The sequence below is a fragment of the Phalacrocorax carbo genome, chromosome 4, assembly GCF_963921805.1.
Source record: "Phalacrocorax carbo chromosome 4, bPhaCar2.1, whole genome shotgun sequence".
In the NCBI taxonomy this organism is placed as follows: domain Eukaryota; kingdom Metazoa; phylum Chordata; class Aves; order Suliformes; family Phalacrocoracidae; genus Phalacrocorax; species Phalacrocorax carbo.
In genome coordinates, this window is record NC_087516.1 from 14,840,193 (window position 1) to 14,967,466 (window position 127,274).

Genomic DNA, 127,274 nt, shown 5'->3' on the forward strand with positions numbered 1-127,274 from the left:
GATTTATTTTGTTTTGAAATTGTCAGGTTTCAGTTTCCATATGTTAAGCCTTGTTAAGTGGTTGTCTGATAGATTAATATTGCCCAACTAAATGATTTATCTTATAGATAAATTAAATAGATTAGGATTTTCAGTCTTTCAGATAGATCTTTATAGTCCTTTTCTATACTTCTACTAGTCAGTATTTTCTTTTTGGAAAATGAGTATCCAAACCTGGTACAATATTCTGCTTCCACAGTGGTTTCAGAAAGACCATGTACAGTTCTAACATTTTCCGTGTGTTTGGCTAGTCCTGACACAGCAGAGATCTTCCAGCCATACCACATTCAGCTCGTTATTTACCGTGATGACTAAAAGTAGATAACCTGAATATGCCTCAGGCCTCTGTCTTGCTGGTCTCCCACTGCCACAAGACACTGATATTACTTGATGATTCAACTACCCCATTTAACTGAATCCCCTCCTCCATCGAGTTACCTTGCCTCCCAGTGACTAACCTCACAGCTCTGTAAGTCATCCTAATTCTTTCCTTGCTTGTGCCTTCACTGAACCCCACAGACTCCACAGATCATTTTTCATCCCTGTTGTGGGCATGCCCAACAAGATGTGATCAGTGCTAGCAGTAGGGAAAATTATTTATGTCAGTGAGAGCTCAAAATCTAAAGTCCTAGCCATCATTTCTATGTGTCCCCAAAGACTTCCTCTGTTGTATGGAAAAGGTCAATAGGAAGTCAACAGAAGAGAAGAGGAAAGGAAAACATGTAGCAGTGTTCTTTCAACAAGCTACCTAGTCTATGTTTATATGCTGTATATGCATATAGATTTTAAAATTTGCAGGCCTGATATGCTTCCCTTTCTTTGCCCATCTCATGGAGGCATGCTCAGCCTTATTTAGTCTGCCATGTGCTTTGAGATCCTCAGCTCCCAAAGAAACTTAAAGTATCACTTACTCATTGGCAATTCACACAAAATTAAAAAAGAAGCCCCCACACTCCCAGGGTGACGAAATCACAAGCAATATTAAACAGCCCTCAGTCCACAAAACGCCACCCTAAAGGCTCTGAAAGGACCTCCTCTGAAACTCCATGGTAGTTATTAGACTGACATTTCCGACAGTACAGCCTAATCATCTCTTGCAGACTTCAGTGCTTACCAGAAGGCTCGTTCCAGTAATGACACTCCATCTTTGTGAACTTTAAACGTCAGTAGCTCTCTCCTTAGTGCATTCCAGAAGACGACAGGGTATATCCCTTTCCAAAATAACATGGTTCACATTGGCACATGAATTTGACTTTTTCTTCCTTGTTTACTGTGATGTTCATGCAGAGGATTTCAAGATGCTGCCAGACAGGCTATAACTACAGTGAATATTGCATCGGGGGAGAGTGTGTACATGGGGAACAGCTTGTCCTGGTGTGGTGGAGGACCAATAAGTGTGCCTCTGAATTGTCTACCTGTGGACTGACTTGTCCTGGCAGAAGGCTCGTGCCACTACATTAAAAGAAATGTTTATAACCGTGCTGGAAAAGCGAAGGGTTTGTTAGCAGGACAACACTACATGTGAATGCGAGCCAGGGTGAATCAAGTTTTGCCAACACATTTCTTCGTGCAGACGGGGCTGAAGCCCGACTTCCCCAACAGCGGCTCGGTTAAGGGAATTACGGGCCCGCGTCGCGCCGAGCGCCGAGCCGCGCCCGCGGCGGCCCCGCTCCGCTGGCAGGGCCAGGCCGCAGGACGCCCCACAGGACGCCTCGCACCGCTCCGCTGGCGGGGCCAGGCCGCAGGACGCCCCGCAGGACGCCTCGCACCGCTCCGCTGGCGGGGCCAGGCCGCAGGACGCCCCGCAGGACGCCTCGCACCGCTCCGTTGGCGGGGCCAGGCCGCAGGACGCCCCGCAGGACGCCTCGCACCGCTCCGTTGGCGGGGCCAGGCCGCAGGACGCCCCGCAGGACGCCTCGCACCGCTCCGCTGGCGGGGCCAGGCCGCAGGACGCCCCACAGGACGCCTCGCACCGCTCCGCTGGCGGGGCCAGGCCGCAGGACGCCCCACAGGACGCCTCGCACCGCTCCGCTGGCGGGGCCAGGCCGCAGGACGCCCCACAGGACGCCTCGCACCGCTCCGCTGGCGGGGCCAGGCCGCAGGACGCCCCGCAGGACGCCTCGCACCGCTCCGCTGGCGGGGCCAGGCGGAAGGACGGCCTCGCACCGCTCCGCTGGCGGGGCCAGTCCGTAGGACGCCCTCGCACCCGGACCGCGGCGCGGGCCTGCGCGCCTCCTCTGACCCCGAAACCCAGCGTCACTCACTTGAAAGCCAGACTTGCACAAACAAATATTTTGTGTAGCTGTTATGATTATTGTCAGTAACTGTCCCCATTGTTCAGGCGCAGGAATTCCTTTGGTCTCATAAATACTAAACCGAGTCCTCCCCTCCCCCCTTTAACTGTCAGATAATTACACAGTTGGCTTTAGAGTTTAACTTGTCAAAGGAGTTTCATTACTTTGTTCCTTTTGGGCAGCTTCCACTATTGTGCTTTCTGAACACTAAACAGAACCTATATTAACTGTCAGTTAATTACACACCGTTTTTCTTCAGTATTTACCAGTCAAAGGGGCAGGTAGGCTGCAATCCTATCATCTCAATCACTGTCTCTGCTCACAAAAGAATCAATAAAGATGAGTCACTTAGTGTCACCCAGTGTCTGATACTCAAAGCCACCCATTCCTAATTGCCTTTAGAGATGGATGATAATACAAACTTTGAAGTGATAATCAGCCTAATGAGTGGCCTTGCTGAGAGGGTAGATCATGTGTCAGAACAGTTTGCAGATGCTTACAGGCAAACAAAGCCAGCTTTCCTTTTAGAGCTGAGAGGACCATGGCAAGTCTGGTACCCAGAGCCCAGCACAATGGCAGAGACTGGAGCACAGCAGGACGCTGTAGCCTGCTGATCACAACTGACTCCATCCATCTTGCTCTTTGCCTTTAATCAGCACAGTCAGAACAAGTCCTCCAGATCTCTGCATGTTTATGCTGGATGTTTAGGCAATAACTGCGCAAAAGATAAATTCTCTGATTCTGAGTCATTGGATTTAAATAATAGTGATTGGACTTGATAGGTAATGGCCGAGGATCCCGGCTAAAACTACTGAGTAAATGTAATTAAATACAATCGGGTGCAGTCAGCCAGGCAAAGGCAGAGACTATAAAAGGCTCATTCAGACAGCAATGAAAACAAACAACGTCAGCAACAAAAACAAAACCAGTGTTTGGTTTGCTAATAAGAGCATGATCTGAGGCCTGATCTACACTCAGTTTTTGCACCCAACAATTTGACCGAATCAATAATTTGAAAAAAACAGCAACAAACAAACAAAAAGACAAATTAAATTGCTAGAATCCCTTAGTCTGGGTGCAGCTATATTATCATAAAGACATTTTCTTTTCAAAATAGTCAAGCTGTCATAAATTCAGTCAAGTGTGTACAAACAGGCTATGACCATGTTTGCGCTAATATGACTGTCTCAATATAAAAGGGTTGTTTTGATTTAACAACCTTTACCAGTTTAGCTAAATGTTGACAAGAGCTGCCTGTGGACACCGCTTCAAAATAATCTCACAGAAAGACTGAAAATCTGTAGGATTACACCAATCTGATTTCAAAGTATAAATGACATACATGAATGTGTATACATGGACTGGTTAACATGTTTAGCAATTTGGACATAACAATTTAAAACTATTTTTGGGACAAATGCTTTCTTAGAACTAGTTTTCAGTGATTCACTGATGCGCAGAGAGAAAGGTGGTGGAAAACCGAACAAGTGGGTTCAGGATTTGGCACTGTTTTAATAAGAAGCTGTTGGGGGTTTTGATATTTTGTAGTCAACTATTTTGCTTGTAAAATCTGTGATGCAAATAAGAAATTATTGCGATAAACAAAATTGGAAACAGGATTTGTCATAAAAGCAAACTAACCCTTTGAAAAGCAAGATTATTGCTGCTTTCAAAAAAACCCCTACAGAATTAATCTCTTTCGGATAAAACCAATTACATTTACATATTTTTACCGGCTTTATATCTGCGTTGCTTCCTACCTTCAAGTTAGTGAGAAAAGTGCAATCTTTAGGATATGAATGGACAGATAGCCTTTAATTCTTTATAGCTCATGTATAAATATAACAGAAGTGCCAGTGGAAAGGTTTTAGAGGTGTCTGACTGGACTGGAGTTTTCCTTTCGAGGCAGCATTCTCTAGCTGATGTGTAGGTATACTTTCTGTATGTTCATATGGAAACCTATGTCTTCAAGCTCTCTGCTACAATTAACATCAGTAATTAGCCCAACCTAACACTATGTGAAACTGTGCTCTCAGTCTTGCAGTAGCCAAGCTAACTCAGGTCTTCTGAGTTCCCGCAGTGGCAACCATGAATGATGCAAAAGTTTTCCATGCGTTGAAGCTGTGGGCTTGTTCCCTGCAGACCGACTTCCCTTTCGTCTCTGCCCATAAAGCACTGCAGAGAACAGGACCTCTCTAACAATGCTACCACAGAACTTTTGAGAAGTGGTTTCAAGCTTGGAGGCACTTCAGCTTCCTTCTTACCTGGGGAATCAGCGAATCAGCTTGGAAAGACAACCCAATACTAAAAAAATACTAATCTCCAAGGCAAATTCTAACCCACAGTTATATTTCTCCTACAGATACTATTCCTTTAAAAACCTCGTAACTCACACATTTATAGTTCATATGATCAAGTTAATTTTTAAGTAATAAAGTTCCTAAACATTTTTTTAAAATCACAGAATAACGCCATATGCATATGCATTGGACTATATGCACACCATAGGTTCATGCTAATTTAATTAAACATGTATTCACACGCATGCAAGTCTAAAAATGCCCTTTCAAGCACAAAATATTGCTACCATTACATGTCTTATAAATTATAATCACATTCAAAATCTCCATCTGAGCTCTAAAGTGTGTTGGACAAAGGGAATCTTACCTGTGGTCAGACCTATAGAACTGAAGTTGATAATTTTTGATTAGTTAATGGAAATGTGTTGACATATGAATTACTGTTGCAAGTTTAAGCATGTATGTTGCAGGCAACTATGGATTGGAAATGAAAGAGGACAATGAATGGAATAAATGGGTTTGGTAATGCATGATAGCTGATACCCCCTCAAGTAATCTTGATTCAAAACTTGGATTGTAGGTAGAAATGTTAAAACCCACATGACATGACACACTGCAAGGAATTTACTACCTTTTTTTTAAACAAAACAAACAGGACGTTTAATGTACCTTTGAAATCCACTCACTTGATACTAACCTTAGGATATGAGTTTACTATTATTTTGATATTTGCATTACATATCAATTTAAGCACCTTGAAGGGATCTGGTTACCAAAGGATTTTGAATATCACACGTTCTAAAAATATGTTAAATTAGATGCCCAGAAATAGAGGCAGCCATAATCACTGGTGATCTTTAAAAGTCACAGGTGTGGTTTCTCCATCAGTTATGTCACACTTATACAGGGTCATTGCTAAAAAAGGGAATCCTAACCTCCCAGTTATACCCTCTCACTGCATTAAATGTGCCAGCACTTGTGGTCATGAGCAAGTCAGTCTGATGGAAATATAACTCTACAGAAAATGCAAGGTGATCTGATTTAATAGGCAGCCACACAAGTGGTAATGACAGTACATAGGGCATAGGCTGCCAGGGCGAGCAACAGGCAGGACCAGTCTGTCAGCACCAGCCTGAACTCATATTACCTTAAGAGACGTGTAGCTGCACCCTGAGACTGTGTGCACTTGTTGCGTGTTCTGTGTAAGCAAACTGCTGGTGCTTTGCCAATAAGCAAAGAAATACAAACAGTACAATAAATATTAACCTTTAATAAAAGAAATACTTTAACTTCATATTAAAGTGAGAGAAGAGCAGAAGAGAAAAAGACTGGCACGCTTACAAAAGAATGCAAACTAAGTATGCTCTTGCTTTAAGCTTTTGATTTACATATTGACATTTACAGCACTAATTAGCTTAAACCAGCATCTCCAAGCTCTTTTACAAATAAGAAGCTCCAAGTGTTTCACAAACACCGATTGAATTCCATAAAACTTTCCATGAGGCAGCAAAAGTATACCAGGAGCTAGTCACCTGCCAGAGGAAGGCAAGTACATCTTGAGGAAAACAAAGCAGGAGTAGTAAAACCTAGCAACATTATAAATAATGGGAACCATAGGAAGAAATTAATGTGGATAAAAATAGATTAAATTTGGCCAAGACATGATGGTATACAATCCTTTTGCCAATCTCAGTCCTATTAAAAAGTGCCATGAAACTGCTAATGACAAACAGGAACTGGAATCTCCTTTTGTCTCATCCGAGATGTATCTCCAAAGTAAGAAGCTTGCCTTTAAAATGATTAGTCCTGTATTTATTCCCACTGAGCCAGTGTAAATTCTACCAATGGTTTTAATTAGACCAGAACCTTGTGTGTTACTGAATAAATTCCCAAACCCACTTTCTACTTTTCTTGGAAATGTCTCCATTTCTGGTATTCATTCAGTCCAGCTCTTCTCTGAGCTGCAACTCTGTCAAGTCTTACAACCTACTGGGGCAGGAGAGAACTGTAACTGTGGAAGTTTGCAGCAAACTTTGAAGATTAGCACATCTCATATGTTGGTAAAATCTTAAGCAGATAAACTATATAGCAAAAGTCACACTCACAAAATCCAATGTAGCTTTTGCAAAGTCTCTCATTTTATAAAGAAAACACATTATATGATTGCTGATATGTTAAAATGCAGCCTGATTCAGTACTGGGCTCTATTGCCTTTCCTCCCATTGACTTCAAAATGAATAAGCTCAGCCTGGGTATTTGAGAATTCATCACTGCTAAGACATTTTCTGGCAGGTCAACACAAGCATTATTCACAGGCCTCAATTCAGTCTGTCATCTGAAATGAAAGAGAGCCTTTCTTTAAAAAGCTAAAAACCATCTTTAATTTGTTATCCTAGTAACTGTATCAAAAACTGCTTTAAAATAAGTATTAAAAATGAGAGCAAGCTGATGAGCAATTGAAACACAGTAAAAAAGATCTGGAGGGGACTGCAGGACCACCAAGTCCGTGCTCCAGCTATTGCAAGCAACCAGCTCATATAATCCTTTTCATAAATATATCAAGCTCTATCTTAAAAGCAGTTAGTTTTATTTCTTCAGTTACTGCTATTGTGCGTTATTTGTATTTCTTCCAGTTTGAGTTACAGATTCATAGATTATGTGCCAGAGGGGACCACTGTGATCATGAAGTTTGACCTCCTGTATAACATAATCTGTAGGATTGCCCTGAATTCTTTTAAGAAGCCAGTAATTTTGCAGCCATGAGGTTACTGGGGAAAGGGCACAAGAGCCATGGTATCAGTGTTAGACTGATGGGATTAATCAGCTCATGTTAACACACTGATTATCATATAGTAAAGGGAAATGTTTCAAAAGAATATTCCAGTCTGAAACATAAAGTGAAATCATTTGGACTTCCAGAGAGGTCATGGTTGAAATATCACAAAACTCTCTTTACTCAAAGCAGATGCTTATTAAGATTAATTTAGTGTGAAAAGTGAACCAGAATGCATATAAAAGACAATGCCTCCTCAATTATGTAATAGGACACCTCCTCATTATATTGTGCTCACTGAAGATGATGGTATTTTCCTAGGGGATGTATAACTACAGTTTGCCAAAGTCCCTCTCCCTCATTTGAAATTAAATATCAGACTGTAGAGCATGAAGCCAAGTGAACAGAAACAGGAGAACACAAATAAACATCAATTTAAATGAAAAAGAAAAGGCCTGTTATGTGTGTTTTCTAAATAAACATCCTCAAAATAGAAAGTTACAATGATACCAGGATAAAAATACAAAGAATTACTAGCATTTAATATAAACAAAGATACCTCTTTCCTACATTTGTACATGGATTGAAATGAGATGCAGTCTATAGGTGTAAATATTCACATAACTTTTCACATAACTGGAACAACTCTTTTCACCTTTTCGCTTTTCTTCCTGTCTCTTTCTGTGAGCTCCCTCCAGTGTTCTCAAGGAAGTATTGAATCATTTCATTTTGGCATATTCCATTTTTATCACACGAAGTACCATGATAAGAAAGATTGCACTCATCTAACCTAAAATCATCTGCCTCAAAATTAGATGCTTAGTGTAACTTGAAAGTCTAGTCTAAACTGGACTCTGAAGATAGGCACTGCAAGGAGATGCACCCATCAGAAGATGTCCCTTAGAATCAATGGCATACTTTGCCAAAAGGACTACAGGCTGTAGAAGTGGCTAGAGAATGATCTGACACTGTGTACCAACTTTGAGACTATTTAGAGTTAAGGCGTTAAGTTTTCCCCTTAGGGACTAACAAGAAGAATTTCTCCTCTAAATTGGAAGTTCATCAGTTGGAAAAGACAGACAACCAGGAAAGCATGGACACCAACTCTCAGTCATCAACATGAAAAGAACAAGTTGGCTCTAAGACCCTGTCAGGTAAGATACATTCTGTATGGCAATAATAATGCCTTTGTACAAGCCTAAGCTGAAAGGCTAAGGGGGATATGATTACACTCTGGCAGAAAATGTTCAGGGCACTGAATCCCCTATGCTGTGGCCATGCTAGCCTGCTTGGAGCCAGCTCAGGGATCTCTACACAGGGCTGCTATGCAGGCTGTAAACATGCCATAAGTGCTCTGACACCTATTTACAACAAGTTTAACTCCTGCTTCCACCAAGATAAGCAAGAATAGAGTCAGATGCTGTATTTTCTATGCCTCTTCCACTGGCTTTGTAGATTTACTAAATTGAGCTGATACAAATGAGAATAAAATTATTCTCTGTTAGGCTAGTCTGCCTGATTTGGTTTTTGGGGTCTGTTCACTGGCAGAATAAACCAATATAAGATAGGACTGTTGCAATCCCTTTCTACCCTTTCTGCCAAGCTGTTGGTTCCCATCCCTTGTACCCACATTAGTGCTTTGTGCAACTGAGCCATGAAAAAATTCAGGCAGTTTAGCTGTAACAAAACTAGGCAAATATTGTGAGAACAGACATAAGCTTAAAGTCATAAGCAATAGAACTAAAGAGAACATAATTTTGAGTACTGCAATGTCAATTAATTTGGTGTCTTTACTGCTGCTTTATTTATTGTGAAAGCCACTATGACAAGCCACTGTGCTGCTAATCTGCATGATATTCAGCAGATAGTGAGCCATTGCCTAACCTCAGAAATGTCAGAATGGAGCTATGGAATTACTCCAGTCCTTTGTGGATTTGGCGAAGACTTTGTAGGATCTCTAATGACGTATGCTGGGCCTGATTCAAATCCCAACAACGGAAATGTCTCTGATTTGGCTTATTGTTATTTCTGACCCTATAAATGTGGGGAGCACTCAGGCATTGAGAAAGATATTGTTTCTCTAACATATCAGTTGGTCATTGCAGTTAACATCAAATGAAACAGAATGAAAGTCCCAGTTTGTTTTTTTCTCTTTTACTTTTAAAAGACTCATAATAACACCAATTCAATGCCTGTCCAACCATCATGGTTTGTTATGTACACACTAGGATTTGAGTTTCTTTTGAGAAAATTGAACAAAAATGGTCCTTATTTCACAATTCCCTTTCTTATACCATTGTCTATAAATAACTTCAGAGAAGCTCTTTCCATTTCCTCGCGTCTTCTCCTTTAAAATAATTATTTAAATAGGTTCTTTTTACATTTTAATTATTCTACCCTTTTTGCATTTTTGTTCTACCCATCCTTTTGTAAGGGCCACCCCACCATTACTTCTGCAGGTTGTTAGCGTGGAATCAGTGGAAGATCACATTTAAATACAGTTCCTCTCTAATAAAAGACATTAGTATGCTCTGTACTGTGTTCCATGACTGAAATTCACCTTAATATTTTATAACAGAATTTTTCCCTCTCAATTTTTATTAAGGAGTTGGAATTTTAGAGAGTAGTTAGGCTGGTTTCACTCCTAAACCCATGAATCTTGAGAAATAAATTGAATCTGGACTATGTTATGGGGAACTGCTGTGTCTGCGCTGCTTTTCAGTCTTCATAATAGGATGGTTCCTGAAAAGTGTCTCTTTTCAACCTCTCTCTTACTTTTTCCACAGTGGGCATATCAACAATATTTTTCTTGGGGAATTTCTAAAGGATCTCTTGAATATATATATTTATCTCTGCTCACTGCCAGTAACTCGGAGCCTGTGGGACAATGTGAGCATCCCACATATATAATATTATTGTATATATATTTTCAAGCCAAATCCTCTTGCATCCAATATAGTGGGCAGTGGTATGCAAAATCCAGGCCTCTCTGGTTTGTGCTCATTTGATCCCATTTCTAAGGCCCCATAGGCTGACAGCCACGTATGTAGTTGTTAGGGATATTCAATCTCTTCACTACCTATATTAAATTATACTTGTAAGAACTCTGCATTGAGATTCCTTTGTGTTGGCTGCTGCTCAGTTTATAAGGGTTCTTCTGTTCAGGGAAGCTTGTGAGCAGCAAACTACATTGTGAATGTGCTAGGCACTAAACCAAGCTCTACCTAGAACATCTGGACATTCCTGTGCTTAACCAAAGCTACCTCTTAACATTCATCAGCACCGTTTAGAAAGTGTTCAAATGGTTCACTTTCTTTTGAGTGGGTTATTGCCACGTATGTTTTCACAATCCTTAAAATTCAGCTGCATGGAGTTGTCTGTGCCCTGCCCCAAGACCTTCCAGTCCTGTATTTGTTTTACAAGCTCTTAATTGTTTTTTGCATTACGTTTTGCTCCCGGCTTGAATTTATTGTAAGATTTGAATTGGTATAGACCTTATCTGCTTATCTTCTTCCACTTTTCATCTCTCCTCTAAGGTCATTTTATTTCTTTTCTCATTCTTAAATTCCCATTCTTCTAACTGCCATCATTGTCCAATGAAGAAGCTCTTCAGATAGCAGCATGTTAAATATAGAATATGCAAGTCTGCAAATGTTGCACATCTAGCAGCAGACATGTGGGATTCTTGTATATGCAACACAGAAGTTGTCTGAGTATATGCTCAACTTTTTGGGGGGGATTTCCAAAATCAGTGGTTTTGGAAGGTCTAAATATATTTTTCATTCATGAATGTTTTTCCTTAAAAATACATGTAATGTTGATGTTACCACTGGAGACCATAACACAATGTTTTCAAGGTACATGAAAAAGAATAACTTGGGGTAGTGACAGTGCAAGCTTCTCTGCACTATCTTGCTAATATTTTAGTGGCTGCTCTCAAAAGTGACTTCACTGATGAAAATTAGAAGGTAATCCACCTGTTTCACCAACTGCCTACTAAGATTATCCAAGCACATGGGAAATAATGCCAGTTGTTATTGTGTGCATGCTTTTTGTTGCTGAAAGAAATATCACCATTTTTTATTGATCTTTCTTTTTGCCTGGTTGACAACGCATGGCCTTGTTCTTATATGTAGAGGCCGAGTTCCTCTTTCAATTCTTAGGTGAATGTTGATTGAAGTTGTTAAAGAAGTGAGAAAGAACTGAGTTTGACTTTGTGTCTGCGGTAGTGTCACTACAGAATTCAGTAGACTGAACTTCCTTGTGCAAGTGCCAGCTGTATTCTTTTCCTGCAGAACTTCATAGAAGAAACCATCCAGTCTGCAAGAGTCTAGGAGGGTATGGGAAGGTCTCAAAGGAGAGACTTTGAATTAGTTAAAATCTCTTCAGCAAAATTTGAGACAAAGAACACTGTCTCTGTTGACTTTTTCCAGGCAAATATGCTGGCTGTGGGAAATAACTGCATTAGGTATTACTGGCCTTACTTGTTCTAATTATGACAGTCATAATGATGATATTTATGTGCCCAATGTCAGGGCAGAGTGAGCACCAGCTGCTCGCTCAGGCATGGGGAGCTGGTTGCAACACCACAACCAGCAGAGCAGGCCCTTGCTGGCTGGAACCTGTCCTGCTGCCCCAGAGTGAGGGGAGCAGGGCAGCCAGGGGCACCCCCAGCCCAGGGTATCGGGCACCTCCCTGATATCAGCCCACAGGGAGGTCATGAGAGAGGGCCCAGAGCGGGCTGGTCGGGGTCAGTCAAGGCTGTTGGTGAGCCCTGACACCCAAAACTCATGGAAATTGAGTGATATATAAATACTTTGAATGGGATTCAGATCTCCTTAGGAGTTAGGCTCCTAACTACCTTTGGGGAATCTGACCTAAGGCTTTGATTCTAGGCTTTCTCTTAGTTACTATTGCTTTGGATCCACTAGTTAGGTGCTATCCAAGTTAGATGATAATCTGCGTAGAACACTAGCAGCAGAGTTGTTAGTTGCACAAACACATTTGCCATAACTACTGCTGCTGTTGGATCAGCCAAGAAGCAGTAGTGATAGTAATGCCAAAAAACCTAATACATGCTGAACTAACTGTAAGATTCAAAGTTTTGTAGGATAAGCACAGATCTGGAGGTTTACACTTTGAGTCGTGAGGAAAGAACTGAAGATTTTACCCTCTGAAGTCTGCTGCTTTGGAAAATAACATTTATTTCAGCACATAGGTTAAGTAGTCATTCCAAGTCATTGTCTTTTCATAAAACCTTGTCTATAAGGTAATTCACCTACTTTTTACACACAATGTCCAAAGGCAGGGACAGTGTTTCCATTTACGTGAGGAAGAATCAGCACTCCTGAGAATTATTCTTGCCTGCAGAAGCCAGGTCTTTAACATTTCCACAGTTCAAGTTCAATCGCATTGAACACATACATGCGCATGCGTGTGTGCACACACACACACTTCTTTGATGATGCAGTTTGGATAGCATATATCAGGTTGGGTGTTACCTTACAACTAAAGAATGGTTTTATGCATAATGTCTCTAAGAATTAAATATGCCTCTCAAAAATTGGAAAAGCAAGTTATCATTTTTTGGCTGAATTTCTATTGTTAGACTCCGTATATACAGACATATTTTAAGGAAAAAATATGTTTTACATGAGGGTTTTCTGTTTTTTTTAAACTATTTTTGGTGTAAATTTTGGTGTGATGGTCTAGCTTCAAGAGGAGTAACAGAACCTTGATGTTAATGCCAATTGAAATTGTTCCTATTGGTCAATATTTGTTGTCACAGGTAATATAAGTTTCTTATAGCTATGCAGTTCATATCCGTTCTTTCTACAAAACTTTGTTTCATTGTGCACAGTGACCATGCTTCCTTTGTACAGGTTGTATTGTCTTACATTCCTACTTTCAAACACCAAGGAAGATTTCTTTACAGATCCGCAAAGTTGTATTTACTTTGAGCTTAAGCCAATAAGCGTGCATGCTATTGACTTAAAAGTTTAAGCAGTCATCAAATGCAGCTTCTCCCCTTTTGACTTGCCTTGATTACAAACGTGCACTGTAAGCAAATGGCCTTCCTTCTGGTATTTTCTTCAGTTTGCAGCACTGCTGACACATAAAGTTACTGGGTTTATGCCAGAAAAAAATACAAAATGTAATTTCTACTGTCCATGTCAAACTAAGACCTTTGTAGCTGGAGTGCATTAGAAGGGAAGATGTTCAGGAGCTTTATCTCTTTCTTTTACGTCTCACACAAAAAGAACTGAAAATGTGAGGAGTTACCTGTCTGTGAGTGGAGATGAAGCCCACTGGCCCTTCTTTAATGGGCACATTGGTTGATAACCACAGGGAAACATTGACTCCTTTGCACTGGCAGGTTTCCCCAGGACATTTTACTGGACACACCATTTAAGCAGGCACACCAAGACCTGATGGTCAGCATGCTATCCTCACACTGCACACAAAACTGTTGGTAGTTTGCAAACTCCTAATTCCTGCTCTTCCAGACATATTTCTGCTGAGGCAACACTGAGTGCACAGTGCATATGTTCTTACAGATTTACCTGCATTGCCTGTGGTGGGACTGTAGTCCTTTGTGTGTGTTTTGCAGTTTTACTCCAACCTTAAAAGCTTAAATTTCAAGGTTAGTCTTTTCACCAATTACAGGAAGCTCCAGCATGTACTACTGAAACCTATCTGCTCCAAAGGAAGCTTTAAACTTTCAAAACAAGGTGGCTGTGGAAGTGCAAATAACTACTGAGTAGATGGAGTTACTGTATACAGGAAGCTAGGATCAAGTTCAAATAAAAGCTCTGGGCACCAGTTCTTAGCAACTGATTTTAAAGCAGTTGTAATCTTCAAAGCTATCTATTTATCTCTACAGCAGAGGCCCTGGGTATTATATACCTAATGAGTTAGGCCACTTGAGCAACCTTCTTTCACATTAAAAAGGTACTTTAACTTTTTCCTTTGCCAGATTAACTGTGCAGTCCGTTTCTGACAGATGAGATCAGCTATATGGAATTTTAATACTGTGGTTCTTTTAAAAATGTGTCTCTATAACCTTGTGCCTGAATGGAAATGTTAAGACTGCTGAGGTTCAAAATTGGTTGAGCAATATTACTATTACTGTTTTGGGGTGTTTTTCAGTAACTCTTGTCACATACGTAAAGCACAAATAAACAAGTAAAACTAGAAGTAAGGACACAATCTTTCTCCAGAAGAATTTCCAGCCAAGGTTCTGATGTGGTAAAAGGGTTATGTGCTTGACTGTATGTGCCATGTGTGCTTCCATTAACCTCAATGCGAGTTTTCACGGTATTCACAGTGGTTTAGTACATGTATAAACATTTGCAAGGTTAGGAGGTAAACTCTAGCTTGTCTGTTAAAATTTACTTTGCTTTAATGAACTGTGGTTTCTTTTTTCACCAGAAAATGTATAGAGTATTCCAGTTATTTTGAAGTACCTAAATTTCATTAGAAAATTAGTAAACTGTCACACCAATAAGTTGTTTTTTTCTAAAAGCAGGAAGGGAAGGTGAAGTTCAAAAATTCAAAATAACTTTCATACTGCTACAGTTTAAATGTAAAAAAGCAGCACTCTAATAGCAAAAATCTATAGATTCTTATCCACTGCCCACTTAAATGGGAATACTTCAAGGGACTGTAAATGATACCTTCATTAAATGTTAGAACAAGCTATATAGCTGAATATGCACAAAACCAGAGGTTAATTCTATCACCTACATTTTCAGGAGCATTCTACTGCAGGCCAAGCTGTCAATTTCTTTTTTCTATTGGTAAGAAGTTATCTGTTCAAGTGCCTGTGAAGTAACGTGTTTGTGGAGTGAGGCATCAGTTACCGTACAGATGGCAGAACCACGGCATATGAAAACTACCCTAGTTCACTCGTAGCACTGGTGAACGTGTCTCAGCAGTGTCTCCAGGGAGTTTCAGACAGAGGGTGTCAGTGTGATCAAGACATTCCTGGCATTTTATTAAGTGTGCTTACTTTCTTTTTGGTAATGCAGAGAAAAGGGAAACAACCAATTTTAGGAAACATACCTGAAAGTATCTCGTTTACTATGTGTAAATGCCACACAGCTTTATTAAATATGTCCTTTGCTAAAGTATCTTTATAGTGAATTTCTTAATCTTGAAAGAGCAAAGGCATTTGGCTTGAGGTTCAATCAAATACTGCTGGCATTCCTGGAATGAAAAGTTTAATCTCCGTCGTTTTCCACTTCTTTAACACCTTAAATATATTTTCGTGGTAAATCCAGCACCGAGGACAGGGACTTAAACCGGTCTGTTCCTTTAATTAGCAATACATATCTATACCACGATACAAGCACAGTTTAAAAAAGAACAATAATAATAACAAAGTATGAATGAATACTAATCACACCATAACTATGAGGGAACCACTAATCGGTAGCTAAGGCTGAATTGATGAGAATTGAACTGAAAGCAGAGTAGTAATCAACAATGGAAGGAAGCCTGATCCTCTGTAGCAGACAGGAAAAATACTTGTGGTTGATGAAGTTCCAGTCTGCTGGGGAGAGGCAGGATTTTGGAATTGTGTTCTTTGGATACTGTCTCAGGGACTGTGCTGCTGGTCAGTGAGAGCACAGTTGAAAACTACATGGTATCTGCTGGATCCCAGAGCATTATATGGCATGTTATATACACACACACACATCTAACACCACCACTTGTCTATTTGGTTGGACGTTTCCCCCTCTGTGCCACACAGCTTCACACAGCTAGCCTACTGCACAGACGTGGTAATAAAGTCACCTCGAAAACAAAGGTTTCCTCAGCTCACTGAGATTACGAGCAGGGCTGTACCATAACGGGTTGTGGCACACCTCCCAGGTACCAGTGCGATACTGTCCCAGCGCCGGACGGCAGCAGGTTGGCGGGCCTCAGAGCCAGCTTCCTGACAGAGGAGAAATCGCTGCCACGCGTGTAACAGGGTTGCTCCACCTGTACGGCTCAGGGATAAGTGATCAGGGGACACAGACGTGCAACCATTTCCTAGGGGAATCTCGCACCAGCACTAATCCCAGGTCCACTAACATGTATTAATCGACTCTAATGGCTAAGTTGCCAAGCTAAACACTTGGGAGACCGCGTCTAACAGCACCACCTGGCCACACCTGCCGCAGCGCCACAGCGGGGTGGTCTAGACATCAAAGGTTTGTTGCAATGTAACTTTTATTTGGCAAAGTTGCTGTGTGGTAGGAGGGGGCAGCGGCCAGGCGCGGGGGCGCCGCGCACAGCCCTCCGCCCCGGCGCCCGTTCAGCCCCCGGGGAATGAGCTGCGGCGGCCGAAGGCGAACTCCTCGCCCGAGCTGGGGCCGCCGGCTGCCTGCGGCTGCCGGGGAGTTCGGCCCCGCCGCCGGGCGGCGGCCACGAAGGACACCGGGAGCGCGGAGAAGGCGGCGCGGGGCCGCGGCGGGGGCGGAACGCGCCGCGCGGGGCCGCGTTTGCGCGGGGAAGCAGTGCGCGGCGGCACCGGGCCGGCGGCGGAGGGGGCGGGCCGCCATGGCGGTGGACATCACCCTGCTCTTCAAGGCCAGCGTGAAGACGGTGAAGACCCGCAACAAGGCGCTGGGAGTGGCGGCGGGGGACAGCGCCAGGGACGAGCTGCTCAAGCGGAGCGCCGCCCGCGCCAAGAGCGACTTCACCGGCCGGGCCCGGGAGGTGGTGAGTGCGGCGGCGGCCGGGCCCCGGGGGCAGGAGGAGGCGGGGAAGCGGCGGCGGCCGGGCCCCGGGGGCAGGAGGAGGCGGGGAAGCGGCGGCGGCCGGGTCCCGGGGGCGGGGGGAGGAAGGGGAGCAGCGGCGGCGGCCGGGCTCGCCGCGGCCTGCGTTTGCCGGCGGCCGGTCCGCGGCTCCGCCTGGGCGGCGGGCGGGCAGCCCGCCCCCCTCAGCCCGGCCTGGGAGCAGGCCACCGCCTCCGGGTCTCCCCGGGGGCCCGGGGCGGGCGAGCGGCCCCCGACGCCGCCCGCAGACAACCCCGGGGCGGCTGTTTCTCACAGGGACGTGGCGTGAGAGCCGGGAGCCCGGCGACGGGGCAGGCTCCGGGCGGGGCCCGCTCGGCGGCGGCGGCGGGGCGGGCACGGCCGTGCCGTCCCGTCCCGGGGGGCTCCGCCGGCCCCAGCGCCGTCCCGCGGGAGGGCCGCCGCCCCCGGCCGTGCGGACGCGGCCGTCCGTCGGTGCGCGCCGCGGTCCCGCGTGCGCGTGCCCTCACGCCGCTTGCCACGTAAGAGGTCGCTTCTCTGGCAAGTGGGAGCGTTTGTCACGTGGCACCGCGGACGCTGTCTCCGGTGTTATTTTTTTCCTTATGTCCTACAGCATGGCTGTAAAGTGCCGGTTCCATCCATACAAGGTACACGTAAAAGGGTAGTCAGGACAATTTAAGACTTGAGAAGGCAAGCACAGCGAAACTATGGAATTACGGAGCTGAAGGCTGAGCAGCAGTATTAATAGTTCTCAGTCCGCAGTCGTACTGTAAAAACAAATTTGTTGTAGATTATTCTTGTCCATACTGAGTAAAAGACAGGGGGAAAAGTCTGATACTGAAGCAGAGTTTGAATAACACGTTTAACAAGACACTGGAACATATTTTGAAAAGCTAAAAGACTGCTCAGTATGCTCTCTGAGGAGATGGGCTTACAGAACGCATGTGCAAGTTGAGGACTAAGCAAAGAATGCCCAGGTAGCCTCATTCCGTCATTATTTAACTTGTGAATAGTTTAGTTTTCAAGCGCAGATATTAATGTCACATTCCTATGCTCATTGTACTTTTCCCAGTTCCAAGAGAGAGTACTTAAAAGCTAATGTGTTTTATAACACTTGATGTTTGATGTTCTGTAGCCCATTTAGGCTTTGAGGCCTAAGCAGGGGGTGTCAAGTTGGGTTCCTGTTAAGTGAGCGTATAATTATTAACCATTGCAAGAAGTTGATTTAAGTGACTAGTCAGCTGTGAGTTCTATGGTAGGGATCTATCTGCAGTGCTCAGACCAGTCCATAAAACTATATTCAAGATCTTCATCCAGGACATCTACCTTTTTTCTCCACTGCATCTCCTGATTTTTAACTAAAGATATTCCATTTGCTGCAGTGTTAGAGAGAATGGGCTCCTTCAGTCTTACCTCAGAACAGGGCAACCTTTTTAACTTTTAACACAATTTGTGTGTCTGTAAATTCGTAGAGTTCTAAAAAGGATTGAAACTTTATTACAGGGCACCATGTTGACATTTAGTTGCACCATCAACACGGCTGCAACTTCTAAATCTGCCATTGAGAGCTCCAGCACTTGGGCTGAGGGTGAGGGCAGGTTGTTACCCTCTAAGGGCTTAGTGCTAGATGGTGTTTGGGTACTCTGTCAGGTGTTTCACTGCTATTTGCAGTATCAGAGGAAGCAAGAAGAAATCTGAGCTTTTAAATTTCTGTTCTAGATGTTCTTATAGCCACAGGCTTCGGTTCGTTCCTGTTGAAGCTTTTTACCTTCTGCCCCGTTGCCTCCCGTACTGTCTCTGTCTGCACTTCAGACGCTGAAACTGATGAGGAGGAACTGTATTGCAAATAATTCATAGCCTCAGACTAGGCTCAGATCAGCTCCTTCCTCCATCCTAGTGTTTTCTCTCTTTTCCCTTCCTACCACCAACGCTCAATTGTTTTTGCTTCCTCCCAGTTTTGGTTTTCTTTCTTAAGTTCTGTTCATACTCAGGCCTAGCCTCACCTTCATAATCTTCTCGCTGCGCAGCCGTAGTCCTGTGCAGTGATGGCATGCTCTAGCTGTGTCCTTTTCCTCCTGCCTTAGTCCTTTCTTTCCCCCTGGTCACACCTATTTCCTGCTGGCCCCAGTCTTCTCTCTGTTCCTGTAACTCAGTTGCATTTGTGACAGTGAGCCAACAACCTCCAGGACCAGAGACCACCATTTTAATGTGTGAATAAAATATTGAAACTGCATCTAGAAGGAGAAGCTTTGTAGTAAAATAAATTATTAATTTAACTGCTTGTTTCAGCCAAATACGGTTTGGTTTGATTATGTATGTGTCAACCCCTCTTTCAAGTACTTTGTTGTAGCCTCATAATTGAAAATTTAGCTGCTTCTGCAAGACTATGCAACTTAGCTTGCAAATGTGATCTTTGATAGGTTAGTTCTTTGACATATTTCTTTTTTAAAAAGCTCCCCAAAAGCTAGTGAATTCTTCCCTATCTATGTACAGGTGTTTTGCTCATTGCTTAATCTGAGGAACATATCAAACAGTGTTGTCTTTAAAAATTGTACTGAAAAATACTGGTCAGAATCCATATAACAGCGGAGACCCTGAGTAACCTACACGTAGTCACCATTTTCATTATGCCTTATTTGGTTGCAGAATAGAATAGTTTCAGTTGGAAGGGACCTACAACGACCATCTCGTCTGTCTGACCACTTCAGCGCTGACCAAAAGTTAAAGCATGTTATTAAGGTCATTGTCTGAATGCCTTTTAAACACTGACAGGCTTGGGACATTGACCACCTCTCTAGGAAGCCTGTTTCAGTGCTTGACCAGCTTCTTGGTAAAGAAATGCTTCCTAATGTCCAGTCTAAGCCTCCCCTGGTGCAGCTTTGAGCCATTCCCACGTGTCCTGTCACTGAATCCCAGGGAGAAGAGCTCAGCACCTCCCTCTCCACTTCCCCTCCTCAGGAAGCTGTAGAGAGCAATGAGGTCACCCCTCTGCCTCCTTGTCTCTGGACTAGACAAATGCAAAGTCCTGAGTTGAAGGTCTCCATTTGACATGCAAATATGGAAGTGTTGAAATATTTATGTGGACTCTACACACAGACCTACTCCTTCCAGTGTTACATTCAGGGTGGGTTTGCTTTGCTTCTTGCAGGTGGAGCTGGGCCATTTGTGCTCCAAGCTGTGGGAGTGGCAGCCAGCCCTGGTCCAGATGTGTGGCAGCACAGCTGGATTGCGGGGCTGGGAGGGTGCTCAGCCCTGCCTGGGGCAGCTGCACAATTAGAGTTCTCCTTTCTAGCCCATCCTGCGGAGGTTTTGTATCCCATTATGAATGTGTTTGAGCACTTGGCTGAACTGTATTAAGTGATGCAACTCTCGGTCATATGGAGTATACTTTCTTCCTCCTTTTTCTCCCAAAGGATTATGAGTTTTGCTGTAGGATCTGAGGTCTGTGGAAATGTTTACCTTTTTTTTTTGTCTTCTTCAAAGACAGACTCTAAGTGGTATTTAAGAGAAAGATTGAAGGTCCTTAGCATTTGGAGAAGAAGCTGGCAAAGTTGTAATAGTTCCTTATTTTCTCTTGAATTTAATTTTTCTTTCCTAAGAAAGCTCTGTATCTGCACAGTGGGATTCTATATTTATGGTAAAGTGTCATTGCACCCAGGAGATATGGTTATAAAGCCCTGTCTTACATTCCCAAACTTAACATGATTTTTTTAGGTGGATTGAAGTAGGCACAGAGAATGTGTGAGCTTTGACTTGAATCAATACTGTGTGGGAAAACTGCTTTAGAGATGGGAGGATACATTTTGTGTGCTCCTGGTATTTTGCCTTAGTTACAAAAAATACTTCAACATTCTGTATTAATTCGTATTTTTTGAAAGCTGACTGGTTTATGCTCAGGTGTGCTATATTGCTGCAGTCTGTGGGGAGCTGGTGGAGGTTTTTGTATTTGAGGCTAAGTTGGTAACAGAAGCGTGTTATGAAGTTATCTAAAGCCAGTGTAATATTAGTTGCAGAGACTGCTGTTGCTGGTGATATTGTTAAACTGACAAAACTGATCTGCTTGCCTATTGATGCTCTTCTAAATCAAAGATGACTCTTACAGCCATGAACTTTTGAAAGGCTTTTCTTTGCCCCAGCATTGACCCATCAGTGTTTATTCTGTTTGGGTTTTTTTTGTCTGTCAGCTGCATTGTATAACCATTGGATTGTGTGATATGTAATGAGAGATGACTAGTGCTGTGTGTATGGTGAATGTTTTTGGCATCTCTCTACCTGTTCACCAGTTACATATTGACTAGGACCAGGTAGGAAATGATTGTTGAGGGATTCCATACAAGAAAGCTACAATAACAGTGACAGACTTTCCATTTCTTGCAATTTATAAAAGACTTTTAGAATTCATTAAGTGTATGTTAGTGCTTTTCGGTCAACTAAAACAAAAGCAGCAGGGTTTTTCTTTTTATTTTTTTTGTCCTTAGACTTTTACAGTGACATAGCTATTTAAAATGTAGTCTGCAGGGATATTAAAGTTTGCATTTCATCATACTTTTGCAGGCTTATGTAGTTCCTCAGTATGGTATCCAATCTGAGATTAAGCTGGGTTAATGTGCTAAGTGATTGAAAAATTTTAAGGATTAGAGCAAAAGTATTTAAAAAAAAACCAAACTGGACTTGAAGTAAGTGTTCAGGGACAAACATAAGCAGTTCAGATATAGTCTAGGCCCAGTTTGTGACACTTGTTCATAGCTTTACCATGATCTTAAACCTGCGGTTTTGGAAGGTGTTTGGCACTTGAACATCTGTCTTAGGACAGTCTTAGGAAATCTCACTATTTAAGCCTTTGCTGTTGCTTTTGGTTATGGCAAGTATGAGCTATTGGGAATATCACACACAGAATCACAGAATGGGAGGTGTTGGAAGGGACCTCTGGAGATCATCTATCAAATATACTTTTTTCTTAGTTATTTGAAAATATTGAAGGAATGGAAACTTCTTATCATTGCTGACTGTTCAATATGTGGTAGAGAAATGGTATCAGGACTGATACAGCCTATTAACAGAAATAAAGATAAATTTAACGGTCAAGCAGAATTTCATGGTGGGCTTGATTGCAGCCGTGAATGAAACTTTTTTGTTTTGCTAGGACATTATCTTCTTCTGTAAAGTTTTGCAAAAAGCTAAAAAATGAAGTGCTGGAGCATGAATTCTTCAGAAGCAATACCAGACATATCTGAAAACATATCCCTGAGAATGGAAAATTTGAAACACTAAATGTTTCTAAGTCTTTAAATGCAAAATTTCAGAATGATCAAATGTCTGTGTTTGAAGTTGTTGAACGCATAAGGATGCCAGATCCATGAGGCTACAACATCTGTTAGTCATATAACTTCTGTGTATGGATTCTGTAGGATGATTAACTGATTCTTAAAAAAAATTGGTATGATAGGCCAATATTAACATCAAGAATAGGTTCGGCTGCTCTGCACAAATATGTAATGAGGAGGAAAAATCCCCACATAAAACTTGCCTCTGAAAATTTCTTGTGAAAACCAGAGCAGATGACACTGCATATAAATTTTGAGCAAACATTTTAAATACAAGGCCACCTGACTTTCGTAGCATACCGCTCTAGCTACACATAGGTTAGCAGTGGCCTTTTTTTGGTGATTGTTTTTTTGGTAGGGTGTGGTTTTCTTCTTCTTGGTGTTTTTTTTGTTTGTTTGTTTAATGTTACATACTTTGAGTAAAACAGTCCTTTTGTGCATACCTGCATTAAATCCATGTATCTCATTGCTTGGGTGCAGCCCATGGGATAATTCAAAATAGCATTGCTATTAGAAGAGATGGAAAGCTGATGTTTCTTCCTTGGTCCCAAACACAGGATCTTCCTGCGCACACTTTGGTACTCAGAGCAATCTCGTAGGAGGGAAAAATGGGGCAGGGGTGTTTGTTTATGGTGTTTACAATGGCTTGATCTTTACCACTGTCACTAAAAAATCACGGGGAATGCACAAACCAGTTCCTAGTCACCCAAATTGACCATCTAGGACCACTTTGAATTGTGTGACATAATTATTGACATAGTACAGTTAAAAATTAATGTTTTTAAACATATGTACTTTCTGATCTCTTTCAAACTATTCAGGATTGTTCAAACAGGTACCAAGAATAAAATTGAACCACCAAAATTGTGTAATGGGTCTGGTTACAGTAAATCATCAGTAGCCAGTATCCAGTGCTAATAGAGAAAGACAAGTCTGCAGCCTCACTAGAAAATTTCTAGGGGTTTATAAATTAAAAAAAGTTTGAAAAACATTAGATTATTAGATCTAGATTTCCAATAAAGGATTCCTTGTGCTTAATAATATTTTAGTATTGTAAGAAAAAAGGGTTACTCTGTTGCTTACTGTCAGATACATAGTAGATTTGGTGGTAGGCAGGTACCACCCTGCTGATTCAGGGAGTAACACCATCCCTGTTTTGGAAGTAAAAGGTATATGAAAGTAGAGTACCAAGTATTAAATGTTTTATTGGAATATGACAATAATTATTATGCTGCTGGTTCTGAGTCAAGTTCAGGTTGGTGTCAGCAGAACGTATCAAATGACATCTAAGCTTTTTAAAAGACCAAGAAATATCCAAAATAACCAGCTTGCTATATTAACTTTTTATAGGATGGGACATGTATATTCTAAATCTAGCAAATACCTGAATGGGGCTTAATCCTGAAAACTTCCATGTCTGAGAGTCCATGGCAGAACACAGGCAGTGCATCAAAGACTGCATGGTCACATAGTGAACCACTTCTGTTACAGTCAAACAGCTGATACTAACAAGTGCTGTGAGGGAAATGGCCAAAAATGGTTAAAATGGTGCACTTCAATTTTTTTGGTTCTATAGTCAAACTAAAAAATTCTAACCTGATTTACTAAAGTTAGTTTATATGATCGTTTTGACTCTTAACAACTACATAAGAATAAGTCCCATGAGAGAATATTTGGATGCAAGGGAAATATATACTGCTTATGATATAACCAATTATAGTCTTTATTAGAAATTACTGACTGTGCCAAATTTTGGACAGCAAGTGATATTTCAGTTCACTTCTTAACTTCTAATGAGACTTAAGTTCTAATAAATTGGGCCCATAGCTGAGGTCACTAGAATTAATTCTGACTTCTCCCACATACAGTTATAAACGGTCACTTCTCTCCTCAAAGTTCACTGACGGTGCTGCATTTTGTACTCATTTACATGCACATGGGTGTCCCTCACCCATTTTCTAGGCAGAAAATATGATTCTAAATTACACTTTTTCAACTGGGTAGTTCCAGTGTACTGCTTTCTAATATTTCAGGTTTCTCTCTTTGCATCTGCAAATTATGGTTAATGTTAGGTTTTTATTGTGAGCATTTATTGGTTTTACCTCTCATTTCCTTGTTAGAGAAGAAATTTAGCCTGAGAGGTAGACGGGAAAGAAGTTGATAATTTTAATTAGTAGAGGAGACACACATAAAAAGCCAGTTAAGGAAATAGGAGAGGAAAGATTTTTTTTTAAGATTTTTTGAGAGGAATGAAATGCTGACCTTGTTTAATGCAATAGGATTAAATGCCAAATCACTAATGTTCCCCATGTGATGCTTCTGGTTTTAGCAAAACTCCCATCAGTAACAGTGGTGAGGGTATAGGTTGGCCTTGGGGGAGAAGTTATGAACTCTTATATTTTGGGAAATGTCTGTGCAAATGTCTGTTGTTGTCCTCCCCTGCTTTGTTTGTTTGTTTTTAAGTACATTCTTAACTCCATGGGAATTATCTTCTGAATATAACTGAACAGCAGGATTGAAAGTTGGCTTGGGAGACAACTTGCCTTAGTCGCCTATTAGTTTTGTTTTGACTAACTGGACATCATGTGGTGCTGAGGAGTCCAGAAGTATGTAAGGCTGCAGTTCCCATTTTGAGGGCATTGCTTTTGTCCTCACCTCCTACCAGGGCCAGATTGGTTGTAGGAGGTTCTTTCCTGACTTAGAGTTGTTGGAGGAATCGTTATATCCTGTAGCTGGTCACTAGGAACACCTTCCTGACTATAGTTGTCCATTAAACTGACACCTCCTGTGGATTCTTGATTTGTCACCTTGCCACAAATAAAGATAAAATTTATGGGAGTTCGTAGTGCATATGGAAGTGGAAGAAAGCTGAGGCTTATCATATGTAGCTGCCTCATTTTCTCAGACATAGGTTACGTTAGCATGACCTCTGAAGGAGGAGAAAGGTAGGCCAGGGGCAGGGTGGTGGGTCCCATGGCATCTGAAAAGCCGGAGAGATGCAATGGCAGAGAAAGACAACAGAAAATGAGCAGGCTTAGCTGGAAGAAAATAGAATGACACAGGTTGGGGAAGGGACAATCTAACATAAGAGGTGGAAATATGGGTTTATGGGTTTAAAAAAAACATACACCAAAACAAAAAAACCTCCAATGAATACTAGGAAATGATATGGAGGTTATGATAGAGTACATCTAAATAGGAAAGAACGGAACGGAAATGAAAGAAGGAAAGGTGAGAATGGAACTTAATACTTAACAGGTTAGTGAATTTAATTGATGCAGTTACGCTTTTTACTGTTTCTCTGAGTTTTTTATCAAAGATTTTGCCGCAAGAACAGCTCATTATTTTGAGTACTTCAATACATTGTCATGACTAGAAGCTTTGGGCTCTGTGTTTATATTTTTTAAAACCATATTATCTTGTTTGGGACAGAAATGAACTTAAAAATAAGCAGACCAAAAGAATACCAGCGTGATTAGAGGTTTAACTGTTGGGATTTATTTTTCCAGGTATTAGCAGTGAGGCCAAAATAAAGCTAATTTATCTGGAAGTTAGTAACTTTAAGATTCTGATTCCCTTCCTCCTCTTCTTTTTTTATAAATAGGACAAATTTTGTGGGTACTAGTCTGGAGAAGAACTTAGCCATGACTCTTCCAGCATCCTGCAGTTCTCACTTTCTCTGTGCAGAAATGCTTAAGTTGAGAGGAGTATTCTTTGTGTCTTGGACATTTGAAAAACACTACTTTTGTTAGTTTCTGCTAAATCTAGACTTAGATTAAGGAGTTTTCTTCTCTGTGACAATTAGCGAACAGAATTTCTCAGTCATTACATATTAATTGCTTTGAACTGTGAAGCGTACGGAAACGTTAATAAAATGGGGAGATACTGTGATTTAGGATGCTAGCTATGCTTCACACATGCGATTAGCAAAAACCCCCCACATTTAAACCCACTTCATCTTGGGGTGCAGCTTTTCAGAGCATAAAGCTTTTGCAGCTTCTCAGAAAAATGGGTTACAAATCATTCCTTTCAACAAGTAGTACCAACACTTGTGTTTTTGCCAGTTGGGGCTGGTTTTGGTCATCAGGATTAGTTATTGCTGCAGTGCTGAGCTGATGCCTTGTGATTTTTGGTAATGAGTGGACTAAGTTTTTGTGTGTTTCACCATAGACAAAAGGATTGAATTCTTCAGTGAAAGATTACATAATTATATGCTCTGTCTTTGAAACTTCAGACCAATGTGTTTGAAAAGATTTTTCAGACTGGCAAATATTAAAACCTGGTATGATAACTTCAGCAGTGAAAGCAATTAAAGGGTGAAAATTGGAGGTATGAGTTGTTTCCATCAATTTTGGGAAAATGTTCTTTAGTGTTGAAAATATTACAGTATGATATAATTGCATAGAATTTTAAATGATGGATACTTTCTTGAAAATGTAAGTTTCCTGACTTCGGGGTGGTGTGTCAAAGCTTTCTGTCTGCCAAAAAAATGACATTTTTATAGTGATCAGGTATCAGCCTTGAGGTGTGTGTTGTCCTTTTTTACCCTACTGTTCTGACGCTGCCTTCCCTTTTGATGGAGGGTGGTGAGCAAAATAGAGAGGTGGATGCACTGCATCTGCTCAAATTTAAATCTGTTCCATTTCCGTAGGTATTGTCCAGCATTTGAGAAACAAACAAACCGAAAAGCAGATACAGTCAAATGTAATCCAGCTTCCTTTTAATCTTTGCTTTTCTACTATTAATAGGTTGCTTGATGTTTCCCATTGGATATTTCCTTTTTTGGTTGACTTTCAAATGATTTTGAAGGTGGATGTAACCTCACTGATTCTAAATTGAGTATTTAATTTCTGTAGTACAAGATGCAACTGACTGGTGTTTCCCATCTCTCCATGTCTCAGCTGGATAGCAAGTGTGAAATGGGCTCCAAGTGAATGTCAGTGGAGGCTCTGTGAGGATATCCAGAAGCTCTTAAATGTTGTGTTGGTCTGTGGTTGAAAGTAAGAGAAGGGGTCTGTGTTTGACTCATAAGTTTATTAGAGCTCTAATAGGGAGTATTATTGTAATATTAGAATTCTAACATGGTCATTCAATACTTTGTTTGGTTTTTTAATGGAAAAAAAGGTAAGTCCTTAAATGTTTAGTACAGGTGAAAGTAAGCTATGGCTAAATTTAGAAGACCAGAAATAATCTTGCTGCAGGACTTCTGGGGTTTCTGGAACAAAATACACACCTGAGCCCTGGCAAGTAAAAGCAGAGCTGAGAGCCAAGTGCTGGGTTCTACGGCAGCTGCCCCTGAGTGTGGTGGGGACGCGGCGCTGGCTCCATGGCGGCAGCGTGCCGGGGAGCACAGAACACCCAGAGCCTTCAAACAGCCCCCAGAGATGGGGGGAAGTTGATTAAAGGGGCAGGAAGACAGGGGAGTTTGTCAGCAATGTGTTGAAAACAAGGTGTTCTACAGACCATTGGTATTTTGAGGAGGAAAAGCTTGCTTTTGGAGTCCTGCATTGTTCTAGAAGCATTGAATCATCTGCTGTTTTTCAGATTGACGTGTAAAATACAGCTGTAATTGCATTATGGGATGTTTTGTTGCCTATTTTCAGGTGGTTTGGGTGTTCTTACAAAGTAGAATCAATTTTATGTTCCCAGGCTTTTTGAGATTTCTCTTTCTTAAAGAAATTTCAGCCTTCCTTTGAGAGTTTTTGGCTGAGCTAATGGGCTCATTTTCCCCCTACCTTATCTCCATTTTAGCAGGCTTTTTTCTTGCTTTTATTCTTCCTTGCTGGAAGAGAAGCAAAGCATTGTATGAGCTGCAGAGGAACATACTGCTTAGTCTTCTGGCACTTCATGTACAACATACACATGTATATCTGTCTTTTTTATAACTAGTTCACTTCTATTAAAAATAAATGGTGATAGCAAACCGATATGTGAAAGACAAACATGTAATAGTGATGAAAACCATTTAATGATTAGTAGGGAAACAAATATTTATTGAAAATAAAAACCATGTCTAAAGGCCCTAATGCTGACTTTTGGAAACACTACCATGTTGTGGTATCTGCAATACCGTATGTCCTGTACAGTAGATATTGTTTAAAATTGCTTGGGAACTGGAGCCTTGCAATTGTGTGCTTGGAATGTCCTGCAGATAATTAAGTTGTGGTCAGGCTTTAGAAAAATAAAAAGTTCTCGAACTATGATTTTATAAACATGCTACAATAACATTTCTTTATATTTAACAGTTTCTTATAGAAAGCTGATACTCTCACAAGGCACTGACTAAAGGTAAAACATCAAGAAAGAAAAAATATTAAATTAAAACTTCACTTAGGATGTTGACAGTTGGCTTGTAATATTAAACAGATGTGCGTGTTCTTGGGATATTCTTTCAGAACCTTGTTGCATACCCATTTTCAAGTGACAGCTACAAATTTTTGATTAATTTAAAATTTTTTCTTCAGTTGTCTTTGATATATATTAATTTCTTTGGGTCAAATCAGTTGGACAATGTGATGCATAGTGTAGTTTCTGCTGTGATGTTCAAGGTAAAGGGCTCCTTTATGAAGGCTTAAATGGAGACATTGGGTCATTCAACTACATAGAAAAATTATTACACGTATGCAAAGATTCTTGGGCATGATATCACCTTTGCATGTGTAAGAAGGGCATTTATTAATTCTGGTTGTGAATATGGTAGGGCATAATTTGGTCTCTTTGGCTTCTAGTCAATACTGCACATAGGAGTCAACACCAAAATAAAGAAACTTAAATTTTTAAAAGAGGTAAGTTCAGTGAAACAGAGGGAATTATCAATTAAAGGAAAAGTATATAGCACTGCTAAAATGACAAAATATTGTGTCCAGTTCTGACATCAACCTTTTTCAGAAATGTGGTGATGGTGGTAGGTTGTGTTGGTTTTGCTTTTTACAGGAGAGAGGTACAAAAATGATCTAAAGTCTGAAAAATGAATTTGGTGGAAAGAAATTTTCTCATCCTGTTTTGTTAGGAGACACGAGCACAACATAAAAAGTCTCCGATTGTTCATGAAACATATGAAAAAGTAAAAATAAGATACATTTACTGAAAAAAAAGTACATACTACTTGTGGTGTGATTCAGCTGACCCTTGATTTGGTAGATTCTACATCACTTGAAATCTCCAGCTAAGCGGAGTACCAATGCAGTTTGCAATATATGCACAAGTAATGCAGGAGTTAATGCATAGGGATGGCTCAGGAATTCCTTTTTACATATGGGACACTGCTTCGTACCAAAGCAAAGAATTGGATACTGGTTTCCCAAATCCCAGACTACTGCTCCAGTGACCTATGACTCTGTTCAGTCTGACCTTAGACTGTGCGAATGTATGGATGTTCTGTCTTCATTTTTAATAATAAAAGAACTTACAGGAAACAATGTGTTAAAGTATTTCTAAAATAAAATTGTCATATTAGACTTAACAGGGTGCTTAATCTAGTTATCTACTACAGAAGTTACTTACTGCAAAGTAAGTAACCTCTCTTTTTATGTTCCCTTCCCCCCCCCACCATGTGCAGAGTGTGTTACATTATTTTTCTGTTTGTTTGGTTTTAAGAATAAAGGCAGCATTAACAGGGTGAGGTATTCATTGGTTAAATAATACTGCATTTCTGTAGTCTCCATAGCAAATCAGTTTCATGTGTATGAATTGGGTATCACTTTGTTTTGTAAAGATTTGTCTAAAGATGCAATCATACACCATAAAGTGGATGAGACTAGCTTATTGAAAGAATGAACATTATTTGTTTTAATGATGGTGTTTCCAATTGCTAAGATTTTTAGCTCACTGTGGAACCCATTAAAGCATCAATGGGAAATACTTATGAGAGCTCAGATATTGTTTCTTGTGTTTTTGAATATGATGTAAAGGAGCATATAACAAATACAGGAAAAGAAAGGAAAGAAGGAAAAGAAAATAGGAAAAAATATCAAAGAGTTAATCAGTTGGTCTAAAATGTGACCTAGTATAACTTCTTATATTTATTTTCTTCTGTGTGATGGCATAGAGAATGGTGGTGCTGTGGTCTGGCTATTACTTTACCATTGCTTCACAATTTATTGTCTGAAAAATTACAGTAGTTTCAGGAGTGGTTTGTGGGTTCACACAAGACACTTGAAATACTTACTACAATTTTATTTTGTAGAGAAAATAAGGCATGTACATTGTTTGAAGGAAACTTTCTTTTGCTTACAATAAATGAAAAGCCTTTTCTATATAGCTCTTAAAGATTGACTCTTACTGAATTAAGCATATGCACCCTATGTAAATTCTAATCTGAATACTATTCCAATTTTAAAGAAATATATTTAAAAGCCTCCATTAGAAATGTGGGAAGGAAGATAATGCAAATACTACATGGATTTTATCTTCTGAATAAATTTGCGTGGTTGTTTTTGACGCTAATAAGAAACAGAAGTTTACTTCAAAGACCTTTTTTAAAATTTGTTTATACGTGGTTGTTACTGATGCTTTTACGTTTAAAAAAGAGCTACTATTACAAACCCCCATTACTTCTTTGCAGGCATTTTATGGATTGAACTGCTTTCAACAAACTGATTTGTATCAATCAGTTCTTAAAATATAGTGGAAGAAGTTTCTTCTTTCAGTCAGACTTGTAAGTTGTACTGGGAGTTCTGCACAGCCTGATGACAATAGGCATAATCTTCTGTCCGAGCAGGCGTATGAATAACTCTGTTACTACCATGGATCTTTCTGCTGGGGCTCTGGTGGTTGGTTCTGACTTCAGATTTTGTCATTTACTGGAGGACTTTGAAATAATATGAATATTCATATTATTCATCTTTTATTCCTAAAATATGAATAATAATGGAAGTTACATGAGATAACTTGCTATGCTCTTAAGCCTCTTTCCTTAGCACACTTGGAGAGAGAGAAGGAGACAATATTAACATATTTATATTATCCTTATTACTGGTGCTTAAATACTGAATCTCTGGCAGAACAACTCTATAGGTGTCTGATCCTACAAAGATGACTGTTTTGCTGAGGCTGTTGACAGTGAGATGGTGGTGTTGATTAAACACAAATGTATGTTGTAACAAAAAATACTTTCTTATTGGAGTTTTATAAGCAGGAAGATTGTTGTAATGCAAATAAACTGAAACTCTTGAATAGTATGTTGTTTGGAATTAAGTTTCCTACCTCTTTTAAGACTATGAACCAAACTATTATATTGCCTTCTGATTGCATGGTGTGTTTTCTGCTTTAAATTGCTATACAAGCTCTGAGACTCCCTAACTGAGAGCAGAGCTAGATATCCTTTGTGCAGCATTTGAACTTGTAACTAAGCAAGTCATTTAAAATGCAAGATGAAATCCTGGTTGTACCGAAACAGGCTGCAGAGTTATGATTGATTTAATTGAAGAAAATATTTTGCAAAAAATCCTTAGCAGAGTAAAAGTTTAATGCTTGTTGCTTGTTCCACATTTTTATCTTGTGAGTGAGAGTGAGGACAAAGGCTTAGATGAGAAGACTTCTCTTTCAGCACTCTCTTAAGTGCTTTTTTTATTAGTGTACCTTCCTTGCTTTTTTTGTTTGTAAGAAGTGAACTGAATTCATTGGGACTATTAATACATTGTTGAACTGGGATTCTGAGAGAGCATTCACAGAAACTTCTGATGAATAGGAAGGAATTACGAGTAAGGACATTTCTAATCTGTGTTATTTATTTGTATTTCCAAAGATATTCTGTACCTTAAACCAAAATAATTCTATGAATACTTATACGTAACAGTTGTTGAGTAAAACTTGCAATTTATCAAAAAAGCGTAGTTTTGAAAATATGTAAGAGTTGTAGCAATTAACCTACATGCACATTTATAATTCTAGAAAATGGACAATGTATTACATTCAAAGACTGGATCTGATAGACCCAAATTGCTTAAAACATCAGTTATTGAAGATGTCCCCCTGGGACTTTGAGAAACCATTTAACAGATGAAAGTACATTTTGAAAAGTTTGACCTTACAGGCAATCATAAAATGAATCAAAACAGTTCTTTCCTCCCCGAAATGTACAGAGCCCATCTGTATCTAATCCAGTAATTATAGACTGAGTTCAATTACCTTCTCAAACTTGGAGCAGACTGGAGACTAGGCAGTGAACAAACATAGGGTTTTGTCTAGACCTCAATTGACCACAGTCTAAAACTTGAATTTATATCTAATTTTATTTTTAGCTTCGTTTGATAGTTTTTTAAAAGGATTTATTTTGCTACCTAGATCATGAAAGTTTTTACTTCTTGACCTAGTGTTTACAGCTACATTTTTATCCCATTGAAGTTAATAAAATGTCACTGAGTCCTAAGACTTTACTGTATAAGTGATTTCAAATGTAGCAAAAGTGGGTTACCCAGCTCTTTTGAGTCTTTAATATTGCTACAATGAAAGCATGAAAGAATCTGAACAAAATTATGTAACTTTTTCTCTGCGCTTGTATCTGTGTATTTAATGTTCAGAGAAAAAAAAACCCAAAACTTTGTTGTTTTCTGCTCTCTTAAAGAAATGAACCCCAAACCTACCTGACTGCAGTATTAGAAATGGTGCTGAAAATATATTTTACTAATTTATTTCAGTTAGAGCAAATGGACTGTCCATTCAGCCATATGGTTTTAAAGAATACATACACAGCTACAGGTTGTAGCAGCTAGTATAGGTTATCCCTTTGATCGCCAAGTTGAAGCCCAGGCGTCTTTCGATATTATCCCAGAAGTGAAACAAACCGCATAACCTACATCTTGTTCAGAAGTGTCCTGTGCTGTGTTCACTGTCTGACATAACATTGCCAACATGATCTTCTCATTTCTTGTATGACAGTTTACGTGCAACCCTCACTGGAAAAGCGTTCTTTGCAATAAGGATGCGTGTAGTTTGCAGAAACCAACCACTGTGTGCAAGACTCCTGTTGTCGCAATAGTACATTTCCTATCTCTTGGGTAGCAGTGGAGGAGCCTTGATTAAGGATGGAATAAACAGTATATTTTTAACTCTTAATTGTGCAGTGTGCTTTTGATGGGCTGGTGTCTCTTGGCAAGTGAAGGCTATGGTAATTGGTGCGTTCAGTTTAACTTACTGATTCTTAATAGTAATCAGCATTTTGTAGCAGTTGCTCTAATTAGTTAAGAATGTGGTTCATGATGACTTCCAAGTCAACACTTATTTAGTGAATAAGCTATACTGTTCCAATGAGTAGTAAATTTGATGTGACAAGCAGGAATCTTTTGATGTTTAATTGGTTTTCCTTGTAACACTTGAGGGAGGGGGAAAAACCTGGTCTAATGAAATGTTTCATAACTGTAAAGCTGAGAGGCCCAAGAGATTGCGTTGATTGTTCTGAATGTATTTTGTCTCTATTTTATAAGCATGGGAAAAGTTCTCTAATACTTGTCTTCTGGGTTTTTTGTAGTGTATAGTAGTTTTCTGTGTGAATGATAGTGTTCTGAAAAGTTATTATGGAAATATTTCAAACTATTTTCATAACTGTAGTTTTAAAACAAAATTTGTAATAGTATATGATGAGGAAACATAGTACGTTTTGATATATAACATCAGTCTGGTGTTTTTCTTTCTTTCAAAAAAGGACTGTCATGCACTCAGAAGTCAGGAAATCCAGTCTTCAATTTCAGTCCTTCATCAAAATCCTATTTACAAAAGCACTGAGAACTTGTTGTTTCCTCCCTGCCTTAACTCCACATCAGGAGCTAAGACGACCTTTCAGCTGTTGCTAATGGGGAATGTCATAACCTGTTGTGCAATCTTACTTTTATTAGTACGTTTATCATAGAAGGTAGGACCATACTCTGTCTGAGAACAGTGAGCTCTTCCAATAAGTCCTACAGCAATATTTTTTTTTTCTCCTCTTTATTTCTTACGGCCATTATGGTAAACAGTTCACATGGAAATTCTGGTAAAGTTTATGCTGTCACTCAACATACCACCAGGTTTTGTAATTGAAAGTAAGGATGGTTGATATAAATTTCTGCATGTTTTCATTTATGTAATAAAATGCTGTTATAGCTTTGTAGTTAGAAAAAGGCTACTGCATCCATGATGCTGCATCTGTTACTTGTGCTCCATTTCATTTTACAGGGCTTCAGTGTTGTGCAGCACTTCAGAAACTGAAGTGCTTTAGACCAACAGCTGAACTGAGTATGTTCTGAGAGTATATTAAGGCAATGCCTTTATAAGCTACCTAAAATGAGAGTGTTAGATTTTGCACTGTGTTTGGTCTGATCTAGCCAATTCTGTGATCTAGCAACACTAGATTCTCAGGCTACTAACAGTAATCGTTAAGAGTAATGCCTGTTACAACAGACAAAAATTATGTTACAGTGAAAATGGAAAAATGACTGTTTCATACTCTCTCTCAAGATTTTTCATGACCTTATCTAGTCTGTTTGTCCCAAGTGAGGGTTGCTTGGTAGGGTTCCACCCCTTTGCTCATTAGCACAAGGAGTTCGTTCTGCAACTGTTGCAGGAAAATACCAAATTTCAGTTAGAAAGTTGCATTCAACTAACACTGCCTAATAGATTTTCTGCCATGTGCATTGTGTATGCTACATGTTTGTAATGTAAGAGGGAAAAAGGTCAGTACTATCTTTAAAAAAAACTTGTGTTTTCAGTTTAATGGAAAGGGAACTTTTAAAAGTGAAAGTATTTGTCCTTCAGTGGATATTTTTGTGTTGACGATTTTCAAACCAGATTACTTAAGTCAGCTCTTAGAATTGCACGTACATCCTCTGCCTTGGAGCTCTCACTCTGAACTGCATGGAGAGCATGTGTCTTTTAACTGCCTGTGTTTAAACAAATACATTTAATTTTCCTTGCAATATCGTTTTAAAATCTAAAGCAAATATTAAATATATTGTAGTCCCCGGACCTGACTTTGGCAAAAAATAGTGGATCTTCAGGAGTCTCCCCTTTATTTTCCTGTTTCACTCATTTAAAAGGAAGAGAAGCTTTTTTGCCCACATCTGTTACTTCCAACTCTTACTTTTTTGATGTGTGCTTTTATTTCTGGCTCTGTCATATTTCATCATAGCTCTCTGAAATCTGTCTCTCATAATTCTAGTGTCACTAGTGTCTAGTGTCTTACTGTTGATATTTTCTTCTTCGTTTGCACTCTATTTGGTTCCTTTGTTACTGTATTTGTTTCCTGATTTTTCTACTGGCACATATTACAGAATTAATAGTTGCTTGTTTATTTAAATAGTAAGGAAATTTTAGCTGTAGGAAGGATAAACTGGTTGCCCACAAATATCCAGTCAGTTGTTTCACTTTCTTTCTGCAGCAGAAGGCAGGCTTATTCTTTTTGTTGCTGTCTAATTTGTCTCATAAGGCAAAGAAATTAAAAGGAAAAGGGCAGTCCATATGAAGTTCCAACCTATATAATTTTTTCCCCTCTCTTGTCCAGCTCTTGCTTTTTGGACTTCTTCATTTTCTTGACTCCATTCATATCCTTAATTAGTATTAATAATAGCTACTAATTAAGCAATAAGATGCCTGCAGTCATTAAAGCGATGCTTTTTTAAATATTCTAAAGTGCAAATTCCGCAAATCAGTTCAGGTAAAAGAAAAAATATGTTGCGTTACCTAAACTTCATGAAGAGTCACAGTTCAGCTAAGTTGATACAGTGCAACTAAATGTAACTGAACAAAGTTACATTAGTAAAACTTTCTATTGAGACACAGCTTTTCTATTTTCTTTCTCTGTCTTTCTATCAGTAGTCATATTTGTCTGTCTCTTCCATGCTTACTGGTGCTGTAGTCATGTCAGACAGTTGGGCTGCTTATTGCAGAAACAGTGCTTGAATCATTATGAAGGGAACTGAGGAACATTCAGGACAAAAAAGAAAAACATGCTGAAAGCCATGATATCTAAACCAGTTTGCAGGTATCTGCACTGCTGCTGCTCGGTTATACAGCTATACAGTGCATGCAACAATGTGCTTTTCCATTGGTATAATATTAGAACTGCAGGTATTTTAAATACTTGTGTATTCCTGTGGGGGAAAAATGATAATTTTGAGATGCTTTGGTTGTAATGCTGATGTGCTGAGGAGTAAAACATGCTATTAAAGACATGAGGTTGTGTTAACCCTCTCTTTGCTAGCATATATATGTAGCACAGAGCGTTTTATTTAGGCTACTTCAAACACTTTGAAGGAGAATTCTTTACACCCTAATAGATTTAATTATTGGTTTGGGGGTCTTGTTTCTTCCCCGTTAAGTGGGTTTTTTTTGTTTGTTTGTTTTTATTATTACCCTAAATAAGGGCCCTGTTCTTCCCGAGTACATGCTAGTATAACTATGTACAAACCAGTATCCATCTTACAATAGATACTTCTATTTCTACATATTCATATCTGCTGAAACACAAGTATTTTCTATCCAGATGTTTTGTTATTTCCCCCTGCAATGCAGTAGCATTTAGCTACTGCAGGCAAACCTGGGCGATCTAGTTGTTATGGCAGAAGACACAGAGGTGACATCGATTTCTTCACTGTGTACAGGTTGGCGAGACACAGTGGAACTGCTTGATGGACGCTGAATCTTAACACAAAGCTTCTTAGTAACTCTTATGGCTTCATCTATAAGCACAATCCCTTTCCTCTGACTGGAGGTTAACGTGCTCGTATCCCAGTATGCTTAGGTGGTGGATAACTGAAATGTGCTCTCACTGCAAAGTGCTTATGAACATAAATCTATCAATAAATATAATGTGTGTCTGTGTGTGTTTCACCATCTTGCTTCCTAAGATTGTCTCACAGCTGGCTGCGTGCTCAGCTGTGTATATTGTTACTTAGTAATTTCAGAACGGAGCCTGTGTTGCTTTCCTGAGCAGCCAGGAGGATAACTCCCTTACAGCCGTTTCTCTTGGAGGCCTTTTGGAGTTGCCTGACTACTGGCTGAAACCTCAGACTCGAGGTGGCAGTGTACAGTGGTAGTATGTCTCAGTGCAGATGCTCTTTCCTTTTATTTCAGCCAATCATTTTCTTTCATCTTGTATGTCAGTGCTAAGTTTTTGCCTTAGGTTCTTTTGGCTTGTTTCTGTGCTCTCTCCCTATTTGCACATTTGTCTTTTCTGTGGATACATACAATCAAAAAAGTGCCCACTGTGTTAAGTTGTGGGTCCCTGTGACTTTGAGGCTTCGTAGAGGCATAGATATAATGCTTCCAGAGTTGACTAATACATTGCAGGGAGAGGTAACCTATTACAGTAAGCAGGTGAGTTAGCTAGGAGACGTGAACAGACTGTTCTGTTTTCAGGTGTCTTGTATGGCCTTGCAAAGCTCATTTCATTGAGTCTCTTCTTTCCCCTTTGTGTTACAGTCCAAGTGTTTGTACGTCCATGTGAGCCTTGAGTTTGGCTAAGTCTCCTAGATCGTTCTCCATCGTGGACTGGGGTAAGAGGAGGAGACCAGAAGCTTATATCTCCATGCTAGCATTGGTTAGGACAATTACACAGTTGCTTAGCTTGCCCCAGTCGCATCCAGGTTTTTCTGCTGACTACTAATAGTGACATTGCAAGAGCAAGCATCGGTTTGGGCCGATATGCTCCAGGCCCTAGATGTGTGAAATTTTGACATATTTTTGCCATTGCTGCTAAGAAGCATTGCTAGATACAGAGGTTTTAATAAATTTCTATTTGAGGTGCTGGTAAGAGGAACACATAGTATGCTCAATGTCATCGGGGCGGGGGGACAGCTGGAAGAAATAGAAGTTTTTCCTGGGAGGCTGCATGTGTGTGAAGGATGGAGCGGGAGGGGGATAACGCAATTTACCTTTTCTGCAAGACAGGAGAAGGTTACTTTGCTGGGAAAAGTCACCTATGTTCTCTGTTTGAGAGATGACCTTTGTTTTCTTGATGGTAAAAGTTAAAGCTGTTGGAAGTAACACTTTGGTTTCCGGATGTGAATGAAGAGCTGGGTTCAGGTTTTGCTCAAATGAGGTTTTACAGAGGATCTACATACAAAGTATTTGGAGTAAACCAGTAACACTGCAAATTGTAGTCTGGCTGGACTGATAAGGGTATCCTAGAACTGCTCATACATTGGGGTAGAGGATATTGTTCTTATGTGTTGACAGCAAAAACCTACTCTTTGAAATCAGTACTGTAGTAATGGTTGCCCTTTTACTTCCTTCTTTAAAAGACCCTCACTCAAGGAGGTAAGGGCAATGCAATGTTGGAAACTCATCTCTTCATCACAGGCAGTGAGGAAAAAGAATTAAAGTTGGAATACAGTTTTAAATTTTGGGAAACACTATGTTTTTAAGCTGCAAGTATCTTAAGAGCTTGCTGGTTTTCAAATAGCAAAACTAGACAGTCACCCTATAGAGAGGGGTTTCCTGAGGACTTCAGAGTTGGTACAGTTGGAACAGCTGCTGTCTTCTTTAGAAACTTCTGGCTTTTTGGTAGCTTAACTTTCTTGCTGTCTCTTCTTCAGTTATATATCTGTGATTGTATAATAGAGTAATTGGATTTAGAGTATAGAGCTCAGTTTAGTTACCTAATATAAATAAGGCTAATTTTTTTTTCTTCTGATATGGTCTGATAATTTCCTATTGATATGATTGAGGGAGGCTTAGAAGAAAGCTTTGTATACAGGTAATGGAACAGCTATAAGTGCTGCATAATCATCATAATCCATGCAGGAATTGGGAATGATCTGTTAGGTTATATTTCTTTTGATGAAGATTCCTTCTCCTGCATACTTGTATGTTTTTCACAACTTCTGATAGATCTATGTGGCTGTTATGGCTGTTCCCACAGGAAACTATTTCAATCTATTGTGATGTGAAAAACTTTCTAGGTTTTGGGCTATGATTTTTTTGTTGTTGTTGTTTTAGTTTTATATTGTGAAGCATATCATGTTTCCTCATGTGAACTTCAAGTTCTTTTCCTTGCTTTTTGAAAATAAAGCAAATGCTGATATTCTTTTAGCTCTTACTGAACTGAGCTATAAATATTTAATTATTTTAACCTTGAAGTTGTTGTTCTTGTGTTTGAGGGTCTGCATGCTGGAATGTTTCATGCAACCTTGTAAATACTCTTAATCTATAGGAAACACTGCGGTTTTTTTCTGAACATAATATAATTTTTTTAGCTATGCTGACATATAAAAATGTTTCCTAATTTGTGCTTTTTCTTCTCTGCTATTCCCAAACTTTTTATGTGAAAAATTAATACAAATTTTTGTGCTCTCTTCTTGTTGGCCTCACAGTGCCATAGCAGTTTCTCATGACTGCTCTTATCATGACATGTTTCTTACATTCGACTTCAGCTTCTTTAATCTGAAAAGTCTTTAACTTTTTCGTACTGGTTGACATCTCAAGTAAAATTAAAATACTCAGAAATCTGAATGCTTTGCTCAAATTAGTTGAGTATGAATAAACTGTAAGAAGTAGCCCATCAAGTAAAATCTTACAACTGCCTACAAAGCTGTCTGTTGAATTAAAAACCCAGAAACCCAACTTTCATTTGCAATAGCAGTGTTCTGATTTTCATTAAACTATGTTTTACTCCATTTTGTTTAAACTCAAGATTAATGTCTGTGGTTACAGGGGATATAAATCTCTAGATTGCTTTTAAAAGGGATTGTTTATTCAGAACAGGGCTGACAGTCTCTTCTTAAGAGAAGCTATTACTTAATTTTATTTTTCTAAGTTTAAATGCTTAAAAAATATTTGTAATGATACCCCAAAGGCATCATAAAAATGTAAAAATAATTATACTCTAAAATTACCAAAATGACAGGAAATGAACATTTAAAAAAAAAAATCCTACTGAGGTTCATGGCTGAGAAAAAGTGAGAAAAGTGCCTTACTTCACAACTTAAATTCTTGTCAGAGAGTTTCTGCTTTCAGTGATTAAAAATATACTTTTGAATTGTCAGCATTACTCAGATGCAAAAGAATAGCATTGATTTCCCTTTTAATTACAGCTAAAGCTTACTGCTCCCAGATTCTGCAAGCACTTTCTTGGGAGAAATTTCTACATGACTATCTACTGGAATTTTTTTCAAGTAGAAATTATTCTCTCCCGTGGTTGGGGGAGGGGCGGCATTTTTTTCATAGGCCAAACCAGTTGGCAAATACCCCTAAGCAGACCAAAAGCAGCATGAATAGAATTTTGTAGTGAACAAATGCAGGGAGTCAGACACTTTTTCATGCCATATCATACATTAACCTTGGGAGGCTAATGGTCATTTGGTAGTTCATAAAAGTATGACACAGTGATGTCCTGTAAAGGAAGGGGTTTTTCTCAGGCATTATGGCTGGACTTTGGTCATGTCAGAAGACTGTTGAGCAGGGATGAAGTAAGGTGCCTTTGTTCTCAGTGGTGCTTTTAGGCCAGCTTGTGCTCTGATAAATTTCTAGCCCTTGCTGTAGAGTTGAGAACCTGTCGTGGTTTGCCTTAATTACCATTTAACGAGACACTTCTATTTCTTAGAAGGGGGCAGGGTGGAGGAAAGGGGATAATATTAGCAAACTGGATTTCAGATTGACTCTGTTAGTATCCTTGTACAGTCCAAGAATTATTAAAATGAGTATCTTTTTTTTTTCTATTTTCTGGTTTGTTTGTTTGTTTTTTTTTTTTCTTTTTTGCTACTGTTGTTTTCCTCACATCAGTTTAGCCAAGGACTAAATAAGTCTAAGGACTAGCAAAGAAGAGTTATTTTCCCCAGGGATGGAGGAGGGATTTTTTTGTTTGGTTCTGCTTCCTAGGTGCTGTAACAGAGGACTAGCAGCTTGCTCAGAAAATGCAGCAAAGCAGTCCATCTAAAGTGGGGCAGCACAGAAGAGATCAGTGTGCCTGACTGAGAAACTTTGTCTAGATTTACCTCTATCAGTGTGTCACTCCGCATCAGCCACATAAGGACATACAGTGACCAGGTGGCCCAGTGAGTTCCTAAGATACAGGGCAGATGATCCAGGTCTTGGGGTTTTATGTTACATGCCGGGGGGTGGGGAGGGTGGGGTGTGTGAGGAAGGGCACTCTGTCTTAATTTTCTGCCAATACCAATTTTTGGATGAAAATTTTCATGTGCACAGAATATTCTTTCCAGTATATTTATTTATTTACTTTTGTGCCTGATATATGCATGTTCTTCAGATGGAATCTTAAACTTCTCATTTCCAACTGGGCATTTTCTTGGTCCAGCCCAGTGTTTTAATGGGGGAGAAACTTATTATTTGGCATAAACGCTAGAGCAACTATTAACGTCGTGTTTCATCTGCTTAATACAAATGAAGGTTTTGAAACATAACAAAAGGATTTTTGCACTAAGAACACTATTGTGCTAATGATAAAAATCCAGAAAAATAGTTGAACACTGGAACAGAATGGTGCTTGTCCCCCTGAACTGTATTTGACAGTGGTAGGATTTTGAGACAGAGTAAGAGCTTTGTCAGTTTGTGCTGCGTCAGTGTATAGGTGTATTGTAAATACTCCAAAAATACAGAACTCCGAATGAAAAGGGCCTAGCAGAGGAGCGTGGGACTGCGGTGTGTGCGAGGGAGGCTCCGGGCCAGCTGCGGCTTCAGCAGAGCGCAGGACAGCACAGCTGATGCCACAGGCTGAACTGCTCTGGTGCCCTGTGATGGCTTCCGCCGAAGCGGATTCAATTTAGTCCCGAAGTGAAGCCCATGCACATGTAATTCTCTCAGAATTGCTCTGCAAAAACTTGAATTCTGAATTTCATAATGATGATCTGACAGAGTAACCTTTTATTATTGTATGTCTGTTAAATGGGACTGGAAATGTATCATAAAACATCTTTGAGTTAAGAAAATATGGTGCTAAATGAGCTCAGGCTGTGAGAACAAGGGACAAGAAAAATATCTCTTACAGAAACACACAATCAAAGATGAACGCAGTTACTGAAAGGTTGTAAACGGAGTGTTTTGAACAGCAATGGTAAAGGCCAATTATTGCAAATATGTATTTTGACCAACTGACTTTTATCTCTCAACCAAAACATTCCCCACAATTGTTGTGGGGTTTATATTTTAGTCAGTGAGGTTTTGGATGATTGTGTAAAAATATAAATGTTGAAGCAAGTTATGATTAGAGTTGGACAATAAGCAAGAAAAAGGGAAATAGTAAGTTTTATTAAAAACAGATGTTGCTTTTTTTTTATTGAAGGTATTTGTTGCCACAGAGAATAAAGACTGGTTACTAAAAACATTTGGCATGATGTTACGTTTTAGAAAGCCTACTGTTAATTTTTTTTTTTCTGGAGGTCACCTCATGTTCCTGTTGACCCTCTACAGTCCGTTTTCAGAATATTTAGATGTTCTTCCGTACATGCAGGTGTCAAACCAGTGTGTTCCCACAAAACCTAAGAAAATGGTGACAAAATTAACACAGACCCCTATCTTAAATTCTACATGTATTGTAGTTTTCTCATTCACAGTTGAAATTCAGTGTTTATAAGTAATTATCATATAAAATATTTCTCTTTCTGTATTTATAAATGCCTGACACACAAAGCATTAAAATGGATTTAAGAATATACAGTATACTTTAGGATAACTTCAATCTTAAAATTCAGTGGCTTCAAAATAATTTCTCTATATAGTTGGAGTTTGCTGTAGGTACCATACACATTTTTAAAACACACAGCAACGCCACCCTCAAATAACACCCCAGTAGAACCTAAATCGAGTGATAATACTGGGTGCTTTCAGCCTTTATTGTGGCCATTGAGGAACTAGAGCTTTCGAGATCTTAGGTGTTAATTCTGCTTTACTCTTATTAGAAGAGTCTTGAAAGAGGAATGGTTTGCAATTGTGTCACAAAATTCCAAAAACAATCGCTTCATCATGCACTTGATGAAATCTTATACCAACTCTGGATTATTTTTAAGGAACGCATGGTAAGATGAAATGAGAGGCTTTTAGGCTGATAGTGAGTTATTTACTACCACATTTTCCACTTTATATAATAAACAGTGAATAAAAAAATCAAAATAACGAAGTGCAGATCTAAAGTGCACTTTAGAGGCTAAGTATTTCAAATGAAAACTGACAGTAGCAAAAATCAATGAGGCACATTTATTGAACCATAGGCAGCATTTATCAATATATGCTAAGCAAAGCAGGGATCAAAAACAAACAAAAAAAATTCCTTGAAAAGCAAGCTAGTTTTTTCTTTACCATGCAAGACAGTGCTGCTCCACTCTTTCCTTCTTGCCAGTTTGATATTAAGCAAAAGTAAGCATTTTCTGCTCCAGGCCAGGTGTTAGGAAATTGGCTTTGCTTCTTAGTGCAGTTTAAAGGTTTCTTAATCATTTGTTAATGAGCACCGAATACTGCCTGTGGTATTCTGCAAACAGGTTTTATCTTCCAGTGTCCCAGATGGCCAATGCAAATTTCTGCAGTGATTCCTTAAAATTTTACTTTAGTTTTACAAAAATTGTTATTTCAAATTAGAAAACCACTGATAATATACACACTGTATTTTTTATATCTGTTTTCAAGGTAAAGATGGTACAAAACTTTAGAGTCAAAATTACTCAGTCTTCACTTTCATGGCTTTTAATTCAAGTAATTCAGTTTTGAATGGTCTTACCCCATGTACCGCATGCTTTATTAATACAACACCCCTCTTCTTGGTTATGTTAATTCCTCTGCTCCAAATGCAAGACTACTAATAAAATGCAGTTAAAAATGTTGCCCTGCCCGTCGCTGCTGCTGTAACATATATGCTGATGTAAAGCAGAAACTGAACAAAGTCACAATTTTCCTGAGATTAGAAGTAGCCAGGCTGGCTGTCTCCTCGCCTCCTGCTACCCGCTTCCAGCGTCGGGCCACCCCCATGCCACAGTTTAGATATTATTTGCTCTTTTGGGTTTCAGATTACGAGAGCAATTGATCTGTGTGACCTATTTTAGAAACTTTCACGTTTGCTGGGGAAACCTAAACCAAATGTATCCCCTCAAGAGACAAATCAGCTGAAAACTGGCCAGTTGATGTTTGGAGGCAGCCAGTGCGCCTCTGCAATGAATTCTGGTAGGACAGCACCACCTCATGGCCTACTAATAAGTCACCATCTAAACCGCTCTAAATAAGCGTTCTCGTTTTTGTTTAATTGGTTTAATCTTTGTTGCGTGTCACTGTATCAGGGAATTATATCACTTCATCTTTTGAAGGTTCCAGTTTCTGAAATGTAGAATGCAGGTAATAGTGTTTTAAAAAACAAAATCTTGACTGTTCTTGGGCACCGTCCTGCCAGGAGCCTGTGTGAATTCAATGGGCTGACAGTGCTTAAACTAGAAGGAAGCTGTGTGGGACCTGGCCTTCCATATGTTGTATTTTTAAAAAGTTCATAACTCAGTCTAATCAAAGGTGGTTCGTAGTAAAAAACTTCTCCATAGCAGCCATTTCTACATAAAAACTTTTCTAACTAGACTTTCCCAACTGTTATAGCTTAGGCAAGAGCCCAACCTCTTATATTAAATAAATTTTAAAATTAAATTGGATTCCTGTTTATAGTATCTATTCTGTTGGGTTTTATTCCAGATTTCTGAAAATGCTTGCCTTCATTACATGCATTAATCATGGAAAGCTTCCTTTTTTTTTTATGTTTTAGACATCGGAAACAATTTTTTTTTTTTAAATAAAACCAAGTTTGTTCTTATACCAGTTAGTGTGTCTCTTCCTAGTACTGAGACTGTACTTTTTTTGGTCAGAAATATGCAGTATATCACCTAATATCTTACTGAAATTCTTAATTTCTTCTGAAAATGGCAGTGGGTATGTTTGGGTTGCCTGGATGTTTGGAATTGAAAACATGATGGGTGCTGATGATATTTTTTGATATAGATTCTGATATTAATTTTAAAACAATCATATATTTTCTGCTCTGTGCAGGGGGGATTTTAGAATGTAGTCACCTTCTCATGAATCTGTAAATGGGATCTATTTAGGTAAGACATTTTAAAGATCAGGCTTTTTGCATATATTGAAAAATTAAATATAAAACTTTTCTTTTTAAAATTTTATTTATTTTTATGGTCAATAAGACACTTCCATCAGCAGTGCTTGTCAGTGCTGCTGAATCAACAGTAAATGCCGTGTCTCTTAGGACTTTTGCAAGAACCTTTCTATTATGTTTTGGGTTTAAGTATTTTTAAAGTTTTCTTTAACACAAGTACGTCTTTTAAATTCAGAATGGCAGTATAGTGCAAAGTGTAACAGTCAGTTTTACATAGTAGTAATAGTTGCTTATTGTTCTGATGGAAGAGTAAACTTGACAAAATGCTGTGTTTATTCAATGAACATGACTATTCAACGCTGTCGAGTTCCCCCTACAATATGTCACGGGAACCTACTCCAATCATTTTAATCGTAAACAATGCTGCCACTTCTTGCATTGGGTTAAACGTATGCAAATTGGAACCTACTGTTTCATGAGTGATCAATTCTTTGTTGGGAGTGGAAAGAAATGTTGTATGTATTGCTAAGATACTGAAGGAAGCAGAGTCAGCGTCTTTGTTCCAAAGTATATGCATCTTGTAAAGATGCTGCTTGGAAGGAATGCTTTCCTGATTCTCTCCTTATTTAAAAATGCAGCCTGCCCTAAAATTGTAAGAAAACTCTCTAAATAGAAGAACATCTACCATTTCTAGTGAAGGCCCCAAGTATAAATAGAGCTATGCATGCCACCTGTGGTAGCAGATGGCAGCCATTCACAGCTTCCTTTGTGTTGGACCTGTACTATATGCAATATTTGCTTTTATGTTTTAATAAGAGTTGTTTAAAAAATCTGCAGTGGCAGCAAGACACAGATATGTGTGTTAGAGAGGTCGTTTACAATGAAGAAACTTTTTGAAGCGCAGACTAGAACCTGAAGTAACTTTAAAAAAGTTACATTAAAGGCTTTAATGTATTTAGGTGTTAGGCTTTAGGGTATTTACTTGTGTGATGCTGACGCTTTTGTTGCCACCCAGTGGAAAACTGCTGCTGCTTCACTGTAGAGAACCAATTGTTTTATCATGATCAGAACTACACTTGAGTTTTTAAATATAACCAGGAGTCTCCAGCTTTGGTATCTGAGCTTAGGAGTGTATAATTTTAAGTTTCCGAAGTTGCAACTAAATATACCTCCTTTCATGGAACATGCATCTTTTAGGAAGTTCCCCACTCGTGCTATCCAGCTTCTGCTCTCCCGTATGCTGATACAGGTGTTTGTGGAGCTGAAATGAAAGCAACAGATTCTTTATATTTGGTCTTAAGCATTATTAACTCCCATTTCCAGAAGAGTACTTTAAAAAAAAAAGAAAAATCATTCCGTGTTTTGGGGTGCGGTATTGACCCTCAAGCAAGAGCCAGTGGGAACGGGAAGAGGAGATGGAGAGCCTGGAGTTTCGTAAGCAGTTTCTGTTGTCAGAAAGAATGTAACCCTCTGTATTCTGGTAGCGAACAGAAGCTCGAGGACATGCTGTTAGTACAGCAATATAACTGATGTTGGCAATATTTGAAGGAAAGGTGGTTTTTTTTTTTTTCCCCGTGACTCTCACAAAAATGTCAGTTATAAGGGGAAGGACACTACTGAATTTCCAGATGAGATAAGTTTAGTCTTAATATAGTGCAGAAGTGGTGCAAGTGTGAAGGGCATTTATCTAAGCTCTCCTATCCCCTCAGGGAAGAAAGGAAATAATTTTATTATTTCAAAGTTGAAGGAGAGGCTTATTTCTCTGTTCCAGACTTTCAGAGAAGAAGAAAGCTCATTTCCAGAGGCAAAGAATGGGAACCGTGACAAGCGGCCAGCGCTCAGATGTGTTTGTGCTTCGTCTTAAAAATTGCTTTCATCTATCCTTTTGATGCTGTGTCAACTGGTGGTATAATTATTTTGAAAAAAGGCATATATACAGCAAGTGGGAAGTGGCAGTTATGATGGATGGTAAATGGAGTAGAAAAAATGGATATGTTGAAATATAAGTGGGATTTAAAATTGTTCTAGGTCTACTTGAAAGACTAATTAGAGAAGTTACAAAAAATTAGCCCAGAGGCAGTAATAAGCCGGGTGGGGCGCAGAGGCGAGAGACCGACTGGCCAAGAAAACTGTTGCAGAAGGGAAGACTTTGTAAGGTCAGGTTTGGCAAAACTTGTGAGTTAAATAACGTATTAAAACACCCCAAAGTTAAAATATTCTGCTTCTGTGTAAATAAAAAGAGAATTAGCAAAAAAAGCGGATTTGTCATGCAGCTGGAGTATAGATTAAGAATAGTTTAGGCATGGTCTCCATTGAATTAGTAAGGAAAAAGCCATGGCCATCAGGGTAAAAGCAGGATATGTACTGGGAACCAGAGGATGGAATTGGAAATTTCTATAGAATTTCAGGACTTTATTGAAGTCAAATTGTGGTTATCAGATAATCTCTGGGTTGAGTTCAGACACAGGGGATTTGAGAAATCCCAAGTCTGAAAGAAGCTATTTTTAATGAAAATACATTGAATTGAAGATGGTACCAATTGATCAGAGGAAAGCAAATTTAATGCCTATAATTAAGTCAGCAGGGGGAAACTGATAATGGCATCAGCAGGGCCTGACCCAGAAGTGGTCCAGGATTCAGAAAAGATTTTAAGGGAAAGATTTTAAGGATAAATAGGAAGCAAGATACCATGCAGTATAGCTTGCTGTTTTACTGAAAATAGGATGTGCCTAACCTTGATGCTTTAAGGAAATCTGCTTTTTGTTTGTTAAGATGACATGGTATCTGATGGTAAAGTGTCTGATAAAGTGCTAATAGGAAGTCTAGAGGAGGTTAGCAGAGAAAATATTAACTGAATAAGATGAATAAGCAGAAACAATGCTTCTGCAAAAAGTGGAATTGCTTTTTGCATTGCCCAAAATAAGAACAGTACTAAACAAGATGAGTTTTAAAATCAATCCCAGAGTAAGATGGATCGGTAAAATTTATTGATGATACTTTACAGGAAGTGCTGAATGACTCTGGGTCTGGAGTAGGGGGAAGAAGAAAGAAATTTGGCAGTAGCGTATATATTTAGAGACTGAAACAAAGAAGAACTCGCCAATGAAAATGGTGGGAGAAAAGACATTTCCAGCTGAGTTACAAAGCAACCAGTGAATGCCTTTCTAGTTATCTTCATTGGAAAAGGATGGATACAAACTGGGGCAAATGAAAAGGAAATTTTTGGCTTACAACTATCTTATGAGAAGAAACTAAAAGCTTGGAGTCATTTGTCTGGGTGGGGCTGCAGGAGTTACAGGGAGATAGGACTATTGATGGTAGACTTCAACACACGTGCAGAGAAACAGAACTTTTATGGGAAAGGACTGTTCTGAAGAAAGAACAGATGGACAGAAGTTGGTAATCAGCTCTTATTCCTAATAAGAGCGGTAAGATTCTAATAGAGCCATTCAGTTGGAATAGGGATATACTTTATTACCTTTAGGCTGGAGCTTAATAACTTTGTGAAGAGTGTATGGTGTGCCTCTGATAACCCCAGAATATTTGCAGGCTCATGACACTGGAGATACCGTCAAGATTTATATTTGTATAATCAATGATATTTTGTGGCTGCAGAAGATTAAGAATTGTACCAAAGGAAGAAAAAAAAATTTTAAAAAATAAAATTCACGTTCCCTGTTATTCTAGCGAGACCTTCTTTTTCATAAAAAATTTTTATTTTGTTGGTATGGTAATGACAAATTGAATTCAAAACTCTGCCATTAGTACATGGTAAGAAAAGGCAAAAGAGAAATAGTAGCAGTGCAGGATCACAGAAGATGCTGTTAGAATTTGAGGGAAAGTAGAACAAGAAGTCTCACTTCTGATGCAAATCTTGGGAACTAAGAGCTTGATGCGAGTATGGGCATAATGGTGTCATTCTAAATTCATGAAAATAGCTTTACAAATGAAGGAGAGGCAAAGTAGGGTCAGTGCAATTCAAACACATGATTACAATTTTAGCCTCAATAGAATGCTCTTTGTGACTAGATGAATTAATTACTGTAAGACAGTGTTCTTGCTTGTCATTCTGATTCTTTCTGCTTGTTAATCACTCCTAAATTGTAGCTATTGCAGTAATATTAAGATTTATTACTTATAAAGTTTTGCTAATCTCTGTCTACATATTAATGTAAATGTTTTGAAATGTTTCTTATTTTACATTTCTACTCTTGTCCTCTGTAGTAGTTTCTTTCTGCCTATTAAGTATTATCGTTCTACTGAAACACTGTATGACTGTTTTAAATGCTTTGCTTTCATAGTCAAGCTTAATTTACCTATTCAGCGAATTTAATGCCATACCAAGTCTGAGCTGAGAACATTAGTACATAAAAAATAACTTCCAGTGGTGATGAGAATGAACATCTGTAGGATGGTTTAGCTTATTCTTTGTGCCTTGCTGATCTTGTAGTGATTTCAGTATTTCCCTTCTTATTGCTCGTGACGGTGCTAACATACTTCAGAAAACTTCGGATCTGCTGGAGGTACTAACAGAACTCTTTGCTACGAATGGGATGAAAGTTCCTGTCCTGTTAATCGCATGGAAAACTTGAAACATGAAAACTGGGAAAATTCTTATCCAATATGATAAGCTATAGTAAAAATGAAATAGAGCACACAATAATAGGGAAATATATGTGTATTTATTTGCACAAGGAAACAATTAATTTTAGTTGTACAAATCACTGCGGTCTTAAGTACATTTTTTCCTCTTTTTTCAAAGAGCTGCTGGTCTTTGGAAAAAAATAATTGGGGGAATTAATCTTCTATTTATCCAAGCTATTCTGTGTTCTTTCTCGGTGGCTTTTTTTGTTTGTTTAATTGCAAGGAACATTTGCATGAAAATAGGATTTTAAGACTTGAACAGCTTCTGATGCTTTTTCCCAGATACATGGGGTAAACTGCACTTATTGTATTTGTAAACTAAAACTATTGCTTTGTATAATTCCTTGCATGATTTTTTTTATACTGAATTATTAATGAATATTTGAGAATATACTTTAGAAAGGTTCCCTCTGCCTCCCCCTTGAAAATGCACACCACTAATGTATAGAACTCTCCCCCTTCCTCCTTCCCCCCATCATGTCTCCTTCAAGACCCACCAAAAAAGTCATATTGGTAGTCATCTCATTTCTGTGGCCAATTAAACTCAATTTCTGGACTTCCTCCATTCTCTAAGATAAGCAGCATCTTACACTACACCAAGTCTTTTAAATCAGACTAGTTTGCAAAAGTTCTTTCAGATTTCTAGGAGTTTTTCATCTTCTCAAAGGAACTTTCTAAAGACTTCTAAGAAAGAAAATCAAGTGGATTTATAGCAAAATATATCCACAGTGAAGTGGAAATCCAGAAACAGAAATTTAGTAAGCGTATATGCTCTGGCAAAACTTACTAATGATTATCAGATGATAGACTAGTTTGGGCACAAAACGGTCACTCTATTATGGCAAAATAGAAAAAAGAGGGGCAACACCTTGCTCTACAAGTTCTAATAGCTGAACTTGAGTGTTTGTATCATGACTCATCAGTAAAATGTTTCTTTTCAGAAATGTACATTAGATTCTGGATTTCCAGTTTAGAATTATTAATATTTTTAATGTTTAATATTGTGGCTATATGTAGTGTTCTAGTGTTTAGTTTATGCTTTTTGGATAGAACATGTATTTCTACTAGTTTTTCTGAGTTGTACTTTCATAGAACAGATCTCTTCTAGATTATTTTTTGCAAGCAGTCAATATACAAATACGGAAAATTTTACTATAAATAAATTTTGATTCTGTGTAATTACAGAATAATTTTGCAAATTGATGTTTGAAGTGTGGAATACTGAACTTTAAACATAAACGTAGTCGGTTATCTGACTGAAGTTTTAATTCTGATTTCTATTCATTTAGATTTCTCATATTGGAAAGCTGAAAGATTTTCTTCTGCAACACAGAAAGGATTACATTAATGCTTACAGGTAAGTGTGCATTGTGTTTAAATAGATTTATGTATTTATTTTCAAATTTGTAAAGTGAACTGCTTAAAAATCTCCAGGCATAATGTCTGAAAACAAAACATTGTTTTCAACAGCTCTTTGACAGTTGCATATTAATTGGCTTACTGTAAGCTACTGAAGATGAAGAATAGTACTGTTACAAGAAGAAAATTGTCCTAAATAAAATGACACTCAGAATTTGAAGATTTCTGGCTCTTGGGAGTTAGTTCTGAAACAAAGCAACCTGGCAGTCCAAGTCCAACACCTTGTCAGGACCTGCAGAGTAGCAGGTCCTGAGATTCGTGAGATAGCAGAATCCTAGATTCAGTGATCCAGGTTTTCCCTTTCACTCTGTGACTCTAAACCTACCTGTTATCACTAAGCATACAGTCAGTAGCATCAGCAGGTCCTGGAGGAGAATGACGTGAACTCTTCAGACTTCAGACTCTGGAATGTGAATTCCAGATGAAAGATGCCATTGGGAATGCAGTGTCAGGGGACAGCAGCACAGGATTTGCTTTTCTGTGACAACAGTTCTGGTAGTTGTGTCATGTGGAGAAAGTTTTGATTCTCTTTAGCCCTTAGAAAGTGTTCAAAACTGCTCTATCTACTTATTTGCTGATAGCTTCAGTAGTAGGATTTTTAGAAGATTAAAACACAAGTTTATAAGTTGGTGTTAGTAAGAAAAAAATACGAGTATCTTCTCATCTGCAGGTTTAACATTCCTAATGAATTACTAAATCAAGTTATACTAAAATCTAAATGCTACTGCAACTTGTGTTTTGGTGATCTGAGTACAAATAATGATATCACATGAGAAATGGAAAAAACTTTGTTTTTAGTGAAACTCTTGTTATGTGTAAACTTAGTAGTCATGTTATAGGTTGCACTGTATTTCTTTCCGGAAGTGGAAAATACTTCATAGGTATGTCTACTTAACTAACTTTGCTGTTGTAAATAGAAATTTAACAGTTCCACTAACTGGTCTGTCTTGAACTAATCACCAGTTTGTTTTATTTCATATTGTAGAAGTGGGTTTGTGACACGCTTGTGACTGCTATAAATATTTATTTGAAAAAAGCAGATATCCTTTCTGTGTCTTCATAGTGCAGACCCCACATCTAACTAATCGTTCCTTTCTTCTGAATCTAAGATAAAAAAATGATCAGTGCAACATAATATACAGTGAATGCTGTCTTTCAGGGAAATATATTTGTGTGGGGCAGAACACTCATTGAAACTGCCTGGCCTTTGTCACGCTGTCACTTAAAGTGAGTTGACCTTCCACCCTCGTTACGCATAGGAAAAGAGATGTTCGCCAGGGCTCTGGGGCACCATTTTATTTTGAGATTCATGGTTCAAAACAAAAACTTCCAAAATTCTAACCAGATATAAAATGGGAAGAATATACAGTGTGTGCAATACAGAATGTATCCCAATTGGCATGCTTTAAAAAACTGGGATGCACTCTTTGTAAAGGCAGTGAATTTCTACCAAGTGAAGTTTTCTGCTTTAAAGAGAATGTCAGCAAGTTGTTCTTGAGGTGGCAAAGGTGGATCATTGTGGCAATGCCCTTCTTGGTGGGGTATGCGTGGGGGGAAATATCACTGAAGATTATTAAATGTCCTTTTTTTACTGTCATTTGAGAAGTGCACAACCCACTTGGTTGGGGTTGGTTTGTTTTGTTTTGGCTTTTTTGGGGGAGGACTTATATCCAAATGAAACAGTGTAGGTAAGCTTTCCCTTGTAAAAGATTTTCTGAAACATCACAATTTCCTGTGTTGTATTTCCTCAACGTAACGGCAGTGTAGGGTGAGTCAGCCCTGTGTGCATTCTGATTCTGCCACAACCCGAACTAAAGCTAAGCCGCTGCTGCAGTCAAGGTAGAGAAAATGCATTCTAAAGTCATCTTGGGTTGAAGACAGAGTCCCAAGTCATTGTAATACCTTTCTCCAAAGGGCTTCGCAGGTACCAAATAGGAACATTATCCAGACAGATATCCATCCCCCAGAAGACAGCAGGAATAGATGAGCTGTCTGATATTTCTTAGGCCTGGTTCATACTGGAGGAGCAGTCTTCTTGAGGAACAACTTCTAGTCCTGAAAGGGTCTGTCACAGTAATAGCAATGCTATACAATCAGTGGTATCGAAATGTGTCCCTTTTTTTGTCTCCCTGAGATTTTAAAAGCAGTATTTTGTTCTTTCAAAATTAAAAAAAAAATATATATATTTTTTGGCCTGTTTTCTAAGTGTAAGGCCATGAGAGCTATTAGTAGTCAGTGCTGGTGAAAATGAAGCTTGGGAGTGTGTCAATTCTCCATGCAAGGTGTATGAGGAACTGCTTGTCCAAGCAGCAAGCAGAAGTAGTGTACAGCTACATGTTGCCACTACCTCTCTGCTTTTCAGTTCCCGTTGGAATAGGTTGTGAACAACACTAGGTGGAGCTACCAATTTAATACTGAAATAACTTTTTATTGTGTGAAAACTTCATGTGAGTGCATAAGATAAGAAACTACAAATAATTGCTGTAAGAATAAACAGTTAGTAGTGGTTAAATTTCAGGTACTATTTTATTAGCAGTAGTGTACATAAAATTGAAGTGATAAGTAAAAATTTGTCCAAGCTATTTTGGTTTCTAAAAGGTTTTTTTTTTATAATGTTCTTTTTGTAAACTCTTTTAATCAGTTATCATGGTAATTCTCAGTGATTATCACCCCCCCCCACAGCTGAGGAGAGCAAAAAAGATTTCCTCCAAATCTCGTCTGTGATGGCAGTTGATCCTGTCCTTAATGGTCAAACTTAAAATAGATAGTACTGTCAAATTCCACACTACATTGCTTATGCTGTTCCACTTTGTGGATGCGAAGAGGATCATGGCATCCATACTGTCAGTCTCGCTGTCTTAGCAAATGCCTCACTCATTCAAGACAGCAGTTCTAATAACTTTTCAATACTTCAGCTATGGGGAAAATTTTTAAACAATTCAATACCGAAGGGCTGTGCTGGAATTTACGTGGGAGGTTTCATTTTGTTAATGAAATTTGAATTTGTCAATCCTGTGATTTTTATTTCAACTATAGCATGTTGTGTTGGTGGAATTAGGCTTTTGAGTTACTAAGATGAATTATTGTATGCCTTGTAAAACATCATAATGTGTTACATCCAGAATGGTTGCTCTTTTGACCTTACTGTTGCAGACTATAAATTCTTTATTAATGAAGAGTTTTTATTTTTGGCATACACAAAATATCCTGCTACAGAGGGGATGTCTTTAATTTGTTTTTAAAGGAAGATTTTTAGCAACGTGAAAGACAACTGGAAGAAGGGTTACTTGAAACTAAGGCCCTGACCCACTTTATCAAACTTTAAATATTTAACTGAAATACCTAATTGAGTCCAGAGAGCTCAAGAACTAGTAATTGCTTATTCACCTTCTTTCTTCTTGATTTGACTGTTAGCTATAAAATCTGTGAATGGCAAAACACATGAAATTAGTGATGCAGCGATCTAAGCTTACTGACTTAGAAGCAGTTGCACCTTTATCCTCTCCTGTTTATTGGGATTCATTTGCTTTCTCTTACACCTTGGTTTTCATCTTTCTGTGATACGAAACTTTTATGTTTTGTCGTCTTGCGCATTTTATCATGTCTGCTGTGATTCTCTCGTGTGGATAGAACTTCTGAGAGCTTTAGTGGTACCAGAGATGCAGTATCATCTTCCACATCTGATTTATAGAGGGGCACATACAGAAGCTCCTCCTTCAAACTTCTCTCCAAATGTATGGTTCTTTCTTGCCAATTGGCTTAAAGACTGGGGGCTGTATTCATCTTAATCTGTGGCAATAATAGCAAAATCTGGGGCTTTCTCTGCAACACACATTTTAAGGAAAAATAATAAATAATGAAAACACTGAGCAGCAAAGACTATGAATGACTCATGTTGTTATTGGTTACACCTACCAAGGGAAGGACCGATAATGAGATGTACCATTGCTTTTATTTAATGTTAGAGCCTTGTCTTAAAGAAAAATAACTTAAATAATTTTAATTAATTCTTTGCTGGCTTCATATACACATTTCAAGCCTAACAAAGCCCTTTGGGTATCATGCTCATGATCAGTGAACAGTCAGTGGCAGGGTATTTTATAAGAAAAGTGTAGCTAGATCATGGGACATTGCATCATCACCGTTCCTGCTAAAGTAGCTGTCCCTGAGCTGTCACTTGTGATGTTAACTGCCGCCTCTCTCCAAGAATCTTTGGAAAGAAATGAAACTCAACAATCAAGAAATGCTTTAGGGCATCTCAGAGTGTTTGAAAATGAATTAGTTTCTATTGGAAAATACTCTGACAATACTTAAAAACAGCAATGGTAAGCAGTATATGGCTAGTATTTGGCTGGGAGGAACCAATAAATTAGTTACATGTTTGCCACCTAATAGGAAATTGCTGAATGCTTACCCTATGCTTTGTGGAGAGTGTTCCCTTGGCTTAACCAATAAAAAAAAGTAGGTATTAAAGAAGTCTAAAAATAGTGTCTTGCTAGCTCCCGTATAATGCTGGTCTGCTTTCTTTTCTTGACTTAATCGTGTGTTTACAAGAAGCAAGGGTTGTTTTGTTATACAAAGATAGTAAAACATGTAAATGTTCTGTGAGGACTTTCTTCATGGAGGAGTATATAGTATTTTCCTGGTCTCCAGGGAATTATTTTCAAATTACTTATGTTCTTTTTTTTTATTTTAGTAGGTTCATATATCACATTTTAGAAATAGTAATTCTTCACAGCAGCATTCTGGAATTTCTCAGCAATATTTTAGAAAACTGAAAATACTAATTCAGGTATGTCTGTACTGCCTGTTCTAGTAGCTGAAATTTCCCCAGACGTAAAAAAAAAAGTTTTAAATATGTTGTTATAGAATGTTTTGTCATTTGAGTAGACAAGTTTTTGCCTTGGATTTATGTCAGACAGTGTTTGAATGCAAAAAGGCAGTAAATTTAAATGCACAAATCATAATAAATAATGTTTAAATTAAGTAGTTAAATAACAAATAAAATAATTTAAGACATACCAGATGCCCAAAGGGAAGATGTTTAAAAATGTCTGCTGTATTTACAACTAAGGTGATATATACATGTACATATGTACATATACCTACACACTTTGGTATGTATGTGTGGGAACATTTATGCATATATTTGTAAGGCAATATCTGCAGGTGGTAAATTGGGCATATCTCTGCTAAAACAGTACATATCAGTATTTTAGAACTGGTTTATTTCAGCTTTTTGCTTCTCTCTCTTTTGTAATACACTGTTGGAGGAAAATCAAGGTTTTCTGCTTGATTTGGTGTCTTTATTGAATCAGTAAGCAGAAAATATTTTATGCACCAGCAGAAAGAGTTACTAATTCCAAAAGCTGGTGTAACGCCTCTATCAGCTCTGGTTCCTTGTGCTTTGCCAGCAAAATAGGATCATAGAAATGATAGGCTGGAAGGAGCATGGCTGACATGTTCAGAAAGAGAATGGCTAGGTCATTCTACCACTGTCATTTATCTCTTTCATATTTATCTCTTTCTGTGGAGATTCTATATCTTCCCTCTGCTTTTTCCTGTTTCCTTATCCATGCTACTAGAATTTTCTTTTTTTTTATGACTTATTGGTTTCTTCTCAGTCTCTTCTAGAATCAAATGTTACAGTATATTTTGTTTTTCGTACGTGTTCTCTTTGACCTTTGATTGTACATTTTCCTCTCCTTTGGACGCTGTCACAGTTGGTGTTGCAACGAGGTGCTGAAATGCAAGAAAACTCCAGCTGAGGCCTTGCCCAAAGCTGAGGACAGCAGAAAGATTACCTTTTATTTGTAATGGGTTATACTGCATTTATGCATCCCATTGCAATGATGACTTCTTATGCAACAATGTGTTGTTGTTATGTTTGGTTTATGATCCACCAGGATCCCAGGTGACTTTCTGAAGAACTGTTCCCTAATCAGTTGTTCCCCGTTCTCTGTGGGTTCAGATAATTGTTCTTGCTGCAACAAAGAGCCTCTGACCATTCCTTACTCAAATTCTTCATGTCATTTCTCCAAGTTGGTAGTATTGTTTTGAATTGAAGTCTTGTTCTCTTAATACAGTGTTAATTCGCTTAGCTTTATGCCTCTGCAAATTGAATAATTGTACACTCCATTCTGCTGTCTGAGTTGTTAATGAAAGTATTAAATAGCGTCAGATGCAGGACAAACCCCTGTGGAACACAGCTCGGTGTGTCCTTCCATTTTAGTATACAGTTCTGGTTTTGAACTCCAAGTTCAGCTTTTCAAACAGTTTTACATCTGTATGGTGCTTGTTTCTTCTAACTCTTTTATTCACCGGTAGCTTATGAGAATGTTGTGCGAGATGTTAACAAAAACCAAACTAAAGAAAAGATATGTAGCAATGATTGCTTTTCATCCATCTGGAAGACCTGTTACTGCATCCAAGAAGTAAATTGCACTGTGTATGACTTATTCTTGATGTATATTGGCTACTGGTTATCTTTCCTAAGCTTTCCTAGCTTAGGAAACTGGTTTTCTTTCCTAAGCACTGAAACATTGTTTGATTATTTGTTCCTATATTTTCCTAGGCTGAGTGGTCTATAAGTCCTCTGCCTTTTTTTTTTTCTTAACCCCATTTTTCAAGATAGTTGCTACACTTCATCTTTTCATCGACCTAGCACTCCTTTGCCCCTAGTTCTTGGCAGTGAGGATACATCCTTTCATTTCATTCATTCCTTATTTTAGGTGTTTCTCTTAGGAATATTTGCAGAGTAACGTCTTGTTATCATTGACATCCCTTGCCCCTTGTGTCTCATCCTGCACTTGACCCTTTTCTGGTTGTGTCCCTACATACTGTGTTCCTTTAGACTTGTCAGTAGCAGTCAGATCTAATTTGCACCTTCTGTATTCTGCTTTTTATGTTTGAGCTCAATGAAGAGCTCATGAAGTAGCTAAGTTGATCTCTTACTGCATTGCCTATTCTTCCTTTTCATCGAGGGCAGAATTGCAAATTATCATAATGTCATTTCTATACAAAAACTACTAGTTCACCTGAATTCTTTTCTATTCCTTTTTAGTTTCACTTTTCTATGCAATTTAACCTGCTAATTTTTCTAGACTATTGAAGTCTGCCTACATGATGGCCACTGTCTTTGTCTTACTCTTCACCCACCTTCTTAAATAACCCAAGTTGCCTTCCAGTTTATCATGAAGCTTTCTCCTACTGATTAGGATAAAAATCTAGAAGACTTACTTTCCCCCCTTTCTCCCTACTTTATCTGCATGCATTAGCCATTGTGTGTCTTGGCTAATTCTTCTGAGTGCTTCTGAAAAAACCTGGTTGGTTTGACCTTTCCTGATTTAATGATGTATCAGCCCATTGCTATGATACTGCCACTGCACTTCTGAGCAAGTATTTGTATTTCTGAAATAGAGGACACAGCTGGATCTTTTTTTTTTCCTTTGGTTGGGTTTTTTGTGTTTCTTTTTCCGTGGCCTCTTTTTAAATGAATGGTTCTTTTTACAGTAAGGCTAGTGGGTGGTGATTAGATAGATGTTCAGTATAATCTCCATGTGCAGACTTACTGGGGAGTGCAATGGGGACTTCAGTACCCTGTTAGTACTAGTGGATGCCATACGTGTTTTGACATAATGGGATGTGATTGTATGACTCTGTTCTTACCTTCCCAAGGAGGTTGGGTTTCAGGTACCCTTACTGCTGAGTGGCTTGACCAGCTCTTGTTCAAAAGTGCTGGTAGGAGACACTGTGTAAGCTGTAAGCAGTTACAAAAGGAAAAGTATTCTATTTCTTTTTTGCTGGATTAAGCTGCATTTTGTTACCTTTGAAGCTGTAAAACTCCTGTTTAGGAATTTGATCTACCATATTTTTGTATTAGCAACTATGAAAAGAATTCTGCAAATCCCACAAAGCTGGGCAGGGTACAAGAATCTTATACTGTGTTCGGTAGCAGACCAGCCAGAACTTATTATTGTAATCTGAAATAGAAGAGTGGAGATTTTTTTGCTTCATCAAGGGGTCATCATGAATCATGAAGCTGTTACTCCATCCTCATTTTCCATCTGAGTCTGGGTATCCTAACGTGCTCAGGTAATTCTCTCTAGACATGGTTTGCTGAACAATGTCATGCATTATCCCATGCCAGATGATCTTAATGGTCCCCTTCTGTCTGGGCCTGCCTGGAGATGGATGTAAAAATGGATTTTCTGGCTTTACACAGGCTGAGAACTTGCATATGCCACAGACTAGTAATAAAAAGCCCTATCTATATAAGCTGTCCAAAGAGAGTGGGGGAGAGATCTGTCTAATATATTTAACAATATGAGTGATCTTGTTGCGTATGTAACTATCCATATGTCATCTTAACCAGACTGTGGAAAGCCTTTACATCATATGTCTCTAAAATCAGACTATTTCAAATCTTTCATCGTTCAGAAGCTGCCCTCTCAGAGTGCAAATTAGTTACAGCTTAGAAAAGCACTGATTACATTTGCGATAGGGACTTTGCCACAGATTTATGAAACTCATCTGTCCTGACCAAAGAAGGGCAATTCAGATAGTAAAATATAAATGGAAACACTATATGTGGCTGCTTTTCTGTAAATCTTCTCTAAGTTAGAATTTTATAACATTTAGAATAGCTTTAACGAGAAGGGAAAAAATCCTGATGTTTAGATGTCAAATACATGATAGTGTTGAAACAAACAAGTAACATACAGAATATTCCTTCTAATTAGTTTGCCTTACTGTTTGCTGGCTAATCTGTGCTTGTGTACTAGCTGGCCGGTAAGCAGAAACTAATTTTCAAACCAGATGAACCATGTGCTCCTTTTTTCATGTGCGGTCAGTCACACAGGATGAGAATGAAGACATTTTGGTATAATACTTAGGGACATTAGAGTAAGCCGAAAACTTTGTGGAGGAGATCTGGGAGACCCACGCTGCCCGGACACTGCAGATGCAGGGGAGACCTGGTGGGTTTTGTATGGGATGAGAGATGATGGGTTGGGGTGATGCGAATTGGTTGCAGGCGTTCCGGTGGCAGGGATTGCAGCAGGCAGGGAAGATTTGGCATTATTGCAGCGAAGTATGTAAGAGATCTCTAACAGTGTCAGGCTAGCTTTGCAGATTGAAAATCCCTCCTTTTTACTTGTATTGTATTACCGTATTAATGTAATTACATTACATGTACCTTGAACAAAGTAGGGAAATTTTCACATATAAACAAAAATCTAAATTAAAATGAGGATATGAGTTAAGGTTTTCTTTCCTGTTTTTAAAGGCAAATATAATAGGCTGTGATGACTGTATCATCAGGAGACCCAAGGTGAACATAAAATAAGCTGCTGTAGCAAAGTAATCTGTGGCTGTGGGGGGAGGCACTGTTAACCACTAGAAAAGCCAACGGTATAAAGGTATTTATCTACAGTGTGTTAACATTTTACTGACAGGCCTCCATTTTTATTAATATAGTAACAAAAAGATACACTAATCCTGTTAGAAAATATTATATACATAATACATACTCTAAAATAGGAATAAACAATGTGAACAGGTTTTAATAAATCTTGTAATAGACTTGATATCAAAAAAGGGTGTTATTTTTCCAATATTTTTCTTTTTTATAGTTTGAATGCACAGAATTCATAGTATAGCTACTTTAAAAATTAAGTTCAGGATTTAGGATAATGAAAACATACATTTAAGTAAAACAAGTTCCAATTTTTTTTTTTCACTTTCAACATTTGAGCTGTTCCTTTATCCTGCTTTTTTTCTTATTTTTAGACTTGAAATATGCCTCATTGGAGTAAGTACTGAGGATAATGATGTATTTTTTTAGTTGTATTTTCTCCTTATCTGCTTGGTATTTGATTATGTACGAGACGATAGCATATATTGCATTTTCTTCATCTTTTACTAGTCAAAAACGTTTTAAAAAACCTCTCAGCTTTATAGAAGTGGCATTTTATCAGTGATGGGTTTTGTACTTTTTACTTTTTCTGTGAAAATCAGTGTTACAGAAAAGCTTCTGTGGACATAGTGAACAGAAAGGAGGTCAAAATGTATACTTGTAGATTTTATGTTGGGGATTTCTTAAGTGACAGTTTGTCTTGTTTCTCAGCCATATTATGTCTGAGTATGTGAGGATGACAGATACAGAACGTGATCAGATAGATCAAGATGCTCAGATATTTATGAGGACGTGTGCCGATGCCATTCATCAGCTGAGAACAGAAGGTAAAATGAGCAAATCTAAAATGTGTTTTTCTTAGTTATTGATAAAGGCTAATATAATGCTAAATAATGGATGGTGGATCTGAAATGCTTTTGTAAAGAGATCGGTGAAGTCTCATTGCCTTTTTGTTTGCATCTGTGTAATCCCATTGGCTAATTAGTACTGTGCTTAATTTTCTTTAATGTTAGTGGAAGGAGAAGCCAGAGCATAGAATTTTATTTATTTGTTCAAATACATTAATTAGCAATTGTTAAAAAAAAAAGTCTTAAATATTTACTACTTGAATAATAATTTAACATTGTGGCCCAGAGGCCTGAACCTAAGATCACTAAATTCAATGGTTGCCTTTCTAACTTGTGCATCTGTGAGGTATTACAAGTATAATCTTTCCAAGTTTGAGATTCTTCATTAACTTCGACAGAGTCCTGGTAAAGTAACTGTTTTTGAGAACTTGAGTATGGGGTCATACCTTTACAGCACTATCTTATGAAAGTCGTAGAGAGAACTTCTGTTTTGCCATTTTCAAGTTGACTTGCTGTGTGTTTTTTCCAGTATACCAAAGATTTTCATCAGCTTTGAAATGCCTTCTCCAACATAGTTGTAGCATTATTCAGAATCATTGAAAGCCAGTCGTGCATGGGAACTATATAGTATCAAAATAAGGAGGAGTAATATATGTGAATGAAAGGGTGCTTGAAACAATAAATCCCAAAGGTTTCCATACAGTCTATACACTGGAGAATTTAAGATGTCAGAAGTCTGATATTTTAAGCAAGTTAAATCTCTAGATCTGTTTTGCTGTGCTTATGTTGATGATATCTATTCTTGTTTAGAAGTTTAATTGAAATAATATGACTATGGCATATATAACAGATCAATAACATAAATATTTTAAGACACTAGTTGTTTTCAGCTTTAGGCTTGTTGTAATTATTTGATGTTTTATAGAACCTATATTTAAATATAGCTATGTTTGAAAGAAATACTAATACATAACATACAGAAATGTTAATAGGCTCTTGAATACAACTTGTGTATCAACTGAAAATGCAGACTTTTGTGCAATTCAGTAAAGAGTTAAAAGTTTTTGGTTATATCTTTCTTTTGTATTTCAGCACACAAGGGTGTCCAGTCTGCTCAGGTAAAGGAGCACAGAACAGCTGTCTTGGACTTCATTGAAGATTACTTAAAAAGTACTTAGTATTCATTCAATGGTTAAAAATGAATGATTGTATTTTCCAGGAAAGAAATTGTGCTCTTCTAACCTTAAGTTCTGTTTACTGCTATCTTGAACAGGAGTGTGTAAGCTGTATTCTGAACAAAGAGCCATCCGAGTTAAACGAGTGATAGATAAGAAGAGACTGTGAGTACTGTCAAAAAATAGCTTAACTCTGCCTTTCATTTGTAGGACATTCAAAAGTATTATTCATGTTTAGATTCTAAGGAGATTGTTCTAATGGAAATCTGTAGCTGGATGAGCAACTTCTGCTGTCAGCAGGTGCATTTCAGGGCTCTCTTACACTTCTGGTGCGTGAATTTAAGTCTATAAATGGCAGAGTGCCATTAGAGTGTTGTATTTCTCATTTATGTAAATGATTAATGCACCAAGTCAGTAAAATGTGGGTTAAGAACCTAGTGGACTTCTACAAATGCAACAAAATATTTTTGTGTGTCCTATTAAGTAACATTCTGCATAAAATAATAAATCCTGCACATTAGTAATATGGCTCAAAGACAAAGATGCTATTTAGGATACCATCTGTTTAGGTACAAAAGATGATCACTTCTCTCTTTTTGTCCTTTCTTCTTTTTCACTTCTCTGCTAAAGCCAGTGATTATGTTGTGAATAAATGCTACATGAATTTGTAGGTCTTCATGGCAAGTAGAAACATGATAAGAAGTTAAATTCAAAATTTTTATTTTAAACTGAAACAAAAGAGTGGATGCATTCAGGCTGCTCATGTAGAGGTGAGAATGTCTAGGGGAAGTTAAAGATTATGTGCTTGCTGGTGTTTTGGTCTGGGGGGTGTTCTGGTTTTGGTGGGTTTTTTTGAATGCTTGGTTTGGGTTTTTTTGGTGGATTTTTTTGGTTGGTTGTTCAGTTTTTGTCAGGTATCAAAAACCATACTTTTTAATTTTCTTCTTCTGCACACCCCAGGTGTAAGAATGATGGGGAGAATGAACAGGTTTTGCAAATTATTTAATACCAGAAAGGCTTTCCATGTCTTCTCAGTTTGCATTATTTGAATTCTAACCTTAAGTTCGGTTATGTACATTTTATTTTAAGAATAAAGAATTCTAGAACTTCCACATGAATAAGTAAATTCTTGAGTGCTTTTCCAAGACTTGATGCTGCTTTATCAGTTTGGTGTTTGGCTCAATCAGCTATTTACATTGAAACTAGAGATTGTTTTCAAAAGTCCATAAGTACATTTTCTTCAGAGTGATTCAGCAAGATTAAGCCCAATTAGATTCACTCAAATATATCCTCCTGAGATATAAATAGTAGTACAAGCCAAAACCAAGTAAACAGAATACATCAAACCAGTTCTGAAATTTGGTAAGCTGTAATGAGAGGCAAGTCAGGCATTGATATTTTTGTAACTCCTGTAACCTTTCAGGAAAAAAACATACAGAAACAAACTGTGAGATATTTTTTGCGTGTAAAAATACACAACCTTATCAGAATTCTTCATGCTAAAGAAAGATAGCGTGGTTCCTGCAGTTTGTTGTACTCTTATATTATTGTTTTCATCTGAAATCGCAGGTTCATGATTTCTCAGATGACTAAACAGAGAAAACTCAATTTGATGTATGCTAAATATGGAGCAATGAGAGCACTATTTCAGGAGTTAGAATACCACTTAAATGAGGCATTAAAATATAAGCCAGAAAATGCAGTCCTTTTATGTAATATTGGAGGATACCTCTTTGCCTCTTTTTACAGATATAAGAACTAGAAAACAGATGTTGACCAGGTGGAATCTGTATGCATTGCAGATGCAATGTAATGGCTAAATTGTCATTTAAATTAAAATTCAATTTAAATAAATCACAGGGAATAAACCAATCTTTATAATGACTTTAAGAAAAATTATGTTTTTTCATATGCTTTCAACTAGTTGATTTGTAGTTTCCTCACAGATTTCAGGAGACACTTTATGTGATACTAAGAACATGTTCCATCACTTAAAAGAACTAGTCATTCTTTAAATAGTGCATCCCAGGCATTATGCTAATTTTTAATTAAAAACTTTGTACATTAGCATACTGTGCAAAGTAAGGACAACAAATAAAGGAATACATTTTTTTTAAAAGTAAATTAATCCTAGTGCAGATCTTCTTTCCTGCCATTTAGTTAAAATATGTGTGCATCAGACAATACTGGAAGGCTTGCAGTAGCAATATACGTCATGTTTCCTTTTATATTGATAAACATCCTCAGTGCTTCAACAAATTGAGTGTGTGTTAATTTTTTCACATAAGTTGCCTTTACATATTAACTCATATTTTTTGATTAAAAAGTTCTGCCAGTTACATAAGACTAGTTCCCCAGCATGAGACATTGAGAAATAAAAACACAAGCAGCTTTTTCTGTAAAGGTACTTGGTTGTGATTTTTCAGATTTTATGCTTATTGGTATTCAAAATTACACTTCATTTCAATTTTAAACTTTTTCCAGTTAGGATAGCTTGTGAATGATGTACACAATTATTCAAATCAAGCTGATGTTTTTATTATCTGGGGAATTGGTGTTTTATTAGTATCAGAACTATTATTTGAACTCCATGGGCATCCAGATGAGTGTGGGGTTTTTTTTTTTTTTTTCTTCCTCATTATTAGGCAAGTTTGGGACTCGAGGGGGAGGAGATGAGAGGAGTTCTTTTTTATAAAATTACCAAAAGCCCAGTACCTGCACAGTTTTTAGAACTAAGAAAGCTTCCCTGTCACTGTCTTCTCTTGCTTAAGTAACGTAGTCACTCAGTGATGACTAATGGATTATATTCTGTTTTTCTGAGAATTTTCTAATGACTGGTTAGAATTTAGAGACAATACAAAGAAGGAAAGGAACACAAAAAGCAACACCTTCTGTTAAGCAGCAGGGGAAGAATGCAGATCATAATTAGATTAACTGTTGATTATATTTGAGAGGGGAGGAAGTGATGAAGGTGGCACAGCAGGTGATTCAGCCAGTTGCGTTTTGGTTTTTTGTTCTTTAGCTTCTCTAAGAGCATAATGGCTAAGCATTTAAATGTCTACTACATAGTAATTACAGAATTCCTTACAGACAACAATAAACCACAGAAGTTTACTGGAAAAAATACATTGCCACTAATTTTAAACTTGTTTTGGTGGCACAGTGAAACATACTTGACAAGTACTTTATATATAATCACTGAATATGCTTCTCATTTTTTGCATTGCTTTTGCATTAAAATTACATCGCAGGGACTTGGATGTAGATCTGTCCACAGCATACTTTCTTTTCTTTTCCTTGTTTCTAAATGGTCTATTGTGTCTTTTGGCAGGCAAGGTAAATATCACTTTCATTCTGGTTAAACTATTCTTTAAAGCTAGTCAAATAAAATGACTTGTTTCAGGAAAAAGCTATTTCTGTTGTATTTTCTTACTTTTCCTGTATGACTATTGACAACATAAAGTAAAATTGTTACTTGAAAAGAATAAAGTAGTGGTGTTGGCTACTGCTACTAAAAAGAATTTTCAGTATGACCAAAATGTTGTCTGTTTGGGTTTTTAAATATATATATATTCTAATACACTGGGTTTTTGAAAGGAAGTTTAACAAAAGTTTAACAAAATGTCTGTGTGTTTGAAGGCTGTAGCCTTCAAAATTCTCCTCAGCTCTGAACATCTAATGTGTTTAGTTCAGGAATGCTCTTTGTGCTTTCTTTGCTTCTGTAATAATATTTCAGTGGAAGTTGCTAAGTATGTTTTGTATCTTGACTGGGAAATCTTTAATGTGAAGTTTGCAAGAGTTAGTGTTGAATTTAATAATCTGGTGGTTCTCATTTTAGAGAAATTCGGCTGTGTAAATTCAACAGTTAAATTACAGGCTCTTGTGCTTCTAGGTCTAGACTCGAACCTGAGCAGAGCAACGTGTCCAAATCACCTCTTTCCCCTGAAAAATCTTCGCAGAATCCTTTAGATGATTCTGAAGAAAAACTTTCTGCTGAGGAAAGCAAAGGTAAGGATAAATTTTAATTATATTTCACATTTTGTGTCAAGGCCTGTCTGTTCAATAGTACTTTCTTCACATTACAAGGTCCAGTTCCTGTGACTTGCACCTTCTGTTTTCTTCCCTGCATTAATCAGGCTTTTGTGAAGCAAATTGCGAGGCTGAGGAAGAAAAATCTTCAACTTCATGACATGCTTTTTCCAACCAGCTAAAAAACTCTTATGCCTTGCTGGATTCCTCATCCTCTCAATAAACTGTGCAGACTCTTTTCTTTTTATTTATTTTTATCGATATCCATCTACTTAGATATCTTCTGAGATCCATCTGATTTTTCCATATTCCTTTCACTGATGGCAAGGAGTTGGAAAGTAGTTCAATGACTTTCTGGGCACATTTTCATGTTTTTAAGCATAGAGACCTTGAGTTGAACACCTGTACAGTAGAAACTCAAAGGTAGCATATGCTTGTAGAAGGGAGGTTACTGGCTAGCCAGATCCAGTAGTTTTGGGGATATTGTTCTCCACAGCATTGAGTTTCCTCGCTGGAAGGATTGCATCTTGTCTTTCTGTGGGCGGGAGATAGCCAGACGTCCAAAACAGTGTCTCTGACCCCAGGCTCATTTCAGCTGGTGCTGTTCTTGACAGGATTTGTAAACATTGCTTCTGATTCTTTGGTGGCCTGCTTCTGAGGCCAGAAGATGTAAGTCCCTTCTGTTAGCCATTTCTGTCTGTCCTGGGGTGTGTACACTGGCAGAACTTTGCAGAGTGCCTTTTGGAGTACCACCACTGTGCAGATAATCTCAGGTTTCATGCCTAAAGAGAGATCTTGTTTCTGTGATTCTGGAGTTGCTTTCCCTGGCTTGAGTTCTCTTGCTTGTGCTGTCTGGAGGAGTCCAAGGTACCCTGTGATTTTTTTTTTATTGTGAAAATGATTTCTGGAGAGAAAAAAACTGTATGAAACGTGACATTACATTAGGCTAATACTTCATCAAGGTAGAAGAAATGCACTGGGTGGCCATATTACTCTGATAATCAGGTATTGTTTCTGTGGTGATTTTTATTAAAAGAGTAAAGTTTCTCTGGTTGGTGACTTTAGGGCCATACAAAGGGTGGATTCATGTGAAGTGGTACTCCATTTCTAGATGAAGACTCTAATCCTGAATTACTTCACAGCGTGCAAACGGTTTCATTTTCTGATACGGCATTGCTTATCTTCTTAACCAGTTTGTACTTCTGCAACGCTATCAGTATGTTACCCCTGACCCCCGGACACTGAATTTATTGTAAGAAGTAAAGGTTTTGATTGTGTCGTTTTTAGCGCTTACCACGTTTTTATAGTATGTCTTAAGTGATGCAGCACACAGGCACATAGATGAGTTTCACCCTAACACGTTATCAGTGTTTTGCAGCTGTGAGCTAGTGCCAGCAGAAAGGCGACAGCATAGTAGCATCTTCGTTGCCCTGTGCTCTTTCCTTGTTGCTGAATGTCTCTGCAGTCTCTGAAAGTGTGTGCTGCCACCACATAACGTCATTACCATTTTTAGCTCAAAAATCTGTGCTACACTGTGGAAAACGCTGTTCTTTGGTTACCTTGGACACAGCAAACCACTGCAATAAACAGAAATGAAGCTTTGTTTCTTGCACGTTAATTTTGATTATTTCAGTTTTAATTTTTATTTATTTTTTTATAAGACAGAGGGGTCTCATCACAAAAGTAGTGCTGATGCAGTACTTGTGAGGGATTGCGGACTAGTCTTTGAGAAAACTATTAAACTTGTGTGTCAGAATAAATCTGCCTGAAACAGCTTGTAAAATGCACGCAGCCTGTGATTCCTCACTTGAGTGTAAGTGTTGGTTGCTGCTGCTTATAGAAGTCAGCCCTGTGACTTCTCTGGTAGGTGGTTGTTGAAGCATGGAAATAGCATGAACGAGATGACTAGGAAACAAGCAGCTCAGTTGAAATCTTATAGCCTTTTAATTTTTTTTATAAGTAACTTTTAAAACTTTTAAGGAATTGGAGCAATTATTGTGCTTAGAAATAAACTATTTCATCCTCAGGATATGAGTAGTTCAGAGAATGGTGGTCACTTGTAATTATGAATTAGCCAGCATCAGTGTGCCTGGGTCCCTTGTGTAAATAGCTATAAAGATAGCTCTTCTGAGAGCAGCTTGTGGTCCTGTCCTTAATTTGAACATTATGATGAACAGCTGAATGTCCTACTTGACATGCTGAAGCACAACTTGGGTTTTGTCTGGGGTTTTTGGCAGAAACCAAAGCAAAATGTGATTACTTTTGTTTTGAGGCAAAGCACCTGTTTACATTAGAATTATACTGGACATGCCTCATGGTAGGAGGATAGTCTCTCTGGAGCTTGCTTTTATATGCTGACAGTATTTATTTGCATATTACAAATTTGACACTTAGTTTATGGAAATAAATGTAAATAATGAGTAGCTTTTGAGCTGGTCCACAAGCTTAGCAGCTGTCTCCTTTCAGCATGGAAAAGGGTTCAGAGGATTTGATCATTATTTTGTATCTCGGTCATGCATTAACTACTTCCTTCTGCAAAAGAAATGTAGTTTGGCTTTTGCTGGCTGAATTTTAGAAAAGCATTCATGTCAGCTCCATGAAAGCTACAGAACAACTTTCCCAGTAGCCAGAAACGTACAGGAGTGACAGGAGGAACCCTGGGGAGATGTGTGTTTCTCACTTAATTCTTACTGTAAGTATATTTGCTTATTAGCAATCACATTGGATACAGGTGCTGTTTTTTAACAGTGCTGACAGTGCCTGAAAGTAATTGGTTCCTCTGGGATAAAATAGAAAAATATCCTTTTTTTTTCCTTGGGTCCATAAACTAATTAACTTATTTTCTTTAAATCCATTAAATAATTATTATAATTTTTATATAATGTAAATACATTGATTATGCAAAAAAAAAAAAGTTTATTGCTTCTGTGAAATAGGCTTGAAATACTGATGATACCCCATGGAGAACAGAGTTGAATCGTTTCTAAACAATCTTTAAAGATACACTTGGTTTTAGTTCTTATTACTTGTAAGAAAGACTAGATCTATTTTTGGTTTGTTTTCTTTTTCTTGAATTTACTATATTTCTTATCCACATCCCTCATTTGTAACACTGCCATTGTTTGTACATCCTGGTTTGGTTGTTGGGAAGCAAAATACACATTTATAAAGAAGACATACACAACAATACTCTTCTATAATAGTTATTTTTCAAGAGTTTTCACAAACATTATAATGAAGGATAAGAGGGAAAATTTCTCTTTATAATCATTTTCACATATTTGTTTAGAAGTAGGACTATTCCTTTCAGAGGCTTCCCAAGAGAAGTCAGTACCTGAATGATGATGCATCAGTGCTGCTTCTGCAATTGAAAAAAATCAGAAGGTTATAACAAAGCAAATAAAAATAATTATAAATGCCTGAAAAAATTGACTGGGATAAATAGGAAGTCTGAAATCTATGAAAAAGTAAATACTAAATCTTTCTGTATTTTAACTTGCAACCCTCATCTGATAAGTCAAAGCAGGTTCAGCTTTGAGCCATTGTGGAGTGGTGCAAATCTCTTTTGGGCTTTGTAAGAATGTCACAGTCAGTGGGGAAAAGAGAGGCCTTCTCAAGAGCGCAGCCTTATCGTTAGGGTTTTAATCACTGATGCTAGAACAGCTTCAGAAACAGTACGTTCCCGGGTGCAGCTTCTTTTGTCTCCCATTCTAACTTTCTTCATCTATAATCAGAAGTATATAATTAAACCTAAAAATAAATCTTCCAGAAGGGAGTATCCCAGAAATAGGCATTCAAGATCTTTTATGCCCAACTACTGCTAAGATTTATGCAGATGATTAGCTGTAATCAAAGGGGAAGTACTGCTGAAATCAATGAAGCAGCTCTGATGTGTAAGAGTTAGTTTGTGGGATTGGATCCGATTCCTGTTGTACACAGGAAGATCCCTTGCACAGCGGGCTGTAGGATTTGCATTGTAATGTGCAGTTCGAACAACGGGAGGAAATTGAGTTTGTTCTGTGAACTTTGCTCAAAATGTCTTTGAGATTCTGTGTTTACTTTTTGGAATGAGGAGCCAGTGGTTCTGTCAAGTCTCACTGGAAGATAATAGCTTTGCACATAGACTGTCATTTTGAAAATTGTGTGTTGTCTTCTGTTAAGACAAATGCTACAGTATTTTGTACCCTTACAAGTCTTAGTGCATTGTGAGCTGTTTTACACCCGTCCCTGTCAATATATTAGTGCAAGTCCTCGTAGTTCACAAAATCAAATACATACGTAGACTTTTGTTACTGTTTAAGAAGTTAAAGGTTATTGGTGTATTTTTGTACTGTAAATATAGGGTGAATCTCGTTAATGACAAATGAGATATAACAATTTCATCAGGGTTCTGAAATGGATAAAAAATTATTTTCACTTCACTCTTGGTGTCCTGCATTGTCTCAAGCGTTTGGTGTTTCTTTGACAGACAGGAATCTGCCTGATGCCCAGAGTAACCTTGGATTGTGGGGGGATGGCAAAGGTGAGGATGAGTTGTCACCTGAAGAAATACAAATGGTAAGCATATCTTGTGTCTTATTGTTCATTTTATCACATTTTCTGCTGTATGCATATGTGTTAGGAAAGTACAGATTCACCCCAATTCATTTTCAACTTTCAGTTTATGCAGAACAATGCCATAACAAGGTATACCTTTTGCACGTGGCTTCCTGATTCTTCTGGTAGCAGCTAGTATTTAAAATTGCTACAAAATACTTACATGGATCCATGAAATTAGTAACAACTATTTTTCAACAATGGAAATCAAAATAGTTTTTGAAATTACAATTATGAATTGCTCTTCTATTCAGGAAACAATAGAAGTCAATGTAACATCAGAAAAAGCATTATTTGGGGAGAAATATAGAAAAGTTGTCAGGGTGTGCAGAGATGTGACGAGGAAGGCCAAGGCCCAATTGGAACTAAATCTGGCAGGGGATGTCAAGGATACCAAGAAGGGCTTCTTCAAATACATCAGCAGTAAAAGGAAGACTGGGGAAACTGTGGGCTTGCTGCTGAACAAGGGGTGCCCTGGTGACCCAGGATGCAGAGAAGGTGGAGTTACTGAATGCCTTCTTTGCTTCAGTCTTTACTGCTAAGGCTGGCCCAGAGGAGAGAGAGAGAGAACTGGAGAAAGGAGGTCTTCCCCTTGGTTGAGAAGGATTGGGTCAGAGATCACTTCTGCAAACTGGATCCTCACAAATCCATGGGCCCTGATGGGATGCACCCACAAGTGCTGAGGGAGCTGGTGGATGTTCTTGCTGAGCCACTTTCCATCCTCTTTGAAAGGTCATGGAGGACAGGAGAGGTGCCTGAGGACTGGAGGATAGCCAATGTCACTCCAGTCTTCAAAAAGGGCAAGAGGGAGGACCTGGGAAACTATAGGCCAGTCAGCCTCACCTCCATCCCCAGAAAGGTAATGGAACAGTTCATCCTGGAGGTCATCTCCAGGAATGTAGACGACAAGGAGGTTATCAGAAACAGTCAATGTGGATTCACCAAGGGAAAGATCATGCTTGACCAACTGATAGCTTTCAATGAGGGCGTGACTGGCTGGGTCGATGAAGGGAGAGCAGTTGATGTTGTCTATCTTGACTTCATTAAGGTGTTGGACACCTTCTCCCATAACATCCTCAGAGGTAAGCTTAGGAAGTATAGGTTAGATGAGAGGCCGGTGAAGTCAGTTAAGAACTGGCTGAACAACAGAACTCAGGGTCATGATCAACAGGGCAGAGTCTGGTCGGAGGCCTGTCACTAGTGGTGTTCCCCAGGGGTCTGTGCTGGGTCCAGTCCTGTTCAACGTATTCATCAGTGACCTGGATGATGGGGCAGAGTGTACCCTCAGCAAGTTCACTGATGGTACCAAGCTGGGAGGAGTGGCTGATACACCAGAAGGCTGTGCTGCCATCCAGCGAGACCTGGACAGGCTGGAGAGCTGGGCCCAGGGGAACCTCATGAAATTCAACAAGAGCAAGTGCAAGGTCCTGTACCTGGGGAGGAACAACCCCCTGCACCAGCACAGGCTGGGGGCTGAACTACTGGAAAGCAGCTCTGCTGAGAAGGCCCTGGGAGTGCTGGTGGGCAGCAAGCTGACCCTGAGCCAGCACCGTGCCCTTGTGACCAAGAAGGCCAACGGTATCCTGGGCTGTGTTAAAAGGAGTGTGGCCAGCAGGTCGAGAGAGGTTATCCTCCCCCTCTGCTCTGCCCTAGTGAGACCACATCTGGAGTGCTGTGTCCACTTTTGGGCCCCCCAGTTTAAGAAGGACAGGGAATTGCTTGAGCAAGTCCAGCAGAGACCTACCAAGATGATCAGGGGACTGGAGCATCTCCCTTATGAGGAAAGGCTGAGAGACTTGGGTTTGTTCAGCCTGGAGAAGACTGAGGGGCAATCTCATCAATACCTATAAATATCTGAAGGGTGGGTGTGAAGATGATGGGACTGGACTCTTTTCAGTAGTGCCCAGTGACAGGACAAGGAGCAACGGGCATGAGCTGGAACACAGGAAGTTCCACGTCAATATGAGGAAAAAACTCCTTTCCTGTGCGGGTGCCAGAGCAGGGGCACAGGCTGCCCAGGGAGGCTGTGGGGTCCCTTCCCTGGAGATGTTCACAACCCACCTGGACGCGTTCCTGTGCCCCCTGCTCTGGGTGTGCCTGCTCAGGCAGGGGGGTTGGACAAGGTGATTTCCAGAGGTCTCTGCCAACCCCTACCACTCTGTGATTCTGTGATTATGAAACTTTTGAAAGAATAAAGTGTTGGCCATTTTTTACGTGGACTATTTCTAGAACACAACTTAAATATTTTTTTTTAGATTATCAAAATCAGATTAGTTTCCTAGAAGGAATAGGTACAAGGTTTCTGTCATAACAGAATCTCATTAATTTTACCTTTTCTAAATTTTCCCATTATCAGCACGTTTATGTATCATTTGATCCAATTCTGCTTACAATTGAACTGATGTACTACAAAATTTCTGACATAGACATGATTGCTGACAACCTGTTAGACTTTTTGATATTCCTAAAATGTATAGTTTTGAACATAGCTCAAAAGTCTTAGAAAAGCTCTCTACATTAGGACACATCGCCTTGTTTTATATAAAGAAAGAAAAATTTATTTATAACTAGCCAGTAGATGTGTGGCTCTCAAAATGGTGAGCTTTACTAAGCCAAAGGGCTGCTGCCCTGTCATGGTTTAGCCCCAGTTGACAACTAAACACCACACAGCCACTCGCTCACTCCCCCCACCCCTGTGGGATGGGGGGAGAATCAGAAGAGCAAAAGCAAGAAAACTTGTGGGTTGAGATAAGAACAGTTTAATAATTAAAATAATAATAATTATAATAATAAGAAGAAGAAGAAAAAGGGAAAAAGTTAAAAAAAAACCCCCAAGATACAAACAATACAACCACCCGCCGACCGACACTGCTGGTCCCTGAGCTGCAATTGCTGCCGCCGGCCCCTCCCAGTTCACATACTGGGCATGACGTTACATGATATGGAATACCCCTTTGGCCAGTTTGAATCCGCTCCCTTGGCTGTGCCCCCTCCCCTCCCGGCTTCTTGTGCACCCGGCAGGGCACGGGAGGCTGGAAAAGCCCTTGACTAGTACAAGCACTACCCAGCAACAACCAAAACATCAGTGTGTTATCAACATTGTCTTCATACTACATCCAAAGCACAGCACTGTGCCAGCTGCAGTGAAGAAAAATAACTCTATCCCAGCTAAAACCATGACAAGTGTGAATATGTGAAGCTTCCTTGGCAGTGATTAGAGATGTTCCCAAATGCAATATGCATCACTCTTCCCGTCAGAGATGAGTAAGTTGCACGTAATTATGGTATGGTTTGTCAAAGAGAAAAGGTTCTTCAGAGGCTGTTCTTGATGCTCTCGCATTGTTCATGCGTGCCAGCCTGAAATCTAAAGGCTTACTCCTACTTCCTCTCTTCTTTTTAAAGAGAATTCTTTACATATTTTGTTTCTTCTGTGTTCAGGGACAATATCAGCTACCTTGCTGTAAGCTTCCAGAGGATCAGGAGAAAACAAGCATCAGAAGTGATGGCTCTGCCAGGGCTTACTACTAACTGACTGCTAAACACTGGATTGCTTTTTGTAGGCCTCACACTGTAATTAAGTTTTAAAGATGTTACGTCCCTTCCCATGGTATTTTAGGAGTGAATACATTTCTTTTTAATGAAATCCTTTTATACTTCTTGGAGTAAGACCCCAGATATCTCATGACTGAGTTGCTGAAGTCTTGTGAGTTTTGTTCTATTTCTGCTATCAAAACTAAAGAAAGATAAACAACTTCAAATGCTGATTTTTGTCCACTGAGGATTTGAATTTTTCCCTGGAATAAGTTCTTTTCATTGACTTGTGAGGGGGAGTGATCCCAGGCCTAAGTAAAAGAAAAACCTATGTTCATAGTTTTATGCTTTGAAGGATACTTAAACTCCTAAATATCCAATCCCAAACTGTTTCCTATTAGGCATTTGGACAGCTTTTCCTAGGGGAGAACCAACAGACACTTTTTAAAAAATCCATTATTCTTCTTTATCCATTCAGAGCTCTCCTGTGCTATTTAAAAAAACCTTTTACTGGTTGTTTTACACTGATTTACCTCTGTTGTGCTTTCAAGAGTTGCACTTCCTGTGAAAAGGGGTAAAAAAATAACACTGATGCTCCAAATTAAATAAACTTTTAGCTCAGACAGACTGAAATATGTCTTTTTTTCTTAGCTTACGCAGTTCTGCCTATAGTTTGCAAGAAAATTTATAGTATGTGGTAGTGCCTTGGTATCAGTGCCATGATTAAGCCTAGAAAAACTTAAAGCTGAGATCTAACGTTTCCAGCGCAAGTCATTTATCAGCCTGCTCCGTGGGAAAAGAGACACAAATTAACTAGGCTGTTTAGAGAAGCAGATCATCAAAATGCTACTGAAATAAAAATAACTTAATTTGAAGTCCTATATATATATATTAATACACTGAAATATTATTACTGCTCTTTTGCTATAGCTTATTCTTAAATTTCCATATGTGAATTTACATCTAAAATTTATTTTCGTATGTACTCTCAGTACTCGTGTTTTAATACTGATATTAAGAAACTAGAATTGAAAAAAGCATACAAAGGGAAGTTACCACTAGAACAGCCTCCTTTCTGCTTATAATTTATTTGAAGTTTTGCAGAAGGCTGCTTCTGAGCCAGATGTCTGAATCTCCTGTTGAATCTTGCTGTGGCTCTGATGTCACCCAGAGCCGCCTCTGCTGTTGCACCTCGCTGCAGTCTGACAGTGTGACCACCAGCAGTCAGGGCTGCCGGGATCTCGGCTTCTTCTCACACTGACTATGAGTCCCTGCTTCTGGCACTGTTCTGAAGAAATGCAGGCTTGCTCTCTACCTCTCCTAAAAACTAACAAGCACCAGTTACTTCCACATTATGCCTTGGAAGGAGTCTGCATTTATTACGATTTAAAAGAAGAGTGAGTTGGCCTTCACGGCAGTGTTAATAAAGATGTATTTTTATTTTTTTTTTTCTTTTTCTACCAGTTGTCAAGTAGAAAGTGAGCTGACTGTTTCTAGTTATAGTTAATGCCCCCCAGTAAGGGTCATTTCCTGTCAGGTAACTTTTTAACCATTGGATTGCATATTACTGGAGATGTCCAACTGTAAACAGGGAGCTGTATATTTGTGTAATACCTGTATGTGCACAGCAGGGACTCAAATGTAAATATTGCCACTAATACACTGATGCTCAGAGCCGAGCGAGCCATTGCTCTGTTCTGTGGACTTAAGGTGATTTTTTTTTTTTTTTAAAAAAAAAGGGTTTGGGGTTTTTGTTGGGTTTTTGGGGGGTTGGTTTTGGTTTTTGTTTGTTCCTCCCCCAATTTTATGGACACTGTAATTAGCTAATTTACAAAGGCTAGGGATGCATGTGGTGACTATTCTACAGTGAAGCTCCTCTTTCAGTGCATTTTTGAGGAAACTTAGAGCTAAGAATTGGCCTCTACTAGGAAGAGTTGGATGCTGTGTAATTTCACTCCTAACAGACTTCAAAGTCACTGGATCCATTATTCTGATTTTCAGGTAAATTGGGGTCCAAGGTGTAAATATAGGTGTAACTAGGAAATATTTTGACCATTTGAATGTGCATTGTTTTTTTTCAATGCTCACATAAATCCTTCATACTATCTTGGAAATATTTAACAACTTCACGGTGCTTTTAACGCAGGAGTCAAAGGGCCTTTACAAACAGGTAACAAACCTTCACAACTTTAGTTAATTTATTCACTCAGCTCTGAATGACGTTTGCTGTTACCAAGAAGTTAATTTCTGCCTTTTCAACATTTGATTTGTGAAGCGTGGACCAACTGCATTTAAGCGACTCAGAAAATTCGGCAGCTCTCAGAAGAGGGTAGGTCACAGTTTAGAAACTGCTGTGCTGGTTTTAAATTGGAATGTGTTGTGTCAAATCGTACTTAACAATTCTCAATCATGGTTCCATGATCCTTCCTGTGGGCAAAATAATGAATTAAAGCCCTATCGTGTTGCTACAGCAGCAATTTCTATCAGTATTTTACTCACAGGAGAGAGCATTACATGGTTCAAAATGTTTGCAGGCTATTGTATGATTTGCACGATAAATTTCAGTTTATAACCCTGAGTACAGGTACACTAATGGTTTTTATAGTTATTGTGAGCAGATGTCTTGTGGTTGCATTGAGTGGGAAAAAATCTGGCTCTGCTGTTTGAGTTGTGAAAATATTTAACTTTCCCTGACTTTTTGGTTGGTTTTGTCTTAAATTCAGGTACATATAACGGCTTATCTCATGGGATAACAAAAAGGAACTGTGATTGTCTTCTGTGCATTAGAATTTTAGACATAGCTTAAGCAGTTTGTCCTTTTATGCCATACTTCGGTAACAGAATATTTCACTGCCATAAAAGAGGCTTTTTTAATAAGCCATAAATCAGTGAGCTATACTGAGTTTGGTTGATGTTCCCATCATGTAAATCCCTTTGTGACACACTGGTATACGATGTGTTCTGTGCTCTAACCTTTTGTTCAATTGACTATTTTAGCATATCTTAGCGCTGTCTTTGCCAAGCGGTCCATCAGCCACGATTTCAAATTGTAAAGATCATTTAGCAGTTTAAAAGGCAAGCCGTGCCAGTGGAGGGTTTTAAATATCAAAGGGACTTTTTAAAGAATACCCTCTCAAGTGGATTTGTGCTATTTGTAAGGGATTAAAATAATTTACTGTTTCTTTATTGAAAATTTGCCTTCCAAATTAGTTATCATCTCAGTTTCTAAGGCAGCAAAATAGGGAATTTTTGATGCTGGGTATTTGTGCAGAAATACTTATCCTTACAGAAGTCAGAAAAACAATTACAGCCCGCTGGCCCCATTTAGTCACTTAAGGAGCAACCAGTCGAGTCTGCTAAATCTCATGGCTCTGTTTCATCGCTCAGTTCCTTGGCTTTGTTCTGAGGTGACTCCACTGAAACCAGAGACATACAGTGGCGTGAACGTAAAGGAGTGCAGTGATGAAACACCTTTAACCATCTGCCGCTGTGAAGTAAATATCACTGTATTAGTCAGTTATATCTTAAGAAATGCTCTGCTCTGTAGAATGAGACGCCACAGGCAGCGGTGACAATGACATTTGAATGTGTTGCAACGCTGATACTTTTGTATTTGACAGAGCTATTGGATCCTTCGGGTGGGAATCAGCAGGACCTCAGGGAGCTGTGCGGTGTCTTCCTCTGTTCCTCCTCGACCTATGGGGCTGGGCTCCTTCCCCAAGGCCTCTACCCCACAGGGAAGGTGACAGTGCCCAACAACAGCCCTCCTCTTCCTCCTCTGTGACCTTGGACTCTCTGTCTGGAGTCCTTTAGCCAAGGAGAGGAAGCTGTTCTTGCCAGTCAGGTAGACAGTAAACCTCTAGTACAAAAAGAAATGTGTATTTTAAAAGAAGTAAGAAATCACTTTTCATTATTCTTCGTGACATAAATTGCCGATGTCAGAAGACTAAACCTTTTTCTGAGATTCGCTGTTACCCTTCTTCAAACATACCTGTCATTTCACACTTGCCAAATTAAACCTACAAATTTCTGATTTTTAACACAACGACCGTTTCCCCCTAAGTCATGGAGGTTGACATTTCATTTACTGTTGGCAGACAGTCAGGTATTGTTTCTCTGAAGTCCTGATGGGCCTGAAGCAAGATGAAAAATGCTGCAGCACAAAGTGTGGGGGACAGTGGCAGAGGTATGGGTGGGGTGTGAGAAGGAGGGAAGGAAGGTGAAGGGTATGAAAGGTGGCTTGCCTTTTCTTGTTGTCTTGCTGTTCTGTGTTGCTCTGTGGCAGTGCAGAAGTCTCGCTCAGCTCCTGCCATCGCTCTCCCTTAAGCCAGCCCTATCGTCTGGTCCTGCCGTGGGATTCAGTTTACCAATCTACCAGAAAACTCAGGAGGAAAAAGTGGTTTGTGAGCTAAAATGTCATAGTGCGAAATCAGACGAGCAGCAGCGCTTGCTTAGGACTGGGTACGTGGGGAGAGAGAGGAGCAGGACAAATTCCTCAGTGGCTGCACTAGGTCTTTTTCACTGCACCCTAGGAGTATACACACTTTATTTCCTCTTTGTGTATTATTGAGGTACTTGATATGGCAGAAGTTTCAGGTGGAACATTCTGGATCAAGGGATGCATACATCGGCATTTGAAGCAATGTGCAGGAGGAGCTGCCCGAGCTGTGTAAGGAATATCTTAAAAGACCTGGATGGAGATGCTGGTGGCAGGATTGGGGCAGGGTGGGGTCACGGTGGCGAGCCAAAGAGCATCACCAAACACAGCAGTACAGTAATGTTGAATTTCCGTACTCCTACAGACTGGCTCTGTGAAAGAAGCTATGGGTCCCATAAACTGGATGTGATGTTATAGCCACTAATTTTCATGTGGCATCTTAATGATGACCTGTGTTGCTGTTTAAACTACTTCGAAATACAAGTGCTTCATTTTCAGCTATTTCAGTAGCACTGCTCTAAAAGCAAAACGCCCGTTTGCCTTTCACTGATGTAATGAGACCTTGCAAGGTGGCCGAGAGGACTGCGGCGCTTTTACTGCTAAGGACATGGTAACGCGATGGAATTATGCCAAAATCCCAGTGTGTTATGTAGGCTAGTTCAAAGTCAGGAGATCAACTGAACGTAACGGGCCTCGCTGTCTTGCACAGCTCCTGTGTCAAATTCTTTGCATTCTGAGTCCCGTTTGCTGGCATTCGCGCTGCTGCATGGATCGCTCAGGTTTGTCAGAGGCGCGGAGCAGGTAATGTTGGCAGCAGAATGTGTGCTACTTCTGTATAACCACGTAGGCCAGGCCTTTCCCAGCTTTGTGAGAGAAGCGCAAAGATCTAGTCAGTTGTCTCGGTACCGCAAAGGTCCAGCCCAACCTGATTTCGTACTGAAGCACTTGTGCAATTTTAAAGAATGATGGAGTTACCTGCAGTTTTTTTTATCCTGCTTTGGAATTTTGCCTGACAACGTTGGTTCTTTCTACGATGGGGTTTTCCACCAAACTCCACTACGACATGGGATACCTTTCTCGGCTGTATTTTGGCTGTGCACATTTTGTTTCAGCAAATTGTCATCGTACTTGCTGCACGGTCACTTGTTCTGTAATGAATCCCAAATGACCTGAGAGCCAGTTACATCTAAAAAGTCAAAGCTTATTTTCCTGTATAAAGTCTTTTACTTATGCTTGTATTTGAAAAATGTAGTGCTAAAAGTATATTTAAATGTTTCATTGATTACTCATGGGTTTTAAATGGAAGAGGTCTGCTGGAATAACTAAAGCCAATGCATTGGTGAGGAATGAAGTACAAGATGTCAAAATATTTAATATTGTAGCAAAATCTGAAAGCTCTTAACTTCATGCCACGGGCAGTACATGAATAACGTGAATGGCAAGCGCAAAGATGTCATGAAGAGTCATATGCTTTCACAAGCAGGAAAAGGACCGATTTCATCCATTCTGTTTTTCACTGCTGTGAAATAACCTGAGCAAAATCTTTCAGGTTATTATTGGGTTTGTTTCATTAATGGGAGGAGAATGATAAGTGTTACAATGACTGGTTATAAATAAGCAGATTCATATTGTTCATTTAGACCAGTATTAGTAATTCTTAAAGATCTTTTCAGCTGAGACCTACTGTCAGTAGACTGCAAGGAAGGGTGTAGTCAGCTGATCGGGGTGGGGGTTGAAGGGAGCTCTCGAGTCCAAGTGTGTGAACTCAGTGCGTGATTTCCTTCTTCCCTTCTTGCAGTTCGAACAGGAGAACCAGAGACTTGTTGGTGAAATGAACAACCTCTTTGATGAAGTCAGGTACAGTTTTCTGTTACTTGCCAGGTTGCGGTGCGCGCCGGTCCCGTAACCCCGACAACAGCCCCGCACAGTGTATTTGCTGCGGGACACCTGGCTGCGTGCATCGCAGTGCTGTGGGGGGAGGAGGAGGGACGAAATAGGAGCGCCTGGGAAACGAACTAGGAGGTTACACGTTGCACTGTCCCACAGCGTGAAGGATGGCTCAGAGTAACTGTACACAAACTACCCAAAACAGCACTGGTTCGGTCTGGAAGGCTGATGTTTTATCTCGCTTACCTAAGTTTTAAAAGAAAGTTTTCCATTCACACCTCGTTGTCCGCCGCATGTGCAGGCGGCAGTAGGGGAGGTGCAACCACCGACCCCCACGCAGACACCCCGCTCCACGGCAGAGCGACGGCGCCGCTCGCCCTCCGCTCGCTGTGCGGAAAACCTGACCGGCTGACTCCAGCCAGGCCTTCCCTTTGGATCGTTAGTACTCGGCAAGGTGAATTCCGCACTGCAGAGCAGCGGATAAAAAGGGCATGTCAAAATGAAGGGCTTAGGGTCCGCTGCGGATTTGGCTGTGTTAGGTGAACGAAGGAAGACACGAGAAGCTCTCACGGTGAAGGCTGTTATCTCAGAACTTGCGGGCGGTGCCTTTCCCAGAGCTTCGCGTGGGCTGGTCGTCTTGTGACCAGGACTCGTCGGGCACCAGTCACGGGCTACTCCTGTGTGACAGACAGCTAACAAAACAGCCGTGCCTTTCGAGTGGGCCGCTTTCCGGCTTGGAGAGCCTGAATCTGCAGGAGCGAGAAATGGTTGCACTTGTTTCTAATGGAGTATTTCTGTTCTTTGCCAAGACAAATTGAAGGAAAAGTGGTGGAAATCTCCAGATTGCAAGAGATATTCACTGAGAAAGTCTTGCAACAGGTCAGTATAATTTAATACTACAGCAGCCAATACGGCTTGAATATTTTCTTGGGGTTATTTTAGTGTTGGTTGCATGCCAAATGTGAAAGTAAGATTAACCAATCTTTGACACAGATGTGAAGGAAAAGATTTCTTGTTTGTTTTTCAAATGCAAAAATCGAGATATTTACTGTTGTTACTTATTAGTATGTACTGGGAACGGAAGATGCAACACCTGTGATAGAATGATCTCTCTGCCTCAGAACTAGTGTCCTGTCAAATGTGTTACTAAGTAGCATCTCTGCTGTAAATGGTGGCACCGCTTCCAAAAGAACTGGCAAAAACCAGGCAGGTCAGATTTCATTCTAGATAAACAGGAGACTTCCTATTGATCTCGGCGGTCTCCGTTCAGGCACATAAAAGCACAGGTAGAGAAGTTACAACTTCATTGCCCCTGCACCTTTGCATCATTGAAACTAAGATGTTAATAATACCAGGTTTTATCTTATATTTGTGTTCTGCTTGTTCCCCAAATCCTTAGAAGTGTGTTTTTCCTAAAATTCATCACTGTTTCAACATTTAATTTTTTTTACAGGAAACCGATATTGACAATATCCATCAATTAGTTGTGGGTGCAACAGAGAACATCAAAGAAGGCAACGAAGACATAAGAGAGGTAATGCCTCCAAGTTGTGGTTTAAACTGACCCTTAATTCTGAGTTTTGCCCAAGTACTGCTTTAGGCAGCCCGAGGGAGCGCACCCACGGCGCGCTGCAGCGCGTGCTGGGGTGTCAGGGCATGATTTTGGAAAAATCGTACAAGTTAGCTGAGGTTCTCTGTAGTTCCTGTTGCTTGTCTTGCTAGCCATGACCTGAATAGCCACACAGGCCTGCAGAAATCTCCTTGGCCTCTGCTGTTTTTAAACATGAAGGTCACCTGGCAGCACTTAAGCATCTGTGAAGTTTGTTTAATAAAAAAGGGAGGGGGGGGATTGCAGACCAGGAAGAAAAGATGGTGCTGAAATTGTTGAAACTGGAGTCAAATGGTGAGCGTTAGCAGAAGAGTCTTTACCATGCTGACAGCATCTTGTGCTCCTAGTGCACAAATCTGCCCCACTGTCCGACTAATTAGAATGAAATGATGTTTTCTTTCAGGAATTGAGATCTCAATAAAAACAGTTCTTAAATTAGGCCACTAAATGGATCAGTTGTTTGGGTCTGTCCCCCTCCCCCCACCCCGCCCCTGAAAGTACAGACAATATGTAACTCACAGGTGAGTTATCTACTGCTCAGCTCTCCTGAGAAGTGCATCAAAAGAACATTCGCAAGAGTAACTTAAGGACCTAAAATTTCATATTGGGAACAGATTTCCACATTACCACATTACCACAGAGTAGATTATCTGGAGCATTCAGTAGCTGTCCAGTCGGCGGGGTGGTATGGCACCTGGTGGGGAGGACGTTTGGCTTTTTCAAGACTTAATACCATTACTAAGATTTGGCACACAGTTACCCTGCCTTTAAATCGTGATTCTTAAGCACTTCAGCTGGGACGCTGGGGGAGGGTACAGGGATGCCAGCTGATGGTCCCAGTGCTCGCAGTTAGAGATCAGGGTTCAACAACATGGCACGGACTTGAAGTTATTCTTGCTTTGTTTTTCACATTTGTAGGTAGAACTAAGTTTCCTAACGCACACTGAGCAACAGTAGGAAAAGGTGATAAATACACAACTTTGTCACTCACGTTAATGTTTGTATCGCATAAAAAAAAAAATCTACTCCATGTGTAGATCTGAAAAATGAGGGAGAGAAGCCAGCCCCTGCTATATGCCCGTCTTGGGTTTGGGAAGAGGAATCCAAGAAAAATACTTGCAGTACTTGTTCCTTGCTCTGCTTGTTCTGAGACCAAAATACACCATCAGTAGGGCTAGATCAGCCTCCAGAAATAGTCATCAGGTTGGGGGTTTGTGTGGGGCTTTTGTTTGTTTGTTGTTTCCTTTTGTTTTTTTAAAGTCAGAAGATACTTATTAGAATGGTGAAGGCCTCATTATTTCTCATCACAGAATTTCACTTTTGGAACTTAAAACCAACCTTTAAGCATGTACATTTTGATGTAGTTAATATTTTGGGCATATTTCCACTGTGGGATCTTGCAGGTGTTTTTTTGTGGTGGTCTGGGGGGGTGGGTTTGGGTGGGTGGGTTGGTTTGTTTGCAATGACCAAATTTTAAGAGAAAATCTGAAGAGGTATAGCCAACCCAACGGCTGTTTACCTGAAATCAATGGCAAGTTTTGCCTTTTCCCTTGTGGGAGGGAAGAGTAACAGACATCCTGGGCTGCCATTGTTGAAATGCTCCTCTGTGCTTAGTGGTGATGGTAACAGAGATCACCTTCTCCTCACAGGCCATCAAAAACAATGCTGGATTTAGAGTATGGATCCTGTTCTTCCTTGTGATGTGTTCATTTTCCTTGCTTTTCCTGGACTGGTATGATAATTAAAAATATAATAATGCTTTGTTTGTAAAACTTTTGACATTTTTTGCAATGGAGTGGGATATGTGGCATACCTGTATCTTTATGCATTTTTTTCATACCGCTATGATGGAAATATCTTCCAGTAAATAGGCATGTGTATATATCCTCCAGTGCAGAGGCAGCTGATGGCATTCATTTTAAATCCCTCTGTCCAACATAAAACCACACTTAATCCTGCAAAGACCGTGGAAACCCTTGAAAGAGCTGTTAGGAAAGCCACAAGCGGGAGGGATAGCTATCACGGTCACCCACCCACCCGTGATGCTTAACGTCCAGCGCGCAGACCAGGCCAAAGCTGTTACTGCACAGAAGCATCTACACTGTCTCAGGCTTTTATTTGATTATACTACTTGGGTACACGGTGATCAGTTTGTGCATGTATGACCACTACTTCTAATCCTTCGAAACTGCTCGAGTCAGAGATCAGGTTGATTTAATAATAATGACAATGATAAAAAGTCAACTGAGGAGCTTTACTTCTGGGTGAAAAGAGAGACTACAACACAGCCTGACTGTGCAGTGAAACAGATGTTCTGGGATGTCGGAACAAAGCAAAAGGACAGATGATATTAAAGCCAAACTCTTCAATGTACTGACAGTGGGAGCAATTTGTTAGCTAAAAAGATAGTCTCCAAAGCAACTGTAAATAAGGATCAATAAACTGCCTCATGTTAAAGCAGAGAAAAAAATGGGTTTGACTTCAGGAAGCACGAGCAATCTGTTTCTCCTAGACCATAAAGTTTAATATTTCTTAATGTTTATTGTTATGAGAGAGAGAGAGAGAGAGAAATAACTCGTTTCTCATCAGCATTTACTTGTGCATTGAAAGTTTTTATTGTCCTAACTTTGAGGGGAGGAGATGCATCATAAATCATTTCCATGTATGATAGGCTTGGGGAACAGATTTTTTTCCATCTTGTAAAATCTGAATGTCCTCTGTAAATATATTGATATGAGATGTGTGTCTTGCTATGTGTCTTCTGAAGTGTACATTTCTATACGCTGTATGCAACAAGCAGCACCATCCTTATTTACTCTGCAGAGTGAAAATGTCAAAAGTTACATGTGAATTATCACACTCAATAAAGCGTACACCTGTTAGAGGATGCAAATGTGGTATGTTTTGAGTATCTTAACATAAGCTTGACATTTTTAAATGCAAAGAAAAATTTGGCACATAATTTATTGCTTTTTATGCATTCCACGTACCATAATGACTTAATAAAAAGCCTTTTACAGATATTACTGTGTAATGCACATTTCATATCCAGCCAAGAGAATGAAGCAGTAATGGTTATTTTTGCTGTACTGTTGATAAAGCAAGTCCACTGGAGGAAAAAATAAAAGTAGAGCTAACCCTGTTTGTTCTACTGCAGATCTTGAGAAATAGCCCATACTGACTGGTTTCCCTTCATTTTTGTATTTTTTCTATTAAAAAAAAAAGAGGAACTTTTGACATGTCCACTCCAACCTGTCCCATTCAAGTTAACATGAATCAAAAAGGTGACTTGCTTGCCCAGCTGCTTAACACGCTTATTTTGTCTGTTAAATTAATAAGGTGTCTTTTTGTAATCTGTATTTAAAATTTATAATAAAAATGAAAACATGGTTTCACACAAAGAATAGATAAGTTTGTAATTACAATGGAACTTTAACGTGCATCTACAACACTCTGTTCTTCTACATCTTTTCCCCTCCCAAGCCATACATGAACAGTTCTACTCTTCACTCAGATTCACTTGTAGCTTTAAAACAGCCAGTTGTGTCATCCAATACACTGTTGTTTCATGTGTGATGCTGTGTTTTAAAAAGTACCAAGCTGCAAACTATATATAAACTGAAAGTTAATTAATAAAAGGGGAAAATATTAATGTCATAAAAGAGAAAATTTAGACATCTTACTCCCTCTGTTGTATCCAACAAATTACATAGTCCACTACATCTACTGTGAATAGGCTTTTTGCCTCTTAAGTATCATCAAAAGATGCTGTTTCTCATTGAAATATCCTGAACTGTGTATTTTTCACACCACCCTCAACATCCATCACTAGACCTGTCTGTGTTTTCCATAATGCCTATCTAGTTTGTGTTTCAGTGCTGTCCTTACCGAGATGCTAAAGCCACAGTGGAAATGCAGTTAAATCCCGTTGACAGCAATAATAAAACATTGAGCATGCCTTGTTGCAGAGAACTTCATTATCATTTACAAATAAACAACAGGGAAGAAAGGTAAGAAAAATGCTACCTGACAGTTTCTTTCTCCATACAAGTCATTACTTTATGCCCTTGACATCAGTGCTGACTAGCATTCTTGCTTGAGCCAAAACTAAATATTAGATAGAGCTTTCACCTAAACAAGAGATCACTCTAGTTATGGCTGAGGTGTTTCAGTTTGCAAAGTGACAAAGAATAAAAAACTCAAAGTATCGGTTCAGACAACAGAACACATGATTTATCTAAGGTCCAAGCCCCAAAGATCCAGCAAAGAAATCTGTCGGTATCCAATCAACTGCAAGAACACATCAAACATTGGGGTTTTTTTCTGTTTTGTTTTTTTTTTAAACATCGAAAATGGTGTCAAAGCTCTAAAGCAATGCTGATATGCACCTTGTTTTACACCCATGAATGTTCTGCAGCAAGTTTTCATTTTGGTTTTTCCTTTTTTTTTCTTTTTTTTTTTTTTTTGCAAAGCAGTATCAGCAAACGGAAGCAATTGCACCATAAACATGAGTAACCTCTAAAGTATCCGTAATTATATTTAATGAAAAGTTCCTTAAAGTCCCTTAGTTACCTTCAAATGACATAGTGTTAATAATTAGCTTATCATACTAAGCTGATTTCTCCGCAGCTTCAGTCTCCTGTTCAGATAGTTTCTCTTCCGACAGTACTGTCATCCACGGGGACACTGAGCGCGTGATGGTTTGTTTGGCCAGATTGTAGTGGTTTATGACTGTGTAAAATTTCCCTCGAGCACTGGAGTCTTGTTCAGAGTAGTAGTTTTCCAACCCAGCTGGAATGCATTGATTATTCTGAAACGAAAACCCATCACTTACATTACAGATACGGTCCCATACACACCAAAAGCAGGTTAGGTTTGTTTCTTTGTTTAGGGTTTTTTTTTTTTTCCATTTTAGTCTAAGCCACCATCCCCCTTCTGTGAGTCAAGACGCAGCACACAGCAGTTAATGACGGCATGGTCCTGCTGTGTTCAGAATGTTCCCTACAATCCTTAAACTACTCGCGCCTTTGCCTGAAGACCAATCTGGGTTTATATGCCAGAATATACAAGAACATATAAAAAACATGCTTTCCTAAAATTGTTTTTAAATGTACTCAATCTCTAGTTCCAGCCATATTTTGCTGTTTTTTTCCTCCCCACCCAGTTTCAACTGTTTGCTTTTGCTCTACAACTACAGATGTCTGTATCCTGCTGCTAGATCAGCCTCAGGCACTTTACCATGGTGGTTTCAGTCTGAAGGCCAGAAATTAATACAGATATATTGCTGCCAAGGTAAGAACAGTTTTAGAGCCCAGTAAATAAGACACGGTGAAAACATTGTGGGTGGCCAAGCCTACACACAAGTGTGCACACACACAAAATACTTCACGCGATTCTCTAAAAGATGTCGCCAACAGCAGGCATTTAAAACACTATCTTTAGCTGCGGGACTACATAATTTAATTTCCCAGACGCTTAAGAGCACTACATAGAAACTGCTCGATGCTCAGAGCTCTTGAAAGTGAAATTCCTAATTTAGAAAGTTAGACACTACATAGGATCCCAACTTTGCTGTCATCTTAAAAACCAAAGTAGTTGTGCACATGCAGTGGATTAGTCAGCAGGTACCATCTAGCAGCCGTTCCAGTGATGACGCAGTAAAAACCTTACAAAGCACCTATTTGCACTGAGGGGAAAAAAATGACTGTGGTGTAGCCCATGACCCCGCCCCGGGTTTGCTCCAGAAGGTCACGGGTCTCTCCGCAGGTCCTCTGCCATATCTGCCATCCAGGCAGCCTTGCCTCCTACCTCAGAGTGCTGGGGCAGCCCTCTGGGCAGCTGCATTGACAGTCTAAAATATAAGCTACAGGTAGCTACAGCTTGAGGAAAAGTTAATCATTTCTTCTCTGACTGTTTTAAAAAGAAATAGGCTGTTCAGTCTTCCTGCTTCTAGCACCGGAAGACTAAAAATGCATAATACTACAGCACAGCAACTTTGAACTGCTACTGTTCTCACAGAACTGCGCAAACAAAGCTTGATATTGGGAATTCCTGAGCACAGAAACACATGCAAAAATGCCATGGTTTTTAGGGCCAGATGCTACCTCAAATGTGTCTGCATTTAATTCTGGGTTGACTCCTGACCTTCCCCCCCAAAAAAGTGGAATAAATAACCAGTAACAATGGTTTCAAATGGTTTAAATCATAAAACACAAAGTGACTGGGGGAAAGATCCAGCAGACGGTCTTGGTTTATTATAAATTTTGCATCCTAAAATTAAGTTAGAGTGGAAAAAGCATCAAAAGGTATGAAAGAAAAAAGCAAGACTTGCCAAAACAACAGGCCTACAGGCAGTCTGATGAACCTGCCTGCCCTGATGAATGCAATCTTGTGGCAGATTTGGCTGCTAAAAGCAGGCTCGCTGTCACAAGACTCTAACAGTCCTCCCACGGAGTTGGGTTCTAACCTGCTTGTGTGACAGAAGCCTCGATGTGTGTCAGACTCACAATAGCGCTCAGTTACCACATCCACCCAGGTTCAGGTTATTTGTTATCTTTTGTTAAGCAGTTTGTTTGTTATCTTTTTGTAGCAGCCAGGGCAAATCTCCCCTCACAGTTTTGTTTGAAGTAGCACTACAAAGCAGAGGGGATTTAACCCCATCTAAGTAGACACTTGTGCCTATTCAGCACTGTTTAAGTCCGCAGATGTTTCCCCATGGTCATAATCATATGTGCCAGCTGCAAGGCCAGGTCCTAGATTTAAAAACAAACAAACAAACGAAAAAAACATCATCCAGGATAACTCTGGAATAGAGCTATTTGATATGCACGTTCACCTACATCAACTGTGCCATCGTCTGAAAGCGTTACCCATGGTTTATAACCAACATTACTTCTGATGTAAAAAAATGACTAAGTAGTACGTAGACACAGACATCTTTGTAGTAATTATTTCACCCAGTCATGGGATGTAGTCACAATTCAAAATATTTAAAATGGGGGAAGGAACACAATCCATTGATCTAATGAAATCTGCTAAGGAAATTCAAATATAATTATTAGTGCTGAAGACAAGCCAAGATTACTGCCAGCCTAAAAAAAAGGCCACAGAATCTTTTGTTGCTTTTAGAAGCAACTTGCTTTCTAACAGGCAAAATGACTTAGTAATACTTTTTGTAGTCACAAACACACAAAACATCTGACAGACGAGCCTAAAGAAACACACAGCAGAGTTTCCATCTTGACTGCATTTTTGCTCTTGGGATTTCATACTTCTAGAAAGATGGGAAAAACCTCCCCTTTTATTCATTGCTCCTTGCGCACTGCCAAAGGACAACCCCCTTTCCTTAGCTCCTTATCAAGGCAAGCCATGCAGCACTCAGAGTGACTGAGCAATGGAAACTGGTGGCGATTCTCATCCTGCCACTGCCCTGAGACCTTCAGCTTATGAGAATGCTTCTCTCCATCCTTTCTATTTGTTGCCATGGTTCCCAGAAGTAATAAGGAAGGCCATGAAGAGTTTAAGAAGGACAGGGAACTGCTTGAGCAAGTCCAGTGGAGAGCTATAAAGATTATCAGGGGGCTGGAGCATCTCTCTTATCAGGAAAGGCTGAGAGACCTGGGTTTGTTCAGCCTGGAGAAGAGAAGACTGAGGGGGAATCTCATCAATACCTATAAATATCTGAAGGGTGGGCGTCAAGAATATGTGACTGGACTCTTTTCAATAGGGCCCAGTCACAGGCCAAGGAGCAATGGGCACAAGGTGGAGCACAGGAAGTTCCACGTCAATATGAGGAAAAAAATTCTCTCCTGTGCGGGTGCCAGAGCAGTGGCACAGGCTGCCCAGGGAGGCTGTGGAGTCCCTTCCCTGGAGATGTTCACACCCTGCCAGGACGCGTTCCTGTGCCCCTGCTCTGGCTGTGCCTGCTCAAGCAGGGGGGTTGGACAAGATGATCTCCAGAGGCCCCTTCCAACCCCTACCACTCTGATTCTGTGATGAGAAACTGGGATGCTCCAGAGTGAGCTGCCAGTCTCGTTTCTTTCACAGTTCTTCTATTTCAGAAATTAGTTATGGGTTAAGGCCTTCGGTGCCAGAGAAAATCCTGATTGCCAGTCTATATCTGGCTGTATTAAGATGACTCCTTTTGTTCCTTTGACATAAAGACCCCAGTGGTATTCACTTACAAATACTGTCTTCTGTCTCATTAACTTTGTTGGGTCAGTAATTCCAAACTTAATAGATGATGGTGTTGCCTTTAATGCACTGAAATTATTTTTTTGTACTGTTCATGAGTCTGACAGAATGCAGGTGCCTTTTGGCAGAAAAAGCTAAACAGATGCAGTATGGAGCATACTGAAGCCCTGGAGGAATTAGTCCGTGATGCAAGTGCACTCAGGTCTTTGAGGAAAACTCTGGTGAGTCTCACCGACAGCCAGTATACAGTGCTTCAGAGGAGTGATCTGCGCAGCAGCAGTATTAGAGCTGTGTCAGAAAGCTTGAGCAAGCACAAAATTGAGGCTCAAGCAGTTTAAGATCGCTATACAAAGGAAAATAAGCACCTTTTTAAGTACACCTTCAAGCCCTGGATGTGTAGGACAGCAGAAAGGCTGAAAACACTGAAACCTTTGGAACTGCTCCATGTATGAGAGCATCAAAGCAGACAAGAGTGAGTCTGACTCACAGCTGCGGTAGCTCAGCCTTTATGCAGAGATTCCCATGGTACCAAGCTTCCTGAGGCAGGAGACACCTTTGCCCTTAATCAGGAAATCACATCAGCATCCAAAGCCTGGGGACATTCAGGGCAGAGAATGTTGTTGAGTCCACCTGAAGCACAAAGCCAGTCTGCAGAGACTGGTCACAAGGTGACAGGCTACTTCATCTCTCTTAGGACATTTGTGCCAAGCTACGCCATGACATATTATGGACTCTCCCAAAAAAAGATGCAAAGGGAACAAATATAAATTCATGTCAACACTAGTAGTTTCAGGCCTTGTATCATTTGCTGATGTGTTTAACCTGTAAAACTCTTCAGAGTTACATGCCAAAGATGCTGTGTCTCTTGGCATTATGCCATCAAGCAGCTAGGAAACAGCCTCTACAAAACCCAACACTGGGTAAGTAATAGTAACGCAGCCCTGTGTGTGTGCTGCACCTGGAAAACAAAGCACGAGCTATGGGACGTTGTGCCCAACCTCTGTTTCAAACACAGGGCCCTAAGGAGAGAAACCCAACTGGATTCCATTCACAGTGCAACTGAAATAGAGCTAAGAAACCGTTCTCCCCTTAAATGTTTGTGACACTAGAAAGAAAAGAAAAAAGAAGCCAGAAGGCTGCAACTCAAACGAAGGGACAACATGGTATGAAAGGAAGCAGACGCAGCAGACTGTTACTAGACCTATGACAGGAGCACGTAACCGGCCATTCCTGTCAAGTCAGGATCACATCAAGATAGGCTCGGTAGGAACATACAGTCCTTATTCCAAACTGCTCAAAGCCAAGAGAAAGTTCAGAAAAAAAAAGCTACTGTCCCATGAGACATGAGCACAGCGGGGTTTCAGTGGCTGTCTGAGACAACACACAAAACCAACAGCAGAACCAAAAACAGGATCTCCTGAGTTACAGACAAATATTCTAACCACAGTATCTTTTGCCCTTGAACCAAGGGAAAGCAGTAACCTAAAACTGAATGCTTGGAGCCAAGCTAATCCAGCAGGGAGTCACTGATTATAACTTTGGACTAGATTCTTTTAGGATATTTATGTGTCTGAAGTGACAGAATCAAAAATCCTGAACAAGATTGTGAAAGAGTGCTGAGGCAGCTGTTCCTTCTTAAATCCTTTTGAAGATCATACTAGGTACCCATTTGATTCATTACGTGACTAAATATTCTTAAGAAAATTAGAGGGAAGAATGCCATCATCGCTGCTACTTTTCTCATCTAATTAGAGCCAAGTTCAACACTGCTAAATTTACAACTGGGAAATCAATGTTACCTTTCTGACTTTCAGCCCAGGTCACAGCTGAGGAGCCAGCACTATCATCTTGCACGAGTGAAGTGAGCCCCAGCCTCCCTTTCAGTTAGCACCAGTATTTTTTTTTCCAATAAATGTGTTTTCCCTTTTTTGACATCACTTTTGGCCTGTGGCAGTAGGGCTCGGAGGTCACTGTTCTAGAACAAGAAGTTCTTTCTACAAAAATAACCCTAAGGTAGCTCTGCTGCTCCTAATGAGAGCATCACTCTACTGTTTCTTTGACACATATTCCAGAGTCTGTCTTTTTTTCCCTCCAGGTTTTATCATTCTCTTCTTTCCTAAGACACATGAATTTGGAGGAACATGTGACATTAAACCACATGAACCAAAAAATGAGGGCTTTGACCAGACAACTGCAGATGAAGTAGGTTTGAAGGACACTGGTGTTGGGACTTTTGCTGTATTTTCAATGTTTAAAGCATTAGCAAAATAACAACATTATGAAAATTGTGTAATAGTACAACCTCAATTATAAATTAAACAGAAAAAAAACATAACAGGAAGCACACTAACCTATGAAAACAAATTTCTATGCAAATCAGCATGACTTAAGGTTATGCAGAAAGCAACACGGAATATTACATACTGTCCTATTTTTCTAGAATGTGTATGCAATTTACCTTGAAAACAAATCCTTCTGGACAGGTATGATCATACTTGTAAACCTTGTAGACTACCAGAAATACAACACATGTTAAGAACGCAAGGGCGAAAAGGACCAGCACGGTTACCTGTAAAGAAAAATAAAACATGCTTTTGTTAGTAATGCAGTGCTTACTATACTGCTGTTTGTTACTGTAGGCAGCAGAAGCAAGCTATGAGTGCACTTCACAGTAAATTCAAGCAAAGGACAAAATCAGCTTCTTAATTACTGAGGGAGAACAGGGAAGCAGCATGTAAGTGCTTCTACCTCCCCCTTCTCGGAGAAGAAAGCAGATGATCTGGTCAGTGGCCCATTGCCTCTGTACTGCAAGGCTTTTTTGGTTGCATTTCTGCCCAGTGCATGCATGAGGCCAGAAGGACACATCAAGGTAGCTTGGGTCTGCTGCCTTTTCAGTATTTGGATGATGTAAGTGTAAGTCTAGTTTATGTCAGCTGGTAAGCAGGTTTGTTTTCCCCGTGCCTGTTCAAGAATGGAGTCAGGGGCCAGTAAGTTGGCACAGGTGTCACCCAGGTAATACAAAGGTGACTCTAGCAGGGCAAGGAGAAAATAAGGTCTGCCCTCTCTTGTTAGGATGAGAGTTTGTTGGACCTGCTATGAGAATATATGGATAGTTACACCAGTAGTCTGCATGTTTGGTTGCTCAATGCTCCTTCATTTATAGGTTGAAACAGTACTACATCATCTCACAGAGACTGTACAGTAGTTCACTGCCAGATCCATAAGGGAATACACCATGTTCAACACAGGGCTAGCCTCGAGGAGTTCTGTTGCATCTCTTTCCACAGTGCTCACAGAGAAGCCATTACAGACTGTGTTACGTGGCACTGACTCTTCACCATGTCCTTAAGTACCTCTCTGGTCCTGAATTTGGGCTGGAGGAAAATCCAAGACACACTGTGAATTGAATCTGAAATCAGTGTCAGTGTCAAGCTAACCCTTACCACGAATAAACTCTAGGCAGCTGGAGACTGACAGCGTTTTAGGTGAGGCAGGAGACAGAGCTACCTCCAGAATTACCTCACCCATTGACAAGAGAAAGCACAAGACTTTGGCCTAGCAGTTACACTGCAATGCCCCCCTAATTCAGACCTGTTTCTATGGAAGGTATGAGCTGAGCAAATAACATTCATGACCTGGGAGAATGTCCCAGATGTGTGTTTTTATTATTCTAAAGCTTCTACTGATAGACAAATGAGCAGCCCCAGGAGCTTACGGAGTAAGAGTGGTTGAGCTTTTTTTTTTGCAAGTTAGAAATAAGTCAGCATGTGCTACAGCGTAAGAAACAGTAATAAACAGAAACAAACAAGATTATGTGATTAATTAAAACAAAGCATAATACCATCTAAATTTTAAACAAAGATGAGTAAGCCAGCTATATACACCTCCTAAAAAAAGAGCTTAGGCACATCAGGGTCTATTATGCAAACAAGAATAATCTGGTATTTGAGAAGGCAACAAAAACAATTGTAGCTTTGCCTCTTGGTAAAAGAAAACACCACACATTCCCTTCGTGATAAACCCCAGAACTAACAGGATTTGCAATACTGCAAACTGTGGGTGGCAGTGGGACTAGTACATTGAAGGACTAAGATGAACTTTTAGGGACTTCTCATGCTAGGGAAGCAAACTTCAACATGGGCAGACAGCAGCGAGTGCTGTATTTCCTGGCTGAAACAAGGTTGGGGAGCATCGTGTGCTGCTGAAGCCAAGGATTTTATAAGGATTTTTGACAGACAGACAATAAGCCAAGAAAGGAGGCCTAAAGATGATGCACGGAGAACTGCAGATCAGGAAGTAATTTAGCAGAAGAAATATAGATATTAATGTAACGATGCCAATTGAAATGAGACATGGAGCAAAGGACCTTTCTGGATAATAGCAATGTCTTCAGTTTCTCAGAACAGTCACTGGATTACAAAAAAAAGAAAAGTCATATTCTTAATCACCCTCTGAAAACCTCACACTGACATCAATTTTCAAATCCAATTAGTCTTTCCCCAAGTTTATTATTCATTTGCATACACAAAGGTTAACCAGGATAGATCACTCTGTCTTACCAACCTCCTATTTTCTGCTCCCATGTCCCATGTCTCAGTATGTCCTGCATGAACCCAAGAGACAAAGCGCGTTTTCCTTTCTGGTCATTTCCTGTGGCCCACTTCAATAACAAACAACATAACCCCCCCATTCCTGGCCAATCCATGCCCTAGCTCAGCCCTTCTCATATGTTTTTAATCAGGCTTCTCCCTTTTTTTCTTGTACAGTTGTTTGGGGCCCCTTCCTGTGTTTCCTCAGCTGTCACGCATACACAAGTACAATGCCCTTCGTCCTCTGGCTTGGCCCAAACCTTGCATCCCATCTTCCAGTGTTCTCCCCTCCCCACAACCGCAACAAGCCTTATTCTCTGTTCTCCCCCAGAAATTCTCCTAGCACTCCAGCCTCCTGAAAAACTGACCTTTCTCCCCTAAGTTTGCAGTTCCCACTTGGGGCTCCCTGTCCCACCTCCTGACTGCCTCGCCAGCATCTCTAAGTCCCACACACTGCCTGTGTCACACTGTACCTGTATGCAGATGTCCAAGGCCCACCTGCTCCACCAGGCCAAGGGGCCCCAACCATGCCCGGGCCTCAACCATGGCCTCAGCCCTGCCTGCCTGTGGGGCCACGGGCCCAGCTCACCTTCCCCTGCTGAGTCGAGCAGCTGCTGGGCAGCATAGGAAGATGAGGAACCAGAAAGGAGGGAACACTCCTCACCCAGCCCAGCAGCTCTACAACACACACAGAGCCCGGTCCTAGTTGCAGGTTTTGGGTCATTTGCTTCCCGCTGACTCTAAGTGTATGTTATGCCATTCTTTTTCTCTTACAGCCACTGCTCTTTCCCTTAGAGAAGAAACAGAGAAGAGAGACGAGAAAGTAGGGATAGAAAAGATAAAATCCAGATGGGGTTTTTGCTGAAGCTTCCCATGCCCTACAAGATACATTCCACACTGTATTCAGGAAAGCCTGCTCTCTCTAGGAGCACAGGCCTGCGACATGGGACACAGACACCAAGCAGAACAACTGCTATGGCACAGATCGATTCAGCTCACGTTTGTCTCCTCCACAGGCAGGAGTAAATGGTTTAAAATGCTTTGAAAAATATTCTCAGATCTGAAAGCATTTTAACCGTATTTCCTGGCAATCCTACTAACACAGAATAGTAGAATTATAACATTATTTCCCAGTCATAACCATTCTGACATACAGATGAGGCCTCAGGAACATACAGTAAAGTTAACAAGCTATTTCATAGTTGAGACCAAATATTAGACAATAGAAAAATATTTGTAATTCCACAATCACTGCAGAATCACTCTCTCCAAGGCACTGAAACCGTTCTGGAAAGTAATTATGTTTTTTGAAAGAGGTCAAAAACCCAGCGCTGTGCAGATTGCTGGAGCCTGGCAAGCTGCAGAGACACAGCTTCAGGGCTGATTTGCTGAGACATGGAGCATTTACCCATTTCACTGACCTACATGGTGGAGCTGTGAGTTCTCACTGCTTGTACAAGTCACGTCCAGCATGGTTCTTCCATGGCCACACAGTAAGCCACCAGGAAGAGTTCTCAGGGATCCTGGTTCATAATTCTCAAGGAATCTTTGTCTCTTACTGTATTTCCTAATGTTATTAATTTTGGTATTAACATGTACATTTTTACTCTCATTATCTCCAATAATTTGCAATCACACTCCATTTGCAAATCCCTAATCAAGTAAGCTCGTCTCCTTCCTACAAGAAGAGACACCCCCTTCTCTTACCATCCTTCAGGACACAAGTAACTTCTATTTAAGTGAAGGACAGTCGCACATGCAAACACCACAGATGGAAAGAAATCCATCACCGGATTCCAAGGTGACCCCAACCACCTGTTAATCCAATCCAGTTCTCCCTTGCAAGCTGAAAATCCTTCTCTGCCTTCCAATAGCTGTTTTCCTTTACTTTCATAATAACCCACCACTGATGGTCCAAAATCGTCAGATCACCAGGTTCACTTCTGAACCTGCGGCAGCCAGCTCCTCTCCCCTGCCAGTAACACAGCACAACCCTACCTCTCTGCCTCACCTTCTCAGCCCTCTCCTCCCAGATGCTTTTCAGAAATAAAAGCATGGAAAGAGGGAAGGTGAAAAGCTGCTCTTTAGATCACAAGCGCTGTCAAAGCTGCCGCTTTGTTGCTTTATTCCACAGCCAATTTGCACGCTCACTATAAACTAAAGGAAAGTTATTCTCCCTACCAAGGTACTAGCAGCAACTTGCCTTCTTCCTCTCTTCAAAGTAGGAGAGGATGCAATGCATGAGCAAGTACCACTCTCTCCCTTCTAGAAGGAAATCTTGAATCTCTCTCTTCTCCTTGTGGTAGCCAGTTGGTTGAGTGCAGAACCCCACGCAGCAGGAGCAGGAGTCTTTGAATTACTATGATCGTTCACTGTCATGTACATCGTGCAGAGCTCTGAGATGCCTGTCACACCGCACGAGTGATGGGCTTTTAAAATACTTTTAATAAAATAACTAAAAGATAGCACAACCAACTGTTTCTTTCAACTAGGAACTTAAAGTGCGGTTTTGTTTTTGTCTTGAGAGTGACCTTTAAAGTTGGTTTTAAGGGGATCTGGCAGCAAAACTAAGTGAACAGAAAAGATTACAAGATGTTATGTATGTGGCAGATTTTTGAATAGATTGTAAGTGAAGAGCAGAAGAAGGATAACGTCTAGCCAGAAGCCATTACAGTAATCGAAGTGAGAGATGATTAATGAATGAACTAAGTGTACCCACAGCAAAACCACCTGTCTTCAGTCTCTGTAAGCATTTAGCCGAACAAATAAAACTCACCAGATCTGACAACTACACTAACATGTAAACATCTCATGATAAGGCCTTACCATCAAGATCTGCTAGATCTTCCCAATCAGTCCATCCTACTTTGCCACAGCTGCAAAACACTGCAAGCTGTATTTTCTCTGCCTGGCTACTGCAGTCTCCTCATTCTTCACTTCACTAACATTTCTTGTGCTTCCTGTTTAATCAAGCCAGAATACTATGGCAAAATTCATCAATTACACCAACCATGCCTGCTTCTCTTCACACCCTTTCCTGGCTCCTGTCCCTTTCTGAACAAATTGCAAGCCATGTTTCGAGGCATGCACGAGTCCGCCTCTTTTGCTCCTCTTAGCTCTTTCTCCTTCTGTTTTGCCTGTATCCCACTGTCCCACTAAAGCCTGGGTGCCATCTGTTTTCCCTCTGCCTTCACCTCCACCTTTCTCGTCATGCCTCCTCCTCTTGCCTGCAATTCTTTCATTAACCCGCTCTGACTGTGCTGGTTTGCATTGCCTTCCTTCATGCTTTTCCTTCTGTCATGCACCTTTCAGCATACAAACCCACCTAGGGGCATGCTGTTACTACAACAAGTGGAACTAAAGTGGAGCTAACAAGACATGCAGTAATTTTCACTGCTCAGTCACTGCCACTTGGTCACATCTCATCTCTGCTCTACATCTATGCATTATCTATTTCAATTGCAGCCTCTTGGGAACACAACTTCCATTTCTGATTTGTCCGTAAAGTGCTAGGCACAGGCTTGGTGCTGGCACCAAGCAAAAAGAGTGAAGACATACTTTTATAGGGCACCTTTCTTGTGAAGTGATTTACAACCAATTTATGCTTTGCTCACCAGTGACACGCAAAGCCCTCTGGGATGAAATACAGCAACTCTGTACAACCATTTAGGACAGGAAATTAAGATTATTGCTATCCAATTTAAACTACATGAGAATTTTAGGCAGGCAGACTGTAATTACAATAGATTGTGTCTGGCTGCATCCCACAGACTAAAATTCCTAAAACATCACATTGAATTCCCTGCAAACGGCTGTGACCTCCATTTCACCTCTCTCCACTAAAATCCTGCATCTCCAGCTGCACAATGCCCTCTACCAGCATGTTAGAGAACACTGAAATCAGCTCTCCTCTTCCCTAACGTTCCTGCTTTTCCAAAATTATATTCTTCTTCGCTATTACCTGGGCCTGTCCCTAGAAGTTTACATGAAAGACGCACCTGAAACAATGAGCTTAAGGAATAAGAAATGTTCCATTTGAAGTAAATGGCAACGTGAAAGAAAAAAAGGAACATTCACATCTATACATGCAACATTTGACTCGTATTCATTTACAGAGCAATCCAAATTATACAGAACAACTTGGTACAGTTTCCAATACTTGATTTAGGAATATACATATATATACAAGATGAGTAGTGACTCACAAGACAACCAGGTGCCTCATTTCAGAAGAGTATGTCTAACATCAAATGTCATGTTTAGCCATTGTGACTGGAATCTATTGAACTCAACTTCTTCACTAGAACATTCCCATCAAACCTTTGTGCTCAAAGAGGATGATAGTCTTGGGGTAGACTGTACAGAAGCAGGAGAAATAAAAAGACTGTCCTTCTCAGAGATGACAAAGAGGAAGAGAGAACTGCCTCGGATGCTCACCTGGAGATGACTGGAAGTAGCAGCAAGAAAGGCAGATAGATTCATGAAGGAGAGTAACTGAAAAGAAGCTACATACCCGGTGCTTATTAACAGCGACAGTGCAAGACAACAGAATCAGCCTGCGTGGGAGTCGATTAATGAAACCTGAGGGAGACACTGTCAGCCAAAAACAGGTTAACAAGGCAGTGGCCTTGAGAGTCTAGCACTGTGGCTTAACACAGCTGTTCACGACAGTGTTCTCATCATCTTCTATCACACGGCACCACACATTAGTTTCTTAACTACCGAGATCTAAGGAAGCAGTTCAAGAAACCCTGTGGCCCTGAGATAAAAACTTTGTTACTTTCCCATGCAAACCCAGAAGCTATTACTGAATCCAGGAGAAAGGCTGGAAAAGGTTACTGCAGAAGAGAAAAGGCTATGTAAGTGTTACATCTTTGGAGAGACCAAAAACACCTTCTGTGTCACCAGCATCTCTGGTTCTGCTCCAAGAAAAGGATTTCTAATGGATGCAATGGCAGAAGACACCTGACTTAGAGCAGGGGAGCTGCTGTTAGGCATCCACTTTACTTAAATCTTCCAGCTCTAACTGTAAATAAATTCCTTTTAGCCAAAAATTTAGCAGGAGGATTGTCAATGTCATATGAGAGAATTATCAAACATTTAAAAAAATGGAAAAACTAAAGTTGCCATGCAGTACCTTTTCTTACATCAATTGTTTTAAAACAGCAGTTACGCTGAAAGAAGAATCTCCTTTGTTTTTCTTCCTTGAAGTAATAAAGGAAAAATTCAAAGCCTGCCAAATGCTTATATTTGTGAGCAACTTTAATTCTGTGAGTAGTTCTACTGAAGAAATCAGAACTATTCATGGCAGTAAGTACCTGTCACTCTTCCAGCACTAAGTGACAGACACAGAATATGCTTAAGGAAGTGATATGCTGTACAGGAATCAGCCGACATCTCATGCACCTAACTGACTTTTTAAGTGGGAGCAAGAGCTACTCAACACACAGAGTAATCACACAGAAATCAACAGAGAAGTATTTTCCTTGTCTGTGATTATTTTTGCAGCAATAATCATCATCGGTATTACTAAGAACAACAGGCAAAAAAAGGCTTATGACAGAAACATGTTTTAAAGAACACCCCCTTAAGACAGATCATAAATGGATTATTTAAACATGTTACATATATTTTTCAGTCTTAAAACAAGAGAACTGATTTTGAAAGGAAGTCTCGATTCCTCCTCCATAACCTCATGCAGACATTTCAGCAATCGCTTGCTACTTGACAGTACATGGCTTGCACCATATGGTCTTTACCACAGAAATAAGCTTGAGGCTTTGGCTCTGCAGTTAGACGTATGCAGAGATGTCAAGGATGAAGACTGAAGAATTAAATTGCCTTTGAATAGAACCAAACGGTTTAAGGCATACCACAGCTTGGGATTATTTAAAGGCTTGAAATTTATTGCGAAACGTGTTTGCTTTCAAAATACTTCTGAATGTTCTTTATTCAGCTTTCCCCAAAGATAGAAAAAAGTCTCAAGCTTTAATACAACAGACTTTTTTTTAAAACTGGTGTGTTTGTGCACAACTGTCAGTTGTAGCCAATGGGTGCCAGGACAGACATCCCACTACAAAATCCAACTGGAGTTTGTAAAAACAATGCCCTGTCAATGGTGGAGGCAAAGGTTTGGCCTTGGGTAACTTATACCATCAATTTTATCCTGCAACAGTTTCCTCCTATGTCCTGATTCACAAGACTCCTCTGAAACAACATTTTCAGCCTTGTTGTGTTACCCTACACAGCTGACAATTTACAGGAGTGAAAAATCTGCCTCATTCAAAGTTGCTTTCCAAATGTGAAGGACCAGCTCCCCCCATTAGCCTACACTGCTCAAAGAACAAAAGCAAGACTTCTATTTTCACTGAAGGTTATTTGTCATTGAGAAAATCACATCCTCTTTGGTATGGTTAGTGCCATAAAACTAAATTAAGACAACAGGGTTCTCGGAATCAGGAATTCTTCACATTCTTCTGACAGATTCTGATTTGAATTCAGAATGTGGCTTCATACAGGAAAATTATACTTGCTGTATTCTTTGTAAACATTCTCAGCTCTGTTGTAATAACTGTGGTAATGTGGATTGAATGCAGAAAATGCATTTTATAATTTCTTATTCACCCAGCTGCTAAAACACCAAATGATCTACAAGACATATGCACATGCTGGAGTTGCTTCATTTGTTATAATGTATAATTTCTCAAGAAGAACAGCTTTAGATGATACGCACTGCTGAATCCAAAAAATGCAATCTGCTTTGTCCTTATTTAAGAAGTACATCTTAGAATGCACATGTGAATTATTTGTAAATACCACTGACTGACTTTTTTATTTTTAGCACATTTGGGCTGCGGCTTGTGGCAAGCTTATGCATCGGTGATGACAGTATTAGAGTCATTAAAACGGCATCTGAAACTTTCTTCATAAGCACAAGCCAAAGTCAATATCCCACCAGTTAAATAATGCATTTCATAATTATAGCAAATATTTAATTTTCAAACAAATATCCTTTTGCTCTCTCAGAGTCAACAGCAGCAGTTAACATGATGGTTCACAATTAATAAGGACCCAGGAGAAAACCTCACACAATTGGTACTTTTCATCTACATATTTATGAAATTTCATCAATTATTCATGTAATATTTACTACTGGGAGTGGTGAATATGACAATCATCCCTGCTGGAGAAACAGTCAGTTCTCTTTAAAATGTTGCAAGCAGCATTAATTCCATTCTAAAACTGTTATATAGAGATTAAGGGACATTTTTAGGACCTGAACGTTCTGCAAGAAACTATTGTTTTCAATTAACTGAACCACAATCTTCCTAATTGATCAACCCCCACACTCTTCTTTAGAAGCCTAGACTTACAGCCACAGTGTGAATCACCCTGCAATTCCCAAGACATAGCAAATCTTACTGAAACCTCTCTCTGATGCAGTAGTTACCTAGCAGCAAAACCTAGCAACCCTGTAGTATGAGATTAATCCCAGAATGATCATCATAAAGTAATATCTAAAAGACATTTTATTTAAGTATGCCATCCAAAGGCATATAAAACTGCAATGCAAAAATGATCAGGCTTCTAACTGTTCAGCTATTCGAATTAGAAGAGACTACCCAACAGCATGACAAGCTATTTATTTATTGTTCAGCAAGGTCTCATTTGCTCAGCTCTCCCAGCAAAGACAGAAACAACCCAGATCTACAAAGAGATGCGCAAAACATTTAGATGCAACTAAGATATTCAAAACCCTTCCTTATCGAGAATTTAATGTTTGAGCGATAAAATCCCTTAGTCCCTACAGCTAGTAGATAAGCGCAAATTCCTCAGGCACAGGTCCTGCTCAGTTGCTTGGAACCGAAGTCATAGCAGGGTACTCAAACTAAACACCTTCTGCCCTTTTTCTCCTACAACATAGTAAGCATTTTCAGATGACCTCAGTGTGACCAGGACATGCACAAAAGACAGCCAGACATAAGTCCTTCTTTTTCTGAGCTGTCCATCTGCATCTTACCCAACAATATAGTGTGCACAACCCTCACCTGAGAGGAAGGGGATTACTCTGAAGGACTGGTACTATGGTGCCAGGAGGAGAAAGAGAGAACATTGGTCAGAATGTAGCATTTTCCCTGAAGGATGAGATGCCCTTGTTCCACATCAGGGAATACAAAAACTGGAACTAGGTTTCTTACCTCCTTAGTAAATCCCTGCCACGTCCAACATCTCTTATTAGCTACCTAAGGTGGGTCCCCACACAGGTTACTGGGAGCCTACATGCTGCACTGAATGGCTGAAGACTCCACCGGGTGACCTGCACTTAAAACATTTATCCTGGCAACACCCTGCAAGGTTCTTTTGCAGCTGTAGCCAAAGCATCTAACCCCTCCTTGAGCCTTCACTTTCTTTGTTTAGCACGCTCTGATTCCACAGAGAGCTGTATATACACTTCTGAGGTAGGCTTGGGGCTGGGCCGCTTTTAGAACCACTGGTCAGGCACAGCTCCTGTGTTTTATTCTCCAAATGACATAACCAGAATCTTTGGGTGTGCCCTAAAACTCCTACCACTCAAACAGGCTAGAAGTGTGCAATATAAAGAGAATACACATCTTTACTGAAACTGCGTTCTTCCCTCATAAAAAACATCAGGCTTTCCAAATGTATTTGTACTGGTGCACTGAAGAGTGTGGTTGCCTACTGTTTAAATATGCTTTGGCATCCTTAGGTAAGATGCCAAATTAACAGCAATGAAAAGCTGTAGTCTTCCTTTGTTAAGAGAATAGGTAGGAAAGCATGAGCTGAACTGCCAACTTTCCTGCTTTGCTTTACTTACACAGAGGAAGAAAACCTATCCTCCAGTGGGAAGGGGGAAAGGTAATTCAATCCTTGCACCAGTTAAGCTCTCAGCTCTCCCCCGGGACTAGTAAGGTGAGTAATAGGGGTGTGGACACTGAAGAGTAAATCTGAGTCAGATTCTTGCTGAACTGCCATCTGCCAGTAACAGTCATCACCAAGCTGTAAGATACAATTGGACCAAGAAAACTGATAGCAAAGAGCTCTGGTATACATCCCTGAGCTGCCAAGTCATACATTTAACTATAAAAAAATACATAATGGACTATGACAGTGCTTTTAAGAGAATGGTTTGGCCACAGTGAAAAATAAGCCAAAACTCTCATGGTTCCTGTCCTTCAACACGAACAAGAGCTTTATCCATGCCATGAGAGCTACCTGTGTGCAGCCCACATACAACCTGGCCAGCCACGTTCTGAAACCCACATGCTGACAGAAGTGCTTTCTGAATTCATCTGCTGGTGAGGGGTTACAAGCAATAATGCTCCAAGATTTGCTTTTGCTTCTAATTGCTAAATACTGAACTATCATAACACTGAATTTGTTTTTCTCATGTCCAGCTATACCAACAACAGCCACTCTGTTAGTTATAGCCAATTTTGACCACGATCAGCAACTGATTTTAAGCACTTCTGTGTGCACAACTGGGTCATTAACATCTTCAGATAGCACTGCTTACCTTAAACCTTTCTGAAACCCCTTCAGTGATGCTGATTGTGAATTCAGCTATTTTAGGAGTACGGAACTTCCCCTTCTTGCGATCAGGTTCATATTCTGTTTTTGTTTTAACCACAACCTTTAAAAAAAAAATAAAGCTGTCAGTTGAAACTAGCCACAGGAATCTTATTTATTCATTAACTCTTCTTTTACCTGCTTACAAGTGCATCTAGCGTAATGGTTTCCGCCCCCTCCCCCCACCCTTTGTGTAGCTCTTCTTTGGAAGCTGGAAGCTGTTAGTTATTCTTCCTGTCAGAACAATCATCAACAAAATTCTCTCTCCAAGTGGTTCAGATGGACCTGTTATACACCAACTTCACAAACGTTCCATTTTTTCAGTAGTGGTGGTACTGTGCTGCTATACTAGGCAAGCATCTTAGCTCAAATCCAAATCACGAAGCTTCCCACTTTGTATAGTTTGAAAAGAACCACCGCCTTTTGCTTCAGGAGATCCCATTAATGGGATTTCAAAGCGGAGACCAATAGGATGACATGATTATCGAAGAGTGCCAATACAAATCTAGCGGATGATGCTGCTGCCAATAGTTATGTTCTTTGATAGCAGCATTTTGAGTTTAAAAGAAGTGAAATGACCCCTCTAGTTGCTACTCACCACATGCTAGACTATAGCTCTTGGCACTCTTATTTTTAACATCTAACTTTTGAATTACCAGCTGCAAGCGGCAAGATGCAGACAAACCCTTGTGTTAATGAGATTTCTTGAAACACACAAGGCTCTTTAACTTCCGTTTATTCTTTGCTATGAAGTATTGTCCCAAGCTACAAAACTTAGCACTGTACCTGTATTCCTAAAATATTCATTACGTCAGCCATCTCTCTAGTGCTCTCCTAGGCATTCTGATTGTACAAAATTTTCACATACCTAACCAATTAGCCTCATTTTTGTCTTCTGCAATTTTTCAGGATCTTTTTCAAAGTATCATTCTCAAGGTAGGGTACAGTTTATTGTACTGATGGTGCTAGTAAGATTTGCTCAATTTTCTCTGTTGTTCTAAAGAATATCTAGACCGTTCTAGATTTTTAGGACCAGATTCTATCTTTAGAGCAGCCCATGGTACCATTAGAAACTACGTTATTCTGAAATTAGGAAGATTGTGACACTCACAGGTAGCTAGGTACTGAAATTAAAGCCCTGGGTTCCATCTCCTCACTTCCCTGAAATGGCATCTAGAATGTAACTGTACCTAGACTCAGTGCCACAACGCTTATTAGACACTTTTACAGCATTATACACATACATGCAAGACAGAGTTTCTAAACCTACTTCAGCTATAATAACAATTGTAACTATGCAACTTTATGATTGCTCAACAGCATCATGAAAGTAAACTGTCTGAAGGCAGTTTTTAAACTGTTTTTAACATTTTACTTTCCTTCGTCCCCCTTTATGTTGCATAATCTCAGGCAACTCAAATCACATTCAGCTGACACTGAACGTACAGTTCTATCTACCTGGTTATGTAATGTCTTCTTTTGTTTAACATACCTAACTGAATTTATATCAGTTCATCCCTCTAATTTAGAAGCTGTCAAAATCATCAAATTCTTAGCACTGCAGTCACTACTGTTCAAGAAGTTATGCTTCACTGCCGTACTGGAACCTTGTAAGTGAATAATAAGCGCAGATATATATGAAGTACGTACTCCTATTCATTATACACCAGTATCTTCATACTTCAGAATTTGATCTGTGTGTCAATCTTGACTTAACACTGTTCCTTTTCTTCACATCAGTTGCTTTACTACTGCCTCACAGTTTGTAGCAACCAGTAAAGACACACAGACATGACGAACCAGATAGTTAGAGAAAGAAACTAGTAGGCGCAATAAATACGTGTTTTTATTTTTCCCCCTCTATGTTTGCAAAAGGAAGGGAAAGGGAAGTTAATATAGAAATAGACGGTGGAAAGAGTAGAAGAGCCAACCAAATATTCCTTTATTTAAGCTTCTAGCCTAGTTGCACATCTGCTTTCGCTCAAGGCAAGCGCTGTGAAGGTGGGAGGAGTTCTGTCCCGTTCAAGTAGGAGCAGTCATACTGGCACAGAACCTCCTGGGCTCACTGCAGAGGCTCTGCTCAGGTTAAACCTACTACCATACAGGTCCTTAGGTCAGACTTGCGCTTAGAAGTGCAGCAACATAACAAATTCCTTTGGACATTGGTCCTTGGTAATCGGTTATACCCAGTCACCAGTTGGCAGGCGTATCAGACACAGTAAGGCTTAACTTGTTTTAAAGCCTTAGGGTGCAGTTTTGTCCTCAGTTACAAGATTTACACCCATGTAACCAAGGGCAGAAAATGAACCCTCAGGCTCTCTAACAGCTGTTACGGCTTATTGCGTTTATGCCTGCCAACTGGTCACCACACACAACACAGAATGATGTTGATAGCAGTTAAAATGGAGGTACAATTTATTTGTACTGCCTGCAAGCAACACTCTACTGAAGCAAATTTCACAAGCTAAAATTCTTTACCCTCAGATAAGATTATGTGAATTCTTTTGAGCTATGAGGATCACATAGCTATCAGTTTATCTAAAAGTAGAATTGAGCTCATGGAGGAGAATGCCAAAAGTAAAAATCAGCATGAAGGTATTACTGATCATTTCCCAGTTAAATTTTGTATTTTCCAAAGACCACAAATCTTTTTTGCCAGATGCTATGTCAGAAATGTGCAAGTGAGTATCCTACTAAAATAGGATACTGAAAAACAGGATACTGAAATATCTGAGAAGGTATCCTACTACTGTATGCCTTACCTGTAGTAACACTTACTGAATGCTTTATTGTGGGGAGAATAAACGTACTTACAGACTACCACATCACCTTCCCAAATCCTTAAAATTAAATTCTTAGTAATCAAGCCACAGAACGGGGAATGCAGGATGCACACTTCCCTTCCCACCTGTAAGCAGCATGATGGACTACACCCTTCTAGCTACGGAGCATATGAATCACCTATTTGGAGGGTTTTGAACAAAATAAGTTGCCAAAGAGAAAACTCAATGACCTGGTCTCATCTTGTTATTTCAGCTTGTCTAGGGTTAGGATTAACTTCCTACTGAAGCACAGAAGGAACAGAATTTCTTTCTCTCTGTGGCCAGTCTGCCCATGTACATCTTGCAGAGACATCAAGCAGTGCTTTATCCACCCATTAGGGGGGCTTTTTCCAGACAGAAAATTCACGTTGTTCACAGAGAACACACCGTACCTTCTGGATGCACAAAAGAAAGATACAGGATAGGAAGGGATACGACAATAGAGCACAGAGAAGCTTCCATGTGTATGTGTATATATTTCATACAGCAGCACTGAAATCTACATAATGCTTACTGCTAATATTTCCCCACTTCTTTTTAATGCAAATCACTACTACTGGATTTTCATTAGCTTAACTGTTAGGTTTTTTTCCCCCAGAGAGATCTAACATGCCTTAAAACGCTCTCTATTTCTTGACATTTCTAAGCCGCTTGTTACATGTAACCTATTCTTTTGTTGTTTGCCTGAGATTTGGGTGTGATTCTCCAGGGTGGAAACTAAAGCCTACTGTACCTTATCAGGAGGTGGGAACTGGAGCTGATTGACATCCAAGGGTGTGATCAGGGGGATGGTGTCAAATCCATCCTCCAAAAGGGGCTGCTTTGTGCTCTTCTCACTGAAATTATTCCCCAGTTTCACCATTCTTCCAGGATAGAGGGATGTTCTGCTGGCACACACAGGCACACACGCACAGAGAGGCAAAAATGTCAAGACTTTCGGGATGCACCACACCTTTTCCCAGCCCCGGGGAACCCGAAAGATCTTACGGGGAAAAAAAACCAAACCAAACCAAAAAACCAAAGAAATTACGCGCCCGTCGCTGTGACTCTGTTACATTTTGGCGTTTTGGGAAGTAAGAACGTGGCCAGCGCTTTTATTGTCAAAGTTTTAAAAAAAACCAAACCAAATCCCCGACACGTTAGCCAGATCCGAGGGGCAACTTCCCGCAGCGCCCCGGTGCGGCATCGCCCCGCGGGCGCGGGAGGGCCCCGGCCCCCGCCCAGCTCCGGCTCCCCTCGCCCCCCGCGCCCTTCCACGCCGCGCCGCGCCCCGCCATGGCGCTCCCCGGTCTCCCTCACAGGGGCAGGGGCGACGGCTCCCGCGGCCGGCGGGCGGAGAGGGGGCGGGCGGCGCTGCTCACCACCGCGGCTCCCGGCCCCTCCGCAAGGGACGGCGAGGCGTGAGGCAGCGGCCCCGCCACTCACCGCCGCGGCTCCCGGTCCTTCCTCGGGGGGCGGCGAGGCGTCGTTCCGCCGTGGCCCGCGCAGCAATGGCGGAGCGGGGACGGGGGAGGGGGCGAGGCGGCGGCTCTCCGTCCGCGGGGTGACTCTGGGCGGCCGCAGCGGCGGGGCCCTGACGCAGCCGCCTGGCTGAGGGCAGCTCTGGAGCAGCAGCACAAAGAGGCCCCGCGGGGATGAGGCGGGCGGCTCCCCCCAGCCAGCTACTGGCGCAGCGGCAGCAGGTGGAGGAGGAGGAGGAGGAGGCGGCAGCGGCGGCGGGGGGACGGGACGAGACGCGCCGCCCTCCGCGCCCCTCCCCTGGCGGAGCCGAGCCGAGCCGAGCCGAGCGGCCCGGGGGGCGGTGGCTGCTCGCGCCCAGTGCTAGCGGCTCCTTCAGCGTCGCCCGCTGCCCCCTGGGTGGGGCCCTCCCGGCTGGGCTGCTGCCGCCCCGGGGGAGCCCCGGTACCTCAGGCGGGGAAACGGCGCTAGATCAGGCGGCGGCGGAGAGGGGGGCCCGGCCTCGCCTTCCCCGGCGGCGGGGCTGGGCGCGGGGCGCCGGCCGCTGAGGCGGGGGGCGCCGGCGGGTTTGTCACCGCTCGGTGCGGTTCGTCCTCAGCGCCTCTCCTGTTCCCCCTCGGTCGCTCCAGCGGGGGAAGGACGAGCGCGCTCGTCAGGGCGGCGGGACCCAGTTGCCTCTGCAGCGGGGCGGGGGGGAATGCGAGTATCGGAACGGCGCCCGCGTCGCTGCAAGGTAGATGCGTGTTGCAGAGCTTTGCAGCCCGGGTGAGGGAGGACATCTTCCGATATCCCCTCTGTCGTAGCGGGCGGGGGGAGGCGATTCACATTCGCTGTGCTGTCGCCTGTAACCGCAGGCACCCACGCCCATTCTGTGGTCGCGTAGGTACATCCTTTTCCAGCGTGTGGCGGGAAGGGCACGGTGGCGATGCAACAAGTGAGTGGGGTGCTTTGCAGCTCGAGAGAGGGGGCAGGCGGGTGGGCGCGCGGCGTGGCGCCTCAGAACCGGCCAGGCTCCTCACGGAGGGCAGCACGAGCAGCCGCTCTTTCCCCTTTTGTGCTTTAAGCGAGCACAAAGTACAGGCAAAATATTGTCAAGTGGTAAAAACTAGATGGTACAACTTGCAGGTGACTGCAATTCGGATTTAAAATTTTCTCAGAGCATCACTGAGTTAGTCTATTCTACCATTCGGACAAGATTTTTCCTGGTACCACAAGGGACAGGGACTAAAGGTTTGCTTGTGCTTGGGATTCAGCTGTCACCCCACAGAAACATTTAATAGTGCTGATGTAAATGTGAACTGCAGGTAAAAGCCAATCCATGCTGACCACAGCTTCTCTTACTCTAGGAGCTGATACATTACAGACGTGGCTTTCCTGCTTGCATTTAAAAGCACCGGACACTGGTCACTGGTGGCTGAATTTGGGCTGATTCTAAAATAGACAAGGTTGGAGTGTGTAGACAGACACCACCAGAGATACTTCAGCAGTGAGCCCTTCTGCCTACAAGTCAGAATTTCATGTCTTTAATGGGAATGTAGGCTTTTCTATGCATAGTATAGCAAAACTAAGGGCTTGGTGTTGTGTGGGGTTTTTTCCCCAAATCTAAAAATCCCTTTTATTTTTGAGAGTATTTTTTTTAATCTAAGAAATTTATTTTGTCTGAAAATCATATTAGCCATCTACATCTGTTTTTGGCTCCTGTTCAAGCTCTTCAATAGGTGTTAAGAGTGCAAATGAAACCTGAGTTCAATTATAGTTGCTGGAGAAAGTCCTGTGACTTCACTGGAGTAATGATTTCGCTCACTTCACGTAGGAGAAACTCAGCAAATCTGGTGCACAGTTAATGAAAAAAAAAATGTACTCAAGACTGTTTAACATCCTATTGCTATATAAATAAGTCTCAATCTCACTGTTCAAAATGATAATACAATTTTTTTTGTTGGTCTCTTAAAGAAGGATGCTCTGGTTCCTGTCATCTCTTTTCCTTTTTCTCTTGGCAAATAATTGATTTTTTTTTTTCTCCTTTATTTCTCAGAGGGCATAGAACAATGGATTTTCCTTCATTAGCTTTGTTGGGTTTTTTTTGTCATAAACATCATTGATAACGCTAGTGTCGTCAGCACAGTTCTGGGAAGCACAACTTAATTAGTACAACTGCTGGCTGGATAACTACCTTTGCAGCAGCCAGATAAACATATTGGAAGATGAGAATGATCAGTGGGCTAATAGTTATTTTTAAAACATTCTCAATGGAATATGTTACTTCAAATATAGAACCGAATACTCCCAAGCCAACACAAAACATTTTCAAGGTAGAAGTTGATTGTTGTGCCTCTCAGTTACTGAGCAAGGAGTTCTGATGTTGTTGATCATACCAAACAGAGACAAGGACGACTCTGAAACAGTGAATTTACCTCCTTGAGCATTATAAGGACAGCAGCATTTATATACCTCTCAATGCCTTACTTTTGCAGCCTTACACGTTCTGAGCATCTTGACCCCTGTGTCTGGCAGATATGGCTGGCATTCAGGCATTAGCTCTCAGTACATACTGATTTCTTATGTGGTTTGTTCCAGTTGTCCAATGCAAAATGCACTCTGTCTCTCTTTTTCCAATGTCAGTGGTCTGTAATGCAAGAGGCCCAGGTTCCCTTCCTGGCTGCGGCATAAAGCAAGTCATGTCTCTGACTGGATCATCTTGTCTCTCTCATTTATTTCTCCCATCAGTGTTCTGTTCTGCGTAAATAAAGTGTAAAATAAGCTTGTCTTACTTGAGTGACATTTCATAAATCATACTTGGATATCTTAGAAAAAATAAGTTATTCATTTTATATAGGAAATTGTACCTGTAAATGGAAATGAAGGGGTTTCTCAGAAAACAAAAAGCACTTTAATTACATCATTTTGCCTTACAAGCAAGTGTTCTAGAACAGAACAGATTAATAACCCATGGATAGGTAAGTGTAATCCATACATTTGTGTGTGAAGCCAAAGTCATTCAGAATCCAAAGGACATCAGAAGTCCGAGTGCTGACCAGAAGCATGTTTGGCAGTATGCTATAGGGAGCCAAAATAACACAGCAAATGTTTTAACAAACTGACTAATTCCTTTCAACTCCAGCTTACGTGATTTTGTATTAGAGCCCTTCTGTTGGCTGAAGGTGGTCAAAAGCAAATGGCAATTGTGTGTTAAGTGTGTGCCTGAGGAAGTATTGGTGTCAGATTAAGATGAATGGATGTAAATACTCCAGTTGACTGGAGAGGCATTTTTTCAGTTACTCGGGCACATTCATGGGGTATTCTGTTTTAATATCCCTTGCAGAGAAAAGGAGAATTTTGGAGAGCCTGCCTACGGTGTAAGTTATTCTTCTCTTTGGCGCTGTGCATTTCTTTAATGGTAATCTGCCTTTTATGAACTTGGCTAACTAGGTATAGTCTTATCCAGTTCTCTAGTTTTACAGAAAAAATCCTCACATAGCATTTTTGTTAAGCAACTAGATACCGCACTGTTGCCACTTGGTCCTACTATAAATATGGTTTACCATTTTTCATTTTAAGTGCATTTCACCCCATATACTATGATGTAACAGAAAAAAAGATAAGTGTTTGTGGGTGCATGTATATATACATACACATGCACAAATATCTGTGTCTAATAAGTGTCTTTATTTGCCAGGGGTGTGAAATGAGCAGCTAAGAGGATTTCATTTCTGATATCAAATAACCAACTATAGTTTGCTACTGATGGTTTTAGAAGAATGAGGTAACTTACTAAGAAAACTGTCATGCTTCCCAGTCAGAAGCTGCTGCCTTAAGATACAAAAAGGTATATATTAAGGTAAAGAATATTTGAAAAGAAATGTGTCTTCAAAACTAGCACACCTCTTTCCTCCAGGGCTCCTGCTGTAGGTCATTTTGCTATGGTTATTCAGGGGGTTGTAATTTTTGGGAAAGGACTGTCCTCCTCTGTACCTTCTGCAGAGTAACTCAGCAAGTGCCAGGTGCTTAACAAACAACGCACATCCTTGCTGAGGCACTTAAGTGTCATGGCCAGCAATCTTTATCTAATGTTAGTGATCTCTGAGGAAACACGATAGCTCCTCCTGGGTTTTGACTGGTACGCAGGCAACAGAAAAAGCAGCCGATGCACAGAATTGATGACCTAGCGGCTAGTCTCATTAAGTCAGATTGTACCCTGATTTACTTACTCCGAAACCTTCACGGTCTCAGTGAGGTTAGAACTCACTGTGTGTACCATCAGCCTAACTATGAAAGCAGAAAATTTGCACTGCCATCAAGCAGATGTAGTTCTCCCTAATGAACTAACTAATGGAGAAAAAAAAAAGGAAGTAATGCCAAGCTTGTGTCTGCTGGCACTTGGTCCGGGAAACGATACAGAAGTCTTCCTTAAATAACAGTAGGCCTGTGTCTCACAAAAGCTGGAGAAAGACCAATTGCACGGGACAGCCTGCAGTTTGACCTGAACCAAGAACACATGCCAAGTCCTCATTTTGTAGCAGAAGTATGAAGAATAAAGTCACACACTCTACATATGGAAATGAAGGAAATAACTGTAAACGGGTAAGTGCCATAGGGCTGGACTTCTGATACATCACAGGGAAAAGCTCTAGAAATTATAGGGTTTTTTCCTGCAAAACACCTTTTCTGAAAATGAGGACAAAAATTGTGACCATTAACCTATTATTTATGGTTTGATGATGCTTTATTCAGGTTGGCTACATGTCTTTTTCTTTGTGGGTTGTAGTTTATTGACACAATCAACTGAAATGGCTCTTCTGGAGCCATTACAATTTGTTGTGTTAGTGCAGCTGAAAACACTTCAACATACCATGTGTCACGCTTTGTCAAGTTAACAGTTGATGTTTCCAAATCGGGATTAGGAACAGTGCTGATGCAGTGCAATGCAGCAATTGCTTCTGCAACATAAGCATTCATGAAAAGGGACAAATGCTGCTGCTATTGTTGTTTGTCAGGTGTCCTAGCACTTATTTACCCTGAAGCATCAAGTGGTCCGTCCCTTCGGTATCTGAGGTAACTTACAGATCCCAAAGGAAGAAGAGCATTTTCATATGAATGCTCACGAGCCACTAGTCTGTTTTATCAAGCCAATCATCTTCAAAAATTATATTAAACTCTTAGTCAGCAATAGGGAAACAGGGATTAAGTGATGTACCAAAGGAGATGCAAGAAATGCATGGCAAAGCCAGACAGAGCCAGCTGCATGGCTACTAGCACATGGTACAACCAGGAGTTCACCTCGCCAGATAGCACTAAGGTGTATGTAGCCCCTGTAGTCCCTCTCTCTGCCCAGTAAATCCACACTGGGACAGGAATGGGGGAGAAAGGGAGAGGCAGTACTGACCGATGAGTCGTTCTCCAGGCCTCTTGATACTCCCAGCTACCAGACCCACTGCTTTGCTAAGCTGGGAGAGAAAGGTGACAGTTCTGACGAGGAGGAGGAGGCAGGGCTCTGGCAGAGGGATTTGGGGAGACAGCAGTGATGGGATATACTTAAAGGCAAGGAAGCACTGCTTTAGGGTAAAGTGACGTTGATTTTTTACTGATCTCTTCCCAGGTTAATCCTGCTTATGATTTAAACAGCCATTTAAACGGCAAAAGTTATTTGATTTAGGAAAGCGGAATAATGTTTTGGCTATTATACAAATGGATTTTAAACTGCATCTAAGTAACACAAGGTCATGCAGATATCCAAACGATCCCCTATTAATTTAGAGTATTACATGAATTTAAAGGATCAGATCAATTTCAACAGAAGATTGACTTAACCACTGAACCATTTATTTAGTACAAAAAGTGCATAAACAAACCTTTCACCAGGAATGCTAGGATGCGATCCTAGACTTCTCTTTGGCCTTGAACCACTTCAAATTAATTGGTTTGGAGCCAAAGGAGGTGCATAATATGTCACAATTTATATTTAGGAAAACTCATTAGAAATGAAAGAGTTATGTAACTCCTCAGAGAAAGCAAAAGAAATATAGGACAAATTATACTCAAAACTGCAGTTAAATTATTTTAACAGCAGGGTAGCTTTAAAAAAAACTGTTAGGACAAAATCCTACATAGCGTGGGGGAAAAAAAGCTTTTACATCTTACTGTAATCAGAAGCTCATCAGGTTAATGGGGCAATTTTTCAAAAGCTGCCATTTAAGTTTTTGCACATGGCATTGATCTTGCTGTATTTCAGTTTGCAAACAGAACTTGTCCAGAGGAAAAAAAAAGCAATCAGGCATTTTCTAATGTAAGTGTAAATTCAAAGCCCTCTATCGTTGTGTCTGTGCTTTTTCATTCAGTTTGTACTTGTGACAGAATTCTAAAAAGATTCCACTTTCACTTCAGTATCCACTGACTGAAATTGCCAAAAGCACCAAGTGATTTTGGGTATCTCAGTCTTTAGCTGGGAAACTGAAAGGCTTCAAGAAAGGAAGGGGAAAGGAGCCAGCTAGTCAAGATCCACTCTTAATTTGAGCACTTAAAAGCTGAGGCATAGGAAATTAATAATTACTTTTGATAATTTAGGTCAGCACTTTAAAAAGTTGTTCGATATTTAAATACATGAGGAGAAGAAATGCTGAAATGAATGGAAAGGGATGCAGCATAATGAGAAAAGTTTTTCAAAACAGCCAAATGACAGAGGAACCTAAATCTGTAGGAATTTCATTTATTGACTATGGCAGTTTTCATACATGTTTTTTGTGTCTTCTAAATATGCTTCTTATTTATGAAGATATCTAAATGTCGAAAGACAAAGAGAGGGGGATGTACAAAACATCTGCTCACTCCAGATGACTAACAAGTGAAAAATAAGAGGGAGCCTGCAAAGCAGTCATGAATGAGCCAGCTACCTTTACTGAAAGGATGCATTATTCCTTTTACGAAGTAATGAATTATTAGAAGAATTATTATTAGGTGCCTAGATTGCAGCAGCTCTCCACTGTAAGTAATTTTTTTTGTTTAATGAAGCTTTAAATATGGTACACTGAAAAACAACTGCAAACAGAGATGTTACTAAACAGCAGGGTACTGTGCTTACTATTATATTAATATTTTTCAGGGTGGGTGGACCAAGGCAATGAAGTGAACAGAACAGAATAGAGTACAATAAGACTAGACTAGACCAAACTAGACTAGAATAATTCAGTTGGAAGGGATGTGCAACGACCATCTAGTCCAACTGCCTGACCAGTTCAGCGCTGATCAAAAGTTAAAGCATGTTATTAAGGTCATTGTCCAAATGCCTCTTAAACACTGACAGGGCATCGACCACATCTCTAGGAAGCCTGTTCCAGTGCTTGACCAGCTTCTCAGTAAAGAAATGCTTCCTAATGTCCAGTCTAAGCCTCCCCTGGTGCAGCTTTGAGCCATTCCCACGTGAAAGAGTGTAACTCGATGAATGACGTAAAACTGTGTAACCAGGTAACTAATATCAGGGGGGTACTCTTGACTTAAAAATGTATTGCTATTAACATATAATATAATTACTTTTATATTCTGGATGGAAAGGGTTTTACATGCATGTGTTTTGCCTGTTATTAAGAACTGTAAAAGCAAAACCTCATTCACAGCTCATGTGCGCTGTGAATCACACTCATTTGTAAGATTAGAGCTCTATCATGGCTTTAGACCAGCAGAGATTTTTCTATCCTGGTAACCCATTTTGCATTCCTTTAAACTGACAATCCGTGGAAGAGAAGATACTTTGAAAAATGATAACAAAAAGGTGTAGCAAGCAATATAAATAGTAACTTGAAAGAAATAGTATTAACCCTGCAGGATCGGTTTGCCACAGGAATCATTCCTTCTCTGCTAGCTGAAAAAATGAAGACCAAGACCAGCTACATCCAGACAGCAGAGATGTTGACTAGCACAGGATTATTGGTACTCCAGAGCAAGAGATCCAAGAACTTAAAAAAACCTGTTTGAATTCTGTAAAATATGCAGCATTGTCACCCCTATATTTAAATTCCTTACTTTATGTTACTTTAGGAAACTGCAACTGAGGGCATTTAAGCACCCTAGATGCTAAGAAATCTAAACCCAGTACTTAGGCATTTTAAATCAATCAAATCCCTAAATGTGGTACACATTTGAAAAAGAATTAGCCAAAATGAAAATGCCGTGAAAAACAGAAAATAAAAATGACAAGCTAGAAACAATTCCTGCAAGATGGGGTTCCCACTGTGCGTAAAAGTACAGCTGCTGAGGAGATCTGCCAAACACATTCAGGATTCTCCATAAATCGGGATCTTGAATCAGTGTCTTCAATTAGAACTGGTGGTAAAGACAATCAGTTGCCTTGTGGGAACAGAAGGGGAGCGACAGCTCCTTGAATGCTCGGCTAAGGGCAGGCTGTGGAGGGCGAATGTTAGGTTCCTTTGCCTGATGAGAACATGGGTAACTGTACCAAGCAGCTTCCAAAAATACTTTACATCTTCAAAGCACTGGACAAAGATGAGCTAACAATTCCCAGCTCCATTTCCCATTACAGACAGAGCTGAATTCCAAAAGAAAAGCACATCAAGCCTGAGGCCTGAGAGACAGAAAAGGTCAATTTTTCAAGAGAGTTGGGATGGCCAGGCTAATTCACAGTAGTAGTTTGGTGACAATCTCCAGGTTGTAATCGCTACAAGGAGGTCCAAAGTGCTGTATTTTAATACCTTCCCAACTGCCTAACTGCATTTTGCTCAGCTGAACTCGATCCAACTGGCTCTTAACAAAAAGAATTTGCAGGTAGTCATAAGATCATAAAGCAACAGCTCACCGGACACAGCGAGGAGCAGATGGATATTTTTGTTGTTTCCCAGTAGTCTGTTCTTGTTTTCACCTATCGTATGTAGATGTCGACTACTAGAAAGTCAAAAAGGAGTGCTGCATAAGGAAATACTCGGCAAAGACAAGGAAGTATCTATGACTTCTACTAAAGGAGGGCATCAGCCGTTCAAGAGCTATCCTATCTGTCCTGCCAATCTAGTTGTACAGTGCAGCTGCGGATAGTATAAAACATTCTAGAAGTAGCGGCAGCAGGGACTAGTTGCCTTCTCCCTACTGCAGGGGATAATTTTTAATCCGTATAGACATTTTTCTTAAACTAGATCACACTGAGCTTCAGTTAGTCAAAGTCTCTAATATTTGCTTTTGGGCAAAAGTTGTGATCTTAATTTGTAGAGGCTTTTAATTACTTTCTTACTCAAGACATTTTTCTAGAGGATCGGCATATTAACTCATAGGATTTCAGAGAAAGTTTAAGCCTGTTCAAAACATGATTTTTGTTCAGGCTACCGCTGTGTCAGTTTGGGACATGACTTTTTTTAAAAAAAACCAGTATCGTCATGGCCACAGAACACCATAGTGCAATGGCAGTTCCATTTGTGTAAAGACATCTCATCCTGATCAAGCTTATTCTTCCTCTCATTTGGGAAAAATTACACTTATGTCAAGCATAAATAATGATAGCAAATATGGTTCACATGTTCCTTCAGTAGTCTAACCAACCTAGCATACGTTGCATACACAAACTCTAAAGAACACCAATGTCCAGCCCTGCTGGATACGGAAGGTCAACTTTCAAAGACATTTTTGCATATATCTATGGGTACCTGTATATAGGTGGGTACAGCAGGGGGTCTTTTTGAGACACCTAAGTGCTTTTACAAATCTAACACAGAGCCTGAATATCCTTAACATCCTTGTCCAATGTACATAACTGATTTAGATTACTTAAAGAAAACCCAGTTATCAAGACACAAAATATTAAAAATATTTGGAAAGCAATTGTTACCTACAAAATAATTTATTCACATTGTTTTAGAGTGTTTTTTGGGAACAGAATTTTAACAGATCTCTGTAACAAAACTTCCTACTAGTAAAGCAATTGACAGTCAGTTCTGGTAGAGCTGAGTACTTAAAATACTTCGATAAAACAAGCGTAGTACTTGTGGTTATCAGCTGCTGTGCACTCAGGGAACACATAAAGCAATATGCTTTCAAAGAGTAGCTAACACGTACATAAACACATTTACATTTAGTTAAGATTCAATTAGAAAAATACTACTGATCAGAGCTGAAAATGCTATAGCGGTAAAATCCCTGTTGAAGCAAGAGGGAGGTGCACATCCTGTTCCAGTTCAGGCAATCTGCTGTTTTTCTGGCAGAGGCACAGGTAGTAACAGCACGGCAATACCAGCTATAGTGATAACAGCCCTTACTACAAACAGTAAAGCCATGAAATGTAGTTGGGTTGTAAAGCTAAAGTACTGACAAAGTCATAGTATTTGACTCATAACACTTTATAGATACCTTTATTGCTGCCAGACCTGTAAGGAGGTTTAAAACCAATGGTAGGTAGTGTTTGATCTGCATCCATTACTAACCGGTACAGCCAAAATCACAAAGCCAACATTGCGACTCTATATCAAGACATCCTTGGAAATTACACATAAGGACCAAGTCCATACTTTTCACTTTACTATTAGAATTTAGGTTTTGTACATTTTTTTTAAGACAATATTTGCTTACTCTTAAAGGAACCACTTTCATATTCTTTTCTCTTGATTTTTTTTACCTATTCTCCTCCCATGCTGGGGTGGGTACAGCTCAGCAATGTCAGTCTTGCAATTTCCAAGCACCTCATACTTTAATTATTCTGAACACAGACAACTTCTCACTGTTCATGCTTTGACTTGTTTCTCCGATCCCTGCCCTGTCAGTCTGAATGTACACAGCTGTGCAATACTTTCAGATCCTTGGCAGAAGTAGAAGCTAAGGCATTTGTTCTGCAGGGAGAATTAGCAAGGAGTAACTTCCTAAGTTAGTAGCTGAGTTGGCAGGTGGGCATCATACAATCTAAGAACGGCAAAAGGCGGTTACCGGTAAGTTCAAAATAGAGTAGTGTTAAACTACTTAGTGTGCTGAACATCCTTTCAGGTTAAGTGAAAGAAGTATTTAAGGGTTTCTTTAGAAAACACTATCAGGAAATGGTGAGAGGTGCCCAGAGCCCACACAGCTCTGCCATGGGCTCAGAGCATTTCCCAAGGGACTGCTGCCTGAGTGCGAGGGAGCTGGCTGGCTTTGGGTAACAACCTGCAGCAAGAGGAACAGTTGTGAAGTATTAAGGGATAAGGTAGGAGCACGTGTTCACAAAACACAGAGCGCTAAACCACATTATGAAACTAATGATATTTGTATCGCACATCACGATACCCACAAGACTGAAGCACGGACAACCGCTGGCTGTCGTTGGCAATGCCATTCCAGCTCTGTTTGGAAGGTATGCCTTACAGTTCATTAAAGATGTAGGTAGCAAACCAGTTACCGCATTATCACTTCCTAACATAAAGGAAGGAGGTTTTCTACTCTCGATGAAGCCACTGCCTGGCTGCCAGGATGTGCCGTGAGCAGGTGCTCTAGCCCGAAGCGCTGACTCCAGAGGAGCCGCAGGGGAGCAGCTGGACCCTGGGAGCATCCCCCTTGTCACTCGGGCTTTCACTGCCACCCGGTGGACGAACGGGTTTACACCGCCCCTTACTCCGACTCTGACCTGCTAGTGATGATGTATCAGAGAGACATTTGGCCCAGTGGATTTACAGAAGAAAATAAATTGCTTAACCTAAATTCATGGGGGAATAAGGGAGAGATGAAGGAAGCTATTGCTTGATACAAACCACACATTCAAAAAGCGTGTGGGTGTATCCTAAAGTATCATGAATGTGATTTACAAATAATGGCTACAAATATTTTGAAATGCTTTTTGTCTTCTGATTTCTAGGCACTTACAATATGTCAGGCTTTTCTTACAATACCAAGGGTTAACCCCTTTTAATGGTAGATTTTACCTAATCACATCTTCAGAAGGAAGAACTTTTGAGAACAGCAAACAGCACAAATCTTACAATTAAGCTGCTGAATAGTGGCGATATTAATGGTGGTTACTAACAGCTTACTAACAAAGACAGATGATATGTGCAGGACAGTCAGAGCGCTCAAGATACTCATCCGTCTTGCAGTCCACAAATGAGAGCACTCCTTACTGGAAATACATTACACAGTATCATTTGATGTCCTGGACTTCAATTATTATTTAGTATTTTGTCACACTAGGGCTCTTCTAAGCACTTAAAAGGTACAAAGGGATGTGACATCAAAGCAAAAAGAAAGAGAAACAGAAGTTCTGGATGCAAACACAGAGTGGAAGCGTGTGGCTCATAAATACTCTTTGTATACCACTTGTGTTAGGACTTCAGTCAAAAGCATCCGTTAGGGTTATTGCCTCTAGGCTTTAAAAAAGCAAAACTAACTTGCCCTTAGGTATTTAAAAGCCACATTTTATTTTGAAAGAGAAAGTTCTTTCCAGCTGGGCACAATCAAGATTCCTGTCTTCCCCATGTGCCAATACAATAATTTGGATCCAGAGCTCAACTTGTGTTCCTGACAAGTATTTTAATTACCAGAAGAGTCACTTACTAGCCAGTGGAAGAAGAACAAAATAAACTTTTCTTCCTATTTGACTTGTTAATGGATGATTCCAAAGACTTTCCAGGCACCTAGCAAAGATCCCTGGGTCTTTAAGGCTCCAGCGGGCATCCTTCTGCCAAAGAAGAGATGAGAAAAGCTTTTAAGATCAAAACCTTTTCGGTCAATGTCCTTTTGCTGGTAGCTCTGAAACTCATGATTACAAGGCAAATAATTTGTTAGGCTCGATGATTATGCTCTCCATTTCAGGCTGTAAAATAACTGCTCTGAAGCAAACATGGCATAATCTAATCTACTTTCCCATAACAGCATCTGAACCAAGCTTTGACAGTGATTTTCTTTTTGTATGCTCAACTCCTAAACTCAGAGTGAAGTTTGAGCCTGAGAGGGTGCAGACTACAATGACTGAAACCAAAGGCAACGTTCATATGAATCTTAATGAAGTTAAAATCTCAAGCTTCAGGCAACTTCAAGTCTTCTGCAAGTCAGACAGAAGATCTGCATTACATGAGAACTTGATGTAACATTATGATACTCTCACAAATACAAAAGGATGTATTTTCCAGTATCTGATTCCCCTGTGACCCAGCTTTTAAAATCATGATTATGAAGGGTTTGGGGAAGTGAAGAGAGCGTACAGAAAACCAGAGCAAATTGTTTGCTTAACAGCATTTGCTTTTAGAGCACGTCCAGAAGTGTTAAAAATATGCTTCAGATGACAGGAGTGATTCATGACTAGACAGCTGCTGAGAGAGACATCTCTGACAGGAGAGAGAGGGAGAGAGTGCGTGTGAGAGAGGGAGAGAGATTTGACATGCAAATTACTTGGAGAAAAAGAAATTAAATACCTTTTCTTCTGAGCTTTAGAATTTAGGAATGATTTTAATGACTTTTGAATTGAAACGAAGTTGTTGCATCTCCTGAAGCTGTCAGAACTTCAGCGCCCTCAGACCTGCTTCACAGGCTGCAGTCATTACTCAGCTGATGTGACTGTCTGCCGTCGCCCTCTGGGTAGGAAAAGGCAATATTCTTTTGTCCATTTAGTGTTTTCCAGCATTAAAAGACCGACTGCTGAATTTCCTGTCAAGGTCTAACTTCATAAATAACGCAATTCTTACATAGGTATCAATCTTTAGACAAAACTTTTAATAAGGTCGCTTGGAAATAAATCCCTGCTCAACAAGTAGAAGGGATACTTTCCCCATTCTGGATCCATGGAACAAATTCAGAAAGTAACTGATTGAAATCCAAATCTGAAAGCAATGAGTAAACCAGTTAACACTTGAGTTTGAGCTTTGATGTTCTAGTCATCTCCAGCATTCCCATTCCAAAAAATATCATGGCAGAAGTGCTCACCTCTGGTCTATACCTACAGTCCCACTGCTCTTCCCTGTCCATTTAGCACAGATCTGGTAGCACAGCCCTCAGCCTGTGGACACAGGACTCTGCTGTAAGACCCTACCTCTAAACAGAAATCTTCATTGATTTTCTGCTTCGATATTACTAATTTTGTATATACCTACAGGGGTAGGGTGTTCCCTGGAAGCCCAGGCTTAAATTTTGGTGTTTGTCAAAACTAGTCAGCCTTAATCCTGGCCTTTTCATGACTTCATGTATACATACCTCCTGGACGATTTAATGCTTACGGCTGTTCTATCTTTTTTCCCTGAAATACTGTGTCTTACTTTTTGTGCTCAGCAAGTGAAAATGCAGAGGACCTTTATTTTGAAGTGGAAGTAAAACACAGCCAAATCAGCTAGAACTCTCTGTACCCAAATTTACAAATTTTCAGCCACTTCCAAAATAAGCATGTCATACATTCGTATAGTTGCATTGAAAAAGCTAAGCTGATTTTAGAAAACCAATATGATTAAATCATAGGCAAATTTGTGCCGACCGCCCCCTTTTTAGAAGGGACTTTTTTAGCTTTCTTTGTTTCACCAGAATACAGATTATCTATTTGAAATACACGAATTGAATGGACTTCCCATTGAGGTTAGTGTATTCTAGCATTGTAGTAAAGGTTATGAAAAGATGTCCGAGCACCAGCTGGCCTTCCTTTGATCCTCTCCATTCTTGTGATGATACATTTTCACACTTAAGATGATTCCCTTCTACCTCAAAGGCTGAGAGCTGCTTTGGTCCTTACAAATATTAACTGCAATCACAATGACCTATCTTTCTGGTTCCAGTCATCTGTTTAATATAGAGTGGAAGGTCAGAACTACATTAAAAGGGCCTGAAAGGCTTTATTTCAGTATACTGCCCCCTGCAGAGCTTCACAAAAAGCTGGCAGACTTGTAGTTCATGCATGCACGCTCCTCAGCGCTGCATTGTGCGGTTCTATTAATGGGCTTTTGTAACCTTCCAGGAAAAATTCCCTCACCAAGAGAACAAAACTGTTGTCAGATCTGAACACACATGTGAATATCAACTACAAAAAAAAAAATTATATTTAAACAGTAGGGGTACTGTCTTTAGAAAAAAGAATGCCTGAGTCACTAGCTTGCGTCTTCACTAGGCTGTGTTTTAAAGGTAGTTTTTATCTATTTGCTAGGATGGAGATTTAATAACAGAGATGGAAACCAACTGTTTAGAGAAGGCAAATTCAATAATAGATGTCAGTAAGGATTAATGAATAAGGCTATGGACCAGAAAGCACAAGCCTGTGTGTACCAATACAAAGAAATCTATTTGCAGCACAGTGGAGCGCAGGTCACTTTGAAGTCATTAGCATACTGAATTACAAAATAGCTGCATCTAAGGCCCTTCAGTTGTCGTTAGAACACATTTCCCAAGCTATCACATTTTCCTCCTTGAGATCTGCCTATAAGCTGACGTCTGCTTGCTTTCTATTAAGTCTTCTGTACAAGCAGGACCATCTACATTTCTTGCCATGCTTGCTTTACATATCACTCCTCAAACAAGCTCTTTACCAAGAAAGCTGAATATCCAAAATCCCAGCACACACTACAAAACATGGAGAATGGAGATTTTTTTATAGAGTTTTACAACTATGTGGGACTCCATTTACCTATACGCTTCTACATTTTTACTCACTGAGCTTGAATATGTTAACCTCTGGTCTGGATTATGAGGGGTGGGTAAGTGGCATGAAGTGAGCAGCAAGAATTGAATGCAGCTGTTCACGTATGAATGGAGCTACCCACAGTGGGGAAGACAATGAAAGGAAAGAAAAAAGTGGATTCCAGAAGCAAATGGCCTATGGGCCCAGTTCCACTTGCTTCACACTGATTTTGTCTTAGATGTGGCTTGCTCTTGTATATGCCACTTAGATGTTTTGGGAAGTCTTCATGTGTAGCAATTACTTCCCTATAAAATTATCAACAGGAGTTTAAGCCTATTTGGACTTGCTGAAGAAGCCATGGAAACAAAGCAAAGCACGAGTGCTCAGTTCTAAAGCCCAATCTCTGAATTCAAGAAACTGCAAAACATCTAGTAGGCCAGGTTTAAAAAGAGTATGAGAGAATGCAGATAGTCTCAGGCCACAAAAACACTATACGTTTCAATGGCAACAGCTAATAAACAGGTGGTAAGTCCTTCCCAGTGAAGTTTTCCTTCCTTAAACAACTATTTATTTTCAGTTCTAACTAAACCAGGTCTTAAGTTTCAAGATAAGCAGAGGATTTTTCTTCTTTTTTGGAGGGGGAGTTATTTGAACTCAGACTTAATTATATGATGTATCATTTTCCTTTGTGCACACAGAAAATATGCCCCCATAAAAAAGGCAGGTTAAATTTTGTATAGGTTTAATCCACTTAAATAATAAAAAACCAACCCATTAATGTCTTCAAAAGTTTAAACACTACCGTAATTTGACTTTGTTTATACTGTGCAGGAGTCAAATGACAGAGATCTCTCTGCACTGAACAAGCCCAAGATAAGCCCTGAGCAGTTGGTTACCTGCATCTTCTGGAAACAAAAGTGATTCAAGTTCGCAAGATGAACTGAGCAGCAGCTCCAAACTGCAGGACAGCCATTCTAATGATTAGCAGTTCTTCGATTTTACTAGGCCACGTTGGTTAATTTTTTTTTTTTTAAATAGCACACCATTTACATCGATTAAAATGGCACTTCAGCAGTCCCTGCTACTAGCCAATTGACTGATGGTTATTCATACCCCTCAGCACGCTGACTATGGATATTTATGAGCAATAGCTATGTCTGGGGGTCTGCTGCTTGCGAAATACTATTGGCTCAGTAATTATGTCACGGTTTCCACCTGTTCTTCAAAGTCACAGGGTAGGCTACTGTTTTCCAACTGTGCCAGCTTTATGGCAGCATTAGGACCATCAGACCGTATTTGCCATTCCTACTCAAACACCCTGTTCACTATGGACCCACGGGTTGGCACAGGAAATTCTCGGGATACAGAAAAACATCCTCTTTCAAGGTAACTTTCTACAGAGGTCTCACTGAGAAAAGCACAATACGATACTGAATTGACATACTATATTTGTTTTTGGAAAGACAAAAGCAAAACACATGTTCTTGCAGTCAGGCAGTGATATTCTCACTGCAAAGTGGCTGCAGGGATGGGGCTTCTTAATCCAAAGCTTCTTACTCCATACATAAAAATTAATTCTCTTCCATCTGACGTCATCAATCTACTCATCTTTTGAGTCTTCTGTCTTGCTCTTCCAGCTGCACAAACTCAGATGGACTGCTTTCTCCTACCAGTGTTTTCTCTACTTCCTTCTCAAAGATGCCACATTGCAACATGGTGTTTTATCAAGCTCCCCGAACTGCAAACAGCCTTCACAGTCTGATAGCAGGTTTAGAACCTTCATGGTTTTGGTGTGAAACACTCTCACAGAAAGACATACTGCTAAGCAAGAGAAATTATCCTTTGTGCAACATGGCTGTCCTCTCAGCACAAGGCACTTGATACCTAGCAATCCAAGCTATATACTTACATGCATCTCAAGATGTCATTTTCACTTTTAGACAGTGTTTGACAATAACGCAGTTCTCCAAAACAAAGTGTACAGGCGTCCAATACTGTTAGAAAAACACAAAGGTCG

General features: G+C 40.0%; 2 protein-coding genes across 5 annotated transcripts; one reads left to right on the forward strand and one right to left on the reverse strand.

The window, feature by feature from the left end:
* The first annotated feature begins 16,719 nt into the window (after positions 1 to 16,719).
* Positions 16,720 to 87,033, forward strand: STX18 (syntaxin 18). Its single transcript, XM_064449123.1, has 11 exons — positions 16,720 to 17,117; positions 51,412 to 51,479; positions 61,668 to 61,783; positions 62,897 to 62,974; positions 63,078 to 63,144; positions 66,872 to 66,987; positions 71,477 to 71,565; positions 81,372 to 81,430; positions 82,270 to 82,339; positions 82,914 to 82,994; positions 84,719 to 87,033. The coding sequence occupies exons 1-11, from the start codon at positions 16,725 to 16,727 to the stop codon at positions 84,812 to 84,814; spliced, it is 1,233 nt and encodes a 410-aa protein (XP_064305193.1). The 5' UTR covers positions 16,720 to 16,724; the 3' UTR covers positions 84,815 to 87,033.
* Positions 87,034 to 87,502: 469 nt separating this feature from the next.
* On the reverse strand, positions 87,503 to 110,034 carry NSG1 (neuronal vesicle trafficking associated 1). 4 transcript variants are annotated; one of them, XM_064449125.1, is made up of 5 exons: positions 109,687 to 110,022; positions 108,995 to 109,148; positions 105,387 to 105,503; positions 93,721 to 93,831; positions 87,503 to 87,879 (listed from the first exon to the last, which is right to left on the reverse strand). In XM_064449125.1, exons 2-5 carry the CDS (start codon positions 109,121 to 109,123, stop codon positions 87,679 to 87,681), a joined length of 558 nt encoding a protein of 185 aa, XP_064305195.1. In that variant the 5' UTR covers positions 109,124 to 109,148; positions 109,687 to 110,022; the 3' UTR covers positions 87,503 to 87,678. The 4 variants fall into 4 exon arrangements, with proteins under 4 accessions (XP_064305195.1, XP_064305194.1, XP_064305197.1 ...); XM_064449124.1 differs by having other exon boundaries at positions 108,995 to 109,145; positions 109,687 to 110,016; XM_064449127.1 differs by lacking the exon at positions 93,721 to 93,831 and having other exon boundaries at positions 108,995 to 109,145; positions 109,687 to 110,034.
* Positions 110,035 to 127,274: the final 17,240 nt, after the last annotated feature.

Bases quoted from the DNA above. Each gene is read 5' to 3' on its own strand.
- STX18 (XM_064449123.1), top strand. From the start codon at position 16,725: ATGAGCTGCGGCGGCCGAAGGCGAACTCCTCGCCCGAGCTGGGGCCGC. The intron at 61,784-62,896 runs GTAAAATGAGCA...TTTGTATTTCAG, and splicing joins TCATCAGCTGAGAACAGAAG to CACACAAGGGTGTCCAGTCT. The intron at 63,145-66,871 runs GTGAGTACTGTC...TTGTGCTTCTAG, and splicing joins GTGATAGATAAGAAGAGACT to GTCTAGACTCGAACCTGAGC.
- NSG1 (XM_064449125.1), bottom strand. From the start codon at position 109,123: ATGGTGAAACTGGGGAATAATTTCAGTGAGAAGAGCACAAAGCAGCCC. The intron at 93,832-105,386 runs GTAAGCAGTGCT...TTTTCTTTACAG, and splicing joins GGGTTTCAGAAAGGTTTAAG to GTAACCGTGCTGGTCCTTTT. The intron at 87,880-93,720 runs GTAAATTGCATA...TTTTCGTTTCAG, and splicing joins CAGAAGGATTTGTTTTCAAG to AATAATCAATGCATTCCAGC.